Source organism: Hermetia illucens, chromosome 4 (assembly GCF_905115235.1).
Source record: "Hermetia illucens chromosome 4, iHerIll2.2.curated.20191125, whole genome shotgun sequence".
Taxonomy (NCBI): domain Eukaryota; kingdom Metazoa; phylum Arthropoda; class Insecta; order Diptera; family Stratiomyidae; genus Hermetia; species Hermetia illucens.
The window spans coordinates 107457474-107601652 of record NC_051852.1 but is presented as its reverse complement, the minus strand read 5'-3'; the positions used below and the strand labels follow the sequence as shown (position 1 = coordinate 107601652).

At 42.5% G+C, this 144179-nt stretch overlaps 3 protein-coding genes across 4 annotated transcripts; 1 reads left to right on the top strand and 2 right to left on the bottom strand.

Moving 5' to 3' along the window:
• Positions 1 to 3423: 3423 nt before the first annotated feature.
• LOC119655971 lies at positions 3424 to 61872 on the top strand. Its single transcript, XM_038062204.1, has 8 exons — positions 3424 to 4020; positions 42981 to 44387; positions 44447 to 44752; positions 51498 to 51686; positions 51751 to 52031; positions 59927 to 60166; positions 60240 to 60489; positions 60572 to 61872. The coding sequence occupies exons 2-8, from the start codon at positions 43039 to 43041 to the stop codon at positions 60630 to 60632; spliced, it is 2676 nt and encodes an 891-aa protein (XP_037918132.1). The 5' UTR covers positions 3424 to 4020; positions 42981 to 43038; the 3' UTR covers positions 60633 to 61872.
• Positions 61873 to 69413: 7541 nt separating this feature from the next.
• On the bottom strand, positions 69414 to 113134 carry LOC119655207 (graves disease carrier protein homolog). 2 transcript variants are annotated; one of them, XM_038060979.1, is made up of 6 exons: positions 112448 to 113134; positions 77649 to 77875; positions 77370 to 77564; positions 76966 to 77264; positions 76740 to 76742; positions 69414 to 69901 (listed from the first exon to the last, which is right to left on the bottom strand). In XM_038060979.1, the coding sequence occupies exons 1-6, from the start codon at positions 112509 to 112511 to the stop codon at positions 69727 to 69729; spliced, it is 963 nt and encodes a 320-aa protein (XP_037916907.1). In that variant the 5' UTR covers positions 112512 to 113134; the 3' UTR covers positions 69414 to 69726. The 2 variants fall into 2 exon arrangements, with proteins under 2 accessions (XP_037916907.1, XP_037916908.1); XM_038060980.1 differs by lacking the exon at positions 76740 to 76742.
• Positions 113135 to 124747: 11613 nt separating this feature from the next.
• LOC119656270 (nucleolar MIF4G domain-containing protein 1 homolog) lies at positions 124748 to 143768 on the bottom strand. Its single transcript, XM_038062693.1, has 9 exons — positions 142597 to 143768; positions 137830 to 138154; positions 133758 to 133885; positions 133502 to 133698; positions 133257 to 133432; positions 125562 to 125914; positions 125366 to 125497; positions 125118 to 125213; positions 124748 to 125001 (listed from the first exon to the last, which is right to left on the bottom strand). The coding sequence occupies exons 1-9, from the start codon at positions 143710 to 143712 to the stop codon at positions 124810 to 124812; spliced, it is 2715 nt and encodes a 904-aa protein (XP_037918621.1). The 5' UTR covers positions 143713 to 143768; the 3' UTR covers positions 124748 to 124809.
• Positions 143769 to 144179: the final 411 nt, after the last annotated feature.

Genomic DNA, 144179 nt, shown 5'->3' with positions numbered 1-144179 from the left:
TCCTATATTTATTATTCTCATTCGACCAGTGTGATTTGATGCAGTTTTCTCTGTGACTTTTGATTCTAACATTACACCCATGTACTTCGTTTTCTTTTATTAGTCCATGATTTCGCGCCAATCGCCACCTGCTCGATATGGATGAAAATTGATTATCCATCTCGGAATGTTCTTCCCATAATGTCAATGTTGTCATCATAGGTCCCGTTTCGAGAAGCACATGTATGTTCATGCACCGCTTTCAGCGCAAACCTGGTACTTCCAATAACCATTTCGAATAACACTGCTAACTGAATAAAGCACAACCCGTATGGTATGGTAGAAGGTGTCCTTCTCCAACTCAGTAGTTTCCTTTTTGAGACATGGACGTAAATGGAGCTTATAATTAGAGATTTGCCACGCAAACGCAAAGCGCATAACCTTTCGGTCATGTTTTCAAATCATGATAACAGCAGGCTTCATTTTTTAGTTGACTAGGAAACACTCCGAGCACGTGGTTTATTAGATCAACACTACAACATGGTGTAAGGGCTCTTCTCCAGGAAGCCGCTCTCTGTCCAGTGCTTGCTTCTTGGAATGCTGCTACTGTACAGAGAGCACACCTTACTTGGCAGGTCCAAATCAGTAGTACGTTTTTATGGTCGGGTCAGTCGTAGCAATATTGGTTCAGTCCGAGGCTCCTTTGGTGGCTGCTTGACTTTGATTTTCAGTGCATGGTTGTCAACCCTACCCAACTTCCAACCAGTCGGTAGAATTTGCCTCATTTTTAAGCAAGTGAAACTCCGCCTTCATCCTTCTCTCTCTGCAACATTTCATTCAGAAAGAACTCCCAGGGATCATCATGTGGAGGTGGAGATAGGGTTTGTTAGTAGAGCTGTTCATTCGGCAAGCGAGAGAATTCTTCTTCTTCTCTCCTTTAGCACCCATTATCTTCTCCAATATACTACTTTCAATTTCCCATTTTCATCCCGACATAAACTTATATTTAAAATTTAATTTTAAGAATGATCAATTTTATTTTGTTTAAAAAGCCTTCCCAAATACCCGATCCTGGCTAGTATAGAAGCAAAGGAGCAGGTGTCGACGAACAACTTAAGTGGAGGTTCAGTATTTGCCACCGGATCTTCATGGTAAATTTCGCCAGACTTTTAGGTGCTTGGATTTTCCCCGGCCGTTTAGGATCTTCGTCACAGTACATACTTTCTATTCACTCCTTGGTAGAGTATAGCGCGTGAACCACAACTACCCCTCATCGTTCGCTGTCCACCGAAGTGGTTTTGAACTCTTCCAGGAGTTCCTGAGACTGCTCCTCTATTGTTCTGCGTCAAGCGCCCTTGGAACAACCGAGTAATCGAATATCATGGCATAATCAGCAATACAATTGTCGCCCCGCTTAATATGTGGCCTATTCACCTGACACTGCCGCCTTCCGATCACATCGTGTACGGGCACTAAACCTGCGCGCCGACCAAGTTCTTCGTTCCAGATGCTGTCAAGCCAGCATACGCGATGATACGGCGCAGATAGGTATTGACAAAGGTCCTTTCACAGATTTTATACAAAGCAGCGAACACTGTTAACGTTTCGAACGACGTACAGTCCGATACCAGAAAGCACGCTTGCTAGATATACAAATTGCTCAACGCCTTCGGTACTCTGCCCATTAATGCTGATAGGGTGCGACGATACATCAAACTGAGAAGTTTGGTTTTGTTAGTGTTTATCTTCAGTTCAACTTTACTTGTCTCTCTTTTTAAATCCAAAGCCATTTAACCAAGGTCTATGACCCGGTTGGAAGGCAAACAGATGTTATCAGCGTAGTCGAGGTGTTTGAAGAAAGATATCATAGTCCATCCACGTCCTCGGGACAAGGTAGACTGATGAACATCATCGATAACAAGAGGAAATAATATCGGTAACACCATGCAACTCTAACAAAGTCCGCTTTCGACATCAAAGTGGATAGATCTGCAATACCTGCATGTACACCTATAACCCTGGGAATAGACCATCAAGCGCAGCGGCTTTACTACGTGTGAGTGCATTGATGGCGGAGATGACTTGCCTTCTATCCACATATTACGGTGACAAGCCATTTTATCCAAAGAGGAGGAACAAAAGCACAATGTCATAGGAGGAAGAGGAGTACTCTGCAGAATCTCACCATCTTACTTCGCTTAGGCCCAGAATGTCCATTCTTTATCGTTGATCTTCTAACTCGAGTTGGAGGAAGAAACAATTCTGGAGACTCTCTATACTGTTGTTGTTTCGGTAGCAGAAGTTTCGAAATCGACAGGTCGTTAGCCCGTAAATTTCAATCCTTTTTAGTCGCCGTTTACAACAAACAGAGAAGATTTTGGGTGTACTCTTAAGTTCCAACTCTTCGGACTACTACAGCCTTAGACATTATAAAATATCAATATCACATTTGAGTGAATAGTCTAACATACCAAATTCATATATGTACATGCATATATACATTACAAACTATGAATTATGTAAAAGTGGAACTTTCGTCCATAAGAAATACAAAGAACCTTTTATGGAAAATTTGTCAAATCTTCAAGTGTTTTGCCCCTTTAATAAATTTAAAACACGCTCCGAAATACCGACTTATTTTAAACGATTATCAACCCTACGGAATACCATTCTCCATCAGACGCTCCCGCGTTATATATAAAATCGCTGCCTTTCACACCGTGCCATATGCTAATTTCCTTTCTGCTCACTTCTACCGTGATAATAATCCCATTCTCATTCGAGTGCTCCTGAATAAACCATAAATGAAAATATGGAAAAGAATTTCCCGCCACCATTACATTTATTAGATAACGCATCTGAAAAGCTCAATAATCGCTTTCACATCCTCATTGATTTAATAACCTACGCCAACAGTTATTTACTCGTAAGAATGTGTCCTCCTCTCTATTCATTTCATCCTTCAATTGATTAGATTCCAACAAGCATTGCCTCCCAGCATCCCCAGCGGGTACATAAGCGGCCACCTGAATGCTGAATAATATGCACAAATATCTTGTCTACCCACAGGCACACATTATTTTCCGGGCCACCACAATCCTCGCCTACGCAAAACCCTCGTGTCCTTATTGCTGAGCGACTGCTGAGATCAACGTCAGCTGAGAAAAACGAGCGCAGGCTGGAACTCAGAAGGCACCTTGCAACCAGGAGCCCAGAACTTATCCTCGGAACATTGGAACAACTTTGTCCAATTACTTATTTCAAACTTGAAGAAAACACTTTGCGAGCTTTAATGCTACTTACCAGCCCTTCCGCCAGCCACCCCACAGCCAGGACTCAGCTATTGTTTGAGTCCTATCTGAGAACACTGGTTGAAAGGACAGTTTGCGCATGTCGTCTCCATGCCAACAGGAGTTTTGTTTGCGATTTATTTCGTTTCAATGGTGACCTGGTAGATTTAGGCAAATGGTTGTCGTAGTTGTTTATTCCAGTGGAAAAGGATTCGCTTCATTCGCAGTAGAAATTTAGGAATATTTTAGACCAAACGAACGTTGGAGGTCGCTATTGAAGGATGCCGATTCCAATCGGTTGTGAAAGACTTGAAACGTTCGTGTAAATGAAAGGAGTCCAGACATGGAGCTTGTTGAAGGCCGACGAGATGAGTTTAGCTTCGGCTGGCTACTGTCGGCTACAGCCCCAACATCCTTCCTAGACGCTGAACATCCTATTCAGTGTATTCCGAGCTTTAGTGTGTTTTACAAGCTTTTCTGCGCTACTCCGAATCGTGTGCTACAATCATATTTTTTCTGTTAGAAGAGTTCTAAGGGCAAGAGAAGTGTGACCAAGAAAATCAAGAAGAAAAGTATAATAAGCAGAAAATCAATATTTTCCATTAGTGAAAGAATAGTGTTAAAGTGTTTGGTTCAAGTGTGAAAATCTTAGCCGGTGTCTGAGTGGATTCAGTCTGCTGCGTAAATAACAATCAAGGAAAACAGTCCCGGGGCGCTTCATCGCTTGGAAAGTCACCCCAGAGAGTTAGAGGTATGTAACGTCCAGACGGGCCCACGCAATTCCTTTCTGCTGTCCCGCCTAGGACTCTACCTGCTATGATAGAAGTCCTTTTGAGCCATATATTCTCCCGCAATTTGTTCACTTCTCCCCAACTCCAGCTACACTCGGATTCACACCAGCCTAAATCAAATACACTTGTTACACCGTCACTCACCATGACGAGATGCCGTGAAAAGCATCAACAGTATTGATTGTAAACTATCATAAAACACAACAGAGACCTTTCTACAGATTAAATGGAACCTTGCACAGGATGTTGATGTCGTCAGTATGTTCCCCACTACCCAGCTCTGTACGTCTACCGTATAGCATCGCTTCTGGCGAGATGCCTGTGATGCCGACTGAAGGAAACCTAGTCCCAAGCAAAGAGCTCCTTCAAAGTCCTTCAATTATGTAATGACCCGCCTGTGTTTTTTCCTTCTTTGAGTGCTTCCTTTTGATCGATTACTTTATATTTTACCCACGGAAGCCCTCACTAGCTCAATGCATCGTAAAGAATCACTTTATTATTTGATCATTATCCCCTCAATGTTGCCAATCGCTTCCAAGTGTTCCACTCTTCTGATTCCCTCAGGTCCAGGAGCGAATATTTCAACATCAAAATTCTCAGCTTAAGCCTTGGAAATCCGCAAATTGTAATGGTCCTGGGATTCTCGAATGGAAGTCAAGTGAAAATTGTGTACACATTTGAATTACGTTCATGAGTGGGGGGTGTTTAGTAGGTTGAGATTTCACAGAGACGTTATGAGTTTCAATTGGACTTTAATACGTTTGATAGCTTTTAACTTCAAGTTGTTCGCCACAAGCTACCGATTTCCCTTTGAGAATTACAGAATAATTAAGTGTGAATTGAATAGAAATTAAAATGTTTTGAATTAGAGCGCTTGGGGGTGATATTTGTTTAGTTATAATTGAGGCACTCCAATCCGCGTATATAGGACTCCAGACCTAATCACTGCGGAGAAGGCTCGCTTGTAGGAACAGATATCTCATGAGATGATACCGTTTAATAGTAAATTCTCCAAACCATCAACACAGCCATATGGTCCAATCTTTCAAATCCACGCTGCAAAGCTATCATCGAATATCCTTGCTATTTGATTTAGAGCTTAGTCCATTAATTCTGGTTTGTACTCACAAAACAGTCTTAGGGTGGCTTTACAATTTAAGCAATTCCGTCGCACTATCAAAAATGTGACATCGTTTAGACCCTCCTCTGTTGAATCTTACAACCCTATGATCCATTTTTAGCTTATCGGAGCAATGGATATATCATCAAGACCGACGAATGAACCGCTGCAGAAGAACGAGACGACGTACGGTGAATAGAGAGCGAAAGGATGAAAGATTCTCTATAAAACCGCCATCAGCAAAAACAACGCTTCCTAGATACACGAATTGATCAACATCCTCAATGCTCAGCACATTGATGCAGATAAAAAAGACTGAGAACCCTAGTTTTGGTGCAATTCATCTTCAGTCCAAACCCGCTTGTCTCCTTCTCCAAAGCTATTTGGCTAATTCCATAGTTCAGTAAGATAGCAAGTCATCAGTGTATGGTATTCGCCGTGTTTCAGGAACGATTTTATATCCAATGAAGAGTGTCACCATTAACGAGAAGAAATAATATCGGTGAAAGAACCCTGTGTTGACGGATTCCGCTTTCAGCTTCAAATTCCTCTCAGACTGTACCTTGATGCAGCATGTAACATTTTATTCAGTCAGTGAACTCTACCGAAATGTCCTTTCTGCGCAGAGCACTCCGGACGCATACCCTGTTAATGCAGTCCAACATTTCGCCGAATAAAGGGAAGCTCTGCTGTACAACAACCCGAAGGGTGTTAATGCGTCGGCACAGAAGGATCCAAAACGGAAAACAATCAAGCTTTCCAGAGGCTCCTTGATACATTTGTAACAGCAAGAGGCAGGCAAATGTCCATCCATTTTTCACACTCCAGACGAGTGCCATATTTCGGAATTTTAACGATCATACCCCTTTTCCACTCTATGGGAAAGTCATGGGTTTCCAGGAGTTCTGGAGAAGTAGAAGTAACAGCTCTGCACAACTTGTGAGAGTTGAGATGAAGGGAGGAGACTATCAAGCCAAGCGGCTTAACTCCGTTTAAGTTCATTAGTAGCACGCCAAGGCAAGTGGGTGTAAGGAAGTATTAAATGTTATAATTTCATATAGTCATACATGCTGCCAATGGTGTACTATGTCTTGTTCTAGTTATAAATATTGTGTTGTCATCGTTAATTATCAAACCGGCTCCCTTTGCTGGTGATTCTAGATCAAGAAATATTTTCCGGCTTCAGGTACTGTGCATTTACTCAGTGTCCTGAAAGTGGGGGACTTGGAACCTCATGACGGTATACTCAAGTGCCCAATTAAGCATTATGGAGGCAAGGCCACCATTAAATTCAAGTTTGTGTAGAAGCTTGAGATTAGCACTTATTGGGTCTTGACTGGCGACACAGCATTCTCCATGATAGTTTTCACGGAATCCCAAGTTAAGAATAATTCTTCTTATCCTTCCTCAGCTTTCGCCCCATTCAAGAGGGCGGTCGGTTCGTCTTGATCGCTTGCTCATTTTGCTCCATCAAAGAGCTGATCTAGAGAGAGGTCCTCAAATCATCATCTAATATATCAAGCCATCGTTGTTTCGGGTGGCTTTTTGTTCGTTTCCCGTCAAATACCATGTTCAGAGTAATCTTGCCAAGTGGGTTGTCTTCAGTGTGAATTACATGTTCGTACCATCGAAGTCGCCTCCCTAGGCCCGCCCCTTTCCACGGTCGATACAGAATTGCATGTCCTCATTTCGGATGTGATCATGGTCTATTACGCCACTAATCCAGCGTAACATCTTCGTCTACATTGTCGCGAGGCGTCGTTCATTGTATTTTATATTCAGCCAACACTCAGAACCATAAAGTGCGACAGAGCGGACGACACTGCGGGAAATTTCAGGTTTGACACGTTCGTTATTACATCGATCACAGAAAACGCCAATTGGGAACGCCACTTCATTCAAGTTGAGTTAATGCACGGAGCAATTTCTCAGCGGAGTTCACCATTAGCTGATAGCATTGAGTCTAAATATTAAATCGCAGGTCATCACCGCTGACAGTGATGGTTTCTACTTCATACGGATCCACCGACAAAAACTCTGTTTTATTTAGATTTAGTCTGATATCGTGTTGTATAAGACAATCATTCCATTTTTGAACAAGTTGCTCGAAATTATTTTTGCTATTAGACGCTAGCAAAACATCTTCCGAAAAAAGCAGTGTACTGGGCGCTGGGCGTTAGATGCCTCGTGTGATAGTGTCCATAACAAAACCAAGGATGAGTGGTAAAAGGCGCTACCTTGATGAACACGGATGGAGACACGAAGCGCTTTTAATATACCTACCACACTTTGAACTTTAATTTTCGGATCTTGGTAGATCAACTTAACTCAGTGCACTAGTTCCTCCGGCAGTCAGTGTTGTCCTGGACTGTGCCAAATAAGATTGTGTAAAGCACGCTCAAACGCCTCTTCTAGATCCAGAAATGCAATATAAAGAAGTCGACGCTTCTTACGGTGTTTCTTCATGTGTAACCGCACAGTGTCATTGCATTTCCGCAGTCCTTGATAAACCCGGTTTGCTTCAATGTTATTTTAACGATGAACAAATTCTTCTGTTGAAATCTGGTCGAAATATTTTTGCCATCCATCCGTCGTGGCTCGGCGATCAGTAAGCAAAATTACCGCCTTTGGTATTCCAAACCCAAGTTTCTTGGTTGATGAAAAGCTTACCCGGCTTAGTGACTCCTGGTTTTGGCAAAACGCCATCGAGTTTCCTGTGTCAATGTGTGTATGTGTCTGTCTTTCCAGTGAGGGTGTCAATACTTAGGGTGTACACACGTATTTGTTTTACTCAGACGAATTTACTGACGCCCTGATGACGCCCGTTTCATCATCGCCTCTACACGATTGTTGTTGTCGCGTTTTATCTAAAATAGCTTTCAAATATTTCACTTCTTCGAAAAATTGAACGAATTGAATAAAGCACACGGTCAAAACCCCTTCAAGCCCAAGCAAACCCCTATCGCCTACTGGCCTTTTAGAGTTATTTCCTCTATTTTTGAAACCAAGAAATGAAGAGCAGACTGAAGACTCTCCACCCTAATGAGCATGTTCGTTTTCGTTGAAAGGGTATGACCTTAGGGCCGTCTGGCGAATATTACGGCCAGCCAGTCTCACCAAACTTTTTGTGGAGTTAGTTTAAATGTAAATATATATTTCGGGAGCAACTTACCCCATAATATATGTATATTTACATTTAAAAATAAAAATTATAGTTTAGGGGAAGCTACCACTGGCCAATCAATTTTAGGCTAGACTACAAGGAGCAGACAAGAATCTAATCTCATCATCTAGCACCCACCAAACTCCAATTAATTGAAACTTAAAGGGCAAACCCGATGTTCGTAATGAGACCAACAGAAGCGATGACATTAGATGGACTCGCGCCTCTAGGACTATATTTGCTGCTCGTGTTTCTACTCTTGCCAATAACCTAGTCTTGTGAGATGACCGCAACTAGGTCCCGTTAAAAAATTATCCCGTCATCATTACTAAACGATTTTTGTATCACGACACAGGTACTCGGTCTTGTGAACCTTCCATCGTAGAATATGCTTAGCGCCTGCACTGATCCAATACCAAAGATTTTTTAGACCGAAACCGAAGCTTGTTGCAAATTGATGTCATCAATCTTGATATATAAAAGCATTTAGAGGCGTATACCATGTTTGATTTGTCACCCAGTTTGCATCACACTCTACCGTCAGATCATCATCGTCAACGGTGCAACAATCGGTATCCAATCTAGGTGTTCCTTAGTAAGGAGCTCTAGACATCCCGGTTTTGCTTCTGGCGTCCTGACCTACGCCATCGCTTCACCTCAGGCGGGACCTGCCTCGTTTTCTTTTTCTACCATAGATATTCCTCTTATAGACTTTTCGGGCTGAATCATCCTCACCCATATGGACTAGGTGACCCGCCCACCGCAACCTGTTGAGCCGGATTTTATCTACAACCAGACGGTCGTGGTATCACTCATAGATGTCGTCGTTATTTAGGCTACGGAATCGTACATACTCATGTAGGGGACCAAAAATTCTTCGGAGGATTCTTCTCTCGAACGGGTTCTTTCATAAAGATTTCCGTCAACCGAAGGAGTTCTAATTTCCCCATTCGGCTGCGTAAATCCTCAGTATTGTGGATCCATACCTCTGGCGAGCCAGCTTGTCAGCTTGCTTATTGCCGCCGATGTTTGAGTGTTGTGGCACCCAGATCAGATTTGTTCCGTTCTAGCAGCAACAGCAGGAACTCATGGAAGTTTTAACAGCAACTGATGGCAACCCCACACAACTGGCTTGACATGTCTTTGTTATTTAGTAGTGATATCACTGTCCAACTTTCGGATCAAATTTTAATGGTTCGTCCCCACCATTATTATCGCAAGCATGCTGCCAACAGCGTATATCTCTATCTGGAATATGGGTGTCATTTTGCCGAGAAGTTGGACCAATTCAATAATCCATACCTCCAATCCGTCTTCCATGACTATCCCGTCGGTGAAGATGATTGGGTCTATAATCTCAAAAAACTCGTGGCCATTAATAGACCATTCTTCTCTTTTGGGTATTATGACCATTACGGTGTATGTCTTCTCAAAGGCGAATCTGGAAACCATACTGTCGCGTCATAACCACCTGATGAGTGAAGAATTTCGATATACTTTCTACTAAATATATGAATAGTCCTTTAAAGGACATAGAGTATTGTCAAAATTCAGAAGTTTCAGCCTTGTCGCTCTATTCTCTAAACCATTCAATACACGAAGAAACAAGCATTGAAATAGGGGTAACTAATAAAGCAAATAGAAACGGAGCAAATTAGCCCATGGGCTACTAAAAAGCCGTCACGAGCACCAAGGTCTCTTCACCGGGAGAAACCGGGCGAAAGAAAAAGCTCCTATATCCGTAGCCTCCAAAACAATTTCAGCAAAAGCAGTTTGCTTGAAAATGTTTTTTTCAATTGATGGCGATTTTCTACCCAAAAACCACATCTTGTCAATTGGTAAGACTTTAGCTTGAGGAGCTGCCGCCAACTGCAGCCTCGTATCCACCGTGCTGGAAAGTTTTGCTTTGGTTCGGTTGAAGAAGTTATTTGAGCATTTAATCCATAAGTATACATCCATGGTCGTCCAATTTTTGTAACAGGCTGCTAGCCAAACATGTTAATCACAGATATGATGGTGTCTTTTTTATAAGTGGCTGGCTCTACACCTTACTCTTCTCAGAATCATTTTGGGATCCGATACCTGATACTTTTCAGAGTAGCTCCTCCTATAGTACGGCAAACACCATGTACTTAAAAAAGTACAACAGCGGCAAGAATTCTGCAAAGTTAGCAGACAGGATAGAAAGATACAATACATATACAGCTGATGAAGAAGAGATAGAAATCTGTTTTAGCCAAATGCGAAAGAGTGTATACTGCCATCACAAGTTTGTAAATGAGACTCCGTATTACAAACCCAGATACTAAACAATCAAAGGTAGGAATTCAATGAGAAAAGTCGTATCTAGTTCGCTATTGTTAGAACGAAAATGTCGAACTTCATCTGAAAACGAAACTCAGAAGCGATTTTATAATCGCAGAAGGAAAATTTCCTATCAAAAAACTGACTTTCTCTCCACACACGGTCGATTGTAGGACGCCATGAATTGAGAGAAGAGTGGGCCTACCTCCTCAGCATCAAGTAGATTAGATCAAAGTTACTACTCTTGTTGAGAAACAGTAAATTTAAAAAAACAATCGCGATAGTAAAATCTCCTTAATTCACGAAACCGACGTGTGTCAAAGACCAAGTGAAATATGCCATCTACAGGGGACCAACTACACCCAAGGAATCCTTACCAATGTCAGAAAAAAACGATTCTGGTCGCTTCACTACCCAGAAAAGGCAAGTGCTAGAACCGTAACCAGATTGAACAATAAAATTCAACGTTCCGTGTCTGATCACAACAGAGCGAGAACGGAGGTCCACCTTAACAAATTGCGCTCTCCTGATGACTAGATCGCTGTGAAGTTATGCACCACGTGGACGATACCATTTCGAAACATTCATGAAAGGTAGGACCGAATGCTGTTGGTGGAAGACATCACGGTAGCCAGTTGTCTCTATATAAGTCACCTGTAACTGCTTTAGATTTAGCGTCTCCATTCATCTTCATCATAAATGACACAACAAACAATGAACAATCTAGGCATACTTGGGAAATAGGGTCACATAGATTGAACCGCAGTAGCCTGGTTCTTAGACTTCTCCCATTCTGGTAAGAAAGCCTTTGGCTAATAAAATTTTCATTTATCTAGTTGAACGAATAAGGCTCGATTTCGTCAAGCCCCTTCCGGGGGAGCTATTATCGCTGGATCATGATCGAGTCCCTTTGATAAAGTACGGTTGCTGGAGGCAGCTTAATTGGTAACAGTATTTTAAATCTCACCGGAGCAGTAGAGAGCAGACAAAGTCGAAGGATTTGCCAACCGGGCAGCTTATATATGGCGCCAATGTTAAAAGTAACTTTTGTCGCCGAGAAAAAATTGTTAGCCAACGGAGCCGAAATGGGTTCTATTGCGAAGGAGGTTCTCAGTAGCCACAAAATAGAAGAAACAATTAACATAGCCTACACGATACCCGATAATACCAGAATGTGTTAATGCAGCAATTGTATTCCATCCGAGAGCGTACCACCGCGTACAAGAAAGCAGCAGTGAGATCTAGACATTTAGTGTGAAAGGATTTCCCGCGCTACCCATGTTTCCTAGAAATTCACAACCCGTTACATAGACCCCCTAACTCAACGCGGAATGACTACTTGCGTTGTTTCTGCTCTTAATACGAAATATAAATGATGTCAATATGAAAATTTTGAATCAACAGCTTGTTTCACCAGGTTCGAAACGTCTGCTCTAAGGATAATTGTCAAAAGTTTTTATTCACTCAAAGTACAAAGAACCCATCCCTCCAAAGTGCGTGCTTCCCAACCTATCTTAGTGCTGAGGGCGATTATTACCCAATACCTGATCTTGGTGGCGTCTGTGCTCCCCAGATGCTATTAAGCAATTAAGATGTCATTTCCGCAACAAAATATGTCTTTAAGGTTGTGCGGCAAAAAACATCTGTGCGTGTAAAATACCTTCCCCAAGACTTCACTTCCCCCAGGACAACATTTTTCGTTTGTGATAGTATCAGGCCAGCATACTCAGATAATCCTCTTAGAGCTTTCGAGTGACAGTGGCGGGTCACTTTTTTACCGTGTGCTACTCCCGTATAGCAACACAGAAAAATCACTAGCGCAGAACAGTCTCAACTTGATCTTGAAGTTGAGATAACAGGCAACGGAAGCTGATCTAGCTCTGTTAATGCATCGGGAGATATCCAGTTCAATACCACCGTCGGTAGAAACCACGCTTCTTAGATATACAAACTGATCAACATTTTCGGTGCTCTACTCATCAATGAAAATAGGGAGATCCGTCAGACTGAAAACCGTGGTTTTATTGGTGTGTATCTTCAGTCCAACTCTACTTTCCTCTATTTCCAAATTCAGAATCATTCGGCTGATATCCATGACATGGTGAAAAAGCAAACAGACGTTATCAGCGTAGTCCATTTATTCAAAGAAAGTCGTCATAGTCCATAGAGCTCCTCAACGTCCTCCAGACAAGGCAGCATGAAGAACGTAACCAATAACAAAGAGAAATAATTTCGGTGACAAGATGTACCCCTGGCGATCTGCGCTTGTCACCTCCAATTCCACTGAGATTTTACCTCAGGCAGCACGTGATATTTTGCACCATCATATGTCGCTCTCATAATTACTTACAGTTTCTCATTAGTCTCTCAGCTATCGAAGGGCTTCTTGAGATCGATGAAGTATAGGTGAAGCTAAGATCTAAATTCCGAGCACTGTGTCAAATTGATCCATGGGGTGTTGATGACGTTAATGCAAAAAGATCCGGATCGGAAACCAACTCTATGTCGATCAAGCCTGCTTCCACTCTCTAGCAAAGGTCTCGGAATCCCAGAGGGCCCATGCTAGTGGAATTACCAGCTCTGCAAAAGCCACAGATGCAGCGATAAATAACTCTGTCTAGCCCAGCAGCTTTGCTCCGTTTGAGTGAATTGAAAGCCAACATATTTTCTCTTCTGCTTATAGGAGCAGTCCGCACCCGCTTGTTACGCTGACTAATGATTTCATCCACAAGAGGCAGAGCCGCGCCGGATGTGATACGGTTAAGGGCCGCAGTGAAGTGCCCTTTTCACCGCTTCATCTGCTCGTTATCGTGGATGAGGAGTCAACTGTTAACGTCCCTGACAGGACTGTCGAGAGGTTACCAAACACATGCAAATTTTTTCCTCATGCGGTAAACACTTCTGAAATCATGGTGTTCGTAGTTCAGGGAAGCGGGAGATGCAGCAGTCTCGCTGCCCTGACGAACGCAATAATAATTGCTTTTGTCACGGTGTGCCACGAGTTCAAGCGCGGCACGCTCGCCATTACTCGCAATAGCCAAAAGAGCCTTCAATCTCTTCCGATCATCGATCCGCTTCCACGACTCCGCAGTCAACCAGATCTTATGACATCCCTTCGGGACATGGTCAACGACTTATATCCAAGAAAAAAAATAGTTTAGATGGAGGTATAATGCTCACCGATATTCTCAGGAGGTTTCCTAATGTATCTGTATCTGCGTATCATTCTGATTATCAAGGTAGCTCTCAAACTGTCGAGCGACAGCTGGATCACAGAAGCTGTTGATATTGAGCTTTGGAGGTCACAGCTCTCCAACCATGTGAGAAGTGCGAACGCAACCCGCAAACGAAAGTAAAGCACCATCAGATGGTAATCTCTTTCGAGGCCGATGTCAACACCTATCTTGTCACAGGCATCCAGGAAATAATTCTTAAATCTGCTGCTGATCGCAAAGTGGCCAATTTGACGACCCGTACGGTGTCGGATTGTTGAAACCAAATTGATCTTATTTATGGCAAACTCTGCGCTCGAACAATGTGCCACCGATGACGACACACTGGAAGCTACAAAAATCCACAAACCGTCCATCATTATCGTTACAATCGCCAAGGCGGTAGTTGCTTATCACATGATCACCCGCCAAGATCACAATGATGCTCTTTAACCTGAAACGGAGTCTAAGATACCAGTCAGAAACCAGCTCTCAGGTTAAGCGAGCACGCCTCACTGTAGCTGATTCACTTTTGCTTGCACTTTAAATAGCACAAAAGCACATTGCCGCAAGGAGGAGATGGGTACTCTCCAGAATCCCACCATCTTAGTTCGCTTATATTATTGAAATTCTCGCTCGACTATTTTGGAAACCCTGGATACCGCTGTCGAGGAGGTTGCGCACATTCCAGAAACCAATCATAGCCCATTTTTGATAGCCAAAGTTCTTCAGCGTGAGGTCAGTCCCTAACCGAGGCGTTATTGATGTTTCGGAAGCAGTAAAGTTTCGAAATTTGCAGGTTGCTAGACTATAAATTTCTATTCCTTTTAATGTTTTTACGCTCTTTACGATAAGCAGGCAGGAGAGGGAATTTTTCAGCTCAAACTCGCAGCGCACAAAGTACCACCATAATATCATTATCATCAACGGCGCAAAAACCGGTATCCGGTATAGGCCTGCCTTAATAAGGAACTCCAAACATCCCGATTTTGCACCGAGGTCCACCAATTCGATATCCCTAAAAGCTGTCTGGCGTCCTGACCTACGCCATCGCTCCATCTTAGGCAGGGTCTGCCTCGTCTTCTTTTTCTACCATAGATATTGCCCTTATAGACTTTCCGGGTGGGATCATCCTCATCCATACGGATTAAGTGATCCGCCCACCGTAACCTATTGAGCCGAATTTTATCCACAACCAGACGGTTATGGTATCGCTCATAGATTTCGTCGTTATGTAGGCTACGGAACCGTCCATCCTCATGTAGGGGGCCAAAAATTCTTCGGAGGAATCTTCTCTCGAACGCGGCCAAGAGTTCGCAATTTTTCTTGCTAAGAACCCAAGTCTCCGAGGAATACATGAGGACTGGCAAGATCATTGTCTTGTACAGTAAGAGCTTTGACCCTATGGTGAGACGTTTCGAGTGGAACCGTTTTTGGCGGCTGAAATAGGCTCTGTTGGCTGACCACAACCATGAGCGGATTTCATCATCGTAGCTGTTATCGGTTGTGATTTTCGACCCTTATTCTTACTGTTTGACCAGTGCGGTTTGACGTTGTTGGTTGGTTGGTTTTCGATGCTCACGTTGCCACCATATACTTTCTCTTGCCTTCATTGATGAGCAGCCCAAGCTCTCGCGCCGATTACCGCCTGCTCGATCTGGATGAAGGCAGTTTGTACGTCTCAGGTGGTTCTTCCCATGATGTCGATATCGTCAGCATAGGCCAGTAGTTGGGTGGACATAAAGAGCATCGTACCTCTTGCATTTACCTCAGCATCACGGATCACTTTCTCCAGGGCCAGGTTAAAGAGGACGCATGATAGGACATCCCCTTGCCGTAGACCGTTGTTGATGTCGAATGGTCTTGACAGTGATCCTATTGGTTTTATCTGGCCTCGCACATTGGTCAGGGTCAGCCTAGTCAGTCTTATTAATTTCGTCGGGATACCGAATTCTCTCATGACCGTGTACAGTTTTACCTTGGCTATGCTAGGCTATGCTAGTAGGCCCCCCTATATGTTCTGACATTCATGAAGGCTGAGAGGTGGCGGCGTTCGATCAACACGTGGTCAATTTGGTTGAAAGTGGTCCCGTCTGGAGAGGCCAATCTATGCTTGTGGACCGCTTTCCGCGCAAACCAGGTACTTCCAACAACCATTTCGTGTGACCCTGCTAATTAAATAATCCGCAGTCCGTTATCGTTTGCATTTTGGTGTAAGCTTTGGGAACCGACGTATCGCCTGAATACGGGCTCCTTCCCTACTTGGCTGTTAAAATCCCCAAGTATGATTTTGATATCATATCTGGGACAGGCTTCGAGGGTTCGTTCTACTGCCTCGTGGAAGGTATCCTTCTCCGACTCTGCAGTCTCCTCTGTAGGGGCGTGAACGTTAATGAGACTTATATTTCTAAACTAGCCTCCTAAGCGCAGAGTGCATAGCGGTTCGCTTATGTTTTCAAAGCCGAAAACAACAGGTTTCATTTTTTGGCTGACTAAGAAACCTACTCCTCCGAGCACATGGTTTACTGGATGGCCACTATAATATATGGTGTAGTGGCTCTTCTCCAGAAAACCGGTCCCTGTCCAACGCATCTCCTGTAACGCTGTTATATCAGCCCTATGTTGGGACAGGGTATCGGCCAGCTCCTTCTCTATACAGGGAGCGCACGTTCCATGAGAAAATGCGCAAATCGTTATTCCGTTGTCGGTGCCGGGTTCGCCGTTGTATAAACCGTCCAATCCGAGGCTTCTGTTGTAGCTTCGTAACAGGTTGTTTTCCGTGTAAGGTTGTCAGCCTACCCAACCTGGAGGACCAGTTGGTACAATTTGTTTCGACTCGCCTTCATCCTTCTCCGTCTGCAGCTTTTCGTTAAGAAAGAGCTCCCAGCGGTCACCATGTGGAGGTGGAGATAGGGTTTGGTAGTAGAGCTGTTGGTGTTGGTTCAGCAGGCATTTCCCAGGTTTTATGCTCCATCGTGGGTACCAATCCACATTTCGCCCTGGGACCTATACTACCCTTTGACCACCACCATAGTAGCATTTCCAAATTTTGAGCCCGATGCTACTCAACTACTCTCTAATAGAATCACCCATTATTCAACCTGACATTGTGTATCATTCATAATCGTATAATGTGGCTTCGAAGGTCATTAGTGCTTCTTACCAAAATTCGATACAGCTTTTAAGTATCGAAAGACGAAGCTCCTTTAGGTGCTGCTGCTAAATCCAATTCTCCAAAGTATCCAAGTTACTTATACTGCTAAAGTTGTTTTATATCCGGAACCAGGTAAGCAATTTATTCGCCTACAACTGGTTTTCTTTGTTATCGAAGTATCCACGAACGTCTCAAATCTAAAATTTACCGCAGTGTCTTCCGTCCTATCGCTCTCTATAGTTCTGAGTGTTGGCCGACTATAAAAGACAATGAACGGCGCCTTGCGGTGATGGGGACGAAGATGTTGCGTTGGACGAGTGGCGTGACACCTTTTGATAGATGGGGATTTAAAAGCCTCGAAATTGCCTCCAGATCAGGCATTTGATAAAGTAAATTGGTGAAATCGATTACGACGAGCCGACCCCGCTTGTAAACGGGACAAAGGCTGAAGAAAAAGAAGAAAGTTTACTGGCACCACCACCATAACACAATCGGGAATGATTTTCATGATTATGGCATAATAATTTCAAAGTACTCGTAGTTTGGTAGTCTCCAGAATTTTAAAATGTATCAAATTCTAAAATTTTCGCACAACTACTATCAAAGATCATCCGGATGGTCTTAGCGTTGCACAGAAGTGAAGCGAGGTTCAGTGAGAAAACTCGTGTGCTTTATTTCAACTCCGAATTCCTAGTTAGTCCCCAATCATTAAATGTAGGACCTCTCTACATATACTTACACCCACGTGCCATCCACATTACGAAAAATTAATGAAGCTTGGAGCGAAATACGCTCCATATAAAAAACGATGACTATTCCAAAGCAGCAACATCCCTATAACGCAGTAGTCCACTTGTGCCACTCACTATTCACTCTGAGAGTTTCCCGTTTTCAAAAACATGAATTACCACATCAAAGGACCTTAGCTAAGATTACAACTCTAGTGGAAGTAGGCATAATTACACTCAGAAACTCAGACAACCATCTCTAGCAACGAAGGTACATAATTATGAAAAGTTTCAAAGCTCAACTAAACGAAGCAGAGGAGCCATGAATTAACTTCCATCAATGTGAGGTACCCCGTCCCATCAGCAAACATGAAATCAGTCTACCTGATCGTCGCTTTTACTGTTTCTATCTAACCTGGCAAACATCCTTTCCACCATCCGGATCCCTTCTGCAAATAGACATTAACAAACTCGAAAAAGAGTCGTTACCTCGTAAAGCCACGTAAACTTCTCTAATTGACCCATTTAAATGGTGTTAGAAGTTAGCGCCAATTCTAATCGCTATCTAAATTCGCTCACAGACAGATAGAAGCGCTCGGAGCTACCGAGGCCCCTAAATTTAATTCGATTTAATTATTAGTGAAGTTTGTTGCTTTCCAAGGTGATTCTCAGGGACAATCCAATCGATACAGCTCCTAATTGGAGCGCACTTTGAATTTCTACGGTATCGGATAGGAAGTTGTGTGTCTAGTGAAAGCTGCAAGTATCTACTCAATACAAGACCAATTCAGTTCTGTGTGGTGGACTACGATAAAAACCTCACTCACAACTGGAAGCAATATGAACATACGAATATGTGACCTAAACACATCCTTGCTTCCACGCCAAATAGGAATGTGTTTAGATTCAGCGTGGTTCTTACGCAATTCAGGATATTCGACTATATCACTACTCATAAACAGTCTCAGTTTATTGTCCAATGACTTGCAATTTCGTCTCACAATATTGTTCTCCTTCTACTCCATTGAGTTCATTTATTTCGGACCCAACGGAGCAGTTTCCACCCATATCAGATGGATAATAATGGCTGAGACAACAGAGTCTAATAAACTTGGGCATTGTCTGCCGAGCTTGGATGGAGATTTTGCGACTTAACATAGTAATGACCTAACACACAAATATAGCTTCGGTCTAGGCAGTCAACCACCCCCTCCCACTCCCCCTTCCATGTGTCTGGAGCTCATGCAATATATCAGTTATGTGTCAATCCCCAATATAAAGAAAGCCCACAATCAAGTAGACACTTTGAAAGGCTCTTTCAAAGATAAGGACTAAAGTCAGACACGACAAATATCCAAATACGAAATGCAATCGTTAAAATGTAGAAAATAAGTTAAACTTTCAAACACCCTCGCCCTCCTTCAGACGCAGTAACAATTCACAGCTCGCATCTTTCCAATCTTGAAAACGTAATTTGAAAAGATACAATCATCGTTTTCCATTTATACCGAAATTATCTCAATTATGCGTCAATTTTAGCTTCAATATCAAATCCTACAAGCCCCAAGTGACAACTCCAAGTCCTCTCCTCATACATATCTTTAGCCATAAACACCTACGGATGTATCCCACATCTAATATCTACACATATGCTTCCTGTTAAGTAATGGCCCTCCCCAAGGACAATGTTTGGCATTACGCCAAAAATGTGTAAGGCAGAAACTTTGGAACTTTCACTCGGAAGAATGATAACGACCGGCTATAGCCGCTGTATTTTATTATTTTTGGTCCTTTTTTGTCTACGTAAAGCTGCTTGGAAATATTGAAGTCTTCATTTTCTTTCCGACACAATTTAATGCGCCACACGATGTTGTTGAATTTGGGAAATGCTTTCCAAGCATTCCTTATTCACTATCAAGTATCCTGTCTACAACTTTTTTTCTCTATTTGAAGAGGAATGAAGGATGAGTACATGCGCAACACAGACCTTGAACTATGTTGAAGTGTCCGAAGGATAGTGAAATTTTCGGTAGGGTTTCTATTGTCACACAGCTGTACACATACTGATATACAATAAGCGAAAGTTCATACAAGCTTACATACGGTTTCGTTAAGACAGTTTTGAAGTATGTTTTCGATTTGATCGGTTATTGTTTGTTTTTTTCATTGCTGAAAATGTCCGAAAAAGACACCGCAAAGTACCACATCGAAGGCATCTTGAGCTCTTGATAGCTCTCCTCTTGATGCTCTTCACCATATTTTCCCCTTCACTCAAAATAGACTGAATTACCACCATTACCATCCCATTAACTGCACTTCAGTTTTCATAGCACAAAAGCACTTTCCTGACTACTTTTCCTGATGCTACCGCCCTCCAATCACATCCTTGTTTATATATACGAGTATATATATACCTGGCGTACCAGGTTTATCCTCACCTGAGTTGCAAACGCAGAGCTGCATGCGACCAGGCGCGTGTCATGGGTTGCAGATAATGACATGACCCATCGGGCCAGCTACGAATATCGCAAGTTAATCTTGTAAATAAGTAGCCGCGGACAAGCAGAACGTTTCCCTTTGTGTTCGTCCTCCCTTACCGATTCTTCCCTTTTAGGGGGAGTAAACCTCCTTAACAAATCCGTAATCCGGGGTGAAGGAATCGACGCGCCTATCGGATGAATTGCAGTGACGTTACACTGTATTTCAGCGGCTCCCCTCCAAATACCTTCCCTACCTTTGAAGGTAACCATGGGACATTGTAACATTGGGGCTCTGTTGCAGGGTTGACTGCCTCCCCAACACTCGTAGGTACAAAATTGAGGAAAATAATTCAAATTCTTTTGAAGGGATCCCAGGGACACGAAGACAGTACCCAACACGGTTAAGAGTCGCTCAACAGCATCAGAGCGGCTCTTCGCCCTTGGATGTTTTGGCAGTTATGCCGTCAACCACCAAGGACGGGAGACCTAGGCGTCGTATGATTTGGACGAACCAACTCAACGAATTTATCGTCCGCGCCTATCACCGTGTCACGAATTTGGAACGGAATCCATCAGGGTACAGACATCGACTACATGACGCGTTCATAACCCGATTTCCGGAGCTAAGTCATGTTCCGGAACAGAACGTCGTCAACCAGTACCGGGTGATAGTGAATAACAACCGAGTTGCCTTACCAACTAGGCAACAAATCTTCCAAGAGGTTTCACTTGAGCTCGGGCTGGAGTCATCAAATTACCGGACTAGTCACAGGAGTAACACAAGTACTCCACTTGTAAGGCACTCCATGAATCCAGTAGTCAGGAGAAGCTTAGTAACTGGGGATATCGACCCAATTTATAATGAGGCTTTGACCGCATTCCAGGTCGCATTCACAAAGTATGCTAAGATTCTCCCAGACGCTAAGCCAAAGATCCGAAAACTGAAGTTTACTTCGGCAACTACTAACATCATTGCTGCCGTTCACAGAATTTTGGCTGATCGTTTGGCTAGCGAGATTACTGCTACAGAGGTTCACAGCCTGATCTACGTTGCAGCTGCCACGGTTATTCGTCTCCATAATCAACATCTTAGAGCGAATAACAGAGGTATGCGCAGAAGGGCTTTACCATTCTGGGTGTTTCGACCCAACAAAAGAGTCGAAAAGTTGAGAAAGGAGATCGGTCGTGTCACGCAAGCATTCCTTTGAAATACATCACCAAGAGTGCACAGATGCGTTGCGAACATCGAACATCGAACATTGCCAATCGAAGAAATCCTCGAGGTGCTGAAGCAGAAACTTGCGGTATGCTCCAATCGCATCCGTTCTTCCAGAACCAACGGGGATTCTACAAAAATCTCATCAACTCAGATAGGGAAAGCACCCTCGATCTGGATCAGGCAGAAGACTTCTGGAGAAGTGTTTGGAGCGAATCCAGCCGATGCAATTTAGAAGCAACGTGGCTCCCACACCTTATGCGTTCATGCGAGGCCCTCCACGAAATGACCATGCCTGACGTAACTGAAGTCGACGTTGAAGCAGCCCTTAACAAGGCAGGTAACTGGAAGGCGCCAGGAGTTGACAAGATTCACAACTTCTGGTTGAAGCGGTTCAAGAGCACTCACAGGATATTGGCAAATCAATTTAATCAGATGATTGCCGATTCTGATTTAGTTCCACCATTTTTCACCAAGGGGATAACTTTCCTCATCCCCAAGGAACAGGGTGCCTCTTGCCCTTCAAAATATCGACCAATTACTTGTCTTCCTACCATCTACAAGGTCTTCACTTCAGTTCTGTGCGCGAACATCTCAAAACATCTTGATGTTCATAAATTGATAGCTGAGGAGCAAAAAGGATGCGCAAAAGGCTCCCGAGGCGGCAAAGAAGAACCAACTTCGCTCCTTGCTGGACGTCATCATCCAGTTCAGCAGAGATATCGGCATGCAGTTGGGTTTGGAAAAATGTCGCATAAAAACAATTGTTCGGGGAAAACACACCGACAACGAAGGATACAGCCAAAATAACATCCGAATTGAGGGTATGGATTCGGACGACGTCTACAAATACCTCGGCATATTGCAAGCAACAACACCTGCTGTGGCAATAATCAAATCTAAGTTGCTGGGGGAATTTGAACGGCGTCTGGATCTTGTCCTTAAAACTGAGCTGTACGGGAAAAATAAAATTATGGCAATCAACACCTTCGCCATTCCCGTCCTTCTATACACTTTCGGTGTGATACAGTGGAATAATACTGATTTAGAATCTGTCAATAGATGGGTAAGGGTAGTTCTTGCAAACAACAACATGGACAATAGAGCTGCCGAAAAATTGAGGATCACTATCCCACGTCATCAGGGAGGAAGGGGGGTACTTGATTTAAAAACGTTGCACTACAATCAAGTGCATTCTCTTCGTGAGTTTTTCTATGAGAAACAATCCTCTAGCCAAATACATCAGGCTACCGTCATGGCAGATAATAAATTATCTCCTTTGAACTTGAGAAGCAGAGAATGGGATCCCATGTCGAATGTTACTTCAGTCCAACAGAAGATCGACATGTGGAAAGAGAAACCCATTCACGGAGGTCATATCAAAAATTTGTTGTTGTCAGGCGTTGACCTCGAAGCCTCCAACAAATGGTTGACAAATGGTGTACTTTTCTATGAGACCGAAGCATTCCTAACTTCAATTCAGGATGCTCCGCTCCCAACAAAAAATTATAAACGGTACATTCTTCACGACTCCTCAATCACCAACCCCAGTTGTAGGTTGTGCAACTGTGAAGAGGAGACCATCCACCACATAACATCTGCGTGCAGGATGTTGAGCAGTACCGAGTACACCAATCGTCATAACTCCGGCTGCAAGATTCTCCATCAAAACCTTGCGTTGAAGTATAACTGGTGGCAACCTACCATCCTTACTATAAGTATACTCCGCAGAGAATCTTGGAAAAGGATCGGGTCAAACTACTGCGGGATCACACTATTGCCACTGACCACAGTGTTAATCATAACAGACCCGATCTAGTTCTGCTTCTGAAGGAAGAACGAGCGTGCTTTATAATCGATCTAGCCGTACCGTTGGGCCAGAACACTGTTGAAAAACAGCACAAAAAAATCCGGAACTACGGCCCCTTGGCAGACGATATGAAGCATACTTGGAGACTACAAAAGATCGAAGTAGTCCCAGTAGTAACTTCAGCGCAGAACTTACATAAAGCGCTGAAAACGCTCGATCTTAGGGCTGGACTATAGATGGAGATGCAAAAAGCGGTTATCCTTGCAACCTGTGCTGTAGTCCGAAGAGTCCTGTCCGGTAACAATCTGACCTAATGGGTTTCAGTCTTGATCCGCACTGTCTTCGATATAAGATCCATGTCTCTATAGAGTAGAACCTACACGTCATTGGCTGAAGTGTTTGCGACAATCGGGATGTAGTAATACATTTTCGCATGGTCGCACACACTTTGCGTTAAAACGCATCATTGCTGTGATGCGGGCCTTTGGATGTTGCCTTCAGCCCATCCTTAGATTGGTCGCCCCTCGGTCCGGTTGGGCGGGAAGAGGGTCCGTGGGCTTTTTTAACTATATATCTGCGATAATAGAACAAAACGTACTCTGGGTTTGCCGAACAGCACCGCAACTGCAATAGCTAGGTGAACTGCCCAGTACGCAGATGACTGCGGCAACGTCCATACTCCTCGAAAATCTATCCGGGCGTCTCCTACACCCTTGACGTTAGCGCACAATATCGCTAGCGCTTCCCTTACCATATATTTTATTTGTGGCCAAGTTAATACCCAGATTGATGATGACAATGGTCGTCTGATAAGTTTTAAAGACTGTCAAAACCAGAGAGTAAATTACTCCTTCTACCGTTGTCCCATATTGTCCAAAATGCATACGGTCTTCTAGGCCTCAACACTAGCTCGTGGCGCCGCCAAAATGCTCCAAATTCCATTGCATGCCCCAAACTACTTCAGCCTTCATTAACAGTGAACTCAAGGGCCGTATTTGAGATACTACCATCTGTTACTTTCTTGTTATCCGTACTGCATCAAATTCCCACCAGTTCTTCCCCGGTTACTACGGAAATTACTACCACATGCAAAGGTACCTGGAATCTGTTACTACACCTATTCTCCTGAGGGAATAACATCTGAATAAACTTTAGGAGGAAATCAGGACATGTGATTCGTGGAGATGTTTTTTTTTATGGATAGAGGTAGAAATCTTACAAAGACGTTACTGCGCCAGATTGCAGCAGTGTATGGGATATTCACCCAATAAGACTACCCCCACTTCTCCGCACATATCGCCGCGAGACCACCGTTTTCCAGTTTTTGCAGTCTTCCGTGTATGGCAGTTATTATAATTATGTTGTTATATATGCTCCACACTCGGTTCACCATTCACAGTGCTCCCACCCTGATGGGACCTCCATATAGGAGGATGGATTTCACCGCCCCTGCGATAGGCAACCGACGACTATATTTTGGCCCTCCAATATTAGATATCATCCTTGCTAGAGATATACTAGCCTTTGTTGCCTATTCTCACGCATAGTGCAGATGCTTATCTTAGCATCTATCATCGATACCGCAAGTATCTAATGATCGAAACGATTTCAGGATTACCATCGCGGATCTTGATATTATTGTTTTCTCTGCGATTGGTCGTCTTTTCGTCCGTCAGGTCCAGTTTAACCATTTGTAACCATACCTTGATAGCATGAATAGTTTCACTTCTATAAAGTTCCATGTGCTTTCCAATTACTACCACCATCAGGCCGTCTGCAAAAGCAATCAACGTCGTGGCGCCTCCTTTGGCACGCGAAGATCAAGCAGTCCGTCAAATATTATATTCCATAGCAGGAGTTCCAATCTGGGGCGTTGGAGAATACCTACTGTCACAGTATATTCCGTCCGTCATCCCTCTTGTCTAAAAGAAGTCTCTCCGAGAGGTGATTCTCGATTATTCCAGCTAAATAACCCGGAACACCCAATCAAGCCAGGGTGCCTTTAATCCAACCCCCATTGACCGAGCTAAAGGCATTCCTGACATCCAGCGTTACGACCGCAACAGCCAGATCCAGCACCGCTGCTATTGCGTCAGCCGTAGAACGCGCTCTCCGAAACCGATATTGTCGCGCCGATAGATGACCCGCTAGCTCAGCGAACAGAAGCAGCATCTTTCCCAAAGTGTCTAAAATATAGATAAAAAGATTTGAAGAGGGATTCGGTAGCACAACCAAACTCTGACCCATCCGCAGAATGGGATCATTCCTCCGGGCCTGATTTTAGCAACCGACTTTCCTCGGATTCGCATTCAATCCCTGAACTTTATTATCCCCAATTCTTTCAGACATATCTTGTAGTTCCTCCCCGGTCACCTCGAGCATCCATAAAACGTCCTATTAAACCGTTGGGCGAAGTCCACTTCCTTTCCTTTGCGGGAAAAGAATTGCGATGATATTGACCAAAAGTCGCGAATGTGTCACTTGGGGAAGTTTTTGTCAACGAATCTTGTCCATTGCAATCACATAAACAGCGCTCCAGGGGCTCAGTCTGCAGCAACTATTCCGTTTACTTTCTCGTATGGTCTTCTCAAGGCTACCTCGAAGGTCGCGGTATTCTTTCTCCATCTGCTGATGTTCTGACTTTGGCAGTCAAAGGCAGACACGATGATCTCAACAGCGAGATTTCCTGATTCCACCAACAGTGTGGTTTCCTACTGTGATGGAAGCACCGTCATGGCATTACATAGTCGCATATCTCAGTAACCCACTGACATAGCTGAATCATCTTTTCCATTCCCGTGAGCCGTGAGCTTCGCCAGGAATATCAGAAACGTCTCCTATCTCCAATCGGAATCCTTGAAACTCGCACTGCCAGGGATACGGGAGTGATTGTTGGGGGGACGACAACATTCAGCCCGAGAATCAACGTAGTATACAGCGAGTGTAGAAAAACATAAACTATGCCGACCGAAAGAGCAGGTGATATCCCGAAAATGCTCGCTAGAACCATTACAATTATTCCCCAAAGGGAGTTTGCTGGACCAATGGGATAGCAGCAAATCACTATGATGGATCAAAAACAGACCAAATGTTCTTCGCTAAAGCTGTCCAAGCATAAAACCACGTTATCGCAAGTAGATCCAGAGATTAACTTTGCGTCAAGATATTACTCACCACAGCGATTTCCTCGATTAAGTGGAGCCGACATACTGTTGAAGAGCGCCGTGGACGGGATGTGCCAAAACATCGTGTGGGGTTTCCTCCCATAATTCTGATAGCTACGCGAAGAAGATTGTTTTGACGGATGTTCTGGGAATTGACAGCTATAACAGAGATTCGAGGTAGATAGCTTACACTCGTTACCCCCAACCTTTGAAAACGATCGATTCAGTGCAGACTCTTACAGGAGAAACACGAGAAAAAGTCCGTTATGGCCGAATTCAAGCGAGGGGGCACGAAATAGTAGAAGGCGAAATGATAAACGCAGACCGATTATAGTATCCAGTCTTTATTCTACACAATATCAAAGAGGTAAAATACAACCTTATGGGCGTGTTGTCGTTTCGAGCTCCACGTAACAACAGAAAGCCCATTTTCATTCACCTTAATACAGTTTCATCCTTTTTTTGTTGAACTTTATCAATGCCAGTCGTTAATGGAATAAACTTTATACATACATCTGGATCAAACAACAAACAATTGGAATACTCGAATGCATGAATGCCAATGCTGCTCACACTCAGGTTCCGCTGCCCGCATAGAAGAATTTAACCCTCAATGCCCTCAAACCTGCTTGGCTATGCAGTTGTGGCCTAAAAGTCGCATATATTGCAGCTTGAAAGGCTCTTTTTAGATTGTCCAAATAATGCACTTCTCGTTGTTGCTCTCTTTTTGAACGTCTTGCACTAGCATAGCCTGCCAAGTATTAGTGCAGCCTGGCACGATTCAGAAGGCGTCTGGTTGATTTGCTGAGCTTTTACAGTTTTCGGTTCCACCAGAGAAGCATTTTACCGCATTTGCCCCGGATAATAACACAAGCATATTCCGCTGCACTTTGTTGCCAGGAAGTTTGATGAACCAAAGCAGATGAGCCTTTTCTTGACTTCCCCATTCCAAGTATCAGTGATCTTGGGGTAAGACTTCGTCGCACCCATCAGTTTCTAATCCACTCTAACACCTTTGAAGTAAAAATTGTTGGATCAATTATTTCACTTCTTGACCCCACGAACGTTGGAATGAAACTTACGTTCGCGTGCATGAGACCAGTTGAAGTGATAAAATCAAATAAATTCTCCAGTCTAGCTATGCATTTACTGCAGCCCCAACAATATGTTGAACGTTCGTATCATAACCTATTAAGAGTTCAAGACCACTTCATTCTGCAGACACAAAAATATTTCTTAATTTTCGGTCCTGGCGTTCAATATGTCCACCGGGGTTACCAGGCTGTCCCAGCTGTCGGCCATCACCAGCTTTTCTTTCTTCCGCTCTTCCTGATAAGGGTGAAGGAAAGGGTTCTGACAGGCAAGATCTCACCTGCAGTTCCCCTCCTTAGCGACTGAAGTTTCCTTCTGTTGGGCGTTTCTCTCCCGTTTTCTAGGGTTTCTAGTTCCTCTGATTATGGGAGTTTTCCTTTCTGGCTGACCGCGCCATAGACACTGAATGCAGGCTTTCCATTGAAGTGGAGAGCATGCCTGCCACAGATTTCTCCGTAGGGGAACATGAATGGGGAGAGTGAAAAAACTTGAGCAGGTTAAATACCAGGTACTGCCAAAGTTGTGTCAAAGTCTGTTGACTTAGTTCGATTAAGAAATAGTTACATCGCGCTTTTAAATACGATTCGCTTCAATAAAAGCAGTGCCTCTCCAACCAACCTCTCCAACTAGGGTCCTCGATAACTTCAATGGGCATAGCTCACATAGACATGCGTGGGAAAATCACCAAATAATCCTTATGCATTGCGCTTGGGCAAAAAATCAATGCAATCGCTTTGTCGAGCATCAATGCTACTAACAGCGCTGAGTTGAACTCCAACTTGTGGATCGTAGTATTGCCTTGGGATAAAGTAGTTCGCTGAAGCATCTGAACGGAGATCACTTTTCTACTTTTCGGGATGAAGGAGACATGAACGGTCGAGGTTCAATTCGAATGTAAACTGCCACCGCGCGCTTATATGCTGGAGTGCGTGAATCCGTGGGGTGCTACAATGTAGTCCAAATACACACCTAACCACAGTGAAATGTGAAGTGGGTACTATAAAATGTGCGCCAGGTTTGTGATAGTGAAGGAGACTTATTTCAGTTCAAGCCAGAGACCCAGGAAAAGTAATTTCACATTTTGTTTATAACTATTATGACGCCAACAGAATCGATAAGCTTGCCACTTCATTAAGAACTCGAAGCCGATGAAAAACTGATGAATTCGGAGTCACAAAGGAGTTGAATCCAAGCGTAAACTCACTTTGTTGCTGAAACAACTAGAGTATGAGGTCATAAATTCTACTTACTACAGCGCTGTCTTCCATTAAGTCGGGTCCAATGAGGTGTTATGTTGTTGGAGAAGGTCAGGTATTTTCTCCAATAATCCCCGTAGACACTCAAGGGACATTGCTTAGAAGCATGTTCTAGGAGGAGACAGTTATAAAAGAGATTCGATTTCGGGAGTGCCTAAGACCTTGTAATCATAAGTAAGAGTCTAATGCTGGTAAATTGGAGTGCACTAAATGCAACCTCGAAGAGCCGTTGGGCATGCCTACTAGGGGCACTGCTAAGTCGACTTGGAGTAGCCTAAAATAGATCAAGTTGTGAACCCACATTTCTACGAATTTCAGAAATTCCGATTTATAAAATCTCGAATTGACCCGATGACGAAAGGTTCGATTTTATGGTTGGGACAACTAGCGTGTCCCATTGCTTGAACGGAATATTCGTAACTAGCAAAGAACGGTACAGTGTAAATCACTGCCTACAACCGTTCAAACAGTCACAAGATCTCACACGGGTCATCAAATGTTGGAGAATAAAATAATAAAAACGATGGCCGATTTCAGTGTAACAATCATCAATCTGCACAACATGAAAGAATCCATCAGTTAAATCGTATCGGCATAACCCCACGGTCCTCTTTGGACACGGATCGATTCAGAGACCACAATCAGAGCCCCGCCGTAAATGGCAAAGCAATACTGCTTTATACTGAATACAGGCTCAGCATTCATAACAGTGGATTGGTAGTGTACCTAACACCTCTGCCTCAACTAAGGGGTACGGCATTCAAAGCACAACTCCAAGTTTGAGCCAACAAAGAGCTCCGCGCTCGATGTGTGCACAACGACAACTACCACGAAACTTCCACAAAGAGACCAACCGCAAATAATCGGGTCGAAAGCACATGCCCCAGGACTTCTCTAGAGACATATGCTCTCAGAGGACTACCCCCGTTTCAATGGTACCAGGTAACCTCTAGTGAGGCTTCATGGCGAGAGCCACTTCAGATGAGTCCCTACCGCATTTATAAGGAGCAATTCGATGTAAATGCAGCGTTTCCCGGTGCCCCCACTCACCTCCGTAGTATACCGCAGTTAGTGCAGACGCCAATTGGCGTCTCAAAGTTTCTCTCACATTCACACCACAGACTAAGCGAGGTTACATTCAATTTTTTTAAAAAATGTTGTATATAGTAGTGCAGCAGTATTTCCAGTCAAATGATTTCTCTGGTTCACGGTGTCTGATCAGGGCAGCTCTAATCCCAGAAACTGACATCAAGCTAGTTTCGTTCTGGTTCGATATTCAATATCCGACATGCTCTTTCCAGCTCAGCTGATGGACGGCGGTGAAATTCGGTCAGTCACCAGAACTTATCGCTCTGATCATTTGATGCAGCCACTTTTAAGTAGCTCCATCCGTTCAGTGCGGATCTCCACAAAATTACCCGCTTATCTTCAGTTTCCGCTGAAAATTCTGTGCGTCCGGTTTCTCTGAATATTCTCACATATGCTTGTGCATTATCCTCAAGGAACTTCAATTTCTTTCGCAGTGGCTACGTCTGCGGTCGCCAGGGAACCTTCCCAGCTTCATAGTGTCCAGACCCGAACTTCAGCAACGATATACCAGAAGCCATAATGTTGAAACACTTATTACCGAAACCGAATTACCGAATTACTAATTAGTTTAGTTAGGTGGGTGGAGCAGCACCTCCAGGCACTCAGGCCTTTGTTAGGTCTATTATAATGTCCCGTAAAATAACCTATTCAATGGCCTTCCTATACCGGTGTTCGCAGGCTTTTACGAATCTGAGCATATTTTCCCCGGGGGGGGAGGGTGCTGAAGAAAACGTTCCGAAATATCTTTGTCGAGATCTGAGGACGCCGGGCAGGTGCATATAGAGTGCAGCACCGTCTCCCGGTCCTCCTCATATCGTTTACATATAACCGATACTACCATCCAAATTATTCCGCTGTGGTAGTCTGAGGAACACTTGGGTATACATGTACGCTTCTTAAGGGACAATAAAAATGCTACTCTATAGGCTCCGGATTCCTTCACAAAGAATTTTGCCTGCCGACAGAAATATAAATTTCCCCACTCGTTCGCATGAATTCTGTAGCTTCATTCTTCAAAGCAGACTTGACAGTGGATGGCCGAATGCCGAATGCCAAGTGCTACCTCTGACAAATTACGGTATAGATTCGAATGGTGACACCCCTTCCCTCATTTTTGTCGCGAACATTGTTCTGCTGGCAATAGAATGGTGTGAAATATTGTCGCCCCTAATTGGGTTTAGCTAGAACACCCCTAAGCCCGATCCGTCTTCTGTGACTTTTGGTTTATTCAAGTTGTACAAACTCATCTTGGCTGGTTTTTTGTTTGTTACTTCCACACGAAAACCCGGAAAATACCAATCAAGTCTAAACACCACAGCACCACGCGTCGACGGGTGATATTGGAAGAATCTTCGTAGCGAATGAAATGTATCCTTTTGATGTATATGTAAATATATTTGTTAATATTTATAAATTATTTATTTTATGATTTAGTATATATTTTATATTTGTTTAATTTTGGTTGATCAGCACACACTCGCTCACTGTTTCGTCGAAGAAATGATTAATTTCCGTATTTATATTAACATAACTTTCTCGTTTTCTACATTCTTCGGTTGTATGAAATGACTTGCAATTAGCTTCATTAACTAAAAACGCGGCTGTCCGCAGGCAAGGTTGGAGACAGAAAAGACCGGCTTATTTCCATGCGGTCTTTTCCTGTCCCAACCAACGGCACTTTCTCACCGCTAGTCCTCCACTCCCGTGGCGAGTTCTAAAAAGTGGAGAGTTCCGCGCCATCTATTTGTTCGCATTCGCAACATTCGAAATAAATTTCGAATGCTGCGAATCCTGCCGCGCCACAGACTGATCCATCCATGTAGATTATTAAGTCTGTAAGAAGGTAGGTAGGCCACTCCGAGGAGCCCAATTAACGCTGTCGTGTGTCATTTTGATGCCACAAACTCCTAAGGAGGATGTGGTCGCTGAGTACAAGTCCTTAGTGGCCGCTTGGCTGTCGGTAAGACAGATCTTACCCCAGCCATCGAGAGGCTTCCAATAGTTCCGCTACATACACTGTCCAATACTTCCGCGGAATACACTGTCAAATCCTGGGACTACGACGTACGATTCGGAAACACTGTATGTTTCCGGGAAAACTCCCGCACCGACTCTACTGACTATCTTCCGCAAAGAATACTGTGTCATAGTCTCGCAACACTCCACCGGTCTTCCACTATGCCCTGGTCGGAAAATCCACAGCAAAGTTACTCAAATTACTGAAGCTCGGCTTGGATGCAGCGTAATCAGTGGGGAATGCCAAGATTTGCCAGGGAACTTCATCTAGGATGTTACTATGGCCGTAGCGCTTCGCTGTCCAGCATTCGATCTCACGTAGTCTGACAGGACTTCACGCTACACCATATTTAATGTTGAGGTCTAGGGGGAGGAAGTGCAGGAGCACATTAAGAGCATCTGCCGGCCGGGACTGCAAAACCTCGGTAACACAATGCACATGCGGTCCTTGAATCCCATTAAGGTTCGTTCTATTGTACTTTTTGCTCAGCGCCTGCCAACATACATTAGAGCCGTACGTTAGGATGGGACGTACCACGGCTGCGTACATCCAGAAAACCATTAAGTATGCAAACCCAAAAGACTCGAGACCATTTATCAACCAAAGGCTAAGTATCTAGAATCGAATTTCAAAAGCACCGGTTTTCCTGTTCTGCTTTAAGCGCCTTGCGCAAGTGTAAAGATGGGGACTCTGGTGAGGGGCCTCTGCCTACCGATTTGTCTCAGACACTGAATATGGAAGTAACTTCCTTGAAATAAAGTTGTAGATGAACTGCGCGGCTCATCGGAAACTCAGGTCTTTGGCTAGAACGAAACCATAGTGAGATTGATTGCATATTTACTTATTCAGCTTCTAAGTGGCCATGGAGTATTTCAGGCTTACCTACACAAGATCGCAAGGCAGGATATTCAAACTCTGTGCTCTGCAATGTGGTACCAGGTGCTGCGATCACACATTTTTCTGGCGGAAGGCGGCATTCCCTACCCTACTGAAGAAAGAATATTCATATTTTGAACACTCTAAGTGTTGTAGTGAATGATTATACACTGTACCACGACGTGAATGTTATGTCCGAGGGGATTGTACTCTACTTTTCTGCTAAGGCCCACGAGTGGTTTACCATGGAAGGATTGAGGCGAAATGTACGCTTGCGAGAAAGTCTTGCAGAAGGTTAAAGTGTATTGCCAGGAGCCGAAAGCAATGGCATATAAGCACATCTTACCCGCTTAAGAATTTACTGAAGAAGACTATACTTATAACTCATCCACTAGAGGTCAATTAAGTCCCTAAAAAATCTCGACTAGTTAAATTAAGGCACAAGATGACCTTATGTTATAAAAATGGATAAGGTACCCTTAGTTTAACGCAATTTTCCCCAAAGGGTCTCTATTTTTTTACGGAAATTACACTCCTTCCACGGTATTCATTCAACATATTAATCAAAGTTCCCTACAAAGCTATTCATACGGAGCTGAAAATAACACATGTCGATAATAATAGCGCCATCCTCCCACATTATACGCCAAGAACTACTCCTTGAAAAGCTTGCAACACAACGTTCTACTTCGTGTAGCAATTGCTCGACATGTCTATGAAAATCGTCTTTAATTAATTTTCCTTTCATGCAAGTGAAATGATAAATCATGGAAAACAGTTTACTAGGAATTTCTATTCTGTAGTAACTGAAAATGTTGGTCTACAAGGCGTGCGAATGAGCAATCTACCGCTTGATAATAAATCATAGACTGCCAGTGCCTACCTCAATTGCGGCCTGTGTATAGTAACCATACAAAGGATATTGAGGAATGTTACGCTTAAAGGCAATGTATTCACTCGGAAAGTGAACATCAACACATCCTTAGCCCACGAAGGGCTTATCAATGCTTTCGCAAGCCCACACGTGTGAAGGTACGCATATGAATGCGTATCATGTCTGGGTTTGTTGTTTCAAATGGGCATTATAGTGTTTGTAAATTTATGGTCCAACGATTTTCCTGTTGTGAGCAACCTTGCCTTGAACCCCCCAGAATGATTGCTAAGTTATTAGCTCCCAGGTAGCCAGCCAGTTCTACCTAAAGTTGGAGTCATCTTGTAAAACGGTTGAAATATGCGAAGATTTTAGATAAAGCGATTTCAACAATGCAGGGGTTGATATATGGGGTCTAACGAAAAACATACAATCAATAGAATAACGGATACGAAGGATGATGGAAATATCTTCTCAACACCGGAAAAATTGCCGCCTAGTCTTGTGTAAGCGAAGAACGAAAACCTAAATTAAACATCTCAAAAACTACCTCAATAGAAAATTTCAGAACTTCCCTGTAAAGAGTTTACTGGAAATACGTAACCACCCCATCAATTGGATTATGTGTTTCCTTCATGCGGTCCACCTTCACAAATTCTATTCAATTATTAATATTGACAACAGAGACCTTTTTCAAACTCCATTTTATCTGGCAGTCCCCATGGCATGCGACAGATTTTAGGGTATTGTATGTATTGTCACCAGACCGTGTATCTACACCATAACTTCAAGGATTCTGTGAGAAGAGGGACTCCAACTTGATTACACATCATGTCTGCTTTGAAAAATGCCTAGGGTATGAACGTGGATAACAAAAGACTTGACTATCCTTTTGAATAGTGGTTTAGTATTATCCTTGAATCTGTTTGAATGAGATTTGAAACAGGATAATGAGATTTCGGAAGATATAGAATAGAGTTTCCATTTTGAATGTTAGTTCAATAAGCTTTAACAGCTTTAAAGGGCCAATATGTCCCCAGGGACCAACGCAAGCATGTAATCGTTTATCTGTCACAACACAAAAAAGGCCTTCCATTTAATGAAGAATGTCCTTTATGATTTGGAAGGAATATTTCACCAGTGTCGTACAAAAACATATCCACAATAATGCCTGAAGCAGAACAAACCCCCTCAACACTTGCAGTCCTAACACAATTTATGGACCGTTCCCAGAATTTCGAGCCTAAAAAATTCAATAAGCAAAAACCACAAATCACGATTAAGAATAATCGTCCAGAGCTTCCTTGAAGTATCCAGTATGTCGGAATATGTGCCCGTGGCGATGATCAATGCTATTAGACCTAAATTCCCAAACAGCATTATCCACCCTCCCAAAAACGTCGTTTAGCGCTTTCGCTTCGTAATGCCACCTAATTTGCGGGTGAATCATTGATGAGGAAGCAATTACGGCTGGAAGTGTGATACCAACACTAGGGAATAAGTAATGAATATCATTCTTTATCCGTCTTGATTATGCTGCTTGAGTGACTGGTGAGTCTCCAGCATCACTTAGAGCCTATCGCTGGGCTTTAATTTAACAAGATTTTAGATTTGGATTATGTTTTTGGACGAAATAAAGTCTTTTGTAAACGGATTAGTCGCAGGATGTACAGCTTGAAAGAGCTGGAAACGGATTTACAGGGAGGATTTGTTTTTTCGAAGGAATTGGAAACAAAGCACTTAAATCCACGAGCACATTTCTGATGAGAGAAATAAGAAGGTGATTTTCTGAGCAAGATTCTTTCATGTAATTTGCTTTACTTGATTATCTACTCCGAGACCTACCAGCATTTTATCTGAAAAGGATTTACTATAATTATTTGGTTAACCTATATTAATCGCTACACGAACAAACAAAGGAAATCCACAACTCATCTTTCCTAGCTAGTCGCGGTTCGGTAGAGAAACCACGCCAAATCGCCAGGTAGTTTACCATGGCAGGATCTCAAGGTTTCGTTGACATTTCCATACCAATTTAAATCTGATTTGGGATAATGCAATAGTTTTTTAGGCTGTTAGACAGAATATAGATGTAAACAATGCACGCCTAGGAATATGTCAACCTTCCTTCTTTTCTTCTCTTTGTTGTACATTTGTTGCAAGGGGTGAAGGTTATTTGTATATATGCCAAATTTGACAGTTTGGTCAATTAGACCCTTCGTTGGCCCCAAAAAATTTAAGTTGACTTCGAGAGAATATGAGTACTACTGAAAATGATGTCCAAACCATATTTCTTCGCGCTTCTGTCAAACGCCACCTTGTTGCACCTTGTTGCCTGTAGCAGTTTTGCGCTAAGACTGCCCAAACATGATGATTAAATCTAAGAGTATTTGCTCTCCAAAAGGTAAGAAGTCCTAAACTTCGAATCCACCCGCAAGTATAAGCAATCAAGTCACGAATTTCGGAGGACCATTATATGCATGCTCCCTGCAGGAAAATTTGATGAAGGGATGTTCTCCACTTTAGTAGAAAGCCTGCGTTTAGTGCCGAGGGCCCAGTCAATTAGAGAGGAAAGTACTACAAGTTTCAAGATGAGAGTAACTTGAAATCACACTATTGATTAATCGACATAAAAGCGGATAAGAATGGTTCGGTAGAAGAAGACTTCAGCCACTAAGGAAGCGGAACTATAGGCTAAGACCTACCTGCCAGAATTCTTCCTTCAATACTTACCATAAATTGCTCTAATGGCATTATGTGAAAATCGATCCAAGCGAGCCGGACGCCATAAACCGGGCAATATCCATTAGATTCGAACGTAAGTAAGTAATCTTCGGAGGAGCATAGGGACAAACTGATAACTCCAGCGAGATCACCGCAACATTCTCTTCGGTCAACGGTCAACATAGCTAAAAATTCAAAATATTCCATTTATATGAGTTCACTTTATTTGATGATGACGTCATACACGTCGTCTTAGACTGCAATAAATTCATGTAAAATACAAAATTTAACTTTCTATAACTTTGTTAATAATAATTGGATTTCCTTCAAACTTTCCAAAATTGTGCATTGTACTATAACTTACAATGGTGCCGTTGTAATTTTGGACTTCTACAAGCGGGAAATTTTCGAGTAAATTTCTAAATATTGTAATATGATATTATTAACTTATTTAGGCAGGTATAGGAATGGTGTGTTTTGAGGCCTATAATTTGGAACAAGTGCACCATTGTCATTTTTTCAAATTTTTCGGTTGGATAGGTTATGACAACGAGACCTGTTACACTTATCATGGCATACATTTTGAGCCCTCATTTCCCTATATTTCACCCAATATCAGAGATAAGATTTTCGGCAAGTACTAATCGAGCCCTTTGATTTGATATCCCACATGACTATATTCACTGCAAAAAAACATGTACACCCCCCTTTCACATATATGGAGAGCCATCCTCAAATTCAACATAAAATGGCTCCAGTTGCTATGCGAGGCCAGATAAAGAAAATGATCCGTGATACTGAGGTAAATGCAAGAGGTACGATCCTCTATAAGTCCACCTAACTACTAGCATATGCTGACGATATCGACATCATGGGAAGAACCACCCGAGACGTACAAACTGCCTTCATCCAGATCGAGCAGGCGGTGATCGGCGCGAGATCTTGGGCTGCACATCAATGAAGGCAAAACAAAATATATGGTGGCAACGTCAGCACCAAAAACCAACCAACCATCAACATCAAACTGCACTGGTCAAACAGGAAGAATAAAGATAGAAACTACAACTTTGTGACCGTTGATAATTTCTCCTATCTAGAATCGAAAATCACAACCGATAACAGCTACCATGATGAAATCCGCACACGGTTGTTGGCAGTCAACAGAGCCTATTTCAGCTTACAAAAACTGTTCCGCTCGAAACGGATCACCATAGGGTCAAAGCTCTTACTGTACAAGACAATGATCTTACCAGTCTTCATGTATTCCTCAGAAACTTGGGTTCTTACCAAGAAAAGTTGCGAACTCTTGGCCACGTTCGAGAGAAGAATCCTCCTAAGAATTTTTGGCCCCCTACATGAGGATGGACGGTTCCATAGCCTACATAATAACGAAATCTATGAGCGATACCATAGCCGTCTGGTTGTGGATAAAATCCGGCTCAATAGGTTACGGTGGGCGGTTCAGTTAATCCGTGTGAATGAGGATGATCCCACCCGGAAAATCTATGAAAGCAATATCTATGGTAGAAAAAGAAGACAAGGTAGACCCTGCCTGAGATGTAGCGATGGTGTAGCTCAGGAGCCCAGACAGCTTTTAGGGGTATCGAATCGGTGGACCTCGGCGCAAAACCGGGTTGTCTGGAGTTCCTTATTAAGGCAGGCCTAGATCGGATACCAGTTGTTGCGCCGTTGATGATGATGATATGTAAGGAGATTCATAGACTACATATTTTCACCAAATTTCATGAAAATACCCTCAGCCATTTCCGAATAAAACGGGTGTGACAGACAAACATACATTGAATCGATTCTAAAAAGGGTTTGTTTCATACAAAACCTTAAAAATGGGCAGATTCTATGAAGTTCTGAATTGGTTTCCAAATCAATACGTATCCGAAGAGAACCGTGGGGTTATGCCCGCATGGCAAGTACTCACATTAAACCTTTAGGACCTCGACTTAAACACGGATACAGGATATCACCCCTTGCATACAACTGGTGTCATCGTGTCACTACTGGTGACTACTAAACGGATACACCATATCAGCCATTTAGTATGTAACTGACACAAAGCGCTGCTTAAATTCAGTGGTCTTCATGAAAAGTTCCTAATTCAGGTCCTAGACAAACTATCATCGATGGTAGTGAGCAATTTGACATATTGGCTGGATCTTACAAGAAAGCCATGTCAAGCCCATTCTAGAGGACAAGGTAGAATAGATTGATTCCGGTTGAGGAAGTAATACGGGCGGGAACTGGGAGACGAAAATTTTCGTCAAAAACCTAAGGCTGCTAAAGCAGAATTTATACCATCGTTTAAGAACCCTAGTAGTACTTCTAATGGGGACATACTCCTCAAAATACCACCTGGAGAAAATTAGAGTCATGGTCTCAGCCAAAGAGAGAAATAGCCCTGCGCTTGCCCGACTTTTTCAGACTTATGACGAAGATACCTCGGAAGCCAAAACAGAAGTGGGTAGACTCTTAAAATATCTCTAGGCTTTCACACAATGCTTTGATAACGACTCGTAGTCATATAGCTTTAGCTAAAGCCAATAATTACAAAAATATACCTATTGAACCATGATCTTCTATTAGTCAGCTGCAGGTAGCAACTACACTTTCCTAGCCCGTTGTTTTCCCTACGAACATAACTCCAACGCTTCCATCTTCAATGTCATAACACACAACCCAGAGTCAGTGTAAATCTCTAATAGAAACAGCGCAATCCCTTTTTAGATTATAGCATTAGTGTGATCATCTTTAAGATACCACTTGGATACTATAAGAGCGGCAATAGATTTCAATGACCCTTCCCTAGATCTAACCCGATAGCAAAATTCATGAATCTAGTTTAAGATATAATGACGCAATACCATGGCACTTTGGTAACTCTGGGTGTCCCAAATTATTTAACTATTCTAAGTGAGAAGTAACATACCTTCCAAAGCAACTCAAATGAGCTGGGGACAAAGGACATACCGCCGGAATACATCATTACAGCAGAAATTCCCTAAGGTTCCGTTTCGAGGCCTATTTTATGACATATAATGTATGATGAAGCGTTTGCGATCACACCTTAACGCGAATGAAACCAAATCATACCATGGTTAAAAATGAGTAAACAAGACGTGGTGATGGAAAAAACGGAGATGACCTTTGCGACTAGCTGCTGGAAATATTACTAACACTGACAACTGACGGTTTGATGACCAAGAGGCCGCCTTGACATCGGTATTGGTGGTAAAAGTCGATCCAAGGCTGAATTTCAGGGAACGCTTGAATTATGTTCAGGATAATTTAGCAACAGCTGGCTTATCTTCGCGAAGGGTGATTTCTAACTTCAAGGAACGAAAATGTACTCACAGGCTGCTAATTACGGACCTACCACTCATTCACTATACGTTACCGTTCTTCTTGAGCCACCACCCACAAATCCCTTCCCCTGTGCTCGTATTTTACTTCGGTTCGGAAGGAGGAGGATCGAGATCACTCCTACGATCGCCCGTAAACATCCCCATCTCTGTACTTATGGAAGGCCCTCCTTGCCAAGTACTAGTTATACCTCCACACCATAGAGCAGAACGGACTGCAACGCACTCTTAAACGCCCTGCATATCTGTCCATCTTACGAAATAGAAAGCATTTCTGATTTCAAGGGTAACGAGCAGCACTACTTATCGAGATTGACGGTGGTACTCCTCAACTCGATGAAAAGCATCCAAAACACCCATGATAGCATCCACCGTCGATTCCCTGCTGAATTGAATTTGGGATGAGCTCCGGGTTTTCTTTCGATGTGCTTTTCGAGCACTTTCCATGCTGTGTCAGGCATCCAGAGTGGTAGTTCTGCAGGACGCAGCAGAGGGTATATTTTAGCTCTGCTAATCAGCGTGAGTCTCGCTACATCTCAGCGACAAAACAAAATGCCCCCCCCCCCCTCTCAAGCAAACGTTGAATCTGTCAAATAATAGGACTGGTCGATGATGAAGCGTTAGTTTACATACTTCAACCGAGATACCGTCGGGTCCTGGTACTTTCTTATTTTTCCCAAAAGGGATCTCCAAGTTTTTTCGTGGTGAAAAGTAGGCAAACCTCTACGCCTTTTACGTCGTTGCCATCAACCCAAACGTGATAGAAAGGTAATGGTGTTTATACTATGTGGCCCCCTGTTAAGAACTAAATGAACAGAGTTTCCGCAAATCCTCAGTTTTTCGAATGACCACTTTGTAACCAAGTCCCCATATATTTCCACCTTGGCACGCCGGGAAATAGCGTTTGTATTGATGATGCTAACGGAGAAGTCTTGCAGAAAACCCCACCAGTCTACCAACAACACTAATAATTTCCCACAGTCTGGGCGCAAAACGTTGGCGTGGATCCAGTGTTCAAAAGAAAGATGGTCTGTTTCCCTCAGGAGTTTTGATGATGCTTTCGCCATTCGATTCCCCAGCTTCCGCCCCTTCATGCCCAAGAAAGTGTCCTCCATTAAATTTACGTCGAAAGTCCAGTGTTAAGCAGACACTGACAAACATGTAATGAGGCTGGGTCTTTATTATTCTATATACTATTCACTTATAAGCACTAGACCAACGTTTACCTTCACAGCGAACTGTGCTCGCAACACGTAACAATTATTGTACACTCCGGTACATGTAAATTTAGTGAATGCAGAACATCTTAGCCGCGTCCCAACCCTTTCAAGTTGCAGTATAGGCAACGCCCTTGCCAAAGGGGCCGCGATACCTGTAAAGAATGTAACCCTGCTTTTCGTTGTAAGTTTTGACTTTGTGGCCTGCCTACCTGCATCTGCGGCATGCTATCCTCCTGGTAAATCCCCCCCTATAGACATGTGCCATCCCATTCCTCGTGTATTGCTTGACAACCTTCACCAATGCCTATTCGGGAATTGATTACCTCTGAGCTTCCACGCTTGATCAGAATCAAGATGCTCAGGTTTCTCTTCGGTGCCAAACTGCCTTCAGTGCGCACTCTCTTTAAGACAACATCGGTTAAGGTAATGTTCGCCTACGCGTGAACAATATCTATAAACCTTCCAACAACGCAGAGCAGCTCTGTTAAGTGATTCCTTACAGTACAATGTGATCATAGAAAGTATTCACTTTGAGTTGGAATGGAATGATCGCCTCACGCAACGCGATCTCAGATTGAATCTGAACAAACCTGAATTTTTGACGACCGATCCCCATGAAGCAGGCACAATCACTATCAGCGGCAGTGACCTGCCCAGAACTGAGTGATTTAAACACCTCGGGTCAATGCTATCATCCAATGGAGAACTGCGCTATGAAATTGCTTCACGCATTAACTCAACCTAGATGAAGTGCCGTTCCACAACTGGTGTTCTTTGCGATCAACGTATCAACGAACGTCTCAAATCTAAAATTTACCGCAATGTCGTCCGTCCTGCCGCTCCCCCTAGTTCTGAGTGTTGGCCGACTATAAAAGACAATGAACGGCGTCTTGCGATAATGGAGACGAAAATGTTGCGTTGGACTAGTGGCGTGACACGTTTTGATCACATCCGAAATAAGAAGGTTGAATGAGCCTCCCGGCTGTGTTACACAGGGTACTCCAAGCACGTCCGAGCTTCGCCAGGAAGATAAAGAAGTTGAGGAGCGCTCCGCAATCTAATCAAGAGGATATTAAAATCAGCGAAAAATTATACTCCGCTAAAAATTTACACCTCCATTTAAAGTCTGCCCCAATCTCACCTGCTTGAATATTTCCTCAAGTTTTCTACCCTAACCAAAGGAGCTAAATGGCTCTCGAGTATGTAGACAAGACAATAAAATTCGAGAGCATTTTCGAAGCTCGAATAATGAATGAGCCAGGATATCTAACAACAACAACCAACTACAGAAATATTGCGTGTCTCGAAATTACATAACCGGGTCATTGGTCTTTTTCGGGAATCTTTTGCGTAGCTTAACGTGCATTGATTTTCGGAAACGTTATTCCGATTTATTACGATAATTTATTGTAATTGATAGAACCTGAGCTTCAGTGTTAAGCATAGGAAAAACATTAACTGCAAAGAAGGGAAGAAAATAGGTCACAATCGAGAGGAGATTGCCAGCGAAATGAAAAGCAGTTCAAATTTTAACGAAGTTTGCGAGAGATGGGAGAAACTTTCCAGCCTGATTTTCCATGTCACATTTGAGTTAATTTGAACAAAATCACCTTGCTGTAATAGACAGCAGTCCTTCTCGTCCATCGGATGTGGCCAACACTTCAGCAGTTTCCCCGAAATGAGACTTAAAGCTCCTAGAGCTGACAATGAAAACGTGTAAAAGAATTTATCGATCAAGTCCTCACGGTGAAATTTATGGGGCTGAAAAACGTTTTCCATGGAAAATACGCCAGCACGCAGAGTTGGCTGTTGTTGTGTCTGGAGCTCATTCGATATGACATAATATCCAGCGTGTGTATACATCGTCTGCTCGTTAAAACCGCAAATTCTATCCCCTGAAAGGTTTGGGGTTAGAAAATCCAAACTGAATGCAGGCTAAAGCGAAACCATAGCAAATAATTACCAGATTGTAATTCAATAACAAAATCCCGCAAATATTTTCCATAGAATGCGATGGCCTAGTGAACATATCCTTTCATTTAAATTTCAGATACTTTCCGCATGGCTGAGTCGGAATCAATATTTGGCAGCAGAAGGGAGGACACGAGATGGACGAAAATAACGGAGCAACTGGCGGTACCAATAGATGGGGTGTTTGCCCAATGGAAAATCTCACCACAACAATTCAATCAATAGATACAGTACGCACCTTGCACCAAACTATCGTTGCACTTAGGACAGCACTTGAAGACGCTAAACTTGAAATACAAAGGCTTAGAAACCAACTCACAGCACAATCTGAAATAAAAGAAAGTGCCAAATTTCAAGAAAAAGTCATTGAAACAAGCTTACCTGAGAAGCAAGCAATTCCCGAGGTTTCACTGGAACATGTCCCATCACCAGCCACAACGGTTGAGACAATAAAGGAAGAAAAGATAGAAGAGGAGGAACAGGAAGTTTCGGAAACCAAAAGTATCTCTATTATTGAAAGACGAGATATTGTGGAGGAAGTTGAAACTTTCCAGCATTTAGAACTTCCAAAGGACTCGAATATACCACCGATATCTTCCAATTTCACTACAGAAAGCAGGAGTCGTCGGAAATTATCCTTTATTCCAGATATTCGAGTTACAGCAAGACGCAAAATGGCTTCAAAAATCGATGTTAAGATTAAGGTTCTATCGAATGTAAAAGTTCACGGTGCAAGTACAGACACCAGCTCTAGCAGTCAGCCGAGCTCGGCAAGAAGTCTCAAGGACGAGATGTCGTTACCCAAGGACAGCGAGGAAGGTGCTACTCAGCTGCTTTCTACAGAAGGTTTGAAAAAGGATGACCATTCCCCCTCTGGCAGCGACAACTCAGTATTCTTCGAAGATAAACCTCCAATTGAATCCGCTACTATCGACGGAAAAACGTCCATACGACCCCATGACTCTAAGGAAGAAGTAGACGATATTGAGCTAATCTTCTCATCTGATGAAAATCGCGAACCAATACAAGAAGATTTAGTCTCGATATCGGAGTATGATCCGTGGCAACCCCCAGGTGCATCAGGTACACCAGTCCTGGTCAAATTTTCATCATTACATTCTGAGTCAGAAGAAGGTGCTTCATCATTAGCGAAAAAGATTCCAGCCTCTACTAGTCATGATGCAGTTTACACTGCAAATATAGCACAGCAAAAGAGCTTAGAGAGTTCGGAGAGTACGGACGGTCCACGCAGCACGAAATCTTCCAGTTTGGAACGGGAGACTAGCGGCGATCACAAGGACGATTCACATTCAATCGGTAGAGACGAGAGTATGGACTTTTTTGACCATAAAGATTCATCTTTCGGGCGAAAGTGGACGAATTATAATGTGATTGTGGAAACGGATATATCAAAATGTGGTATCATTGAGGAAACGACATTTGAGATGTATAGAAGGAATACATGCCCTAATCCGCCAGCTTATAGGTAACAGACGCATCATTTATATTTACTAGCAAGTCATATAAAATTAAATATATTTACAGACCACTCATGCAAGCTGACACCATAACCACAAGTCGTCATGTACCTGTTATTGGATCTAAATATCGTCGTGGTGGAAGGCAGGCTGGCGGTGGGCAAGGAACCCCAACGCAGTCACCCAGGGCTGGTGGTGTAGCGGGGACCAAACGTAGTAGTGCTGCCCAAACTGAAATAACAGCACTCCCAGATCACTGGAAATCGGAGAGTCAATTAGCCGATAGTCGATTCCATGCTGGTGGTCCATTTACGCTCCCATCAAAATTCACTCCATCTGTCGCAACCACTGGGTGTCACAGGCATATTATAAGGTAAGTTGAGCAGACACTTTTTTTTTGTATGCCACGAAAAAAAATCTGTGACTCTGTTAATGTGAGCTGACATGAAAAGGTCACGAATCACCCAACTCTTATACCGAAAGTGGTGCCTCCTCCTCTTCCAATTCAGTTAACAAATCTCAAAGGAGACAATGTTTTAAACAATCAAACGATAAATCTGTCTTACGTTACAAAACGCTCACGTCAGAAACTTTTTTGATTGATTTCATTATATCGTGACAAATTTCATTTTGACTCCTCGTACACGTGATAGGTATAATATTCAACGTGATCCTTCTCGTTCCTTTCGTCCTCAATCATCCCCCAGTCCTTCTCTCAATACACGTATCACTCAAACGAGCGCCTGCCTTCCGGCATGCCCGAATTCGTTGTAATCCTTTTAGAGACATGAATATGCAGGAGGAAGAGAGTCCTTTTCGCAATAGCTCCCATGGTATCCACCTGACGTTCACCGGCACCTCATCAATTTCAAACATCGAAAATTGGGTTTACTTTGTTGCATGTTTCAATTAGGATACCAATTGAGCCTGTTTGAACTCAAGATAATTCAGGCAGTTGCGAAATTCCAATTCTCTCGAGGTTTTGTGGGTGCGAGAGATATGGAAAATAGGATTGCGCATTTTCATTAATGGGATAATTGGATTTTAATACGCATCTGATGAAGGTTTGAATTGCAGGAATTTAGATGCATAGATTGGAACTGTCATGATGATGAAATTTTAATGCACTTCTCATGGATTGGTGCGCAACCAAATAATTTTGCTTGGCCCAAATTCATTGATATTGACCGTTCTTTGGACAATTGGAGCATGAATAACAATGAACATGTCATGGTCTTTCTTCCTGATTGGCATCATAAAGTTCTTAATAGTGGAAACGAAAATTGATTAATTTCTTTTAAACAAAGTTAAGAGACGTGGCAATGGTCTTTCTTCTAGACATCATCCTTGAAAATGAAACACCTTTCCCATGAAACCTAAACAAAGGCTTTCAGCGCATTGTTCGATAATAATAATATACACGTCGGGAAAAGGTAAGAGTAAAAATATCCACGGCAAAGACAACTACGATGGTCCTGAAAGGAAGCATCTTACAATCACGATTAGTTGAGGTGAGCTTAGTTGTTTTATTGGAGTTACCAATTGACTATCGCCAACTATCAGAGCAGAGCTATACAACAAGAAGAATAAGTCGGGAAACTGGAAGCTGAACGCCTTAGCTATGAAAGGTTTGAAACATTTCTTATATAATTGAGTGGAAATTTATCCCCATAATGTTTATACATTTGGTATGTCATACCATGGGCGGCACGCTCTTCTCGATTCCCAGTCATATGAAGATAGAGGGGTGGTTGGGATTGGTCAGACGGGGCTCTGCTCTTGACAGTCCTTCGGCGAGTACAGTCGGTATCCCGCTGACGACTATCAAGGGCGGAATCTACTTGCACTACTTAGCAGCCGCGGACCTCAGGCGTCGAAGGCTCACCACCTGTGCCGCCAAACCCGACCAGGAGAACTTCTGCGCCAGACGCTTGCAAATGCATACAAAAATACGACGATCTGCACGGGCGCTGGCCCATAGGGGACCATGCCGTCAGGCTCGGCATACCCTACAATTCGCATTACCGAAACTGCGGAAAAGAGGGGGAAATTCTCAGGCACTTCCTTGGGGATTACCCAGCTCTAGGTACAGTCAGGCTACGAACACTAGGTAAACCATTCTTTGGGGACCTCAGAGAGATTTTTAGCTGCAGAGTGAGAGAGCTGCTTTCCTTCGTGAATGCTACGGGTTGGCTCTGCAAATCTAAGCTGGACTTTACCTCCCAGCTCTCATAGCAGCAGCCACGGTCTTAGGAGTTTATGGCATCAAAATTGTACATCACAGCGCTAATTAGGTTTCTTGGAGCGACCACTGATACCTACCTACCCATGTCATGCCATTCACTTTATTATGATCCTAACGTTCAAAGTCTTGGATTATAGTAAATTTACGCAAAAGAGACAAATTTGGCCTATTATAGCTTTGGTTAGCAATAATGCGATTTCAACAACATGATCGTTGGATCAAGGCCTTGAAGTGTGTTAGAGCGCTTCATTCAAGACCGTAACAGTACACTTCAGTACACTGTAGGAGGCAATGTGGTCAGCATTGCGCTCGCCCGAGATTATTAGCCTGATTTGACTCAGATACTCATTCACAGCTGAGTCGACTGGTATCCGACGTCAAATCACGATACAAATTCCACTGCCACCAGTGAGATTTGAACTGAACTATCCGGACACTATTTATAATACTATATTTAGTTAGGATGAATGATAATAAATAACTCTAACATCAATAAGGAAACCCTGGTACCATATAAAGGCAGCTTCCTGATTTTTTCAATTCTTTGGTTGAGTAGTTTCTGAGAATGGCTCCCTGAAAGGAATTATCACGATTCAATGCTGGAAAAGCGGCCTAAGCTCGTTGAAAAGTGACTTTAGTGAGTTGTAGAGTGACTTCAACGCCAAAATGATTCAACGAGCAAGCGAATTTAGACAAATGTCAAGTGAAATTAGGGACGGCCTCCTGAAAATCGACCCACTAGCGAAAGAGGTCAGCGAGAAAATTGAAAAACAAAGCCAGGAAACTGAACTTAACTTATTTTAAGGCAGCCAACATCATCAAAATAGAAATGGTAGGTCAGAAACACCTAACAGCACCAGTTTTAAATGAACAAACTTTCTGAATAATTACAAGACCCAGTTCGAAACCGCTGTGATAAGCAATGGATAGAGTCAACAAGAAAGAGACAATGCATTAATTTTGGCTTTAAGGGGACCAGCGACTGTGATATTGCAGACGACACCCAAAGAACAGCAAAGTGACTTCACATTACTGATGCAAGCTCTGGACCTTCGATATGGGTAAGAAGATATGAAGAACGTCTATAAGACGAAGCTTCTAAATAGAGTTAAGAAAAACCCACCTAACACATCGAAAGATTAGTCCAATTCGAGGCCGCAAAACACACATCCACGACCCACTCTAAAGTTCGAGAACTAACGGACTAATGTGAATGCCGAAGATTAACCGCCCCCAGACGGACGATCAACCACAGAGTTACCCATTGTTGAAATTCCGACCGGAGTGGGCATCTGAGGTGAAAACAATTCTAAAGAGAAGCAGAAAACTCCTCTCTCAGGCCACCCAAGTGACGCCATTCTGCCAACGAATTACGGCCAAGAAAAAAAGGGGAACCATCTAAGTAATCAGAAGAAAACAGGCATACAGACAGTTCCTCACACTTAGAATTTAGAAAGAGTAAAGCATGTGGTCAAAGTGCGAATCCGAAGATACTTAAAAAGGTCAAAGCTGAGCCCGACCTAAAAGATCTGAGCGGAAATCTGAAGAGAATCCGAACAACGGAGAAAGAAGATCTCAAGTTTGAGCTGAAAAGAATATGAATGGGCAAAACTGGTGCCTTTCATACTTATGTTAGGTGTGACGAGTACCGCAGTGCGTGCCGAAAAAGACCAAGAGGAAAAAGCTATCCCAAAAACCTAAAAAATTGGCGAAATTGACTGTGAAGGACCGCTAGCATATATTGAAGTTCATCGAAGTGGTCCGTCGACATGCTTGCACGCCTCTATGCTAACCTGCCTCGGAAATATTGGGGGTCCTCTGAATTCATGTGTACGGATCCGGACATACCCCAATGGGGACTAGCGTACGCCTACCGACATGACCAACACGCGAGCTAAATCTGAAACTGAAATACAAAAAGACGGCTCGACCGTGCACGTAGAGTCGTAAAACTTCAAAATCGAGTGCCGCAATCAAAAAGAAGGATCCACGGCGGATCACATCCTGGATCGATGTTTCCCCCTGCTTCAGATTTTTTGAGAAGGGCGGCCTCTGAGGTTTCCGTCCTTCCTTGACATCCTCCGAGCATGATTTTGGAGGATGTCCCTATGTAGTAAGAGCTTTACGGGATTATGGAGGAAAAGGAAGGAAGTGAATCCTCAAATTGAAAAGACAGTTAATTCATATTAATAATTATATTCATGCAGAAAAGCACGTGGATTATCTTTGGAAACCATTTGTGGATTTCCACTTGGCGAACAGATGGCTATGTGCTGGGGGCTCTTTGGTAGGACGGAGAGATACATGTGTGCCATTCAGGATGGCGTGGTCACCACCCGAACTTATGAAAAGCTCATAATGAAAGAGTGGGTGGAAAAAGACTAACGCAGAATTTATGGTTCGGTGTTAGAAACGTTGGACCATCTCATTTCTGGCTGCACTCTAATGGCACGGGCGCAATACACGAACAGACATAATACTGTATGTAAGATCAATCATCAAAACCTTGCATACTAACAAGGGCTGGGCACGAGAACATGTTCGTTTAACCGATATGCGCGGCAAGCAGTACTTGATAGTTCTGTTGCGAGCAGAAGGTTCTAACTGATCGCCATATAGCACACAACAAACCTGACATGCTTTTAGTTGACAAGACGGGTCGCTCCGCATGTATTATTGATAGTTGGCTATCGCTCATCACTGCAACATTGAATGAAAATTCGTGGAGAAGAAGGTGTGTTATGAGCCACTGGGTCGGGAAATCAAAGAAATTTGGCATCTCGAGCGGGTGGTTCGAGTTCCTATGGGCTATCAGGCGCTGCCCTGATACTATTCCAAATGAAGAAATCGGTCAGCGCACAGACTTTCCAGTGGCAGTGGGTAGATCACATATTGGGGTGCATTCCTTGGCTATGCCATGCAGTGGAATCCACTCTCCCAAAATGGCCGACGAGTAGGTCGCCCCAGAAGTGCGAGCGTTTCGGGAAATCCTGGGGGAGCTGCAGCGCATTTCAGGTAGACGCAAACAATGGCGCGTAGGTGTAGTTAACGTGCTGCACTCCACCAAGGGGTGAGTAGCAACCACATATAATCAAACACCAGCATCCAGAACTCAGTTTTGTTGTAGATGCAATTAATTAAGATTGGACCCAGCGACCTAATGGCAAGCAGTCATAGTCCGAAGTTTAATCAAATTTTGAATAGCAGTAATTATTTACTTAAGCTACACTAATTAATTGAACCAGCCAACCAAATCTTGGTTTTGGGTTTTGGCTCTTTTACTTTATCTGTTAAGTGTGTCCTCGGATTACGAAAATATAAAACTTGTAAGGGTCTAGCAATTATACGAATGTTCGCTGCTTGCCCTACTTTGCATAAAGCCACTTCTTATCGATCAACTCATGCACTCCAGAATGACTTGACCTCCGTACGTCCATAACACGACGACATAACAATTTCCAAGCCTCTATTTACCCTACAAATTTCGCATCGGTCGGACCAATCGATTGACACCAGTGTCAATTGTGCTTACCTTCGTAAAGTGTCGTTGATACAGACATTTGAAACATATCTTCAACAGGATTATTCACTCGAACGGTAAACAACACCGTTTTTAGATGTAACTTTAACTTTATAATTCTTGCAGCTTTAAAAATTACTTCCAAACAATCTGAGTTGCATTGCAGATGGAAAGGAAGAACATGACATACAGACTTCTTCCTCCGGGTCGGGACTCTGTTCTTTATAAGTTGTTTTCCCCATATTGGCTTTTTCCCACCGCACCTTCCGAGGCATGGGGAACTATCATGACCATTGTTTTTCACTGCCCTTGATTTTGGGGGAGGCCTTCAAATGGTGGTGGTTTTATTTTTAGTAGGTCTAGGGGTACAAATGCGGTAAATGAAGTATGAACTTACATCGACCAACGATCTCCCTTTGAATTATCGCTCCCGATTAAAGGCATAGTAGTTTACACCGTCTTGATGGAGAATTCAGCAGAAAAGTGTTTTCGGAAAACTCAAGAATGAATTTAACATAACCTCTCAGAAAAAAAAAGATAAAGATAAGGGCCATTCTTTTGGCCTGCAGAAGAATGTCTGCGGCAAAATTGGATAGGCTACTTCACTCAAATATATTCCGATATCCCTCAGTCAAATTAACGAAACATTTCTGATAATAAATTGGCTCGTAAAGACTAGAGAGGCTTTTGTTGCCATGCTAAAGATTAAGCTACCTCTGAATGAAGAATTTGTCTATATATTGTATGTGCACGGAGCTACGATTTCACCCGTTTCTCTAACCTACCCTAACTTATTTCAACATAACCCATGAGCATACCATTTTTGAACAACTTGTTCCTTAAATCAATTGAAATTTGATGTCAGGATGTTCATGTTACCCACAACTGAAACCTTCAGTTGAATAATATTTAAAGCCGCACGCGATCGCTAACTCGCCGGATCGCACTATCATTCCTTCCCCTTCCCCTATATAAATTTTATGCTCTGGTTTTCTGAACACCAGAAATATGTAGACTCCTGTCCACACACAATGCATAAGCAAATATTTGCACATCAAAATATAACGACCCTTTCGAAGTCCTATCCATGGAGATCTAGCCCCCCGCCTCATGGTTGACTCCTGCAAAAGTCCGTCATGCTATATGTGGCGCTTAAATTTCCCTGAAGGATTAGTGAGTTTTAACGAGGGAATGGCGCCTCTATTCCAGCAATAATTAGTGGGAAGCATTAAAATTCCTTGACAAATCCGCCAAAAATGTTCCTATTATCGAAATATGACTTCTGGATCATCCACCAAATGCTTTTCCTTAACAATATACTTTTATATTCCTTTATATGTTAATATACTTTAGGAACTCTGATCGAACTCAAGAAGCAAGACGTGTGCTACTTAGCGACATAAACTTCACGAGTATGGTTCCGGAATTATCACGATCTGCAGACCATTTATGTGCCGAAAAAGGAACCCAAAGCGCAAGCAAGCCATCAAATCGTTACTATAAAGGAAATCATCTGAAAACACCAGACTATGCCTTGAAGGGGTAGGTTAGAGCCCATATTAATAAAGTTGGATGTGACCTAATATTCTTTTGATTTGCTTTACAGGATGACCCCAAGTGCAAGTATGACTTCGCCTGGAGTTTCACAGTGGACTGTCAACGAGAATAGCTTGGGGACGCAGACAACCCAAACTGCAGAATCATGGGGCAAACGTGGTGATTCTCTTGATTCATGTCGCAGCTACTCAGTGGAATCGAGATTTAGTGGACTAGATCGATCACATCGGTCACGAAGCGTACCGTCAATTCGTTGTGCCGTTTGTAAATTAGCTCATGGAATTCGTACGTCGGAAAGTATGAATTATACGCCACGGGTTACATTTCAAGGTAAGTAGGACTTCTCTTTTTACAGCAGTTGCACGTACCCACCGAATCTGATTCTGAACTAGGAAGAGAATGATTGCTCCAGGGCCCACAGACTGGATTGGGGTAGGTTGATTTTTGGGCCGCTTGATTTTTACCGCAACAAGAAACCCAGTTGATATGAGATGATCCTAAACAGTCTGTTACTAACTTCATCTTGATGTAGGGCACCATTAAAACTCTTAATCGAGTTTAATCTAATTCATGATGTTGTAAGGAGTTTTGAGGCCTCGGCAATATTAACATCATCGGCTTACTTTGATCGATTGTCTTGACAAATATTCTGTTATTCGTGAAAAGCAAAGCTTTTCACCAGCTGTGGGACAAGCTACGCCGCTTCTATTAGTAATAGCACTGAAATTCCTTTTTAAAGAGAACAGACCATTAGTAAGTATTTCAACGTACAATACAGGAGTCAAACCTATATATCTTTTTGAAGGTGTCAATTTAGCGTAACTACCTAAATGTCATGTGCTTGGGTCTGACAACAGACGATGCTGGGTTGACCTTCGTCTGCTATGCGGGCAAAGCAAATGTAAGCTAGCAACGGAACGGAAGAATGCCGCATACCGAGTAATGTTGCATTCTCAAAGAACGCGGGCACGCGCAGAGACTTATCACGAACTCCGTCGAGCGGAGAAGCGACTTCACAGACGGAAAAAGGAAGCCTGGGAGAACCAACAAGTCTGTGAACTAGAAAAGTACAGGGAGCGACCGCACCAGGCGCGCAAATTTTACCAACAAGTCAGCAGGATGAAACCTTATACACCTCGATGCTCATCCTCCCGAGACAAAGAGGGAAATCTGATTTCCGACAGAACGGGCATATTAGAGCGATGGGTTGAGTACTTTGATGAGCTACTGAACAACCAGAACATCGGCGAGTTGGAGGTCCCGCCAACTGACTAGGCTGACCCTGACCAATGTGCGAGGCCAGATAAAAGCAGCAGGATCACTCTCAAGACCATTCGACATCAACAACGGTCTACGACAAGGGGATGCCCTATCATGCGTCCTCTTTAACCTGGCCCTCGAGAAAGTGATCCGTGATGCTGAGGTAAATGCAAGAGGTACGATCCTCTTCAAGTCCACCCAACTACTGCCCTATGCTGACGATATCGACATCATGGGAAGAACCACCCGAGACGTACAAACTGCCTTCATCCAGATCGAGCAGGCGGCGATCGGGGCAAGATCTTGGGCTGCACATCAATGAAGGCAAGACAAAATATATGGTGGCAACGTTAGCACCGAAGACGAATCAACCAACAACATCAAACCGCACTGGTCAAACACAAACACGAAGAAGAATAAGGATAGGGGAATACAACTTTGAGACCGTTGAAAATTTCTCCTATCTAGGGTCGAAAATCACAACCGATAACAACTACGATGATGAAATCCGCGCACGGTTGTTGTCAGCCAACAGAGCCTATTTCAGCTTACAAAGACTGTTCCGCTCGAAACGTCTCACCATAGGGTCAAAGCTCTTACTGTACAAGACTATGATCTTGCCAGTCCTCATGTATTCCTCGGAAACTTGGGTTCTTAGCAAGAAAAATTGCGAACTCTTGGCCGCGTTCGAGAGAAGAATCCTCCGAAGAATTTTTGGCCCCCTACATGAGGATGGACGATTCCGTAGCCTACACAATGACGAAATCTATGAGCGATACCATGACCGTCCGGTTGTGGATAAAATCCGGCTCAATAGGTTACGGTGGGCGTATCACTTAATCCGTATGGATGAGGATGATCCCACCCGGAAAGTCTATAAGGGCAATATCTATGATAGAAAAAGAAGACGAGGCAGACCCTGCTTAAGATGGAGCGACGGCGTAGGTCAGGACGCCAGACAGCTTTTAGGGATATCGAATTGGTGGACCTCGGCGCAAAACCGGCATGTCTGGAGTTCCTTATTAAGGCAGGCCCAGACCGGATACCGGTTGTTGCGCCGTTGATGATGATGATGATGGTTACTCAAGGACATCGTTCGAAGCATCGATCTCTTTACATTTCATTTCTGGATCTAGAGAAGGCGTTTCACCATGTACCAGAGGAACTCGTGCGCTGAGTTGAATTGTTTTACCACGACGGCAAAGCAAACGTTCATATTGGAAATTAGCAAATATTGCACGTACGCCCCACATAATTCAAGCTACGTCGAACTTGCTTATATTCTGCCGTGTCGTCGTTCGTCGGGCATAGAACCATGAGAGAAAATCCGAAACCAAACTTAAGGTGAACGAAACTCCTTTAATGAATATTATAGCGATATACATATGTGAAATTGTAGCCAAATGGCGTGAATAGCAATTGACTTTAGACTTTTTCCTAATTCTTCTAAGATGCAGAGATGGAAGGCACTTCAGATACTGAGAGAATCGGAGGAACTAACTACAAAATCTATTAAAGCCTCCCTCTCCAGCTTTACCAGAGAAAGGAAAAGAAAGGGAAACTGGTGGTGTGGGTGCAATTGGTTTAATACTAGTATGTAAAAACAGGTCCATTAAATCGAACGGCATAAAGAAGGCAAAGTAAAATAAAATGTAGTTTTTAGAGAATGAAAAATCAGGGTGAGCTGTAACTCAAAAAACTAAAGCAATTATAACATCTTCAGTAAGCTTTTCTACCACAGATCTGCCTATGAAAAATAAAGAGCGCTGGAGGAATCTCCAACGCAAAGTAGGAAGCGTAAGGACCACAAGCTGGATGAGTCAATAGAACTGGTTTGATGGCAGTTTGTGGGATGGATCTGTACCGACCAGGCTCTGCAAACCGAAGACGATTCTTAGCCGAGAGCGTTTTTTATTAAGGACATAGACGCTACTTTACCACTAAATACAACACTCCTCAAAAAAATCATATATAAACCTGATCACGTCGTCAGCATTAAGAAAAACTGGTGTCCCCATTAGGACCCCATTGAACGCAGCATTCTTCTCCAAGCGTTTTTCAGCACCTATAGAGCTGCCAAAACATAAAAGTTGGTCAGATTAACTTGCAGCATAACAAAAGCCCTTTCGTTTTACGGCTATAATAATTTCGGTTTAATAGAATCTTGGTATTATTCATATTAGTAAAGAGAGCTAGAATCTTTGCCCTGTGAGTTGGGACTTAACAATACACTCACAGTATTCCCTGCTTGTCTTAAAAGGTGACTAAAGGGAACAGAAATTTGTAGGCTAGAAGTCTTCAACTTTAGTGCTACCGAAACGTCAACACCGCTTCAGATAAGGATTGACGTCACGCTGAAGACCTGTGTTTATCGAAAACGGACTATTATTGTCTCTTTGACAATGGTATCGAATGTCCCCAAAATTCTCGCTTTCTCTAACTCAAACGAAAATTCCAACGATATTTCGGACCTAAACGACTAAGATGGTGGGACCTTAGAAAGTAGTCCTTTTCCTTTTGCCACACTAATGGCAATGTGCTTATGTGCTCTGGAAAGCCAAGTGGTAGCAGACGTGAATCCGATATGAGGTTATTTCCGACGACTGCCACAAGGCGCGCTCTTTTCACCTGGGAGCCGGTTTCTGGCAGACTTCTGACCTCTGACTGTCCAGGTTAAGGAGCATCACAACTGTACAGTGTTATGCATCAACGGAAACTTTTGAGATAGTAGAGAAAGATTCTTTCAAAGAGCAGTTACACGCAGTTCAAGAAAGGACCTAAAGGTGACATAGTGTTCATGATGTGTGATCTGAATGCCCAGGTGGGATCTAACACAACCTTGCTCGGACATGTGATGGGGAAACCAAAACCGGCAACCATAATGATGGGAGGTTTGTGGATTTCTGCAACTTCCACCGTCTCGTCATTGGTGGCACATTGTCAGTTAACCGACACTATACCAAGAATCAGATTGGCAACTTTGTAATCAGCAATAGATTTAGTAGTTATCTTCTGGATGTACATAACAAGAGAGGCGGTGACATCAGCCTCGAAAGGGAACGCCATTTGATATGATCCAGCTGTCTCTCGACGGTGCTCTATCACTGTTTTACTGATAGAACGACAGATACACTGAGTATCCGGTCAGAGAATATCGCTGAGCATTGGGCCGCCATCTAAAATGTTCTTTTCTCGGGTGCTACGCAGGTCATCGGCAACTTCCCGAACGAGCAGCATAAGGCCTGCCTAATTACGGAATCGTGGAAGTAGATCGATGAAAGAGAGGAATTTAAGGGTCTATTGTGATACGTCACACGTTCGAACACCTATATCGAGCGACATCCCGGAAAGTTCAACGTCGTGTGAGTCGTTACAAAAGAGAATTTGCTATTGCGCTGGTTAGGGAAGCGGAAATGCCGCAAAACGCCTCTTGTGGATGAAATGGCTAGCACCGTAACATAGGATACGCACTGTTCAGACAGAAGCAAAATCATTTCCGCCATCAATGCACTCAAACGGAGCAAAGCCCCTGGACTTGAAGTCCCCCGCAGAATTATTTATCGCTGCATCTGCAGTTTCAGCAGACTTGCCACTTGCACTTGTACAGAAATTCAAGGAGTCGGAAGAGTGGAAGAAGGGGATGATCTTTAAGATACCAAAGAAGACATCCGATTTGAGTGCGACAATTGGAGGGATATCTATGTGCCCCTTGCCGTCGCAAAAATAATAGCTAATCCTGGAAAGCATCGAAGAATTTCTCGAAAACTTGATCGATAGATAATATACTGTTTTCCGCTGCGGATCTTCCTGCACTGATCACATGAATACCCTACAGATCATTTTGAAACAGTGCGCGGAGTTTAGCTCGCCGTTTCACCTGCTCTTCATCGATTTCAAAAAGGCTTTGGACAGCATGAACAGGGAGTTTTTAGCGTAGCTTTTGGCGTACTCTGATTTTGCCACGGTTTCAGAAGTAAAAAACTTCAGTATTTTCGAACTAACGGGAAAAATAATATCAAGGAAAAGTTCTAGTGATTGGGTTTGGTTTGAGAGCTTTGTTCTATGTAATTCGTTGTTGACCAAAATATGCCAGCAGCTCCACCTCGGTAATGGAAAATATTGAAAAGACGTTCCGTTGGACTAAATACTAAAGTTCATATTCACTCCTCTATAAAACTATTATTTTTTCAATGGGATTATGCTTAAGTGTCATCATCACCACACGTAATGCCACGCAAGTGATAAGCCCAAAGCAACATGGCAATGAAATCAAGAAGTTGAACCAACTCGACCAATGCGGTTTCATTCTCGTTATCGCGAAACAGGACCTGTTATTATTTTCAACAAGAGTCGCGGGGAAGTCACTAGAATGCAAATCTTATCCAAACTTCCCCATAACTTTCCCAGCACTCTCGTGTACTCCAAGTCTATTTAAGACTTCTTTGTTTACGCGACTTCAACCTCTCGATTTCCTGGGCTACGAATTGAAACAACTGGCCTACTTCTTCCTCGCAGTTTATCTCCTGCCAACGCCATTAGAGATACATTTTCCCCAAAAACCTTGGTGGTCGAGCCAAACCCCTTAGCTTTCTGACGTCATGGACGCTTTCTACAGTTAATTAGCTCCAGCTATTAAGACAGATGATCTCATTGTTAGACTACCTTCTAATCAAGGAGACAATAGACGATGACACACCAGGCGCACCACCAATCATTTTAGGGCGACAATCTCTAGCATCAAACACGAAACTCACTAATAACTCCTCATATCATCCTTCAGTCGTACTTGCAAAAGCGTATCAGCTACAGATGTGGATACCGTTGAATTCTACCTCATCAAACCGATACTACGGAGTATCATGGTTTCTTAAATAGCGTGTTTCCTACACAGTTATACTTAGACGTTACTGGCCTGAACCAAACTTAATTACCTGTACGGTTCAGCTCCCTTATGTACAATGGTCGTCTGCAGCTAAAGTGCCAGGTATCCACACCTGCTCGACCTTTACACAACACTGTGGTTCACATTTGCAGTCCTTAACGAGGTATCCTTCTTTTCCGCACATATCGCAACTTTTCTTCTTGCCTTAATTGATATAATCAGTTCAAACGATAAGCTGATGAATACGGGCTATATTCCGCAATTGACCTCTTTCATACTGCGATACCTCGTCTAAATCCTTATATCTCATGCTGATCTCTTGCTTTCAAGCTGCTAACTCAGGTGGTTGACACTACTACACCGTAAAAGCCGCAGCCTTTTCGTTATACTTATTTAGTTCCAACATCAAATTCCCCCTATGCCTTCACCTCACACGGCTCATATTATCGCCCAAATCTTTCGACTATGGATCATCTTTCACCTTTCGAAGGTCATCAGCAATGGACATACATATTTCCTTTTTCAAAAATAATTTATTATTCACAGACAATCTTTCTTTTGTATATTTTTTCCTTTTTCTTAATGACCTTCATCAAGTAGTCTAGCTTGATAGATTCTTTTGTCTATGCGGACATTAAAGCATCGATATATCACCCTACTTTGGGCGCCTGAACGGAGATTTGAAACTTCTGCGCAATTATCGATATAACTACAAACTACCTCTCTGACTGGAATCTGGAATCTGATTGAAAATTACCTCTTAGAGAGAACTTTCTGATATGAGATGAATGAGACCCCCAAAGAGTATGTCGTCACAACGAAGGTACCACAGGGCTCGGTACTGCGTCCCCTGCTGTGCAATCTTATGTATAATGGGGACCTTGCTGTTCCCATCTCAGAAAAAGCTACGACTCTCGGATTCACCGATGACCTGACTGCGGTTGCTATAGCAAACCACACAAAGGATGTGGAGGTCTACGCGACAGTGAGAGTGGTAAACACCTGGCTAGGAAGAGCCGACTTTCATAACGAACCAGAGAACGAAAAATTCCAAACTGAACTTTAAGGAACAAAAAGAATATGTCAAGCAGCTAGTGTCACCCCCGCACTTTTAAAAATGTTGACAATTATTGATCATCAACGGCACAACAACCGGTACCTGGCATTGGCCTGTATTAGTAAGGAACTCCAGACATTCTGGTTTTATACCGAGGTCCACCAATTCGATATCCCTAAAGGTTGAAATAATAAAACTTGTTGTTTCTTTTTCGTTGGTGTGGGTATTTATTCTTGCAAATACCGATATTTCGGGAACCACTTGTTCCCTTCATCAGTGCAAACAAGTTTGAAACTTGAGAAACTTGTTTGCACTGATGAAGGGAACAAGTGGTTCCCGAAATATCGGTATTTGCAAGAATAAATACCCACACCAACGAAAAAGAAACAACAAGTTTTATTATTTCAATTAATTAATCGTTGGAAACACCGCATAATTTCACCCTAAAGGTTGTCTGGCGACTGATAGCAGTATTTATCCGTCGTCTTCAGTTGGTGGGACCTCCAACTCGCCGATGTTCTGGTTGTTCAGCAGCTTATCAAAGTACTCAACCCATCGCTCCAATATGCCCATTCTGTCGGAAATCAGATTTCTCTCTTTGTCTCGGCAGGATGAGCATCGAGGTGTATAAGGCTTCATCCTGCTGACTTGTTGGTAAAACTTCCGCGCCTGATGCGGTTGCTCCCTGTAGTTTCCTAGTTCACAGACTTGTTGGTTCTCCCAGGCTTCCTTTTTCCGTCTGTGAAGTCGCTTCTCCGCTCGACGGAGTTCCTGATAAGTCTCTACGCGTGCCCGCGTTCTTTGAGAATTGTAACATTACTCGGTATGCGGCATTCTTCCGTTCCGTTGCTAGTTTACATTCATCGTAGAACCAGCCGTTCCGACTTTTCTTGCGGCTGGAGCCCAGTATGTTTGTGGCCATATCAATGATAACGCCCTATTCCTATACAGAAGCAAATAATCAGAAATTTGGTTTTATCCTAATCAGTTTTCGGAAATACATTTAATTGAGATTATATTTTACAGAACCTGCTTGTAAAATCCGAGGGTCATTACCGGATCTTCGACATCATTGCGTTTGCTCAAAACGTTACCCAGGACGCTCAATTTTTACAATTTACGGCGATTCAAGTGGATCAACCGAAAGCCTTCTTGATGAGGCTGATGCTTTCGTCAGAAACTCCATGGAAAATGCATATCTATCGGAGGATGTTACGGCCAAAAAGCCAAACCTTAGAAGAATGTCGGAAACTGACATCCAAAGAGGTAAGTAAGGATAACAGAAAAAATATCATAATCAATAGGGTTTTATCATATTCAACCCATTTTCTGTCGATAGATTATACACCGTCAAGGCAGTCATTACCCTTCCTGCCAAGAACTGCCAAATGCTTGAAACCAGGACACTTAGCTAAAGTGATAGCAAAAAACGGAAGAGTAGTAGTTGGAAGAGTTCGCTATGTTGGTCCGATAGCTACGGTAGATAAAGACGGAAGCGCAGTAATTGATGATCTTTATGTTGGCGTTCAGCTGCAGAGCAAATGTGGTGACTGTGATGGAACTTTTGAGGGTAGAAAATTTTTTGATTGGTAAGTGCAAAATATTTAATGTATCTTTTTTCAAAATTGAAGCACCGACGCAACTAAAACTAACTGACATTTTCTTTCATAGTGAACCATTGCAAGGCCTATTCGTACCTTTCAAAAAAGTGGTAATGGCCTGGACGGGATAAACGAACCGTGGGGCCACATCTTAAAGTGTATATACCCGTATTCCAAAATATTTAGCATTTACATAAGATTAGACTTAAAGGATACATAAGACATTGGAGATATTCTAAAAGCGTCCCGAGAAAATATATTTTCTTAGCGCTCATAACTACTCTAACCAAATTATGTGTGTGTTTCCAAAAGGTCTTTCTCCAATGTTAGTATAAAATATGGTTATGGAACTAAAAGCAACAATGCAATGGAATTAGGGACGATTTCGAAATGTATTTCGACAAAAAATAAACTAATTATGAACACCAAAGGACCACCAAAACTTAGAAATGCGAATTTAGAGAGACCATGGAACATCCCTCTCCTGATTTCTAATGGATGCAACATCAACCATATCTTCTACAACAGTCTTACATTTTTTAGAAATATTTTTACTAGAGAAAAAATCAATACATTTCAAAATCGTACCGGGAAAGTCTACAGTAACTTTTTGGACAATTATATCTAAAGTTAAAAAGTTTATATGTGGATTTTGTGTGAAATAATCAAAATAAAAGAAAAAGCTTGAGGAGTTGATATAATATTTTTATTTCTATCTTTGGAAATAAAATTTATTGTAAGCTTGTCCGAAGGCCAGACACAAAAACCAGAAAATGTTCGTTGAAAATTGATGTTCTGTGTTATACAAAAAAATAGTAATTTTAAGGAAGTATTTTAGATGAATATTGAATGTCCACGGAATCTTCATCAGTGAAATAGTAAAAAACATGAAATCAGCCACTGCATGGAGAACTGGGAATCCTACAAGACACGGGGAAACCCAGTCTAAGTCATTCTGACCACATAACAGTTCATATACCACTTTAGATACTTCTTAAAAAACACTATCTAGTCAAGTACCTGTAATTTCAATGAAGGACCCAAGAAACTGCATCGCAGCCTAAAGATCATGTTTTTTCTTCAGAGTAACGGTCACATTGAATGCTACCGGAATTAAAAATATTTCTGAAACAAATTGTTGTAAATAGTATAATTGTAAAATGTGTAACATGATGTTGACTTCTCCACAGTTAGCTGGTATCCTACTGAATAGCATCCAAGGTATGTTAGCATGTATAACAAAAAAGGCAAAACAACACTTTATTAGGAAATGAAATGTCGATAGTAAAATAAGTGAAGAATTCACCAAAAGTAGCATATAGTTGGCTATGTATGTGTGATAAACTGTAATTAAAAAAGTATAAATTGAAATCGAATTTAATTTTTCGATCGAAGCGAATGGCCCTATCTCGTTTTTGACAAGCTTGAGCTACTAAAATTATTTCTCTTGGCGTATTCCTCTGAAAAACTAAAATATAATTGTGTAAGATTGAATTTTAGGATCAGCTGGATGTACAGTTAAAATATTGCCAGCGAATAGAACACATTTTTGTAAGGAGCCAACAACAATTAGTGGTCAAAAGTTGTAAGTCGAACAAATTCACTCATGTCATTCATGTATTAGCCAATGGTGTATGGTATTATTAAGTTTATTCAAAACAAATATCGAGACAGAGGATATTTTGAGGAATAAATGTCATCTGTTCCTCTTTAATGAAAAACTGCAGACGGAGAAGGATTAAGGCGAGTCTCCCGCGCCTAAAAGCGGCAGAAATTATACCAACTGATATTCCAGGTTGGGAGTTGGGTAGATCTGATAATCCTACACAGAAAACTGAAGTTAGGGAGCGACGAAAAGAGCCTCGGATTGAACGGATTTTATAAAGATGGGGCCGGCGACAAAAAGAGACGAACGATTTGTGCATTTTCTCATGAAACGTGCGCTCCCTGTACAGCGTTATAAGATATGCGGTGGTCAACTAACTTACATAAAAATACCAATGCGGATAATTCAGTTAGGAGTAGCGCACGAAATGACTGTTAACATTACCTGCGCAGAAAGCGGTCCACAAACAAACGCGCGTCTCTCCAGACTCCTCCACCTCCACTTTATACCAAACTGACCAAGAGCTAATCGAACGCTGCTACCTCTCAGCCTTGATGAATGTCAGAGCATATAGGGAGCCAATATAGGCTCAAATTACTATCTTGTTGACCTGATGCTCTGGGCTCGAATTAAAACTCCGCCTAGAATTACCTCTAGCAATCAGGTGAGAGTTACCACTGAAGCTACCCATAACAAAGCCCTCTGTAACATTTATTAGAGGGAAATGGAGGAGGAGGTTCTGGAGATAAAGCATCCACAAATGATCTTCACAACCACCTGAATAACATTATCATTAACACGGCCAATAAAATATTTGGGCCCAGACGCAAAAAAAAAATCAATCAGCTGTTCTAAAACGAATGTAAGCTAGAAACGGAAAGGAAGAATGCTGCATAGCGGGGAATGTTACACTCTCAAAGAACTTGGGCACGAGCAGAGGCCTATTATGAGCTCCGTCGAACGGAGAAGCGACTTCACAGACAGAAAAACGAAGCCTTAGAGAACCAACAAGACTGTGAACCCGATAAATACAAGTGGCAACCACAGCAACCGCAGAGTTTTACCAACTAGGATGAAGCCTTATATAATTCGATGCTCATCCTCTCGAGACAAAAAGGGAAATCTGATTTCCCATCGTATGGGCACATTCAAGCGATGGGCTAAAGACTTTGATGAATTTGTAAACAAAATATGAGTTTATTAGAAGTCCAGTCGACAGAAGGCGACGGATAAATTCTGACACCAACAACCAGGGAAGAAACAGTACGTGCAATTCATCAGCTTAAATCGAATTGGTTAAATATGGAGGCGAGCAACCACAACAAGCGCTTCGCCAACTGACGCTCAAGGTGTGGGATCGAATCACGACGACGAATGGCAACGGGGCATTATCTGTCCCATACATAAAAGGGAGATATTACGCAGTGTATTGTTGTATATTGTTGTAGAGATACCACCATGCTGAGTGACATCTGCAAGATATTCACTATCTTGCTAGGCAAAGCATGGTGCAGTAATAATACCGTTGCAAAGTGAGTTTATTGAAAGTTTATTCCCCGTGGAAAACACCTAACGGATAATAAAAAACAGAGAATAATCAATTTGAAATTAAATAAAAGGACACAGAGCCAAATTGCTACAGCAATAAACCGTTCTTAAGTTGTGATAAAAAATTCTCCTGCAGATCGTGATTGATTGGAAAAAGGGCGATCTGGAACGCTGAATAAAATTTCTCCGATAGTAAAACGAACCATTTTCCGGGAAATGTCGAGAACGGACATTTGTTCGTCACAAACGATTCGATATTTCAATCTGGATTACGATTCCAATCTTGCCAAAAAGGGGGCTACGTCTTCCGGATACTTGAAATACGGGGAATCCTTAACCCAAAAAGGTCTCAGAAAGCGCCTATCCTTTTTTAAATTCCACATATCCCCAATAGAGGTAATTTCAGAGAAAAAACTTTTTCCCTGAGGTGATATACCATAGATTTGGACAAAACCTATTACTTTCCATAGAAATCAAAATTCAGGTATGAAAGTTTTTGTGTATTTCATACTTAATAGGACGTAATATATGCATATATTATGTGAGAGTATCTACTTTCGGGTGATATTGACATTCAAAGTCTTCAATTTTCAAAGAAGCAACAACTTTGATGTCTTTTAACTTTATTGGTAATAGTGCGATTTCCACCAAATTTGGTAAGATCATGCTCTACATTATAACCCACATGGTGCTGGCATAAATTTAAGGGGGGTTTCCTGCCAATTACAAAAAATTATAGTAATATACTATTATTAACTTTATTTGAACCAATATCGGTATGGAAGGTATTTCGGAGCCCAGGCACCATATAGTGGGAGCCTCCTGATTTTTTTCCAGATTTTTCGGTTGAGTAATTTTTGAGAATGGCCCCCTTAAAGAAATGACCACTTTCAACCCCCCGTACTCCCCACATTTTCAACAAATGTCAAAACTAAGACCGGCTTCGAAAAGTAGTAACTGAGGCCTTTAATTTGATACCCCACATGACTATATTTGATGAAAAAACATTTTACAGGCCCCTTTTGCATGAATGGGGACCCCCCTTAAATTCAACGTAAAAGGATGTAACTCACTGTATGTATGAGCGTTCATAGTTCCCACCTTTCTACCAAATTTGGTGTCAATCACTATAGCCGTCTCCGAGAAAAATACGTGTGGCGGACAGACAGACAGATAGACACAGACAGACAGTAAACCGATTTTAATAAGGTTTTGTGTTTACACAAAACCTTAAAAACAAGACTTTTAGACCCAGCCTCAGATGAAACGATAACGTAAGCAGGACGCCAGACAGCGAAGACCTCGGCGCAAAACCGGGATATCTGGAGTTCCTTACTAAGGCAGGCCTAAACCGGATAACGGTTGTTACACCGTTGATGATGACATCATCCCCGTCATAATGAATGAATTGAATTGAATGAATCGGGGATATTCCATTAGACGGGGGAATCGAGTACAATGGGCCACTAAGGTCTGAGTGCTCAGAGGCTTTGCCTCTCCCACACCTCAAACACACAGGGTGCTTGACTGCGTTGAATGGTCAAGCTCATTCTTCTTTGCAACAACAAGAGCCCGAACGTATTGCCCAACACGACTCCATCTGCAAGCGCTCCTTAGCATCCCTCTGACAACGTTGTCTGCGGAAAGCTTCTCTCCATGGTCTGGATAAAGTTCCTGATGAAACCAATCCCACCTTTCACATGAGAAAAAGGTGCGTTCGGTGTCGTTCCCCACTCCATTGCAGAGCATACAATGAGGAGACCGTGCCTTCCCGACCTTATGCAACCTAAAAACCTCCATGCCCACTTAGCAGAGAGGAAATAGTCAAGTCCCATTCAATGTTTGAAACAAAACCTTATTAAAATCAGTTCAATTTTTTCTGTCACACCCGATCTATGTGTCTTTTTACATGCAGCGAACCCACCCAACCGAAGAATTGGAAAAGAATCACAATAATACAACTACTTATATGAAATCTAGACCTCAGAATACATCCCCAGATGATAACAGGCTCGGATCTTCTGATCCTACCCGTATCACTTACGAAGGATAGCAACTCCCCCAGATTATAACTAGAGATCTCTTTGAGGTTCCCAAAGAATTAGCAACCTACTATCGGAAGTCTGGTTCTAGCTGGAGCCGGGCAATCGGAAAACTGTGAGCTTTCTGGTCCTTTCAGAAATGCGTTCTGCGGAATGTTCCGCTTCCCTAACCAGCGCAATAACAAATTCCCTTTTGTCACAGCACACACTACTTTGATCCTCCCGGGATTTCTTTCGGTACGGAGTTGGAGCGCATCACGTTCACGATTTCTCACAGCGGTCAATGGAACCTCCAATCCCTTCAATCCATCAATTCGTTTCCACGATTCGGCAGTCAGCCAGATCTTATGACGCCCCTTCGAGAGATGGCCAACGACCTGAACCCAAAGAAAAAACATTTGCGATGACAACTCAATCATCATCATCATGACGAGTTAATGCTCGGCGATATTCTCAGGCATGTTGCTCAGCGTATCTGCCGTCCGATTAGCAAGATATCTCTTCCATTGTAGAACGACAGCTTAATCATCAAGCTGTCGACGTTGTGTCATAGTTGTCCAACCTTCCTAGAAGTGGCGAACGCAACACGCAAACGAACGTAAGCGATCATCAGATTGTCATCCCAATCGAGGCCGATGTAAGCGCCTATCTTGTTATGCACATCCAGGAGGCAACTCCTAAATCGTGTCGAGTTAATTGACACACCACAACTAACCTTATGACAATTGAACAATTTGCGATGAATGACGAGCCGATGAAAACTGCAAAAATTCACAAACCGAATTATTCTCATTGAGAACCAAGGCCCTGTTTTCCCATCCCATGTCATCACACAATGAAAGAGGAATTTTTCAGAACCTCATCATCTAACTTCGCTTAGGCCCAGAATGCCCAGTTTATATCGTTGAAATTCTCGATCAAGTTGGAGAAAGCAAGCATTCTGGGGACCCTGAATACCGTTGCCCTATGAGCGCGTGCACATTCCAGAAACCAATCATAGTTCGGTTTCGGTGGCCAAAAGTCGTACCCGTGATATTAGTCCGTCTTCAAATCGTTGTTTTGGTAACTAGCCAACAAATTTCTGTTCCTTTTAGTCACCTTTTACGATAAGCACAGAAAATGTTGAGGGCATTCTTAAGCCCCAACTCAAAGGGTGTTGATGTTATGCAATTATGTCACCGCGGATGACTGCGAAATCATCTAGGCCATCCAATATCTTAATGGTAATAGACAACAATCAATCTACTTCATGAAAAACTCATTCATTGAAATTGATTCGGAATACGCGTCACATAAACATAAACGACCAAAAAGCATCATTAACTCCAGTTTGAAACCTTTCGAACTTAATTATCATAAATCCCAAAGGAATTGATAATTTCCCCTCAACATGACTGGGAATTCATAATATCTGTATCCGGTCTAGGCTAGGAACTTCAGACACCCCCGTTTTGCGTCGAGGTCTAGCAATTCGATATCCCTAAAAGTTGTCTGGCGTCGTGGTCTACGCCATCGCTCCATCCCAGGCAGGATCTGCTTCGTTTTCTTTTTCTACCATAGACTTTTCGAGCAGGATCATCCGCATCCATACGGATTAAGTGACTGGTCCACCACAACGTATTGAGCCGGATTTTATCCACAAGCAGATGGTCATGGTATCGCTCATAGCTTTCATCGCTATGTAGACTACGGAATTGTCCATCCTCATATAGGGGGCACTATCACTCCCATCTGATGCAGGGTCTGCACCATCTTCCTTTTCTACCATAGGAATTGCCCGACCTAGCAAGATAGCGGAAAATATCTTGTAGATGGTACTCAGCAACATGATACCTCTATAATTGCTGCACTGCGTGATATCTCCCCTTTTACTGTATGCGGCAGATAATGCATCGTTGCCAGTCGTTAAGCATTGATTCGATGTTCCACATCTTGAGCATAAGTTGATGAACCGTTTGGTGTAATTGATTGCCTCCATTTTTAACCAATTCAGCTGTAATTTATGACTTTTAAGTCGATGAATTGCACGGGTTGTTTCTTCTATACTTGGTGGTGGCAGTATTTGTCCGTCGCCTTCAGTTGGTGGGACCTCCAACTCGCCAATGTTCTACTGTTCAATAAAATACTCAACCCATCGCTCCAATATGCCCATTCTGCCGGAAATCAGATTTCCCTCTTTGTCTCGGCAGAATGGGCGTCGAGGTGTGTAAGGCTTCCTGCTGACTTGTTGGTAAAACTTCTGCGGCTGGTGCAGTTGCTCCCTGCACTTTTCGAGTTCCCAGGTTTCCATTTTGCGTCTGTAAAGTCGCTTCTCCGCTCGACGTTTGTGACAAGTCTCCGCGCGCACTCGCGTTTTTTAAGAATGCAACATTATTCGATATTCGGCATTCTTCCGTTCCGTTGCTAGCGTAGCGACTTTTCTTGTGACTGGGGCCAGATATATTTGTGGCCGTATCAATGGTAACGTTCTTCAGGTGATTGTGAGGATCATTTGTTAATGCTTCATCTGCAAGATCTCTTTTGGCTGCGATTATTCCATCCATTTCCCTCTTATAAGTGTTACGGAGGGTTGTGTTGTGAATTGCTTTAGTACTCACTATCACCTGATTGTCAGAGGGGATTGTAGGCGGTGTTATAATTCGAACCCCCCTCGTACCATGCCAACGAGATGGTGATCCGAGTATAACATTCATCAAGGCTGAGAAGTGGCGACGTTCGGTCTACACGTGGTCACTTTGGTTGAAAGTGGTCCCGTCTGGACAGGGCCACGTATGTTGGTGGACCGCTTTCCACGCAAACCAGGTACTTTCAACAACCATTTCGTCTGACATTGCTAACTGAATAACCCGCAGTCGGTTATCGTTTGTATTCTTATGTAAGCTATGGAAGCCAAAGTATCGCCTGAATACGAGCTCCATCCCTATTTGGCTGTTAAAATCCCCAAATATGATTTTGATATCATACCTGGGACAGACTTCGAAGCTTCGTTCTACTGCCTCGTAGAAGGTATCCTTCTCCAACTCTGCAGTCTCCTCTGTAGGGACGTGGACGTTTATGAGGCTTATATTTCTAAATTTGCCTCGCAAACGCAGAGGGTATAGCCTCTCGCTTATGTTTTCAAAGCTGATAATAGCAGGTTTCATTTTTTTGGCTGACAGAAAAACCTACTCCCAACACATGGTTTACTAGATGGCCACTATAATATATGGTGTAGTGGCTCTTCTCCAGGAAACCAGTCCCTGTCTATCGCATCTCTTGCAACGCTGTTATATCAGCCCTATATTGGGGCAGGGTATCGGCTAGCTGCTCATCAGCTTCATCTCTGTACAGGGAGCGCACGTTCCATGAGAAATTGAGCAAATCGTTGATCCGTTGTCGTTGCCGGGTTCGTCGTTGTGTTATCAGTCCAGTCCGAGGCTCCTTTTGTCGCTTCGTAACAAGTTGTTTTCAAAGTGAGGTTGTCAGCCCTACCCAACTCCCAACCTGGAGGACCAGTTGGTACAATTTGCTCCGTTTTTAGGCGCGTGAGACTCGCCTTCTGTAGCTTTTCGTTGAGGAAGAGCTCCCAGCGGTCACCACTTGGAGATGGAGATAGAGTTTGGTAGTAACACTGTTGGTGTTGGTTCAGCAGGCGTTTTCCAGGTTTTATGCAATCCACGTTTCCCCCGGGACCCCCTTTGACCGAATTCCCCATATTTTATTGAAACCCAATAATATGCTTTCCATTCTCAAATTTATTGTCAAATTCTTTATACAAAAATATAATTCTTTGTCATGTTCCATCACCGTCACATTAAAAAAACGTCCGCGTCTCATCTCTCACAACTTACCATAGAAAATATCACTAAATAAATAAGAACATTTTTTCTTTCTCTAATAAATACTTAATAGAAAAATATCTAAAATGCAATAAACATTCTTTCGTCCATTCGCTATATGAGAAACAAAACAAAATTCGAAAATGATTAAAACAACGAAACTGACAATAACACATATTGAAAATCACCACCACAAATCTATCTTAACAGTCTATATCTTCATTCCTGTGTCTAATTGTAAAGCTTGTTTAAGTATTTCATATGTGGAGAATGAAACCGCTACCATTGGTATAGCCCTTAAGTAATTGATGGACATTCCTCGGTAGAGACCGCGGATAATACCATTCTCGTTGTAAATTAGCGTCAGAGTTCGAAACATGCCCATCCTGGAAATATTTTTATATTAGAAGTTTGATATTCAAAAGTATCTTAAGACTACATGAAGGGTAGGAGTTGTGAATATTTTGGGAATGATAGCAAAGGATTAACTGAAAGCGCCTTAAAACTACACGAAAGTGGGGGTTAGGAATATATTAGGGATGATAACAAAGAGTTAGCAGAAGTGATGTTAATTCAAAAATGAGTCGAAACTGAAAACTAACCAACTTTATACATATTTTTATCTATTCAATGTGAATTACTTACAATTACATATATAAGTGCAATATCTTACTCAAACACATTTTTTTAGGAAACAACAGCAACAACCAAGAAACTCCTTCATAAGGGCCAGTCGCTAACATATAGCCCAACGCAATTTGTCAGAACTATAACTGTTTCATCTCAAGTTTGGATGCACCGTATTGAAAACTAGTCAGCCAATAAGTTATCCCGGCGAGAAAATGAGCTTAAGCTAGATTTACCAATTACACTAATCAACGCATTCACAATTATTGTCTCAGAAGCCTTAGCCTCTACTAAATTAAACGAATTCCAGCATTGATTCTATTCGTTTCAACTTCGTTCGCTATCGAAGTAAATGTAAAAACCAAAACAGGAAATATTAATGAGCATCCAAATTTCTAACCCAAGACAAATCCCATAATATTCTTTTGCTGTACCTTCAGGTCATGAAAATATGCCTAATTCCGATGCCAGCCTTATATAACTGAACCCTTTTTGGAATGACCTTCTCGACAAATATTGAATATTACAACGAAATATGCAAATTGTTGAGAGTATCCCATTCTTTCAATATAAATTTCTAAAAAAGTAGGGACCATCAAAACTTAATCAGTCATCAATCAATCAATGAATCTAATCAGAATTATTATTCGTTTGATACCTCTTCTTAAGGGAGCTTATGTATTCAATTTCTAAAACATAGTAATGCACTGTCATTAACTTTATTCCAACAAGGTTTTGATAACCTCCCGACTCCAGCCGGATCAGGCCTATGACCGGTCAAAATGGCGCAATCAATCGAGACGAACCAACCCCGCTTTGAACGGAACAAAGAACGAAGAGGAAAGAAAAAAAAAAACATCAGCAGAAAGAGGATGTGAAAAAACTTCCCAGACTGATGTCATAAAACAAAACATATTTTATTTATTAGTTATATGTATAGTTTCTTCAAATACTCCCCCCCCCCCCCCCCCCTCCACCGAAAAAATTTATCCCAACGGTGTTTTCACTTGTTGATACAATCTCGGAAATCGTCTGAAATCTTTCTTTGGGAGATCTTTTCTGTTTAGGCTATAAGGAAAAAACACACAGTAGTGAGGTGAATAGGAAGGATTGGGAAAAACAGTGACTAATAGTAGTCATTGCCTCCCCCCATATTTATGGCCTTTTGCGACAGTGACTTCACTCATACATCACACAATTTCAATATTGAAAATCTGGTCCGCCGTATAGTTTCATTGGATCGAACCTATCAAGCTTTTTAGGTGTTTTCGGGATATGTCACCTACCCACTTATGTTTATCTAGTGGATCGTAATCGCAATGCAGAAAATACTTCGACTGAAAAAATGTCGGGCGCCGAAAGTCCTTGGCCAACTGGAAGAAACCCGTCAATTTCTAGATTATAACAACGTCTAAATTTATGAATACCAACAATAGTGAGAAAAAGATGCTCGGCATTTTTAGCTAGGTGGGTGACAAACAAAGAGCACGCCTAGAGGACCTACCAAAAGTTTGTCAAAATTACCGCTGAATCGGTACAGATATGCACCCCCTTAACAGCTTTCAATTTGTATATGATACTAGGCTAGACAAAAAGTTCGAAGTGCCGGGCTTAGATCGGATTAAACAAAATAACATAGTGAAACGACGAACAAAGTGTCAAAAACAAACAAAGAAGAACATGTGGGGTGACAATGGAGCATTGAGCATCATTTATAGGGTTACGATGCTTTGCCCACAGCTATCAGCCCAAGGCAAGTCCTCCAATGTTGGGAAAATCGTTGCAGCAAAAATTAGAAATCATACCTGGACAAATAATTCACTAAATGTCATTCCAGCTGCATACAGACAGCTGGACTTAATGATAATGCAGATGACAAAGGAAGCAAACTTGACCAACATTTACAATTCCATAGGCAATAAAAGCGTGTCGTGTCACGAAAAGTTACCAATTGGCACTATGCCTAGGTGATAAGTTACTTCAGGGATCAGTCCCGGGGAAAATATAGCTTTCGTTGTGAAAACAACAAAGCTAGTACTTATAATCACCACCAACGGCGCAGCAACTGGTGTCCGGGCCAGGACAAGACTGCCTTAATAACGAACGTCTGATTTTTCATCAACCAATTCCATATCCCTAGCAGTTCTCTAGAATCCTGCCTTTCACCATTACTCCATCTTTGGCAGGGTCTGCCATGTCTTCTTTTTCTACCATAGATATTGCCCTTATAGACTTTCCGGGCTGGATCATCCTCATCCATACGGATTAAGTGACCCGCCCATCGTAACCTATTGAGTCGAATTTTATCCACAACCGGACGGTCATGGTATCGCTCATAGATTTCGTCGTTATGTAAGCTACGGAATTGTCCATCCTCATGTAGGGGGCCAAAGATTCTTCGAAGGATTCTTCTCTTGAAAGTGACCAAGAGTTCGCAGTTTTTTTTTTTTTTTGCTAAGGACCCAAGTCTCCAAGGAATACATAAGGACTGGCAAGATCATTGTCTTGTACAGTAAGAACTTTGATGCTATGGTGAGACGTTTTGAGCGAAATAGTTTTTGTAAGCTGAAATAGGCTCTGTTGGCTGACAACAACCGTGCACGGATTTCATCGTCATAGCTGTTATCGATTGCGATATTCGACCCGAGATAGGAGAAATTTTCAACGGTCTCAAAGTTTTAGTCTCCTATCTTCATTGTTTTCCTTTGACCAGTGCGATTCAATGTTGTTCGCCCAAGATCTCGCGCCGCCTGCTCGATCTGGATGAAGGTAGACTACATCTCGGGTTGTTCTTCATGATGTCATGATGTCGTTATCGTCAGCGTAAGCGAGTAGTTGGGTGGACTTGAAGAGGATGGTGCCTCTCGCATTTACATCGGCATTGCGAATCAAAAAACTACGGATTTGCTCGAAGAGTTACATAGTGTAGGCACCAATAGAATTGTATCCACTGCCAGAATCGCCATCTAATCAACATGACCTATAGCTACCTAGCCCGCATGCCGACATTGTTCTTCGTTCGAAATTATGCCAGACCATAGTACCTCGATGCGGCGATCCAAATAAATTGATATTGGTAGCTTGGGGCTTTCGAATGACAGAAGATCACTAGTGTAAAACAGACTCAATTTGATATTGGTTTCCAGGTGACTGCATTTCAAAATACGGCATGTTATTGACATAACATGAATGCCCCAAGCCCAGGTAAGGGGTTTGAGACAATGTACTTAGTATTGTATGATAAAATAGAAACAAAATACTGCGAAAATGGAAAGAAAAAAATAAAATATATTTGGAGTTACACCACTACTTTCATTCATACTTGACCCCTCACGGTAGCAGGTACCGCGACAAACCGATCAAGAAAACGCATTTAATATCGTAACAAAAAAGTGATCATTCAATTTAACAAGCCTCGGAAAAATAGTATGGCGACCTTCGTCATCGCCGTAGACCGGGCCCCTTTCTCGTCAAAAATGGGGCAGAGGTTTTGATGCATGGACGACATTAGGACAAAGTTAATCCGTGTCTGCACACCCTTAATGGTAAAATGCAAGAACTCGTAAAATAAAAAGGCACTTCGATATCTGCAGTCTATAAGAAACTCGATGGTGGGTGCCGAAAGCTACAACATAGAACGAGAATGCAGTAAAAATGACAATAAACTCCTGTACTTGGAGCACATTCAATACGATATCTGAATTGCCACTTCTGAGACTTTCCGTAATGTCATTAAAGTAAATGGGCGCAATATTCGACACAAAGACCCGTAACGTGCCTGTCATTTGGCTGCTATCGGTGAAATCCAGGCGGCAACCGGTGCCATGGGGGTAACAACTTTGGTACGCACATATTGACAATTCTGCCGCCACTAACGATCTTGCACTTATCACTCTATGGTATAATAAACGATTGTCTCATCTTGTGCAACCAAAACAAGAATATGTTCCATAAAGCTACTTACCCCACCTTCGTTAAGATGTGGAGGAAGAATCGGCTTTACCGTACGTTTCCCATTGATAAGACCATGTCCAACTGCCAAATTTACAAGAGTACGAGCCGAGAGACAAAAAAAGCCTTCGTCATTACTCTAGCAGCCCATTCCAAACATCTTTATGAAAAACTAGATACTCGAGACAGCGAAATCTATCAAAAGACGAACAAACTCGTCAGAAAATGAGACAATTGCGGCCTGAGCTGGTCATTCATCGTAACCCAAGAATAACTTTAGTTTCTAAGGATTTAAATATGTGCACCCATGTTTTTTTAAGTGCAGATTCAGCAAAAGTCACTGGACAACCATGCATTGGTCCACATCGTATAGTGAAGCGAATGTCGTCACATTTATTTACTTTAGATGTCAACGGAAGACATGTAAATATTTCCCCCGCTCTCCTAACATGTAACCAGGAAAAATAAACGTATTAATTTTTGCGACACACACCAGTCCGAGCTATGAACCCATCAATCGTTCGGGCGTCAACAACGTAGCCCATCTCTTCTCAGCAATTTCAACGAACAGATCCGGAGCAACTGAATCGTCAGTTTCTGCCTCCGCGTTATGTGTCACCGCCACGAAAGCGAGTAACATTCACTACCGTAGACGAAAAGTACTCTTCAAGTTCCGCCATCAAGCCATCGACACTACCAGCATACTCCGGGCCCTAACCTAACCTATTGAAAAGATTACAAACCAATTATGGCGCCACCATCGGATATTTGAGTCTACCCCCAACCCCCAAGGATGGATCACTTCCCACAAAGTCAAGCAATAACAGTCGTGTTCCAATAGGAGTAAGCCGGTGCAAACGATAACCAAGCCAGGATTAACGCCAGGAAAGTTTCGCTCTAAGTTTGGTGGGATTAGAAGGGAATCATCTACTATGAGCTGCTAGCGTACGGCGAAACTCTTAATTCACATCTGTATTATCAACATTTGAACCTGAAGGAACCAATGACCTAAACGCGACCAGCTTTAACCAATAGAAAAGGAATTGTTTTCAATGATCGATAACTCGCGAAAAGCTCCGGGAGCTTGATTCTTACGCATTCACCTTATAGCCCGGACATAACATCAAGAAATTATCACCTATTTATGACCATAGCAAGCGATTTTCAAATACAAATTCGTCTCAAGAGAATCTCGTCTCGTGAAATTTTTTACCAATAGGAACGAGGACTTCTACAAGAGAGCCAAAATGCAATTAACTTCAAAATGGCAACAAGTTGTCGAATAAAAAACACATATTGGGATTATTGTAAATATGCTAAATATATCCTAGTATCTCTGTTGGTGTTCTTCAAGGAAGTGCCCTCTCGCCATTCCTGGTCGTTCTTGTCATGGACCCTGCCACGCGGGACATCCAAAATCAAGCGCCCTACATACTGTCCTATACATACGATGTTTTCTTGTCTCATAACAAAGCTAATCCCGAATAACTTTTTCAAAAGTGGAATTATGAAACTGAATCTCCTATACAATAAAGTTTTTTAACAATCGACCCCAATGAGACAGGCACTGTCTCTGTTATTAATGCTCACCTGCGCAGAATAAGCAATTAGATAAGATCAATGCTATCATGACATGGTAAAATACGCTATGAATTACTCCATGAGGATGAGGTGGAACTCCACAAACCCACACATCAACAAGCGCCTTAAATTCCAAATCCACGGCATCGTTGTCCTTTCGCCATCTATGGTTTAGAGTGCGGCCCGAGCAGCAAATACAATATAATACAATGAATGCTACCTCGCGGCAATGGAGACGAGGGTGTTCTGTCAAGTAAGTGGCGTAACACCCTATGATCCCGAACAAAATGAGGACATCTACGATCAATATGGGGTTACACTCATCTTGGAAAAATCGCAGGACAGGCATCTTTAATGATATGTTCATGTAGTTTCCACTGACGGGAATTCACTAGTAAAGAATGGCCTAAATATCCAAATCGATGACAATATTGAAAAGGCAACATATGCAAAAATCCCAAAAATTCATGGCTGCAAAGTAATAATACATATACAATGTGCTTCAAATCTTTCAAAGTTCCAAGGATACTTGCAGATACTTGTGTCAGAACAACAGTTTTAAAATTAGATTTTTTATGTTATAATGATACACGCTATCATAATGTTTTGTAAACGATAGAGGGACTCAATCAATACCGACTGCACATCTTTGTTAGAAAAAACTAGATGATGCATTAATTGATGCAATACAGCAATGGTTATAACCTTATGGAGGAAAAGAAACTAAGATATTCCTCTAACACGGAGAGAACGATCAACGGATTTAACCTGCCTAACCTGGCTGCCCTTTCATTAAAGATTTAATGTGTTTCACCTTCGCATACTTTGCACTCATATTCCTAAAACTTTCAATAAGACAATTTAAGGTAAATCAATCTTCAATTTCGAAACAATTGCATGAAGGTCTTGTTAGTTCCGGCAAAATACTAGAATTAGGTAATACATAATGTGGTTAAAGTGCGTCATGCTTGAAAATATACTTCTATTGCTAGATGGAAATTAACTACGACAGATTTACAAGAAAAATGAAACTATAACTATAAATATTAAAAGCTATTAACATACCCTCTGCAGATTGTAGCCAAGTTATTTTGTAAATATAAAACCAACACCGACACATATATGCAATTTGCAAAAATGTGCAAAGATATTCGAAAATATGTGAAAAAAGGAATATTTCAGATTATCATAATTTGCTCGTTCATTTGAATTTGTAATATTAGAAAAATATATGTACATAAGCAAGTCATATACACATAAATATATAGAAAAAGTATTTTATTCAACTCACCCAAACTTGGCAGTTTCAGGATTCATCATAGCCAGCTGCATTCGTCGTCGAGTTACATCTAATGGATATGAGATGGATTGTGCTACAGCTCCAGCAAAGCCACCACATAATAATTTCGCAGGTACATTCAATACTAAGCCTCCAGTATTACGTTCACATTTGTTGCATGTATACCGCGGTATATACTTCATGCAGAAGAATTTCAACATTTCAAAACTGTAAAATGAGAAACCTGCATACGGCACCATCCCCATCAGAGTGGGGACGAAGCCACGATAGAGAGCTCGGGCTCCACCTTCCTGCAATGACAGAAAATCGAATGGAATATTAAATTTTTCTCCAAGGAGCAAACAATTCACGTACTTTTGTTCAACTTAATCCATAACCGAATTACTAGTACTTACATTTCGGAATATTTCCGAGGCGGTGTGTAAGATCCCTGTATATTTATGCTCCCCAGTCACTTGGAATGCCAGACGAGCACGGATTGTATCTAATGGATACGTGAGCGTCACGGCTGTGAGTCCGGCACAGGCTCCAGCCACGAACTTGTCACTATGTTGTACGAATCTCAAATGCAAATCAAATTTTGCTAAATACTGAAAAACGAAGGAAAAAGTTTAATACGTATTCAAATCCAACTCTTTTGGAAAATGTACAAATCAATGTCAATGTCAACTCACCTTTTTATATATTTCGAAGGCGGTGAACTGTGTAGCGGCGTATGGGAAAATTCTAACCATTTGTGCTCCATTGCCTTTGTACAAAGCGAAAAAGGACTCCTTGAATACTATGTGCCTAAGACCACTAAATACTCCTAAGTGCTTATAGTGAATAGAATGTGCTTGAAGTAAAATTTTTATTCGATCCAATGGTGCAACTGTTGTTTTAGAGCACATTCCAGCGAGTCCTGAAAAAAGAGACGAAATAAGTAGTATAAAAACCTCATCTACAGAAGACTAGAGCCTTATAAAGGAACAGCAAAAAATTGAAGGCGCACATAGTTTACCAATGGCCAACTTTGAAACGAAGAGGCTAATCGCCAAGTTTCTAGCTCCATAATAGTTGCATCAGAGTCCTCCCTCAACAATTACCTACATTGTCATGGTAATCAAACCCCCAGGCCAAAGTGTGACTACTGTGCCGAGGGCAGAATGGTCGCAGAGGTTTAAAATAAGGATGTAAATGGTGAGCTTTGGTACAAGGCGGTCGCCAGTTTCAACTAGCCTTGTCTTTGCAAAAATATGCTCTATCGAGATTGACTTTCTTTTTATTAAACAAAGGCCATGGCAGCCAACTATGATAAAACTCAAAAAAAGACAAAATCGAAAACAAATTTCGACTATAATGATCCAACCCTGGGCGAGGGGCAACCCTCAGCTCATGGGTGAAAAACCTGAGTCTAGACTCAGATAGGGACCAATCTAATTGGGACCCAGGCTTAATGTTCAAGACAAAGCAGGCTCTTGGCTCCAATCAACGCCACCTGCTGAGCCTTACCCACGGGTAAGCATCTGCCTTTAGACAAAAAACAGCTTCCTGGCAAACTGTCTCCGGGCAAACCACAACTCCTTGATTGTACTAAGGTTGAGGGAAAAACAGCATTCGGGGCATCCAGACCGATCCTTACTATGGGCGTGTCTGAACCAGATATTAAGAAGATTCGGGAGCAAATGGACTGCCGGTTATACTACCGACTTGGACCCGTCACGTTATAAGTGTCGACTCCTAAGGTCAGTGAAGCGGAAGTGCAACACATAGCATCATCATCTAAAGCGTAGGCAAGATAGCATATTTCTTAAATAAATTTGTAGCATTGTAAAGCGGCCATTCCACTAATCAGTCTTCAGATCAACAGCTGCGATTTATATACCTCATGTAAGAACCATGAAGTGTTGATGGGGAAATCAGAGGATTAAATTTATAAAATGCTGATCTGTTCTATACCAATGGAAGTTCTCTGTCTCCGACGATCCCGCTCCAGACTATCCTAATTAACGACCTGTGTTGCAGCCACAACGATCAAATTAACCATAAACAATCAACATGGAGATGAGGAGATTCTTTGATATTCTGCTTATTTTTTCTATGACATAGATTAAATTCCTAATGGGACATTCCTTAGAGTTATCCAATATGCAAAGAGCAAAGACACGGGTAATAGCAAGATGCGATTTTAATACCCACCATATCTGTTAGGAGAGTTCTAACATCCACACCACAGAAGAGAACCGAAACTATTAGAATATCTGGCAGGAGCCAAACTATAAAAACTTGGATAATAAACCCAAGTTCTTCAAAGCGGGCCCCTGACATGACAGCAAATCAGAGAGTGATATTAAACGATATTACGCTCTAAAATCGCAGACGTATTGATTTCGATCGTAAATTCACCTCCAGCCGCTCCATTATCGAAATCCGCGGAAGACAGTTTGGGCGACGTACAAAAAGAACTAAGCGCCCGAGTTATTATCACCTAGGAGACGCATCAAATCTATTCGTGGAGTTTAGAAAACAACCAAAATGATCACAACTGGTATGATAACCAGCGTTTGGCATCCGGCCATCCACTGTCAAGTCTGCTCTAGAAAATAAAATTACAAGGATTCCCGCAACCGTATAAAGGAAATTTGAATTTCTACCGGCAGGCGGGAATCCTTGTCAAAGAGCCCGGGGCCTTTAGAGCGGCATGTGTATTGTCTTTTAAGAAATGAGATATGGAAACCTTGGTAGGGCTATTAATGGGGCACTACCTTCTAAACTATCAAATGGAAAAAATTGGAGTGGTAGTTTCGGCTATATGCAGCCAATATGAGGAAAAGGAAGAGATGATCCTGCGCTTCACATACATTTATCCAACCTCCTCAAACATCAGACGCCAATACCTCGGTAAGGTTTTCTTCAACGAAGAATCTGCACACTCTCTAAAAGAGATGATGAGATGTTCTTCAGGCCTTGGAAAACAGGTTGACCTTATCGGACTTTAGAAAGGTGGTAAAAACGCTACGAAAAGAGCAACCGGCTAAAGAAAACAAAGCAACAAGGAGAGTAAAGATAAGATACCTTAGTAAAGATGTAAGATACCTTGTTTCAGTTATATAGGCAAACTCTAGTTCAATTTAACGAATGTGTGAAATCTCAAGTTACTGATTAATAACTGTGCGAAATATGTCGGAAAATGGGCGACAATAAGGCCTTAGATTTGGATGCAATTCTGAACAAAGCTTTGGAAGTGGCAGTGAAGACTAGGCCCAACCAATTCTTTTATGGCGTTCCTTAAACAAAGAATATTTTCAGTCTAGAGGAAGAAAAACACGATTTTGCTCCCAGACCCAATAAGCCACCTGGAAACTCAGCATCACATCATCCGACTGTTGGATATAATGGGGGAGATGATGGAGAGCATCACTTACAATAGACATAGCGCCCATCATTGGACCGGCAATGACATATCGAACCGCTAGTACAATTTTCAGTGGGCCGTTTCGACGTTTGATATCAAAAACCGAATCAACTCCGTTGTAGGGCAATTACAAGCACATTGACTGAAATAAGCGCTCCTGAATAATATGATAAATGAATGAAGGTCCCAGAGACTTGTGTCACCGTATGGGTACTACAGCCTACTGTGATTACGCCGTTGATACTGGTTTCAAGTCGATAGTGGGGACCGCCATAAACAACTCATTAAAAAGCTCAATTATAAGTTTCTTCACGGCTAGAGATTAGATCGACATTTTTCGTAAGAGAAGATTCTAGGTCAAGAGTTTTCATCATAGTAACCTTGGATTGGTCTCACCTTGAGCCCCAGCACTTACCTTCTGTGTAGGGAGTACTCATGCCTTTTGTCCTAGAAGAGGCTACGAATGCCAAATTGCAGTGACTTGTTCATAGCGCTGCAAGAAAGCCCGCAGAGCAACAACAGTGCAGTATGGGAAAGAGATAACGAGGGACCTAACAAACTCCGACTGATAGGAAAATGAAGCGGTTTTAGTCACAAACCTTAGAAAAAGACAGTATCAAAATGAAAGTCGTAGCGTTCGAGCATCTCCAATCCGATTATGAAATACCTAGAGGTGACGATTAACAACAAACTACGGTTTAAGGGGGCAGCTAGAATACGCTTTCCAAAACATATCCACGGAATATCGGCGAATAGCTGATTCTACTATACGTTTACAGACTCACACTGACGAAAGCATGCGAGTTCGGCTCTGAAGGTCTGCTCTGCTTTTAAAACATCATCAGAGACACAGTGTTAGTAGTAGCGAACATGATCCCAGCCGACATACTAATTCGAGAAATGAGTTTGATTTGGGTGTGCGGAACACAGAAATGCGACAAGCTCGGATTCGCATGATCACTAAGAACGCAGATAAAACTAATCCTCGAAAGGTCTGACCCTGACACACAAGCTCATTCGTAATATAAAATGGCTCGAGCGTAAATACGGGGAAACTAACGAGTCGCATGATCACCAGCAACGCAAATGATCTTCAAGGATTCAGAGTTGGTGGACAGATACAGTATAAGTCTCCGAATCAAGCCCAGCTACCAACTTCTTCTACATCAATGAGATCGATCAACGCCACTTGTGCATACTTTCCGTGCGAAGTATTCATACATGAAACATTCGAAAAAAAACTCGTTAACCAAACGATATACGTCCAGCATAGTAAAGCAATTTTCAAAACAAAAACTCCTCCTCTGAATTTCATCAAAGACTCAGGAGAAAGAAAATCATCAAAGAATACTCCTAGAATCTCTGCGTATGCTTATGTTCTCAGTACATCCCGCCGTGAGCTTCAACTCCCTTAGGTATTTATGCAACCCTTCTCGCAACGAAAGATACGCCTATTGACTTTTAGTCTCTTGGTGCTCATGAATTCGTTTACGTGAACATTGACGTCGATGCGATGAAGGACTTTGAGTTTTGCTTTGGGCCTCCCTTTTCATAATACAACTTATTACAAACGGTCTGGGCGACGTTTATCAAATTTCCTACGAATAGGTTCACACAGGAGTAGGGTAGGTGAATGCGTTTACGCACAGAGTGTTGGACTCCCGCCACGCACGCTGGCGGACTACCAACTAAACACCTCCCTGTCATCAGAGAACTAGCCTGGAACCGTTTGACACATTACTTCGGGCTAGCCCTCCCGCTCTCCCGGCTTTGGGAGCCTTCAAGTCAGGGAAGTCCTTTCACCAATGGGAGGGGAGGGAAGGAAGGGAGTTGTTAGGGAACCCCTTACCGTCCGATCCCTCTGCCGGTCGAGTTCAATCTTCTTCGTAGTAAGAAGAGCCCGAACATAATGCGCAATACGATTCCAGCTGCCAGCGCTCTTCAGCATCTCTCTGAAAATGTTGTCTGGAGAGAGCTCCCCTGTGTCTGCATAAAGCTGCTGGCGGAGGCCGTCCCACCTCTCGCAAGAGAAAAAAATGTGTTCAGCGTCATCCGCCACTCTATTGCAGAACACACAATCAGGAGATCGCGCCTTCCCAACCCTATGCAGGTAAGACTGAAAACCTCCATGCCCACTTAGAAGTTGGGTAAGGAAGTAATCAATCTCACCGTGCTTTCTGTTCAACCATGGGTCTAATTTGTCGATGAGCCGCGCAGTCCACTTGCCCCTTGGCTGATTTTGCCAAGAAAGTTGCCACTCGTTAAGGGTGCGTTGACGTTCTTCACAGGCAACCACTTCTCTTAAGTTTTCGCCCTTACGGCGATAGATAGCTTTGCGCTCCTTGGCAAGGAGGGCAACGGGGATCACTCCCGCAATCACTATCACAGCCGGTTCGGAGACGGTACGATAAGCAGACGCCACTCGCAAAGCTCCCCGCCCCGCCTCTGACCGAGGCGTTTACGATGCACCTCCTTGTCAAGGGCATCAGCCCATACCTCCGCACCATAGAGAAGGACGGACTGCGTTGCTCCCATGAGGAGACGTCTCCTAGTTGATATAGGGCCGCCGACATTCGCCATTATCCGACTCAAGGCCGCGACTCCTGCTGCAGCCCTGTCCGCGGCTGCTTTGATTTGCTCGAAGAAGCCCATCTTCGAGTCGAGCATTAAACCAAGGTATTCAATCGCTGGTTTTGACTATAGTCAACTCGCCGATCGATATGGGACGCAAGGTCGGGATTCTCCTTCTGGTCAGGATGACTACTTCGGTTTTTTCCAGCGCAAGGTTGAAACCGTGAGCAGTCATCCATCCGCTTACCCGTCGCATCAATATGCCAAGTCTGCTTTGCGCCTGTTCAACAGTGCGTCCGGCAACAAGTGCCGCAACGTCGTCTGCATAACTGACCAGGCGCGACTCTTCGGGCATATCGAGTCTCAGCAGACTATCGTAGGAAGCGTTCCAGAGGTCCAGCCCTAGGATGGATCCCTGCGCTACTCCCGACGTGATTTCCATCCTCCTCTGGCCCTCTAGCGTCTCATAGAACAGGGAGCGGTCTTTCAGATAATCCCTCAATATCCGCAAGAGATAGCTTGGCACGTGAAAGGAGTTCTCTAGTGTGCCTAGATTATCTGTCCATCTTACGGAATTGAAGGCATTTCTGACATCAAGCGTTATGAGGAGCACTATCCGTCGAGATCGGCGGCTGTGTGCCCCGGCTCGATTAAACGCATCTACGACCTCCATAACAGCATCCACTGTAGATTTCCCTGTTCTGAACCCGAACTGCCTTGCGGATAAGTCCCCGGCAGCACGGATCGCTTCAGCAAGTCTACCCCTGATGAGCTTCTCGAGCACTTTTCCGGCCGTGTCAAGCATACACAGCGGTCGGTATGCAGACGGGAGCTCCGGGTCTCCTTTGCCCTTACTGATCGAGTCTGGCCACTTTCCAGCGACAAGGAAAAATGCCCTCCTTCAAGCACGCGTTGAACGCTTCGAGCAGCAATTCTGGCCGTTGGCGGAACACCAGTTTGACGAATAGGTTCACATTGAGCTCAATGAACTCGGGCAGCTCTTCAAGTATTTTGGCCTTTTGACTTCCAGCCATTTTAATCCAAACTCCAATTTTGAAAAAGCCTTCACGAGCGTTAAAAATAATCGCAACTGAAATGCTCCCCACAGGAGAGAAAATTGAAGAAACACGCCTGCAGTATACTGGAAACTCAGTTTTGGGGGCCTAATTTTGGAACTAAAGGCATCCAACAAAAACAACGTTGAAGAGTTCTGCAACTAACTGAAGATTTAATACGCCTACATTCCTGGTAATGATTTTCTCGGAAAATTAAATCCCAAATGATCAGTTTCGAAAGAGTATCTTTCAATTGTCTACAATTCTTTTGTTGGCTTACTCCGATGACTGACATTCATTCACAAAAATTTCAAATTCCTAAACAAGTTTAGGGATGCTAACAAACAAATTAAATTTAGAACAGACGCACCTCCTGATAGAGCCAACCAACGGCTGACGTAAATTAACATTGACAAAATCTTACCGAGCAATAAGTTCCAAGTGCAAATCATTAACCCGCCTGGCGTATTGTAAACAAATATTCTTTCAAGATACTTTGAAAAGAAAAAGTTGAATTTTCAATGTCAAACATCGGAAGTTCATAGTTGTTTTTCCATGAAATAAGCAGAACATGTATTATACCGTGACAGTATTACTGTCACTTCAATTCATGAGCACAAAGGCAAATACGTCGTAAAAAGCGATTGTTGTCAAGAAAATACTTAATGACGATATTCTAAAGATAATTTGAAAATTGTTGGAATACGTACAAAACGTTGATGTACGGCGATTAAAAATAGACAATATAAATCTTTTGAAATCGGGCCAATTGCTTATCGTGATAATCGAGTGTGGTTAACTTCAAGGTGATCTTTGAGGTGAGAAAATTGAAAGGAAAAACGTTGACTGGGGCCGATTATAATGTTGCTATGCTAGAGGATGCAAATCACAAGGTAAAAGTCAATGTCTTTCCGATATAAATGTGCACTTACGTTTAGAAAAGGAATATTTATGGGTGGTTTAATTAAATCAGTCTGCATCAATGAGAAAGATATACACATAAATCGAATTAAAAGGCCTTCTAAAAGGAAACAATTCAGCAAGAAGCATACTAGCGGTCGAAATATCTAATCCTGGTTGCCATAAAATCCTATGTGGAGCAAAGCGCAACAAACACCTTCCACGCAATCATTGTCGGATTTTCCGAGACCCTTGTACTATTCCTGCACTGTTTTATGCCACCTAGTTCTAAGAGGACCCATGGCCGGCCATCCTAGACATCTACAGTCTGCTGAGGATCTTAAATTATCCAAAAAGTGAAACGTACCCAATTTATAACTTGCGGAGGATAACAGTTGAAGAACTGATAAGCTAAATATCCATTAGACAAGGAAGATCCCTCTGGCAAAAACTAGGATTGCAGGGGATACTCTGCATACATTGAAGTGAGTCGAAGATTGGAACCGTCAACCAAAAGACCCTAAAACCAACCACTCTTTTCAACGCTTTGAATAGACTTGTACCTCCTAATACTCAGTTGACCTTGTCTTATACTGATGCTCTACAGATTCTACGATACAAAGCAGCCTAATGGCAAAGGTCATGGAGGCTCAGGGTCATTAGAAATCGTATAGCACACTATTTCATGGAACATTTCGGTAAGGACCATATGCAAGCCGCATCTACATGTGTAATAGAATGTGATGTGATCTTATCACAATTTCTGTTGCATACTCCCCTTCCAGATTCACCACCTCTACGGAGCAATTTGTAAACTTTTTCAACACGCTTGGGACGAGAGAGACGAGGGAGTTCAATATTTGCTCATCCTTCGAGAAGCGTTTTCGATTTTCTCAAGATACATTTCAACCGATTCGTTTCAAAGTTGCCGAAGTGTTATGGTTTTCACAATACCAAGCCCATGATTTTGACCTTGTTACAGGCAAAATGGCCCAAAGGTAGCCAAGATTTGTCATATCCAACTAACGCCTTGATTATTTTCCCAAATGTTGGAAATTGTCGGAAACAATAATAAGTAAGGACCGAACGCTTGTCACGTCCTATATACCGATAGGCGTGCTCCCCATGCTATCAAAGCTATTCGAGGAGCTCTTATGGTTCCTTCTCATTAGTTCGAATTCAGAAAAAAACATAGAACAGTCAAACAAGCACATCGGTTAGCCCCCAAGATTAACTGCGCTTTGCAGAATAGAGTGGATTGCTCGGCCGTTTTTTTTTGTCATTGCACAACCTTTGGCAAGATCTGACATGAAGACCTCATCTGCAAAATCAAGAAAAAGCTACCTATGAACACCTCTAACACCCTCAAGTCGTGCGTCACCGGCATGAGATTTGTTGTTAAACAAAAAATGGTTCACGTAATGAGTATGGGAGTACTCCCAAGATATTGTCCCCGGAACTCTGCTTTACTTAACATGTACGACAAAGTTGCCCACAATTGCGATATTCTGCATAGAAAGCATCCTTCTCTACTATATCGGAAATCTACATTGGTACGAAGCACTGCACAATTATGATGCTTCTTAACCTGAACTGTAATATCACAGTCAAGATTCTGTCAGAAATTGGCCCCCAGGTCAAAAGAACGCATATTTCGGTGCCCGTCAGCAACAATCCTATAGCCGATTTCGGTTGAGTAGGCTCTGAAAATGAATCCATTAAATAAATGACCACTTTCCAGTCCACGTTCTCCCCTCTTACATTAAATGTCAGATTTGAGGCCAGGTTTCAAAAGTACTAATCGAGACCTTCCATCATTCAAAAAATTGTACACCCCCCTTTCGCATGTATGAAAACCTCGCTTAGGTTCCACCCAGAACGATGTAACTCACTGTATGTGTTGGCGTTTACAATTGCCATCTCCCCTCCAAATTTGGTGTCAATCGATACAACTATTTCTGAGCAAAGTGTATGACAGAAGGACAAGCGGACAGTCAGTAAGGTTTTGTTTAACACAACAGAACAGTTTTAAAAAAGAAGCGAAAGTTACAAAAGATAGGAGGAAGTAATAATAATAAAGGAAACCAATTTCATCTTCCCTTTTGCAACCTGTATGCTGTAAAGCCGCCTCCGAGATATCTATCTCAGAGGTGGCTTTACAGTTTCGCAATTTTCAAGGTTTCAAAAGCTAATTTGGAATGCACGCGACTTTTATTTAAAATGATTAAAAAATATTTGTTAATTACTTTTCACTTTATAGCATGATTTGATTAAGGGGAATTTATTAGTTAATAAAATAATCTCAACAACTGCAAATGTTCATCATTACTTATCTAATCATAATCTGATTATGATAAGAAAACAAAAACTGGAAGGCAATCTTACCCGACGTTTGGGAAAATTTCCAGTTGAAATGGCGAGTTAGGTGTCTAGCAAGCAATGGTTATTTAATTTCTTTTTAAAGACAATGATTGGGATTTTGGCAAGCCCGTTCGAACTTTTGTGTTTGTTCTGCTTGGTGAAATTTGCGATGGTTTAAGACTGGCAGGAATAAAGTTGCGAGATAGAACCAGTGAAAATTGGACTAGTTATTTGGATTTAATTTTATCCTGCATACCGATTAAACACACTCCGGATTTATGTACCTATCAAACAGTATCATATAAGGCAGTATGCCTTATTACAGGGATGAATTCAGCAGGTTTTCTGGCATGCCAACCAAAAAGATGACACTGGACGCACAGACTTGGAGATCATGACGGAGTGACCTACGACTTGATCAGACTCCTTGAAATCTCGAGCTGGAACTAGGATCGCACTTAACAATATGCGATATCCCGCGGATTGAGTACACTATGTAATAGATAAATAGTTTAAACCTAGCCCTGTGAATTGGACGGACAGACCCCGTGTATGAGTCTCTCCTCAAGTATGTCCAAACCCAATATAAAAGAATATAGAAAAGACTTGAAAGTGGACAAACAGGATCCAGGTCGTCAATATCGTCATCAGCTGCGAAATAAAGTGTCGAAACGTCGTTAGATAGAAAAGTGGCGCTTCAAGCACAGAAGCAAACACTAGCAAACGAAGCTACGCAAAATCGAGGAAAACATGAAATGTGAAACAAGGTCATGCCAAAAAATGCCAAGAAGATGGTTTGTCCTGAAATAATAAGGATCTCAACATATTACAAAAGATGAAAGCTAATTTTAATATAAACTAACAGGAAAAAACCTCACCAGGATCCGGAGAAATTAAGAAGATCTCATCCTGGAAAACTTAGCAAAGTGAAAAAAAATACTTGGAAAAAATCCCACAGTCCCTGCTCAAAAGCATGAAATCTTCGTCCTATTCAAGGGCCGAGACAAGGTGACTACTAAGGCGGAAATTTTCACTACTTAATGGAGCAGTTCAAACTGGAAGACCTACAGCAGGCGTGAGAAAGGCGTATTGTGACATATAGACGGCAACTACACGCCTGTCAGCAGGCAAGTACAAGTTCCTGAGTGAATGAGTGCGTGATTTGTCTGCCATCTTAGAGAATAGACATTCTTGAAGAAATTCTTCACAGACAGGTTGATCGGTTGGATCGATACAAAAGGTGCAATAAAAAGCATTATATTGCCTTATTGAAAGCCCAAGCAGCAAGAACGCTGGCGGAATCGGGAAGAGTAGGATTTATTCTTGCAGATCACCTACTAACCGAAAATAAAAATTTCTATAATAAGAAAACCGCATAGACATCCCAGAATAATGTATATTAAACCGACTCGATAAATTTAGGCAGCCAGAAACTGGCATTGAGTGAGCGCAAATAGGCGATATCTACGTCTATAGTTGCTACGTGCCTCCAAACCTCATATTCGCGGAATTGGGAACGTGAAAGAGGATGGCCAAAGAGCTTTTCATATAACAGAGTTCACCACGATTGTGTACAAAAGCAAACTGATGGTAAAATAGTACTTTGTCTGACTTTGACTAAGCAAGGGATAAAGGAGTATACCGCCCAGGAAGCTCACTGACGCGTCTACCTAGCTATAATAGTTAGGCTGAAAATTTCGTAGGCTAACACACAGACGGCGCTACTAGTATTATCTAGATAGATGCATCACTGTGATTTTTTACAGATTTTTCGGATGGAGTTTCTGGGAACGAGACCTGTTTCACTTTTTGGGGCACATATTTTGAGGCCTCACTCCCTTATGTTTAATCTATTATAAGAAATAAGTACAATTTCGAAAAGTACTAATCGAGCTCTTTCATTTGATACCCCACGTGGCCATACATCAAATTACATCCCCCTTCCGCATGTATAGAGAGTCCCTCTTTAAACTCAACACAAAATGGCACCACTCGCTACATGTAAAGGAATACAGAGGCCACATGTGCTCACACATTTTGTTACAATCGGTTCAGCCATTTCGGAACAAATCGGGCGTGACAAATAGATAGACAGACATTAAATTGATTTTAATAAGGTTTTGTTTCACACAAACCCTTAAAATGGATAAAAAGGAAATATCGTGTTAATAGTAAAGCATTCCTTTTTGACGAAAAAAAATTCTGCTCAAACCAAAGCGTGGCTTGGTAAACATTATTCGGACTTTCCACCAAGAAAATCAACCTGAGTGACATCTGAGTGGACTGCACGTGGTGAACCAATTCCAAAGCGTGCAAGACGCAACAGTCGGCCGGCAGAGCTATGGTATCAGTATTTTGGGATGCGTATCGGCTATATTCAGGCAGCGACTATTACATAGCGCTATTGGAGTGCTTGAAGAATGAAATCGCGGAAAAACGGCCCCATTGGAAGAAAAAGAAAGTGCTATCACAAATCTGCATCCACCGTATTCTCTAGATCTGGCCTCCAGCGACCTTGATAATGATAATGATTTTCTATGCTAGCGTAGGAACTTTTCTTCCTAGTAGGAACCGCAGGCCCGCAAATGCCGGTGACAGCGTTTAATGCAATAGTTTGTAGTCTAATAAGGAATTTACTGGCGACAATAGATGGACCGAGTTACCTGACTGTTCTTATCAATGAATGATATTTACAGTAAGTGTGTTATATCTGCGGATATCCCACAGGATACTATGCTGTATCCATTGTTGCGGATATGGACAGTAACGACTTAAACGTTTTGGCTTCTGAGATGGTCATTATCATAAATTAAATGAACGATATAGCAGCGGTTGTAGTTGCAAAACATTTCAATAATGTTGAGTTGTATGCATACGAATGAATCGTTTAGTGAACACAAATCCAACCCTGGGGAATATTTCTCTCCCTCTTGCGGCACTGCGCTATTGTATTCTAGCAAGCCTTTCGAAAGTGAGCGTGATTCCCGTGTCGAATGAAAGCTTAGTGCATCCGTAAGGGGCGCCCTCATGTTCTGGACAGGATATTAACTGCGAGATTTCAGTACAGAATAAAAAACATTCTTGACAATAGGAAAACTGTCTTGCTCACAAGTCTACTGGTTTAAGAGGTGAAAGGAACATTTCACCACGCTTTTCAAATGTATAATATCTGGTGAAGTTCCACCTCTTATGTATGAAATACCCAGTCACCGAACCATGCGGATACGTACTGCAGGGCTTGACAATCTTCCCATGGAATTGTTCCTTGAAGCTCCTGCCAAGTTGCTCCTCCCACTCATCAAATCAAACCCAGGTAATCTGAAATCTTGCCAGAGAGTAGAATAAGCAGATGATCGTTAAGATTCATAAAAAGGGCTAAGATCTTTAGTGCGACATAAAAATAATAGCTAAAGTTATCCTGAAACACATCAAAGATCACCTCAAAAGCTTAATCGACAGACAGCAGGCTGGTCTCCGCTCTCGATTCCCTTGCACTGACTGTATCAACATCCTTCGGATTATTTTGAAGCAGTATGCGAAAATCAGATCTCGACTTCACCTGCGCTTCATCTATTTCGAGAAAGCTTTCGGCAGAGTCAGTAAAGAATGTATCTGAAGTATTCTCAGCAGAAGGGGCCGTTCGGAGAAATTATAACTATAGCTATTACCAGAGGGACATATTATAGCACTAAATATCACGTCCTGAGTCCAAAATGGAAGACGCGGAAAGCTTGGTCCATGAGATCTTTCTTCAAATGCCTCGACTAAATTCAGAATAAGTAGATTATTCTCTCAGCGAGTCATGGACCTTGGTTAAATGGCTCTGAACTTGGAGAAAGACCCAAACAGTCGGACTGAAAATAAATACCAAAAGGAAACAAGATTTGACTGGACATCGTACTCTTCCTTTTTACGTTAACGAACAGAAAATCAGTAACACCGAACTTCATATTACCCGGTCCATTAACAACGCTGATTTCACCTTCGCTGTTTCGTCTCAAATCTGGAAATGTGGATACGTTAACCGCAACATCAATTTGGGGTTGTTTCGGAGAAATGTCTTCTCTGTGCTGGTACATGGGAGCACCACCTACTACAACTACTGGTACTCGAAAGCCCTGCCGTGTCGTTGGGATACTCTAGCCCGACAGAATATAAATACATAATCACGCGAAGAAAGAAACCAGAACCGGAAATCCGAGAAGTCAAGCATTAACACTCAGAAGAGCCCTTTCAAGAGCAAATACGCGAACGAGGAGCAATTCGGCAAGAACCCCTTTCGATCATTAAAGAGTTTCCTTAGAAAGTTTTTCACGTTGTCAGATCCAAGATAACGGATCAACTTTTTACGCCAAGCCTGCAGAGCTCGGAAAAATCGCGAAGGGCCTCAAGAAGCAATCCGTCGTTGACATCAACCTATTTTTAGGCAAAAAGGGCAGGTCGCTGAACCGTATTCATCCACGGCAGTAGCGAATAGCAACATCTACTTAGCAACGGATCAAGAATTTTTAAATTAATTTGTAAATTTAATTAGTTTAATTTCGAATTATTTGAAATTATTATTGGCATGTTTAAAAATAAACATAAACAAAAAAACGCCGCAAGAGACGGCGCAGGACTATTTTTCTTTTCCTCCGCTCTTTTCTCTGCTCCTTTCAGTTCTCGTTCCGTTTGCGTCTTGTTGGTCTTTGGTCTACATCCACAAAGACTGTAGCAGCACGGGGCCGACTTTGTCACCACCCAACTTCTTCATTTCACGCAACAGTTGGCTTGGTACACGGTCACCTAACGTTAGTTCTGGCAGTAAGTTTTGTTGGTTAAGTTTGGCCATCTCACTTACTAACATCAGTCAAAGCCGGATTATTCAACTAGAGTTATCATACGAAATAGTTGTTGCATGTACCTTAATTCCGCGGAAAAAGATCCACAAACAAATGTGGATCTCACCAGACGGAAACACTATCTACCAAATTGACAACGTGCTAATCAAATGCCGCCACATCTTAGTCTTAATGAAAGCCAGAACATATATTGAAGTAATCCTGGAGGTAAAGCATCGGCAAATAAAATTCATAAACGCCTAAAGGACATTACCACTGGCACGAGCACAAATATATTATGCCCCAGCTGCAAAAAATTTCGGGACGACTACGGCACAATGCAGTAAACTCAAAGAAATTGGACACGCGCAGACTTATCACTCCATCGATCGGAGAAGTGACTTCACAAACAGAAACAAGAAGCCTGTGAGCACCAGCAAGTTAGCAGAGTAAAGTCTTATACACCCCGGTGCTCATTCTGTTAAGGTAAAGAGGGATGAATCGCCTATTTTGATGAACTATTCAACAACCAAAATATCGGTGAGTTGGAGATTTCGCCAACTGAATATGGCGTACAATCCATCATGTATGATAGCATAGCCAGGATAAAACTATACACGGCCAAGAGAGAATTTGGTATCCCGATTGAACTGATAAGACTGACTAGGATAGCCCTGACCAATGTGCGAAGCCAGATAAAAGCAACAGGATCATTCTCGTTGCCAACATCCACTACGGTCTATAGCCAGAGGATACCCTACCATGCATCTTTTTTAAGGTTTTGTATAAAACAAAACCTTATTAAAATCGGTTTACTGTCTGTGTTTCCGTCACACGCTTTTTTCTCGGAGACTGTAGCAGTGATTGACACCAAATTGGGTGGAAAGGTGGGAACTGTGAACGCTCACGCATACTGTGAGTTACATCCTTTTACAACGAATTTAAGGGGGTCCCCATATATGCAAAAGGGGGATGTAAATTTTTTTTTCACCAAATATAGTCATGTGGGGTATCAAATGAAAGGTCTCGGTTAGTACTTTCCAAAGCTAGTCTTAATTTTGACATTTGGTGGAAAGGCGGGGAGCTCGGGGGGTCGAAAGTGATCATTTATGTAACGGGGCCATTCTCAGAAACTGCTCAATCGAAAAATCTGAAAAAAAATCAAGAGGCTGCCACTATATGGTGGTTAAGCTCCGAAATACCTTCCATACCGATACCCCTTCCAATAAAGTAAATAATAGTCTATTACTGTAAGTTTCAGTAATTGGCTGCAGAACCCCTCTTAAGTTCATCCTAGCACCACGCAGCAATGTAGGCTATAATATAGAGCTCCAAGTTTCGTGGAAATCGCACTATCACTAACATAGTTATAATAGGTCAAATTTGTCACTTCTTTGGAAATTCAAGATTTGGAATATTGATATCACCCAAAAGTGAGTATTCTCACATAATATATGCGTATATTACGTGCTAAGTACTAATGTGAAAAATTCACACTCAAATGTCTTTATAAGAGAAATACACAAAACCTTTCATACCTGAAGCGTCCAGCTTCCGGTTACCCACTTGTTAACCTAGCCCTGGAAAAGTGATCCATGATGAGGTAAATGCAGGAGAAACCCTCCTCTTCAAGTCCACCCAACTACTGACCTACATGGGAAGAACAATCCGAAATGTACAAATAGTTTTCTTCCATATCGAGCAGGTGGCGATCGGCGTGAAATTTTGGGTGCGATTTAATGAAGACAAGACGAAATAGTTGGTGGCAACCTCAGTATCAAAAACTAAAGAAACAACAAGAAATAGCAACTGAGTAAAATACCATTATTGGCAGCGAACAGAGCCTATTTCAGCTTACAAAAATTTCGATTGAAACGCCTCACCATAGGGTCAAAGCTCTTACTGTACTAGGCAATGATCTTGAAGAAGACTGGCTTCATGTATTCCTCAAAGTGCGTTCGAAAGAGGAATCCTCCGAAGATTTTTGCCCCCACTGGAGGATAGACGATTTCGTAGCATTTTATAGCGTAGAATTTTCTAAGCGGTATCACGACCATCTGGTCGTGGATAACATCCGACTTAATAGGTAGCGGTTGGTGAATCACATAATTCAGCTATTAGGGATATCGAATTGGTGCGCCTCAGCGAAACCGAAATGTTGTTGCGCCGTTGATGATGATGCAAATATGTTTTCCAGTGACCAAATCTTTCATTTCTTTCTTCTAGTGAAGTGTCCAGAGTCACTGGACTACATATTTGAGCATTTCAGTCGTATATTCTAGTACTGTACTAACAATATAGCAAATCCTTACTTTCTGCCGCTGAACTAGGTTATAAGTGTGTAGTATTGGCATTTCGGCAACGAAAAAGAAAACTGGTAAGGAAAAACCTTTATCGCGATATCTCCACAGTGACCCTGATGCTGGTGATGCCACTATATTTGGAAGAGATACGATTTGATAAAGAAACGAAAGAATGTCATTTATGCAGAATGATCCCAAAAGAATCGGTGCATGGAAAACGCTGATATGATCATGTATCATCTGAAATAGACCACATGTTATTAGAATGGAAAAATATTTGTTGAGGCGCTGAAGCAATTGAAACCGTTTATGGACTTATTTTCAATTTGCTTATTTAGCAAGAAATATGCATAGTGCCAGTACGATTCCGGACGCAATATACATAAATAAGTATGTTTGTCACGAATAAGACTCGGTCAGTTCATTGTTTGATAACTGTCTACTCCCACAAAATTTCCATAGTTCAATTCAATGGAAAAATTAACTTCATAACAAAGGTTATCGGTTACCATGAGAACTAGATTAATCCCTTCGTGACTTCTTACATCTCAGTTCTCCACATTGAACTTGCTATCGCAGTTTTAAATACTTAAATTGCGTTATCTAAAATAGTTCAGTCAGACATTTTTAATCATGAGAAACACATTGTAACTATTCATCGCAAACCACTTAATTATAATTAATCCATTTTAATCACTCCATGAATAATGTTATATTGCGCCGTTAATAGAAATTAACTCCTCGGTGAATCCATACAAACTTAATTCATTCAATTCATGAAGGCCAACTCAGATTCTAGCAAGGCGGATTTTCAAAGGATTCATAATATTCATCCACTTCCCCCTCTTATTCAGAATGGTAATAAGAATTCAGCGGAAAGTTTCGTTCCTTTTGAATACCATGCTGACAAAAACCAGGACTTTTCAACTAAGAAGAGTAGAGTGGATACTTCTATTCGTTACTCATAACTTTCGCATTCAATGAATAGGAATCAATTTTTCGAGCGAATACCCATAGGAACTAGAACCACCCCCAACTAGACAAGTTGCATGCATACACGTAACACAATTCCAGCTTGAATCAATTCAGATTCAGGACGCAAACAGACATTTGGATAACCTTTTGAAATATCGTTTTAAGAAAAAAAGAAAAAATGGTGTAAAAATGTGTGCTCATATGACCAAACATTATCTACTTACATAAAGCTTTCTTTTAATTTTCATATCAGCGAAAGCATTCAATTAATTTGCATTTACCACACTTGGTCGGTATAATGGCGTAAATGGTCGGTATCCATCATATTCACTTGGTGTTCGTTAGAAATCATTATGCACGACCATTCCCATTAACTTTAAATGATACATGGGGCTCGGGCATAGGGAGGTTGTAGGCATGTGTGATACCAAGGCCGGGCTTATTGCCTGGAGTCTGCCATTCATTAATATGCCGGCCTGACTGGGAATTTTCAGCATTTAACTGATAAATTTCCGATTGGAATTCAGCGTAAACGTTTGAGTAATCATTCAACGTTTGTCTACCACCAAATGGCGAGTTGTGAAGGAAATTCCTTGTGTAAATACCCATAAAAGTAGCAGTTACCGCGCGGATAGTTGACTTCAGCTGTAATTCAGTATGAAGCTATACATGCCAGGTAGGCCTTCAGAACATTTTGTTTACTTTCCTATTCCGACGTGAAGCAAGCCCGCAAGACTCCAGGCAGAACGACAGAAGTCGGCGAAGTGTGTTACTCGCAATGTAGCAGTCCAAGCGCATTGGCCTTCATAAATTGCAAGCAGTGGTTGGAGCAATTTAAGGGGGTCATCCCGTGTGTCGGACCCACGGAATCGAATTTTTTTTGGCATCAATTGTATCTAGATATAGTGTAGAATATATGGGCAAAGTGATATTTTGATATTCGGAAATTATAGTGTTAAACACGTGATAAGTCACATGCCAGATTTACGTCGATCGCCGTAATAAAGCTCATATTTATCGGTCCGAATGACGTTCGAATGACTTCGCTAAAAGGACAAGAATTGAAGCCAAGGCTGTACACGTGTTTCTTCAAGAAACCTAAGGTTTATGGACTAGGTATAGCAGATGAATGGTCAGTTGAAGTTTTAAGGCTAAAAATCGCATTCTACTTTTTAAATGCGTTTTTCTCGAAACCGCATGTTGAAAATCGGCTGCCACCATAGCCCAAAATCTATCCAACGAAATTCTTTGAAATTTTCACGACTTATTCAGAACATATTTCTACGGTCCGCAAACTAGGATAATTGCGATTCATTCAGTAGTTTTTTTTTATTCATTGAAGAAGCCGTAAAAAAACGCCAAAATTCAAAAAAAAGTTTAACACGGCACCAAAAATTACATCATCATCAACGGCGCAACAACCGGTATCTGGTCTAGGCCTGCCTTAATAAGGAACTCCAGACATCCCGGTTTTGTGCCGAGATCCACCAATTCGATATCCCTAAAAGCTGTCTGGCGTCCTGACCTACGCCATCGCTCCATCTTAAGCAGGGTCTGCCTCGTCTTCTTTTTCTACCATAGATATTGCCCTTATAGACTTTCCGGGTGGGATCATCCTCATCCATACGGATTAAGTGACCCGCCCACCGTAACCTATTGAGCCGGATTTTATCCACAACCGGACGGTCATGATATCGTCATTGTGTAGGCTACGGAATCGTCCATCCTCATGTAGGGGGTCAAAAATTCTTCGGAGGATTCTTCTCTCGAACGCGGCCAAAAGTTCGCAATTTTTCTTGCTAAGTTTCCCAAGTTTCCGAGGAATACATGAGGACTGGCAAAATCATACTCTTGTACAGTAAGAGCTTTGACCCTTTGGTGAGACGTTTCGAGCGGAGCAGTCTTTGTAAGCTGAAATAGGCTCTGTTGGCTAACCACAACCGTGCGCGGATTTCATCATCGTAGCTGTTATTGGTTGTGGTTTGCGACCCTAGATAGGAGAAATTGTCAACGGTCTCAGAGTTGTATTCTCCTATCCTTATTCTTCTTCGTGTTTTACCAGTGCAGTTTGATGTTGTTGGTTGAATCATCTTCGGTGCTGACGTTGCCACCATATATTTTGTCTTGCCTTCATTGATGGGCAGCCCAAGATCTCGTCCCGATTACCGCCTGCTCGATCTGGATGAAGGCAGTTTGTACGTCTCGGGTGGTTCTTCCCATGATGTCGATATCGCCAGCATAGGCCAGTAATTGGGTGGACTTGAGGAGGATCGTACCTCTTGCATTTACCTCAGCATCACGAATCACTTTCTCGAGGGCCAGATTAAAGAGGACGCATGATAGGGCATCCCCTTGTCGTAGACCGTTGTTGATGTCGAATGGTCTTGAAAGTGATCCTGCTGGTTTTATCTGGCCTCGCACATTGGTCAGGGTCAGTCTAGTCAGTCTTATTAATTTCGTCGGGATACCGAATTCTCTCATGGCCGTGTACAGTTTTACCCTAGCTATGCTATCATAGGCGGCTTTAAAGTCAATGAACAGATGGTGCAACTGCTGTCCATATTCCAACAGTTTTTCCATCGCTTGCCGCAGAGAGAAAATCTGATCTGTTGCTGATTTGCCTGGAGTGAAGCCTCTTTGGTATGGGCCAATGATGTTCTGAGCGTATGGGGCTATCCGGCCTAGCAAGATAGCGGAGAATATCTTATAGATGGTACTCAGCAACGTGATACCTCTATAATTGCTGCACTGTGTGATATCTCCCTTTTTGTGTATGAGACAGATAATGCCTCGTTGCCAATCGTCAGGCATTGATTCGCTGTCCTATACCTTGAGCACAAGTTGATGAACCACTTGGTGTAACTGGTCGCCTCCATATTTAGCCAATTCGGCTGTAATTCCATCGGCTCCTGGCGACTTATGATTTTTTAGCCAATGAATTGCACGGACTGCTTCTCCTAAACTTGGTGGTGGCAGTATTTGTCCGTCGTCTTCAGTTGGCCAGACCTCCAACTCGCAGATGTTCTGGTTGTTCAGTAGCTCATCAAAGTACTCAACCCATCGCTCTAATATGCCCATTCTGTCAGAAATCAGATTTCCCTCTTTGTCTCGGCAGGATGAGCATCGAGGTGTATAAGACTTCATCCTGCTGACTTGTTGGTAAAACTTCCGCGCCTGGTGCGGTTGCTCCCTGTACTTTTCTAGTTCATAGACTTGTTGGTTCTCCCAGGCTTCCTTTTTCTGTCTGTGAAGTCGCTTCTCCGCTCGACGGAGTTCGTGATAAGTCTCTGCGCGTGCCCGCGTTCTTTGAGAATGCAACATTACTCGGTATGCAGCATTCTTCCGTTCCGTTGCTAGCTTACATTCATCGTCAAACCAGCCGTTTCGACTCCTTTTGTGGCTGGGGCCAAGTATGTTTGTGGCCGTATCCATGATAACGTTCTTCAGGTGATTGTGAAGATCATTTGTTGATGCTTCATCTCCAGGTCCTCTGTTGACTGCAGTTATTGCGGCATCCATTTCCCTCTTATAGGTGTCGCGGACGATTGTGTTGTGGATGGCTTCAGTGTTCACTCTCACCTGATTGTCAGAGGGGATTCTAGGTGGTATTGTTATTCGAGCTAGGACCACCAAAAATTTATCTTTTAATATTTTTTAATAATCCTAGTTTGCGTAGTTAAATCTGTACGTTAAAATGCCCTTTACTTTTTTCTCTAAGATGATCGCAGCGCCCTTTAGCGTGGCAGCAGAAAACAACCTTTTTTGGAGATGGGTGTATAAATTGCTTGGTATTTCAATAACAAACTATGTGATCGGGCTGGAAAAATTACTATGCACACTCAAGATACTAATAAATCTATGGTGAAAAATTCGTATTTGCATCTTTCTCCAGTTCTTCACAAAAAATTTCTAAAAAAAACCAAAAAACGGCCTCCACACGGGATGGCCCCCTTAACCACTTATATATTGTGTGGCACTAGTTTCCCTTTACTGTGAAGTATGACGAAATGTAGAAAACTAAGCACTCATTTTACTTGTATAGAACCGTCCGACCATGAAGCTATGAATAGAGAATTCACATAATAGCTGCGAATCCAGGTGAGCTTTTTGAAACTGCAATGAGTATTTATGCTTTCCTTCTACTGCAATTATTTTGAATAAGAAGTAATCGGTCACTAATATAGGGGATGGCTTTCTATACGTGAATTTTTTTTTCACCCTAAAAGAGTCAAGTATAATCCTTAAATAAGTACGAAATGTCTTCGATTTCACTTATTTTTTTTACAAACAAACTCTAGTGGATACAAAGACTCTTAAATTTACAATCTAGATCGCATCCATTGTTTCATAACAATTTTCATAAAAAGTACTTGTTTGCAATGAAACGACTCCAACAGGAGCTCTATATCGTTGCCATTCACCACCCCTACGTCAATCAGGATCATGTGTTATCCTCGCCGCTTTTAACAACATATCACTTCCCTCCAGGCCTTCCTGAAGAGTTTGCATCCTTCCTTAACCTCAACTATTTTCACTAATTCACACTATTGTCGGCCCCCCTTACTATTACCCTGCCGTGGTAGGTGGGCTTAGTGGAAACTGTCGAAACCAGCGAAATGTCAACACCCGCGGACTGATCAGAGTAGTGGAAGCAAAAACTCTCCAGACAAATCCATGAAAGCAACTACGTCCAGAAAGGAGAGACTAACCATATCCAGGAAAAGCTAACTGGAGCCCAGAGGTGAAAGAGGACTATCCAATAAGGCAGCGAAAGATGCAACCTATTCAATCATGTTGGTGATCCCATTGTTCATTGCAACGAAACGCCAAGTGAAAGGGCTAACAGCTTGGAAGATCGAGAAGCGAAACGCTAAGAAGTTAACACCCGATGAATCAACAACACCTGAGAGAAACAGATAAGTGTTAGTTCCTCTGGAGGTAGTCATGGTACTAGAAAAGAACCCGGAAGAAAAACTAAAGTCGAAAAAAGCAAGACGATGCGATGGGTTGTTCTCTCTCTCACGAATGGTTATTGGGATAAACAAATCTTATTTATATATTGAGATTAACAATCAGCTACATTCCGCGATACCACTCATTGCCCCGTGCGGTGCCACCATTCTGTGGGTTAGCAAGACTGAAGAGGTGACCCAAACCAAGAAGATGCTGATCTGAATGCCGAATCAAGACATCGTAAGAACTGCTCGCTAAGCTAGACACTCAAAATATAGGGATCAAAATCGGGGAATGCAATGTGATCAGTTCCAAGCGGGGGATTGTGTGATAAAGAAACCTTCAGCATAGTAAAGCTTCAACGGTGACAATCAGCCGACTTATCAAAATTGAAGATGTGAAGTGCTCTCCAGGAATCCTGAATAGTGAGCCGAAAGATATCGGAAACGTAAGGGGTAAGTATTCACCAAGTCCGAAATTCGAACAATACCACTAAATGGCTTTATTTCCAATAACTTAATGGCAACACCGATTAAGAAGTCAAATCAATGCGCGAGACTATTTGGTGGCACCCACTATTTTCCGTTGACGTGACTCGCATGTTACGTTATCCACGAAGGAATTGGCGGGCTTGGTCGACTACTGTGTGGTACACAGATATTTGTTGGTACTGACGCAAACGCACATCAATAGGCTTGAAGCAGTGTCAAGAGTAACAACCGTCACGAGAGGAACACTGAGCCAAGAAAGACGAAACTGATATTACCTTCTTTACCATTCGAATTGTTTCCAATGTGCTACGGACGTATCTAAAAAGCGCTCGCTTTCCGACCACCGATACACTCGGATTGAAACTGGTGAACCCATAATCCTGATATACTATACATCGCAACTCGCGTAATACAACCTGCTAATCGAGATGGGGACACCAAGATTTAAGATGAGCGGAAAGGCATTTGCTTGGATTGCGATAAAGCCAATAATCCAGAAAATGTATATCGAAACCCACGTAGCACAAACTGGGAACGCTACCAGCGAAATCTGTCAATCGAGATGTTGGGGGCAAGGAGGGTAATCAGAACCACATACGATATCCAGGGCGTGGGTGAACTAAATAGACCGCTCACCACCTCGTATGAGAGTAGCTCCAGACTGACAATGAAACGCTTGTACACAAAATGCAGCTGATGAAATTAAATCCTGGCAGACCAACAACAGAAGATCCGCCAACTATTTAATAGGGCAAAAGCGACAAGTCAGTCGGAGGAATATTAGCATACCCACTATAACGGAAAAACTGCCTAACACTTTCCCAGTATAATGAAGAGACTCGCATAAGAGATTCTATCAGGAAATGGAAAACTTCGAGAAGGAATGCACTTCCATAGAACTCTAACTAAAGATCTCGCTAATCCCGCTGGGACAGTGGAGATAACCGACAAAACATACCCAAAAACTGCAAGGGAAACCCTAGAAATTCTTCCACGAACTCACTCTCCTGATTCTCATATAAGAAAGAATAGTGAGACTCAGTTGGATAAAGCAATTCTGCACAAAAGGACGAGTAGAGTCGACTGTAAAGTCTCTAAGTCGATCGTGATAATGAATAACACGAAATGAACCATAAATTCATTTGAACCATATAAATCACCTAGAAAGCATAGATGGATTTCGCGCAGCGGGACCTCGTGGTAAAGAAACAAGGCTTGGAGCGTACAGATGAAGAGGATATGCACACCTGTGGAAAACAAACATAGCAGAATCACCAAAGTAATCACGCTCAATTCTGAAGATGGGTAGCACTTTTACGTCGCTCAGACGATGTTTGGACTCCCAAAGTCGGTTGAAACCACGATAATTGGGAAGGATTGGAATCACTGAAATGATAACTGTCTTCTTCTTCTTGTTCAGCTTTTGTTCCATTCAAAAACGGGGTCGACTCATCTTGATCGGTGCGCTATTTTACTCTGCCAAAGGCCTCATCTGGATGCAGTTGCAAGGCTTTCAAATAACCAGTCAGCGTATCAAGTCAACATTGTTTCGGCCGGCCTTTTACTCTTTTCCAATTATCTTCAATGTTTAGATCAATCTTGCTAGGTGAATTCTTGTTAGCGCGAATTACGTATCAATACCATGGAAGATGCCTCTCTCACATTTTTTCCACGATGGATGCAACCCCATATCGAACGCAGATATCCTCATTTCGGATGTAATCAAGGCCGGTGTTGAACAAGTTTGCTATGAGATCATCTGCATAAAGCAATGTATAGGGCGGTGGACGTTGAATGTACCGTGCCACAGTGTCCATAACAAGAACAAGGAAAAGTGGTAAAAGGGTGCTTCCTTGATGAACACGGATAGAAACACGAAGCAGCTTTGATATACCCACCTCACTTCACACTTTACTTTTCGAATCGTGGTAAAACAATTTAACTAAGCGCCCGAGTTCGTCTGGTACATGGTGAGACGCCTTCTCTAGATCCAGAAATTAAATATAAAGAGATCGATGCTTCCAACGGTGAGTAACCATCATCATCATCATCAACGGCGCAACAACCGGTATCCGGTCTAGGGCTGCCTTAATAAGGAACTCCAGACATCCCGGTTTTGCGCCGAGTTCCACCAATTCGATATCCCTAAAGGTTATCTGGCGTCCTGACCTACGCCATCGCTCCATCTTAGGCAGGGTCTGCCTCGTCTTCTTTTTCTACCATAGATATTGCTCTTATAGACATTCATACGAATTAAGTGTCCCGCCCACCGTAACCTATTGAGCCGGATTTTATCCACAACCTGACGGTCGTGGTATCGCTCATAGATTTCGTTGTTATGTAGGCTACGGAATCGTCCATCCTCATGTAGGGGGCCAAAAATTCTCCGGAGGATTCTTCTCTCGAACGCGGCCAAGAGTTCGTAATTCTTCTTGCTAAGAACCCAAGTCTCCGAGGAATACATGAGGAATGGCAAGATCATTGTCTTGTACAGTAAGAGCTTTGATCCTATGGGGAGACGTTCCGAGCGGAACAGTTTTTGTAAGCTGAAATAGGCTCTGTTGGCTGACAACAACCGTGCGCAGATTTCCTGAACGTAGCTGTTATCGGTTGTGATTTTGACCCTAGATAGGAGAAATTATCAACGGTCTCAAAGTTGTATTCTCCTATCCTTATTCTTCCTGTTTGACCAGTGCAGTTTGATGTTGTTGGTTGGTTGATTTTCGATGCTGACGTTGCCACCATATACTTTGCCTTGCCTTCATTGATGTGCAGCCCAAGATCTCGCGCCAATCACCGCCTGCTCGATCTGGATGAAGGCAGTTTGTACGCCTCGGGTGCTTCTTTCCATGATGTCGATATCGTCAACGTAGGCCAGTAGTTGCGACTTAAAGAGAATCGTACCTCTTGCGTAGTTGGGCGGACTTAAAGAGGATCGTACCTCTTGCGTTTACCTCAGCATCACGGATCACTTTCTCGAGGGCCAGGTTAAAGAGGACGCATAATAGGGCATCCCCTTGTCGTAGACCGTTGTTGATGTCGAATGGTCTTGAGAGTGATCCTGCTGTTTTTATCTGGCCTCGCACATTGGTCAGGGTCAGCCTAGTCAGTCTTATCAATTTCGTCGGGATACCGAATTCTCGCATGGCCATGTACAGTTTTACCCTGGCTATGCTTTCATAGGCGGCTTTAAAGTCGATTAATAGATGGTGCAACTGTTGTCCATATTCCAACAGTTTTTCCATCGCTTGCCGCACAGAGAAAATCTGATCTGTTGCTGAGTTGCCTGGAGCGAAGCCTCTTTGATATGAGCCAATGATGTTCTGGGCGTATGGGACTATCCGGCCTAGCAAGATAGTGCTTGTGGAAGTGGAGGATGAACAAATTCTTCCGTTAAAATTTGCTTACAATATTATCACCATCTATCCGTCGCTGGTCGTCGGCCGGTAATCAAAGAAGTGTTGGTGGTGTCGACTTTTGCCAAGTTGATGCAGATCTCTCTCTCTCTCTCTGGACGTCCCAAGTGTCTAATTTATCGTAAAGATCTTTGTAATGGAGAGCTCGGGTAACATTGAAATGATAACTATCAGAATAACTACATATTGTAGTTCACACACGTTATAACGACTTAAGGAACCTTTGTTCCCAGGAGAGTTTACAGAGAAAGGGCAAACGTGCTAAAACTCTTATTCTCAAGCGACATCAAAAGCCATCGGCTATAGTATGGAACAACATAGCCCAATCCTACACAAATCACCTCCATCTGACCATCCGCCCATGTTTCTAAAAAGTATTTCTCTCATGCATGTACGAATTAGTTCAAATTATCTGCTAAAAGCAAAAATAATGGTCACATGAAAATCTATAGGTTTTAAAAGTAAATATGAATGCTTGCCTCGATTGCGCAAATTATCTGCTAATCTCTGAAATTTAATTATTGCACGCTAATAACTGCTGACGATTACTTTGAAGTTAGCACAAAATTTGCACATTCGACTGAAATTCGTGACGAACGCTTTTGTAATCACAGAAACCTAGAGTTGACGATATTACACATGAGCCAGAGTTTTTATTACTAAGGGAGATAACTGCAATCTTAACCTGCGACAATTTCTTAAGACAAAAGCTGAGAGACTCAAGTTTGATTTCGACAACAGTCACTTGCATTAAACGTGACGCAAACTTCTCGTGATAAAGTAGCTGAGCTCAGTGTGAATTTGTTGCCAAGTTGGAAAACGTTACTGACCTAGCTCGTGCATAAGGCAAAAAAAATTGTTTTGATCATTTTTAGGCAACTTAGCCGCTTCAAAAGAAAAATATGTTTGGTTGAACTCAAAACTTTCCGTATCTTACTCAGGTTGAAATTCCTTCTACAGCATCGGAAAGAAGCTTGACTGCTTGGGAGATCATTCGAATAATGCTCTTGCGTCGAGAGCGCCTGTAATAAATGCTGATAATGTTAAATCCAAAGCATCAAATAGTTCGGCTACTCAACTGAAAGTGTTGACAAAGCTAGTATTGCAAATTTACAATGTTATAAGCTCCGGTTTCATGAATCAACATAAGCCACATTGTCACCTTTCTAATGTCATTTCAATATTCAAACAAAGACAGTCCCAACCCAAGTAACTTCTGTATGATTCGGACTAGGCTGACAAAAATTACTATAGTAGAGTGCAAATCACAGGAATGAAAACTTCTGATACAGAGGGTAAGGATGCTTCCTACGAGAAATTCATCAGTTATCTTGGGATAGAGGTTCCATTGTATGGCATAACCTGCCATGAAGTAGCCGCCCTTTCTCGATATGTAACCTACCCATTGCTACCTCCGCCTTCTGATCAAATCATTCACGAGCATCTAGCCCATAATGCCGCGAATTCCTTCGTTTGTTATTGCCTCCACAATGCAACGATGATACGAAGCAGTGATAGTCACTTTCCACGTACGAGTCCCATATAGCAGTACAGAGAGGACATTGGCGCAGAACAAATATCACTTGATGTTAGTGTTGAGATAGTCGCATTGTAAAATTTTGGACAAAACAGCAGAGGTGAGTTGAATACATTTAGCGCTGTTAATGCGTCGATCGACATCTAATTCGGTGCCACCTTCGGCAAAAACAACGCTACTTAGATATATACAAGAGTGTGATGACTTGTTTGACTGAGATCCTTGATTTTTTTAGTGCTTCAATTGCCTACCAACTTTTTCAAATCCAACGCCACTTGGCCAAGTCCATGACTCGGTGAGAGATCAAGCATATATCATCAGCGTAATTGAAATATTTAGGAAAAGATGCCATGATCCATTGAACCCCTTCACGTCCTCCAGCCGGCCAGAACTGCACCGATAACGAGAAGAAAAAGTATCGGTGACAAGACGTAATCCTGGCGGACTCCGCTGTGAAGTTCAAATTCCTTTGAGATTTTACCTGGATGCAACTCTTGCTAATAACAGTTTCTCCAGAATGTCCTTCCTGCATGAACCATTCCAGATAAACTCCTGTTCTCGATGTAAGAATCTGAACAGGCGACAATTGAGTAGTTTACGGCCACCTGTAAACTCTATACGGTTCGGTCTACAGTAACGACATCGTTGTCACTTGCCATGCCTTCTACTTCCCTTGCCACGGAATGGTGAAACTCATTCATTCATTCAACCTAAGCCTACCGCTGATCGCGATATGATCAGTCCAAGTAGATGATCATTGCGAATCGGTTGAAACCCAACTGACTTTCTGGCAAACTCTATATTACAGTGTCTCGCCGATGACGAGGCGGTGAAAGTTTCAGTAGGCTACAAACCTTTGACAGACTTAATAATCCTCGTCGTCGGGCAAGCTATGGAGGAATACTTGTGCGCTTCATCCCGCCACGAATATAATAGTTAAGAAGGCATAAAAGATCCCCTCAAAAGCTTAACCGACAGACAACAGGCTGGTTTCCCTTCTGGATCCTCGCCCGCTGACGAAATTAACGTCATATTGAAGAATCCAATTTACTTACATATTTTGTCTAAGATCATCAGGTAGTTCAGATACCCCAAAAGGAAGATGAAATTGAGATTATACCGCGCTCTTTGTGCTGCTATATAGGAATAACACATAGAAAGTGACCGCCACTGTTACTCCAAATACTCTGAGCCGACACTATCTTAAACAAAGAACTCGTCAGCCCACGAGCCAGGTACTCACTGTCTTATTCATTAGAAGACAGAAGAGAATAGGTCATACTTTATGAAAAAGTCGACAATCCAATTTCACAGACTGGTCCACAAAATGCACTAAAAGCACATGACACAAAAATGTAGATAAGGGATTAAAGCTTTTCGGGAAAAGATGGAGATAACATTTTTGATTTTTACTAAATGTCGGATCGAAGACGAAAGCAAGAGTGCTGAGACCTACTTGGTAAACCCTTTTCACCCAGAAAAGTGCAACAGCACCTAGAGCCATCACACATTTGCACTGTTCTGTTAAAAAACAACAACCCCACAACACATTGGCAACATATCTTTTGAAAGTAACAATGAACACTTTACTTAACTGTGGAAACTACAATAACTTTAATGTTAGAATTAGCAGCTGAAATCAATGGCGAAATCTTTTGCAACCACAAAAACCTGAAGATAACTGCGTCTTAAGCGGTGCTAATTTCATTAGACAGAAATTGGATTTTGAAAATAGCCGCTTACATTGAACGTGACGCAAACCTCTCGTGATAAGTTGGGAAGCATGCTGGCCTATTGACTCTTGTACGGTAGACAAAAAAGTGTTCCGATCTTTTTTGCTTTCTCGGAACACATTCACTTATAAACCATTCCATAATCTATGTTTCCTTGATATCAAAATTTGACTTTGCTAATTCCATGGAGCGTTCTGAACTAATGTAATCTGAAATCAACGATGGCTGCAGTAAATACTGCAAAATTCCATACCCAAAGCAAACTGACAAACTTGAAACAAGGAAGCCAAAAAAAATGGTGAGTAAAAATTGACAGATAACAGATATATTTTGCAGAATGTACAAAATTCTATAATCCAGCTACAGGTAACTATACCCTCTTCGGCAGGCCAACAACCTTTTCGTCCAGAATCTACAATCAAACCAGAAGAACTAATTCAAACAAGGTCGATCGACAGCGTCAATATGGAAGTACACAAACAAGAAAACAGCGATATGTGTCCTAAAGAAAACCATTTCAGCTTCGGCATTCGACCAAGAAAAGAAAGAGTTAATACTAAATTCAAGAACCAAATCTTTCCCCTCTGATTGTATCTAACCACCAACTAAAACAGGCGAAAATGCCGGCAATTACTGAGTGCAATGGAAATGCACTATCATTTCTGAAACATTCTCAAAGAGAAAGGCTTTAAAGCGCAATTAAAGCCTACTAAGCCAAGACCACACCAAAGTAATTTCTCTCATGCACAAGCACCCCATCAGCCTTAAGGGCTCAAATCCTCATTATTACATATATCCACATAGAAATTGTCCCTACGGACCCTCCTTCCGATGGAACACCCCCAAATGAAATTACATTCAGTTGCTAATTATTTGGCAAAAAAAAGGCTTTCCAAAAAGAGAATCCTTCGCTCCCAATGAAGTCCCAATTGCAGTTCTTCATTGTCACTTTCGAGCCGTCTTAAGAGCTTAACGTGGCCTGCAGAGTGAAGTATATCCATCACTAGAAGATCACTTTTAACAGACGCAGAAGCTTTGATTGCAAAAAGGCATTTTCGTTAGGAATGTGCAAGCCCAACAGCAAAAGCACCACATCGATGCAATTCAAACGGGACATCCCACTAGCTTCCTAAAATTGCGCCCAACCCGTCGCAGTCTTTCCTTCGATGTGCAGCGACAATTCGATATTATTAAACTTATTATACAATTGAATTGAATTGAATATGAATGTGTTATATTCGACTCTGCATCTCTGGTCACACACTCCCTATGTATCACTTCCTAAATGTTAGCTGATTCTCTGAAAACAAACTCCTACGTTTCGGTCGAGTGACCCCGTCTTCCAATTTTAGAAACCTGGCTGCGTGTAACTTACGTTTTTCACTGAGTCTTCCTATTTTTTTACGCGTCGAACGTCACCAGGTTCTTCGTCGCGCTGTGGTTGGTGGTCATAGCAGGATATTTATTTTATTTATATAGGCTACTATCTGGGATGACTTATGCAGTGGCATATCGCTTAGATCTACTGGCATTTTTCGGATTATAAACCCCAGACTGATTTACTTGCGCGCTAGATTGGCCCAGGGTCATTCTAATAATTCAAATTAGTTTCGCGGGAATCTGCCTACCTCATCTTTGCTGCCGACTTCAAATCGGTTTTTTCGATTATTGAAATAACCGTCGAAGGTTTCGTTTCCGTAAACACCCATAGGCTCACCACCTTTCCCCCTGAGAAACCTTCGTTAAAACGGGTCGGATCACAATTGTATACATTACAAGAGCCATCCTCAGCCGAAGACATTATTTCTTAGGTCTTCTTGATCACACACATTGGAGTAAAATGGATTTTTACTTTGGCCGCAGGAAGTGGAATTCGAATACCCTTATATTAATAATAATAATAATCGTTGGCGCAACCAATCGGATCACTTCATTCAAGACGGCAACGGTACACCACAGGATTACAGTACCCTATAGGAGTCAACGTGGTCAGCATTGCGTGCACCCGAGATTATTACCCTGATTTGACTCACGTACTCATTCACAGCTGAATCGACTGGTATCCGACGTCAAATCACGGTACAAATTTCACTGCCACCAATGGGATTTGAACCGTACGACAGCCTTTTGCTCTAACCACTCAGCTGTTCGGGCATTAAATAAAATAAATAACATTTGCTCCGTTTTGGTTGAATTTATGCTGAGTCCGAACCTTGCAGCAGACACGCACACATTTCCCATCGTATACTCTATGTTTTTACTCATAACGATGTTTCCCTTCAACAATATCACCAAGTCATCGGCCTACAAGACTACCTTCGCCCCGCTCCTGTCCAACATCCGCACAATTACATCCACCACTATGAACTAGAGCATCGGAGAGATGACACCATCCAAGTGTTCCAGATGACATCAGGTCCATTGTGTAAGATATCCCTGCAAATCTAGTCTCGCCAAAGCCTTCTCGATGGGTTTGATATTCGTGAGCCTAGTGATTTATATGCTGAGGAGCTGTTTGTAGGTCCGGACACAAAAAGGCATACGCGCTCTTACTGTAGAGGATGCGTGCTCTAGCCCCGCCCCCGTTAAGTGTCTCTTCTTCTCTGAACCAGGTCTGGCGAGAGGGTGGGGGGAAGGGAGGACTGCCTTGGCGCCGAAGTTCTCTAGAAGACTCGTAATAAACATTTCATTTGAAGTCTACCCAAACTGAATACACTTACTTCCAGGGCATGTCTGGTATCTGCGCTACCCTCAATCTGGTCTGCTTACGGCAACCCACTGATTTTCATCCCCTCCAAACGCTCGTCGGCGGCATTGACTAGGTCTAAATAATGAGTTGGGGAAAAAGAAATGTCGTATTTTGTCAATATATGGCGACACTTAAACATATCTTGTGTTGTACTTATCGCATCGGGTCATATTATACGGCGATTTGAAGACAACAATCTGTGCTACAAGTGTCTCTGTGACAGTGTTGTGTTTCAGTCTCAAGTTATAGCGCATCAAGTCCACCAAGCGAGAAATTCGTCATATTTCACGTTTTTACTTCCTGAGAGGTAAAAATGCAACGAAGGCGGCCGAAAAAATTTGTGAAGTTTATGGGCCCGATACTGTAACGATTCGCACAGCACAGCGTTGGTTCGATCGATTTCGTTCTGGTGTAGTGGATGTCGAAGGTACACCCCGTACTGGTAGGCCAATCGCCGTATAAACCGATAAAATCGTCGAAATCATCCAAGCAGACTGACATGTGAGCGTTCGCTCGATTGGCCAGGAACTAGGTATAGACCATAAAACCGTTTGGAACCATTTGCAGGAGATTGGATTCCAAAAAAAGCTGGATGTTTGGGTGTCACACGAGTTGACGCAAAAAAATCTCTTGGACCGAATCAACGCCTCCGATGCACTGCTGAAACGGAACGAATTCGACCCATTTTTGAAGCGGTGACTGGTGATGAAAAGTGGATTACGTACAACCTCAAGCGAAAAAGATCGTAATCGAAGCGCGGCGAGCCGGCCTAAACCATTGCCAAGCCCGGATTGACGGCCAGGAAGGTTTTGCTGTTTACTTGGTGGGATTAGAAGGGAATCATCCACTATGAGCTGCTCAACTATGGCGAGACAATCAATTTGGTCCTCTACTGTGAGCAACCCGACCGTTTGATTGACCAGAAGCGGCCAGAATTGGTCAATAGGAATGGCGATGTGTTCCACCAGGACAACGCTCGGCCTCACACATCTTTGACGACCCGCTAGAAGCTACGGGAGCTCGGATGGGATGTCCTACTGCACCCACCGTATAGTCCGGACCTGGCACCAAGTGGGTACCATCTCTTCCGGTCCATGCAAAACGCTCTTGATGCTACTAAGTTGGCCTCAAAAGAAGTCTGCGAAAACTGGCTGCCTAAGTTTTTTGAAAAAAAGGAGGAGGGGTGGGGGGTCGGTAATGAAGTTGCTTTCTAAATGGCAACAAGTTTGCGAACAAAACGATGCATATTTGACTTAAATCGGATAATTCTAAGTATGTTAAATAAAGTGTCAAATTTCGATCACAAAACCCCAACTTTTTCCCCAACCCAATACTTTACGTTTCTTGTTCGAAGCAAGTATCTTCAAACCTCCCCCATTTCCACGAAGCAAGCTGGCCGATCGTCTGTGAATCTAATTCCTTCCACGCAGTCGTTCAAGAAGATCCTGAAGTTTTCCCGGAAATGTACTTGAAGCTCAAATTGAAGAGCACGATATTCAGCAGATCAAAGCCCATCAAATCATTAGAAGCTAAACTAAGTGAATTCCTAAAATGCAGCCCCAATTGAGCTCTACCCAATAAGGCTCGTGGTGCATTAAGTAGAATCTACTCTTCCCTCCCCAAGAAAGTAGGTCTTAACACCACCAAGCCATCCAGAGATGCAAATGAAAGGTCCAAATTAAAGGATCCCGCAGTCTGAACCACAATCATGACTAATTGTTTATGTCGAGCGGTGAACTAACCAAAGCCCCATCAGGAGGCCAAAGACCGACATTGGACTGTTGTGCAAATTAAAACCAGCACTGACCACATCCATTCCAACTGTCCAGCCTGCCTGGCGGTTACACAACGCCTATTACCGCAACCGTCCATCGTTAGCGGACGTTCCTTTTCACTCGTCACCATTTGCTGGCTGGCGTGAAATAAAATACTTTTTCCATGGCTCATAGCGAGCACCGCGGTCAGTAGCACGCAATCCGAACTTTCACTTTGGCTTTTTCAGTTCGCAGCCAGCATTTTTGTTTGCTCAATTGAGAAGCAATCGAACTCGCCACCTCTTGGCTCGGATTGCGATTTTGAGCGCAACCCATGAACTTCCATCGTGGACAACTAAATTCGAATGATTCGCCAGAATTAGATAAGAAAGTGCACTTACATCAAAACACTCAACAGAAGATAATCTTATCTAAAAATAAACCCGCTCACGTGTACCTACCTCCGGCCAATAAATTTTTGAGCACGAACTCGTAGTTTGCGGCGATATCTGCCTTCAGAGCCATTTCGATGGAATTTCTCTGATTATTTGTGCGAAGAAATCCGGAATTTCTCAATCGGCTGATTTTAAATTTCACAAGTTACGTCACGAGCTTGGCGCTTATCGGGGACCGGGGCAATCCGCGAACCGTTGTTTACTTAGCTTATGCTGCGGATTCACGCAACCAAGTTGTGGGAGCCAAATAAAGATTTATTTCGTTCACGAGTCGATGGATGATTTGGGGATTTTCCGCGTGAATATTTTGGAGGGAAATCCGGTTGGAGAATTGCGTCAGCGGGGAGAAAGACGATTCACGGGAAAGGTTTAATTGTCCAGGATTTCTGGCGATCAGGAAGGGTCGTCGATTTGTTTACTATTTCTCGGCGCGACTAAAATCACCTCGACCGCCCGTTGTCACTTGCTTTGCTTTTCACACTGAATAATTTGACTTTTGCCTCAGCAATGCCGCGGGACATTTTCATTTAATCAAACAAATGTACACAAAGTGCGGCTCGGAATTTCACACCAACTTCAACCGGTTTGGATTCGGAAAAGACTCGCGATAATCGCACATTCGCAATGCACTGGAACTCGGAGCAAGCGGCCAGAACGCGACCACCTCGGACAGCTGACTTGACAATTCTGCGGAGCAAATGTCGCAGTCCCAGGAATTTTCTCTCAACGTCTCTCTTTCGCTGCAGGTGCATTCGTCGCCAATTCACAATAGTTGGGAATGTGTGGAATGAATGAAACGCTTGAGATTTATTTCTAGTATTTGATAGTCATTTTGTAAGGTTTTGTGTAAACACAAAACCTTATTAAAATCGGTTTACTGTCTGTCTGTCTGTCTGTCTGTCTGTCTTTTTTTTTTTTTTTTCGGCGTTGGTTTGGTGGAAAGGTTCAAAACCTACTGCTGGCTCCTGCCACGCAGTTATGTGAGACTTCTACTCACTAAAACCACCTCCTTCTCATTCCACTCTCCCCACGGAACTCCTATCAAGTATTGCATCGCGGGGCTGGATCAGCTTTTAACTAACTGCGGCTCATTATGGTTCTTTCCCTTCCTTGTTTTCGTCGTAGTTCTTCCTGCCTAAGCTGTTGGTGAATAGCTTGCAGTTCCCTTACAACCTGGTTCCAGGCATCCGTTGACTCCAGCATAAACTCCACAATGTTTTCGGGTGTTAAACGCCTGTCTGCGACCGCTTCCATTCTTGTTCGGTGCGCGGTGAACCTGGGGCAATCAAATATGACATGCTCCGCATTCTCAGTCACGTTACCACATCTTGGGCAGCATGGTGATTCGTCGTGACCAAATCGATGTAAATAAGCACGATAACCTCCATGTCCACTCAAGAATTGCGTTAACTCGTAGCTTAATTCCCCATGGTTTCGTTCAAACCATCTCCGAATATCCGGAATGATGCGGTATGTCCAACGACCAGTTTGGGACTCGTCCCATCGCTGTTGCCACCGTTCGATAGATTCCCACCGTGCCAGCTGCCGTCGAAATGCGCCAGACTCTCCAGCTGCATACGTTTTGTCGTAGAGTCGCCGACTTTCCTTCGCCAAAATATCTATGGGGAGCATCCCTGCTAGTACATATGCCGCTTCTCCTGATGTTGTCCGATATGCACTGCATACCCGGAGTGCACTTAACCGATACGCCATTCCCAATTTTCGGCAGTTCACTTTGTTATTCAGAGCAGTTGCCCAAACTGGAGCTGCGTAGAGTAGCACGGAGCTGACTACTCTGGAGAGCAGAAGACGTCGACTTTGTCTTGGCCCACCGATGTTCGGTAGTATCCTCGAGATCGTTGTAGCGATGGAAGACGCTTTAGTTGCGGCGTACTCAATGTGTCTTTTGAAGTTGAGTCTTCTGTCAATAATTACTCCCAAGTATTTGAGCGATGGTTGGGAGTAAATTGTTTTACCGCCAACTTTGATTTTCACAGTTGTGTTCTTTCTTCTCTTGCTAATGAGAACTACTTCTGTTTTATGCTCGGCAAGTGAAAGGCCAGAATTTCTCAACCAGGAATTGATCTCCCATATCGCTTCATTTGCATAGATCTCGATCTCGTCTTGGTGCTTTGCGACCACCGTTATTCCGATATCATCGGCGAAGCCAATAGTTGTCACGTTGTCCGGTAGGCGTAGCGTCAACACTCCATCGTACATAACTAGCCACAGCAAGGGACCCAGGACAGAACCCTGTGGCACTCCGCAAGTTGTCGGGAATATTTTTAGCCCATCGTCCGAGTCGCAGTAAAGTCTTCTCCCAAGGAGAAATTCGACCACAATGCGTATAATGTACTTCGGGGCTTGTATCTTTTCTTTGCACTATTGGACGCATTTTTTACGTCGAGGGTTATTACTGCACAGCATTTTCCTTCTTCTATTGCAGCCTGAGCCAAGCCAGTCAGCATGCTGATTGCGTCGACAGTTGATTTTGCCTTACGAAATCCGAATTGTTTGTCGGAAAGGCCTCCTTCCTTTTCCGCAACAGAGAGCAGTCTGTTATATATTACCCGTTCAAATAGTTTGCCAATGGTATTGACCAGACATATCGGCCTATATGAGGAGGGGTCACCCAATGGTTTACCTGCCTTCGGAATGAGTATTAGCTTTTGTACCTTCCATTGCTCGGGGAATTCTCCTTCCCTAAGGCATGCCGTGAAAACTTGGGCAAACATACCTGGTGCTGTCCTGGCGGCTACCTTCAGGGCAATGTTAGGGATTCCATCCGGTCCTGGAGTCTTTTTTTCAATCAATCTTTTTGCTGCGTCTAGAACCTCCTCATTTTCCACTATCGGAACTTCGTCGGGATTTAACTGTACTGCAGGCAGACTTGTACCATTCAGATCCACTGGGAATAGAGTGTTCACTATATTCTGCAACAAGTCTGGGCAAGTAATCGGTGGGGGGCGCTCGCCTTTTAGTGATGACATCACCGACCTATATGCGCCACCCCATGGGTCGGAATCAGCTTCAGTACACATCTGCTTGAAATGTTCGGATTTGCTCCTTGCGATAGCTACTTGCAATTTTTTCCTCGCATTTTTATATTGCACGTGTAGCTCCTCGAACTCAGGTCGGTTTCTTCTGCGCTGGGAGCGTCTCCTAGCTTTGAGACACTTTTTCCGGCATTCCTCAATTTCGGAATTCCACCAAAAATTAGGATTTTGTCTTCGGAAAGTGCTACGTCGAGGCATAGCGGCATCGCATGCCCGCTGCAATTTTTCCACGACCTGTGAAACTTTGTTTTGCGCGCTTCCCGATAGCAATGTATCTTCCAGAAGTACCTCCTTGAACATTTCTGCGTCGAATTTCTTAGCTACCCAGCTCATCGTTATTCGTGTTAATGGCTTCAAATTATTCCTTTGCGAGGTTTGAAAAATGATAGCCTGATGATCGCTGTGTGTGTACTCCTCGCTGACACGCCACTCCAAGTCTCTGATTAAGGTATCACTGACGAAGGTGAGGTCTACCACCGATTGCAATTCTCCCCTCCGGAATGTGTTGGCTCCCCCAGAGTTGGCAAGTACCACGTTCAAGCGCGAGAATGTCTCCAGCAATATTCGTCCTCTTGCGTTGGTTTCTCTGCTACCCCATTCTTCTGCCCATGCGTTGAAGTCGCCGGCTATTACTTTGGGGTTGTAGCGACTTGCATTGAAGGATAGTTTCTCCAGCAATGACGTGAATTCCTCTAATGTGAGGCTCGGTGCTGCGTAACAGCTATAGATATATATCCCTCCAATCTTGGCACGGGTGAACCCGTCTTCTGGATGTCTTTTCGCATTTACTATAGCTTGGCTTCCGCAGCTCCATATCGCCGCCTTACTGGTTTTGTCTGCTATCCATACTCCGCTATGCAGATTTTCGTATTGTCAGATACAATCGCAACGTCGACGTTGTTCTCGAATACGCTTTGGGAAAGTAGGTCTTGGGCCGCTCGACAGTGATTCAGATTGAGTTGCATAAACTTCATTTGGCTTTATTTATGAACGCCTTTCTGAACACTGGGCATTTACTGCTTCCTGCAATGTGGGAGCTGTCATTACTTTTTGCTTCCACACAGAATACGCACTTGGGCATTCCGTTGCAGTCCTTTGCCAAATGGCCTTGTTCTCCACATTTGCGGCACAGATTTGATCTGTCTTGGGAGCTAGTGCAAGCTTTCGCTATATGACCAACCTGCCAGCACTTATAGCATTTATGTACTGGGCTCTGTTCCCGTAACCGACAGACCACCCATCCAATACGTACTTTGCCCACTGCAATCGCCTTTTTCGCTGCTTCAATAGGAAGACTTATCGACGCTATCTGCGTGTCACCGTACGCTTTTCTAAGTCGTAGCACATTAGACTCGCTCACTGATTGTAATCCCAATTGGGTTTGCAAGGCCTCGCAGATCTCAGATTTTGTGGTGACTTCATCCAAATCCTTGCATTCGATCACCACCGAATCCTTACTCATTTTGACCGCCGCAGCCTCACCTAGTGATGCTTCAATTTTCTTCCGTAGGTTTTCGCCTCCGTCATCACCGGTTTTAAGTTCGAACAACAGGTCGCCTTTCTGTGTTCGTCTTATCCGCGTGACATTTGCACTCAGATCCGTCAAGGAGGCATCTGCTTTAACCTTGCGTAGGATTTCCGCGTACGTCAACTCGCTGGTTTTTGTTATTATCAGCGCGTCCGGCCTGGCTCTTTTTTGCAGCTTCTTCTTAGGTCCTACCTTAGTCCACGTGTCTTCGGCGCTGTTAGTGGCCTTTTCCGTATGCCCAGATAATCTTCCGTCATTCCCAGGTTGCACCGGCATCTGTTTCTCCTTTTTCCTTTTTGCTGTTCTTTGGGGAGATAGCACTTCTTCATTTGGGTCTCTTAATCGTTTGTTCCGAATTTCCGAGATATCCTTTTCACTTTGGAAGAGTTCTTTGCCAAAGAGCTTTTTGGGAAGAGATGTCTTCTGCGTGGTTTGGGTTGCTACGGCAACCATCGCTTTTTGTTGGCTTATCGGCACTGTTGCTTCTGCCCGTGCTTTCACGTCCTCTTTGGCCTTGAAGTATGTTGCCCTAATAGAACGCACCTGATCCTTTATCGCGTGGTGTACATTATTGCGTTGGTTAACGTACTCCATTAGATTATTAATCAACGATCCCAGCTTCGTAAATGCGTCACCCTCGGCTTCAGTAGTAACTACACTGCTGCTTCTCTTAGGGCCCAACATGCGTTTTTCCGTCAAATTCGCTGCTGGTGATCTCACTAATTTTGCGCTCCGCTTGAAAGGATCACTCGCGCTAGAAGGTAACAGTGGAGACTCCCCACTAGCCATTTTGCTAGTGGGAAGCCCACCGGAGTCCTCCGCTTCCTCCACTGCTTACAGTAATTTAACTCAAAAAAGTGAAATTATAATAGTGTAGTTTATAAAAACTTGTCCGCTTTAAGTGGGGATGGAACTCGGGCTTCACTCACCAACCGCTGTCTGTCTGTCTGTCTGTCTGTCTGTCACACGCATTTTTCTCGGAGACGGTTATAGCGATTGAGACCAAATTTGGTAGAAAGGTGGGAACTGTGAACGCTCACGCATACAGTGAGTTACATCGTTTTACGACGAATTTTAAAGGGGGTCCCCATACATGCAAAAGGGGGGTGTAAATTTTTTTTTCATCAAATATAGTCATGTGGGGTATCAAATTAAAGGTCTCGGTTAGTACTTTTCGAAGCTGGCCTTAGTTTTGACATTTGTTAGAAAGGTGGGGAGTGCGGGGGGTTGAAAATGATCATTCCTTTAAGGGGGCCATTCTCAGAAACTACCAAACCGAAAAATCTGAAAAAAATCAAGAGGCTGCCACTATATGGTGCCTGGGCTCCGAAATACCTTCCATAGTGATATCTGTACAAATAAAGTTAATAATAGTATATTACTATAATTTTTAGTAATTGACTGCAAAACCCCCCTTAAGTTCATGCTAGCACGACAAAATTTCACAACAATATAGAGTATAATATAGAGCATGACCTTACCAAGTTTGGTGGAAATCGTACTATTACTAACAAAGTTATAATACGTCAAAGTTGTGGCTTCTTCGCTAATTCAAGACTATGAATGTCAATATCATCCGAAAGTGGATTCTCACATAATATATGCATATATCACCTGCTACGTACTAAGAAATACACAAAACCTTTCGTACCTGAAGCGTCCAGCTTCCGGTTTCCCGACATGTTTATTCCAATGGAAAAGGCATATAGTGTATGAATGACATAGATTTCTGGTGATAACTTAGTTCCGGAGGGGCTACGCTTACGGCTATTGAGTACACTGATGATCATAAATCAGAGGACCGAAGAAGGACCAAGCAGCTTGTAAGGATCACGAAAAGCAGGTGAGGGGATCTAGATTCTTAAAATGCCTCAACAGTTAAATGAACCTTTTACTTCATTCATGTAATGACTATCATTATATATTACGCAAAAGCCTCTTCTCCTGAAAATTTCTTTTGAAACCCTGTTTTCCACAAATGCGAAATTGTTCGACTTCCTACATTTCTGTTGAAAATTTATGTGAGACATAGTACCTCAACCGCTCCTTTAAACATTTTTAGTTTATACCCACAACGAGGGAATTTATTAGAAAATAAAAGTATATATGTATATATTGTTGCTGTTCACTCCTTCGTGAGGTGTAGCACGCAAACCATACCTACACGCTGCCACACTCGGTCCCCTGAAATGCACTTCAATTCCTACCATGACTTCGCAAGACGTCGCACCCCTTTACTGTTCTACGCTAAGTGTTCTTGGGGCGGCTCACTCGTCGGTCATCTCGGGAGAGTGGGTTCCATTGCATGGCTTTGCCAGCAATACAATTGTCGCCCTTCCTTTGTGTATGACCTATCAACTGCCTTTCGATCACATCGCATACTATTGCCAAGTCAGTATGCTGACCAGCTTGTTCGTTTGAGAGTGTCAGGCCAGCGTACTCCAATGATACGGAGCAAACAGGTACTGACGAAAGCTTAGATATTTTGAGCAACAGTGGAGTTCACTTTTCATGTGCTACGCCCATATAGCAACACAAAAAAAACATTAACACAGAACAGTCTCAACTTGATCTTAGTGTTGAGATAACTGCATTTCCCGACTTTAAACAGGACACCGAAAGCGGATCTAGCTCTTTTAATGCGCCGGGCAACATCCAGTTCGATGCCACTGTCGGCAGAAACCACGCTTCCTAGATATACAAATGGATCGACGCTTTCGATGCTCTGCCCATTAATGCAAGTAAGGAGAGGGCGATGATCCGTCAGTTTGCGAAAATCGTTTTGTTTGGCGTTTGTTGTCAGTCCAACTCTACTTGCCTCTCTTCCCAATCCCAGAGTCGTTTAACCAAGATCCTTGACCCAGTGAGAAAGCAAACAAATGCCGTCAGTCTAAGTGTTTGAGGAAAGATGTCATCGTCCATTGAAATCCCCCACGTCCTCCTGACAAAGCAGTATGAAGAAAATCACGGATAAAAAGGAGAAGTAATAACGGTGAGAAGATGCAACTCTGATGGACTTCACTTTGGACCTCAAATTCCTAAGATTTTACCTCAATGAAGCGCGTGCACCATCATATGTCGCTCTGATAATAGCTATTAGTTTCTCCGGATTTCCATTCCTGCTTAGAGCACCCCAGATATACTCCCTGTTGATGCTGTCGAAAACCTTATCAAAATCGACGAAGAGCAGGTGCAGATTTAAATTACGCGCGCTGTTCGAAAATGATCCGTAGGTGGTTGATGTAGTCAATGCAGAAGGATCCAGAGCGCGAAATAGGCTCCTCTTTGTCAATCAAGCAAGCAACACCCACACACCCTACCAATTGTCACACTCAAAACCTTCTTTGGAATTCTAACAATCATCCCCTCCTTCCAGTCTCTGGAAAATGTTTTGGATTTCCTGCATTTCTATACAAGTGTAAGAAGCAGATCTGCAGAAACTGCAAGTGCAACGGTAAATAATTCTGCGCAATGGTTTTACTCCGTTTGAGTGCATTGATGCCCGAGATGATTTCTCTTCTGCTTGAAGGAACAATCCGCATCCGTATGTAACGGTGACTAGCCGCGACCGCGGCGACAATATGCAAGTTCTTTCGTGATGCGGTATGTGGCACCTTGCCTGGCCCGTGCAATAACAAATTCCTTTTTATTACGACGTACAATACGTTGAACTTTCCGGGATTTCGCTCGGTATCGGAATTCAACCGCATCACGTCGTCATCTCCAACCCTACGGGAAGTGGCTGACGCAGATTATAAGTGAGGACAGAGGACAACTCTTGCTGATTGGAAAGTGGTCAATCTCGTACGGTGTCGGCCAGTTGAAACCCAACTGAGCTTATTGGTGTACCTTAGCAATGTCCCACGAATGATGAAGCGGTGGGAGCTGCAAAAATCCATAAACGTCACACCATTATCGTTACGTACTTCCCCATCAGATGTCCGAACAAGGTGTTCTCAGTGCCCATCTTAGTATTCGTATCAAACATCACGATAAGAATGTCACCTTTTGAAGCCTCTTTTGAACGGTATGCAATTGCTCATAGAAAACACATTTCTTTACGATGTCGAAAATCTCCGTTGGTACATAACGCTATTCAAATGTGATGCTCTTTAACTTGGACCAGTTGGTTGCCCTGTGAGTTGGGGATTAAAAATACACCCAAAGCATTCCCTGCTTGTCGTAAGAGGCAACTAAAATGAATCGAAATTTGTGGACTAGCAACCTGCGCATTTTGGAACTTTATTGCTACCGAAGCGTCAACAACGCCTCGAATAGGGACTGACCTTTGGCTATCGAAAACGGACTATGGCTCCAACTTGAGCGCGATTTCCAGTAATATAAACTGGTCATTCTGGGCCTAAACGAAATAAGATGGTGGGACTCTAGAGAGTACTCCTCTCCCTCTTGCAGCAATGTGCTTTTATACGCTGGAAAACCGAATGATAGCAGACGCGAATCCGATGTCGGGTTGCTTCTGACGGCGCGCTCTCCTGACCTGGAGGCCGGTTTCTGACCGACTTCTAACTGCGTTTCGGGATCCAGGTTAGGGAGCATCAAAATTGTACAATGCTACGCACCAATGGAGACTTCCGATGTAGTGAAGAAGGATGCTTTCTACGAGCAATTAAATGTGGTTCAAGGGAAGCTTCCTAAAGGTAACATTATGCTCGTGGTGGGTGATCTGAATGCTAAAGTGCAATCTGACAACACCTTGCTCGGACATGTGATGGGAAAACACGGTCTTGGCGACCGATTTGCTCAACTTCAACCGCCTCGTCGCCGGTGGAACATTGCACGAGCACAGAGCCTGCTATAAGGCAGTCGGGTTTCAACTCACCGACGCCATATAGGCAATCACGTCGACCTCAAAAGAGATCACCATCTGATGATTGCTTATGTTCGCTTGTGTGTTGCATCCGCCATTTCTCGCAAGGTAAGGAAGCTGCATCCCCCTAAGTTCAACATCGACCGATTGTACGACCCAGTTGTCGTTCGACAGTGTGAGACCTATCTTGCTCTTTTCTCGGGTGCTGCACAGGGATGCCATAAGATCTAGCTGACTGCGGAATCGTACAACCGGATCGATGAACGGAAGGGGTTGAAGGCTTTACTGGCCGCTGCGAGTGATCTAGCTGACTGCGGAGTCGTACAACCAGAACGATGAACGGAAGGGGTTGAAGGCTTTACTGGCTGCTGCGAGTGATGGTAGTTGTAACGCGCCCGAACCCCATTACCGAGCAAAATCCCAAAAATTTCAGCCTAGTGTACGCCGTGACAAGAGAATATTTGCTATTGCGCTGGTCAGGGAAGCGGTAGATGCCGCAGATCGCAAAGATTTCAGAACTATATATAGCATCACGAAAGAGCTTGCAAGCTTGCATGTGCTCGCAAATCTTTCGATGGTCCTGTCAACTGACGCGCATAGGTTGACGCGCTATACCCTACCTAATGATGAAGGGCAACCATACATACATATATATATTAGCTGGGACCGGAATTTCGTAGTCAAAATGCTATCAGAAACCGACTCCCAGGTAAAGCGGCAGCTTTCAGAGACAATCCAACACCGGATTCGCTGCTGCTATCACTTGACTTTCCAGGCTAAAAAAATAAAATTTCGCAAGATGAGATGAGTACTCTCCAAAGTCTCACCATCTTACTTCGCTTAGGCCCAGAATGTCCAGTTTATAACGTTAAAATTCTCACTCTAGTTGGAGAGAGCGAGCATTCTGAAGACCGTCAATACCTTTGTCGAGGATCGTGCTTTTATTCCAAAAATCCATTCCCTATCCGAGGCGTTGTTGACGTGTCGGTAACAGTAAAGCCTCAAGCTTGCGACGTTCACAATTTTTTGAGAATCTGAGAAAGTCTCCTAGAGCCAGAAAAAGTGCAGATTCTTCGTTGAAGAAAATCTTTTCGAGGCATTTTCATCTAAGGTTCGTCGCCTCATCTTACCCACATTTGCTACATATTGCTAACACCTCCACCTTAACTCTCTCCATCTAGTAATTTAATGAGGCGTGCCCCTTTAAAATTCCTAGAATTTTCATATCCCCCTTTTTTAAGAACAGCAGCAATGCCACTCTAGAGAATGGATATAGTGTCTTCAGAGGGCGTCCATTATCAGGAACCACAACTAGGAAAGGAGCAATCGTTCTTGCGGGTAGCCCGTAAGACATCTTGCCCCAATAGGCTTCCATCCGATCAGAATGTTCACGTTCTTCTTCCAAACGTGTAAGGAATTCAATTGGCTAATAGATGCTTGATCATTCTTGTTGGGTTACAAATCGCTGCGAAAGGAGTCTTTGTAAGTCCCCTCGATGTCTCCCAAGGGGCATTCCTCTTCAGATATCACTTTGTTGATTTTTGCGGGAAACTCATCGATTGATTTTATTGCACTCTCAAATAAGCTTTTTTTGCTCCCCTTCATGGGAAGACTAGAGCCTAAATGGACAAGTAACTTCTAGGCAACAGGAAGTAGTTGATACCACCACTTTTAAAATGCCATCTACGACTGTTTCACTTTACGCTGGATTGTAGAATAAGCGCATCTTCCCCGATTCGATATTAAGTGTCTTTGGAACGCTCGTTTTCTAAAGCTCTACGAAAGAAATTACAGCGATATTGACTCTACCCTTAGAATCTATGAGTAGGTTCGCTGCTAGTACTATGGGATCACTAAAATTGTCAAGCCTCAAAAGAGAGCCATAAGACCTGGTTGAGTGGGGAAATGTGAAGATAGATGCGAGAAAAGCAATTGCTGCAAAAGGATAAGAGACGGCTGGCCGGACGCGAGGGGGCCTCCCGAGCTCGAAAGAAATTTTAATAAGAAAACGGATAATGGCCCCAGGCCTCGTTTTTCGGCACAACATTCACATGGGCCCGGATTTTCTCTCTAGAGCCCTGGGGATTGCGAACATTGCGCTGGAGAATAAAGCAGGGAAATCCTAACGAGGAATGTTTATTTAGACCATGCAAAAGTATCATATTTAGGTTTGTGTTATCTAATAATCAAATGAGAGAAATTCATTATTTTTAAACTTGGCTTTTTGATCCTTGCGTATTCTTTTCTTTCCTTCCTTGCTTCTTTTGGTGTTAGGTTAGTTTTGAATTACCGAACCCGAGAAATTTTCGAGTTGCCAGTAAATGCTAATAGCCTCAACGCTGGTATCTCCTTCAGCACAGCAACTCTTTTTGAATTGACTCACTCATGAAGGATTGTTTAAACTAGAAGTTGGCGAAATTAACTCTTCTGCAATGACTCTGTCCAACCTCCTTTTTCGATATCAACTGAGGTATCGGCGAGGCGAAATACCGATTCGAGAATTGTCTTGGCTACTTCATTAACTTATGACGAAACCCTCGCCTCCTTTTATGCTTTCTTGTTACGTTCCTTCCTCTAGGTCTCTGTGCTCTTACCCATGCTGATTCACCTGAGATTCATAGGAAACTCCATTTGAAACACGTTGTAAGGAAAACAATAAGACTTCCGGAAAACAGGCTGATCTCACTCACTTGAAAGCTCTGCGAGCTTCAGTAAAGTCATTCATCTTCAAGTCTAGAAAAGGTTATCTGGCTATTGTTCTTCAACTTCAACCCTTTTGGACTCGTATCATCAACACCCTCAATCCCTCCCAACCTTCTCCCATTTTCATCAAAGGAGTGAACCGCAACTAACTCCCAATATTCCAATAAAATATATATTAAAGAAAACATTTGTTTAAAATTGAAACAATTTAATTAACATCTAAATATATTACAAACGTCTCCAATACATTGTATTAGAATTTCACTTTAGAGTCGCGAGTTTGCAGAGCTTCATCCGCAATGCTTATACGTTCTTGTAATAAGTTCATCTTGTCTGGATCTATATCACTATTTTTCGAACCTTTCAGTAGGAAATGATGTATAAAAAGCCTTATACTATCCTTAAATAATCCTAATTTCATGCTTGGAGCTACTCTTGCGAACACCTGGAATAGAATGTCGAAGTTTTAGGTAATCAATTATGGATTTAGGATGATAATGAATATGATAGGATGGTAATGATATGATATGAGAATAGACGAGGATAGACACGAAAACTCACTTGACAACATTCCTCTTCGTTTCCTAATAAAAGACCCAACACTATTTGACGCACGAATCGTAACGTACTCTTATCCATTTCTCCGAATTCGATAACCTGTAATTTTGATAAGAAATATAAATTAACAGGATAGACAATCTGAAGGATGATCTGATTCTTCTGTATTTAAAAAAGGCGTTAGAGCCCACAGAAGTTATTGATACAATTTTAATAAACTACCACCAAGTTCAAAAAATTGTCGCACTTACCTTCAAAACAGAAAGTGGTTGACCACCTTTACTTATCAAATATATCAACAATTGTGCCAAATTCTTCATCTCCTGTTTTGATCCCGATCGAACTTCCTTAATTCTATCCCATAGCGCAAATTGTATTGCAAGCTAGAAAAAAGTATCCTTAACTCATATAGTATGGTGACACCAACTATTCCACAAATCACCTCACCTGATACTTTCTATCATATTCACAAAACTTTTGTGCTAGAGCCGCGTAATATGGATTGAATACCTTCTCCGACAGACAGCAGTGAATTATGACGGTGGCAATTACTCGCTGATCTTTGATGGCCAGATGTAGAAGCCTTTCGAAGGCATTTATGTAATCTTCGGCGCTCATAATTATACAAAAGACATTCTTGCGGTCTTCGGTGTTCATTCGTTGTTGCTTAGCAAGTGCAAGTAACTGATCACTGAATTTTTCTGTTTTCTGTTGCTCAGCTTTCGGCTTTGCTGTATTGATATCCTTGATATTTCCACTCCAAGCGGAGCCAACGACCCACCACTTGCCTTTTTCATCAGCTGAAAATCAAAAAATAGGACGTGAATTCGTGGTTGGATGGATCAATATTTATTTCCTAATAAAAACTATAAACAGAATCAATTTCAATTAAAAATAAATGAATGAGGGAGAGACGTATTTTTACTTTCCGCTAGTGTTATTTATTAAACTTGCAGATACTGATATCTCGAGAACCGCCTCCTTCGATACTGTACGTTTCTCTTCAGAAATAGACGAAAACAAACCATGCTTAGAACTGAAGAGAAAAAAACTGTTAAACCAGACTGTGGAACGTTGTAACACTGACGTAATCTCAAAATCAGGGAGGATTAGGAGAAACTCAATGAAGCCAACCACAAAAATATCCCCATCCTGTGTAGTATATGAGGTCAGTAGAAGTAGAGCAGTCCATCAGGTTATTATTTTAGAAAGTATGAAAACAATACAGGCATCAGGGGTTGATTTGCATTATTAATGGCAATCACAAGAGGAGCTAAGAAAAGAACTTCGGGGAAATTGACTGCCAAGATCTGCCCGCAAATATTGCGAAGTCGGTACCCGCTTGCTTGCCTCTATGCTAGCCACGCTCGGGCATGTGGGGGAATCCTTTATACACTTCGATCGATTGAATGGCCGGAGACATTGAGGGATTCGCGCGTAAAATGGATCGCAAACTAAATTACATGAAAAAATCGATCTTTGGCCGCTATTTTAACATTTTTGGTTAACATAATTTATTCGAGTTTCTTGAGGGAGTTTTTTCAAATCTTCGGAGTTTTTCTTTCTCAGGGTTCGTATAATGAAATTAACCCAAAATCAGGGCACCTAATCTGGAACAGTAAAAAGCAGTTTTCCATTATTCACCGTCGACCATCGTCTCATTGCAGTGAAAGAAAAAATCTAAAGTGCCGGCTCATCGAACTACATCAGTACTGCCCCTAGAAGTACGCACGCAAAAGCCCTGGTGTGTCGGTTCTCCCGTTTTCCGCTGACGTGTTGTCTTGGATCAACCCTTGTTTGTCGTCGTTCAATTAAGTGCTCTGTTAGATTCCTATAAAAAACAGCGCCTGGTCGAAACGAACGAGCACCTTATCAGCGCAGAATTTGCGAAACAACCAATAAAACATTTTCCAAAACTTTAACACAAGTCTAACATCGATAGCAAACAGTTGAAACAATTTTGAAAGGAATTCTGGAGAATAAAAGTTGAAAAGTAAATTATTACATAAAAAGGCAACAAATTGTATAAATTCATATGGAGGCTAATCAGTGATTAAATTCGGGAGTTTTCTTTAAACAGTATTAGAATTGTCGCAATTGGCGAGTGCCTTTCTTATTATCTTCCGACAAAACGGACCTCGTGATTTGGTAAAGGTGTTACACGCGCATGGGGAGTATATGTTAGGCTCATTAATCCTGTTAAAACCTGATGGAAGAAACACTTCAACTCTTTTGAGATTAAGTTTGCATATGCTAATTGCTTCAGAAGCTGGCATATTTTTCTTTTTTTTCAGCCGTTGTCTCGTTCACAAAGGGGATCGGTTCGTCGTGATCCGTTTCGCCATTTGGTTCTATCAAATGCCTGCTCTGGATACAATCGCGAGGCTTTCAAATCTCCACCCAACGTATGAAGCCATGGTTGTTTCCGCCGGCCGTTTGATCGCTTACCATCCACTTCGATGTTCAGACCAATCTCGTTAGCGCGAATTACGTGACGCCCTCTCGCAGTTTTTCCACAATAGGTGCAACTCCATATCGATCGCGGATATCCTCATTTCGGATGTGATCAAAACGAGTCACGCCAATAGTCCAACGCAACATCTTCATCTCCATTACCGCACCGCAAGACGCCGTTCATTTATAGTCGGCCAACACTCAGACCCATAGAGGATGACAGGACGGATGGCATTGCAGTAAATTTTATATTTGAAACGTTCATTAATACGTCGATCACAAAGAATACCAGTTGTGGAATACCACTTCAGCCAGTTTGCACTGATGTGTGAAGCAATTTCATAACGCATTTCTCTATTGGCTGATAGCATTGACCCAAGATATTTAAATCGCTCAGTTCTGAGCAGGTCGGTGCCGCTGACAGTGGCGTTGTTTCATGGGGTTCGGTCGCCAAAAATTCAGTTTTATTCAGATTCAATCTCAGACTGTGTTGCATTAGGTAATCATTCCATTTTTTGGACAAGCTGATCATCTTTTTTACTATTAGACACTATGAAAACATTATCTGCATAAAGCAGTGCATAGGGCGCTGAACGTTGAATATACTCGTACCGTGTAACGGTGTCCATAACAAGAACAAAGGAGTGATGAGAGGGCGTTTCTTTAATGAGCACCAACAGAGACACTAAGCGGTTTTGATACACCCGCCACACTTCGAACTATACTTTTCGGATGGTGATAGAGCAATTAAACCCAGCACACGAGTTCTGCTGGCACTAAGTGTGGTCGTAGAGCATACCAGATGAGTTCGTGTGGCACACAATCAAACGCTTTCTCCAAATCCAGAAATGCAATGTAAATAGGGCGATGCTTCTCACGGTGTTTCTCCATGAGTTCCATATTGGAACTATGGTACTTTCTTGTCAGATGGTGTTCTACCTTCCTGAATAATAATAATGATCGTTAGCGCAACAGTCCAATTGGATCAGGGCCTTGAAGTGTGTTAGAGCCCTTCATTCAACACCGTAACGGTACACTAACTCCATTAAAAAATTCACTGAGCCACAGTGTCGGGACCCAGCTCTTTGCTTTCCAGAGCGCAGATGCGATGTCGTTAGGTCCTTTTGCTTTTCCCGATTTCATACGTTTTGTTGCCTCCTCGTCTTCAGTTGCGCTGACAAGCGGAAATACTGTAAATGTCGGCAATGATTGTGGAAGTGGAAGATGAACAAATTCTTCAGTTGAAATCAGATTGAAATATAGTCACCCTCCTGGTAATGGTTGGTAATCGCATAAGTGAGATCATTTCATATTTTTCCTCACCATTTAATGCGCGACGGGCCAGTGGATTCCTCAAGCTGTTTTATCGGTGGCTTGATTCACAAGACGGCAATCGGCGGCATATTGATGCTCATAATTACAGGTCCAATTTGGGATGTCAAAAACCAGACTTCACATACGATACGAACTAGAGTCAGTCTCGCTGGAAAATGCTTATCGTGAATGGCATACGCAAAAATGAAGATATATCGTCAGGAATCAAGAAGGGTTGATTATGAGTTCTTTTCTGAAAGTTGCCTTTCGATACGTAACTGAAGACGTTTGAACATTTAGTTGTCGTCACCATTTCACATGTGGTTACCACTAATGAAATAATTGCAGAGGTAACTTACAATTTGGTTGCAGACTTATATATTTACTCTAAAAGAGCTCTGGGTGAGGGATACTCTTCTTCTTACGAAATTTTTAGTATTTTGATTTATTTTATTATATTTTCTAGTTTTTTAGTTTGAATATACCAACATGAATTTCAGCTAAATTTCTCTTGATTTAAGAACTTTTCCTCTAACCCCGCGAAGATTACATTACTAAAAGGGCTCCTCCAATTTAATCATTAACGGACGCCCAAGCAGGGAGGGAACTTCAAAGCTTGCGCCTCATGGCACACCTGAAACAGGAGAAGTGAGATCGATGCTTCTCCTGTTTAGCAGCGAATCTTTAATTTTATGGCTCCACGCGCGACGTCGGGCCAGTAAGTTCGCGTGAATTTCCATGTTTGTAGAATTGTCATGTTCCGGTGCGGACCTACGAATCGGTAAAGGACACGTGAAGTTTTTCTAAAGTGACACATGATTATTCGAAAGACCTCTGTGGTCAAATCCAGGCAAAAAAAAGGTGGTCCTAGCGACGGAGGTAAAGAATGCTAAAAAATGGATTGAGTTAAAACTTGACATGAAATACAAAATAAAGTCAGGCATTCTGGATGCAGAATAAATCTTGATCTTCTTTACCCCTTGTCTCTTTCAGTAGGGGAATACGTTCAACTGAATCGAAAGCGCTAATCTTCTCGGTCATACACTTGTTCTGGCTCTCGCCTCCCCATATAGCATATCAAGCAATCGATATTTCGGTCAGCTTTTTGGTCGTTTCCCATCGACTTCGATGTTCAGGCCAATCTTACTAATGAGTTCTCGTTAGCACAAATTACGATACCATACAATTGAAAACGCCTCTCTCGTAATTTTTCCACGATAGATACAACCTCATATCGGTCGCGGATGTCCTCATTTCGTCCTCTTCATTATCGCGACGGGTCGTTCATTGTCTTTGATAGTTGGCGAGCACTCCGAACCATACAGGACGACGGGGCGGATTTTCGTTGATGCATCGATCACAAAAAACGTCAGTTGTGGAACGCCACTTCTTTCAAATTGCGCTGATGCGTCAAACAATTTTATAGCACAGTTCACCGTTCGCTAGTAACACTGATCCGGGATACTTAAATTCCTTAGTTCTCGGCAGGTCCACTACCGCTGACAATGATAGTGCCTGTCTTATTGGGGTCGACCGTCAAAAGCTGTTTAATTCAGATTCAATCGAAAACCGTGCTACATGAGGCGATCATCCCACTTTTGCACAAGTTGCTCGAGTTCAGCTTTACTATGAGACGTTAGAAAAACATCATCTGCATAGAGTACGTGACAGTGTCTGTAACAAGAACAAAGAAGCATGGCGAAAGGACACGAAGCCGCACTCCGAAATTGACTCTTCGGATCGCAGAAAAGCAATTTAGCCCAGTGGATGCGGTTGCCAGGAATATTTTCAAAGATCTTAATGATATGAGATAATAACCGAATCGGACGGTAGTTTGAACATACTGGACTGCCTTTTCTCCGATTGTGGAACGGTGCACTTTTTTGCCAGTCGCCCTCCATAACGCGATTGAAGAACTCACTAAGTCGGAGTGTTAGGTACCTGCTATTCGATTTTCAGAGCTAAACTGCGATGTCATCAGGTCCTGCCGTTTCCGCCGATTTCATTCGTTTTTTAAGCTTCTGTGACGTTAAAGGGTGAATTACACGAAATAGGACTGCTTCCGGAAGTGGTAGATGAGCACACATCCCAATATTTATCCGTCGCAACCCGTCAGGCGATAAGCAAAGTATCTTTCTTGTCATTAACACAAACTGTAAATAGACACAGTTGCGTGGTTGACAAAGTTTTTTATTTCGCAAATACTAGTATTTTGCTAGGAAGTTATTCCCTTCTTCAATGCAAGGTGCCCTTCCAAACAGTTGGATTACGATGGCACATGGACGGCAGCTACGAACAACCAGTTCGTTGTGGGCGATAATTGTGTTGGCTGGGTTTGCTGTATTGGCTGTTCAAACCAATGAAAGTAAGCATCAACCTTGACGAGGAACATGTAGCTGCAAAAGTCTCCAGTATAATCGAGATGAATACAAGTCAATAATAAATAGGATGATTGAACTACGGTCTTAGTTGGGTTCTTGGTGGAAGCTACATATTCACTGACAATGGGGACAATTCTTTCAACACTGCTGCCTTAGCCCGGTTAGAGTACGGGTAGACATACTAGTGCATTCATTTGCAATATGCATTGAGAGGGCATAGCTTTAACGTTGATAGAATGAAAAGAAGGCATTTTGAAATCTTTGTTGATGGTTGCGAGCGGGAATCCGTTGGCATTAAAAAGTGCGACAATATAATGAAGCGCGGCGTTGCTAAGCCAAGTAGAAACTGCCGCAAGTAGCAGCGGTTTCACGTCCGTATACTGCAGGAAGAAAGAACTTGCAGGTGCTCGTATGTCTTTCGATGATCACATGACGGCAGACTTCGTATCCACGCTAACGAGCCGCTAAAGGGGCTAATGGAGCCCTTCAACGCAATTCTCATTCATCCGTTGAAGTTCAGTAACATGTAGATACGGACCGCTCTTCCAAACAGAAGTGAAATATTTGGCATCACCACGCTAAAACAGAGTAAAACCACCGGCACTAACAGTCTCCCCGGAAAACTTTTCCTTGGAGCCCTTCCAACAACCTACGGATCATTGTGGAATCGTGTGCGGAGTTTAGATCACAGCGTTAGATGCTCTTCATCGATTTTAAGAATGCTTTCTATGAAGGCGATAGGAAACGTTGGGGTGCTTTAAGCAAGAGGGATATTCGGCGAAACTAAAAGCTATTATCAAAGCAGCATATGGCGGTACAAAATGTCACAGACTGCATCGAGATAAAATCGCTGGAGGATGTGGAGAGGTTCAGTGAGCAATGACATATTTCCCCAAACATCTCAGCTCTGCTGATAGTATTTGCCTATCGCTCACCAAATTATGGACCTTGGTGAAATTGCTCTGGATTTGAAAGTCAAAGCAAAGCACAAAGAGTCGGACTGAAAGTAAACAAAACCAAAGTTATCAGTCTGATTTCTCATGGTACTCTTCCTGTTTGCATTAATAGGCAGAATATCGAGAACGTCGAAGAGCTTGTATATCTAGCAAGAGCTGCTTCTGCCGACGGCTTCGAACATAATGTCATCCGACCCATTAACAGCATTAAAGCTGTTTTCGATGTATGATCCAAAATCTCTAAATGTCGATATCTCAACATCAATATGAAATATAAGCTATTCCACCTCAACGACCTCTATGTCTTGCTGTATGAGAATAGAACGACAATGATCGCCACTGTTACTCGGAAAATTCAAGCTTTCACCAATTCTTAGTCCACCCATCGGGGTACTCTAGTCCCAAATAATAACAAATGAAGAACTTCGCCGAAATATGAACCAGATGTCCGCGGACGTGTTGATCAAAAGGCGGAAGCAGTGCGTAAGTTACACATTAAGAAATTTTAACAATTCCATTGGAATCCACTATCCAAGAGGACAATAGGCAGATGGACTGTGCGGCTATTGGCAATTTAGATGCGTGGGTGAATCGGAAGCATGGTGAGTGAAACTGACTATTTCCTTACCCAGCTCCCAAGGGGGCATGGAGACTTTCAGTTTTATCTGCACCCGATTGGGAAGACACGATCTCCTGATTCTGTGTTTTGGAGTGGGGTTGTGGAAGACGAAGATCATACCTTTTTTTCTTTTGGAAGGTTGGATATGATTCGTTAACAACTTTATTTAAACACAGGGGAGCAGGGAATTCCCTGGCTCGCACTGAACTACTTAAATCCACATCAAAATGAACGACAAAATGCTTTCGTTATCGTTTTTGTGCCTTTATGATGACAAGGTCATTTTTGAATGCTTCCACTACCTAGACTCCTTTATATCCACATATCCTCTTCAATCAACTTTTATTGGATCTTCAGAGGTCAGCCATATTCAGATCAATCAATTTTCAGACTAAATTTATTCTCTTAGGACACTTACCATTTAATAAATCGTCAATTGTAATATTCAGCGTGGTCACATATTTTCCATTTACCATCATTGACTTTAAGATTTTCCTCAAATGCTCCGCTAGACTAGGGTCATATTGGGGGATTTTAGTCATGTTATTGTTCTTTATTGCCAATAAAATTTCAATCATGAACTTCAGTCGTGCACTAGAATAAATAAAACAACAATTTGCATTCAGTATTCCGAATAATAACACAAACTAGCGAATTACTTACTTTTCCTTCACTTCCGGAGGCGCTTCACTAGCTTTCTTCTGAATGAGAAGTATCAGATCTTTTAATGCCAATGGATCGTCCTTTCTCAGCTGAAAGCCAACCGATCGTAACACTAAAAGTAAACATTCGACTGACTTTTCGCATAAATGTTCACTAAGCCGCTTCAATATTTCATAAATTAAGGAGTGCTGGAAGATCTATGGGGATAAAATTGTTATATCAAAAAGAACAATAAAGAGAGGGCACTCGTGCTTACCTTAAACGTGTACATGTGGCAGAGCAGAAAGAGTGTGTTATCGAACTCTTTGTTTTCAACGTCCATGGTATTGATATTATTGATGTATTTTTCAATTTTAACTACGAGCGTTTCTAAGACATGGGCACCTGTAAACGAAGAAAAATATACCAACTTCTGTGACAAAGTGATCGAAAAAAATAATGAAATTGTAGATGCAACATCGAGTAGCGAAATAATAGGAACATAAAGATGTTTTCTAAACTGAAAGAAAAAGCTCCAAATAAATTTAATTCAATCCAAATTCAGTTAACTCTGTCAAATGAAAATCAGAAGGCAGAAGTGACCGTGAATAGGTCACACACTGAGGGAGGGCAACAACTCCAGAGCGGGTTGCACCATGCAATGGAATTCACTATCCCCGCCTTCTAACTACTTAGCACAGAACAATTGAAAGAGAATACAAGCTAATTGGAAAGTCGTGAAAGGACCACATTGTCAAGAATCGTCAATGATGACGTGTAGGTCTCGTTGACATATAGGTATATGGCACTTATATATGAAGAGACTCCCCAACCGAATTATGACAGAATGGAATAACCACAAAGTGTGTTACGTAACAGAACTTTTTGCACTATATTTACTTCGCTTTGAGTGAACCCCCGAGGAATTCGGATTAAGTTCCCTGCTAAAGATCATAATATCGGTGGAAAGTAAATTGGAGTTATCTAAATCCGTTTGCTGCAGTAATTTGGAATTATCGAAATCTGATTACTGTAAAAAGTTACTTCTTTTGCCTGAATTACGATATATTTTTGGGGTTTGACTTTCTGATAGAGTTTCTAAAATATACGCTTTCCTGTGACTGTGCCAAAGATTCCTAAAATACTTAATTCCTTCACATTTGGGCCTAGAATTTTAACGATATAATACCTAGCAACATTTTTAGACGGAATGAAAGCTGACCCTGCCATCGCGTTAAAAACTTGATGCAAACCTAGCAGTTGACAAAGTAATGTGAATGAAAAAGAATATTTACATTTCTTAAGTACTGTCTACGTGTATACTTTAAAGTGCGGGAAAATGTCTACTCCTCTTAAGAAATTAATCATTTTAATTTACTGGAATACTGAAAATATAACTTGCTCTGAGACCTATGACTACAAAATTCTCAGCTCTTCTTCAAGAGGAGTTGGTGGGGAAGATGAAGTTCGACGGTGCGACGGGAACTGACGAACCCCTACACAAGCAGATCATGCTGAGGATAGCGCAGATAAATATGCAGCAGTCAAAGTGCGCCTCAGCTAATCTGCTGGTTTTCCTTGAAGCCATCGTCGTCGCACTATGCAGGAGCCCTGGATCGAAGGAGACCCCACCATCAGAAGGGTTCCGAAGTAAATATTACAATTTATTCCACTGTACAAGAGGCACTGATCGGGACAGACCTAGAACTTCTATCCGCACCAAGAAGAGCCTGCACGCTCGTCTGTGGACCTGAGTTGCAGCTATATTTCGTCGGCTTAAATGCCTCATAACCGATCAGCTCCGCCAGAAGAGCTGCAACATTTTACGTTTACCATCGCTGCAAAGAAGGTTAACCTGTTGATAGGCTGCGACAACAATGTAAGGCACAGGCTTTGGGGCAGTGTGGGAATCAAAGATTTTATTATCAATACAAATACATCATTGTGATAGGGGCAGCACACCAATGCAGCTCAAAGAACTGTAGTTGGAAGGAGGTCCTTTAAATCACCCTACTAACCGACAGTACGACATATAACTGGAGAGTATCTGACCAGAGATCCTTCTCAGATCACAGTGGGATCTGCAGAGATCCCCAATCCTTTTAGGGTCCCAGCAAGATCCACTAGAGGAATTTTGGTCGTGTTATCAAGAACAAACTCTCTCCGGTGCGCAAATTGGTAAGTTTGGCACAACAGACAAACTGGAGTCAAAGGTCGGGGCTCTGGAAAAGGTAACACTAATCAAGAATGTCTTCAACATCTACTACAGACACAAATATTGGCAACCATATTGAAGAAGTACAGGCCATCAAGCCTGCCAAGAGGCAATCCTGATTGGGACGTTGTCAGAACATTGAAAGCACCAGCAAATCTGCGAAACTCAGTAAGATTATGTACAAAGAACATTGAAGCCCCTCGTTTCCTAAAATCGGAAGGGAATTTGATGGTGAAACCCGTCTGAACCAGGCGCACGGCCCGCCATTGAAGAGGACTGCGATCCAGAGCCTGCTTGGGGGTATGCAGCCCCAGCCGTGTGAGACTATCGAATCAGTAATTATCGGAAATAAAATCGGCGGGGCTATAAACAGCTTCTCCATTCAGATTTAGACCCCTGGGCCCAGATGGCATAATGCTAGTCATGATACAGAAACAGCAGGAAAGAGTTGTGACGTGGTTTATCCACTTAAGGATGATTATAGAAAGAACACCATCCATCCATCTCAGCACACCTATCTCCACGGCAAATCCACGGAAACCGCTTTCCACGAGGTAATTAGCTTAGCTGAGCGATCACTACAATGCAAGCATTATACTCGCGGGGAAGCATTAAACAACATAAGTACCAACGTCATCATCACCCTTAACTAGTATAGGAAGATTTAGGAATACATGCAAAGAATTAGAATAATCCAGTCTGATCTGGGAAACAGCCAATTGACCAAAGCTCTGAACATAGATACGCCCAGGGTGGCGCCATCTCTCCGATGCGATTCAGCGGATATTGGACTTGAGCGGAAAGGTCAGGGATGTTTCCCTCCGTTATAAGTGAAATCATGGAAGGAACGTTGGGAAAGGTGTGCCTGTGGGGCCGCGAGATGCGCACTCAGCATAAAAACAACCAAAACGGAGCTCATGCTATTCACTACAAAGACAGGATACTCGAATTCTCTCTTCCGCGGCTAAATGAACAAAGAGAGTTTCTTTCCTCCAAAGTAAAGTATCTGGGTGTAATCCTAGCTAAATTGGAAATTGGACACATAAATGAGGGTTAAGAAGACCTGTATACCCCTCTACGTTTGCAAGAAGACTTTTGCCAGGAAATAGGGTCTCCGGCGAGGATGATTCTCTGGATGTACACAGCCGCGGTCCATCCTATCCTAACGCATGGTTCTCCTGTATGGGCGCTAAGCAAGAAGTAGAATAGAACGAAGCTCAATAATAGTCAAAGGACCGCGTGTGCAGATGCTGCCGGAGCTTTGCAGTCCTGCCCGGCAGACGCTCTTAATGTACTCCTACACTTCTTTCCCCTAGACCTCAGTCAGTACTGTCAGACTACGTGAGCCCGGACAGCAAAACCCTACGGCCGTGATAAACTCCTAGACGAAGTACCTCAGGAACTCTCGATATTCCCCACGGACTACGCCACACGCAAGCCAAACTTCACGGGGAATTTTGTCTTGAACTTTCCAAGAAGGACAGAGTAGAAAGCACAGTATTTTTCACCGACGGATCAAAAATGTCCTATGGATACACACAGTGTCACCGAATCGTACAATCTACCAGGATTGGCCAACGTAACCCCAGCAGAAGAACTGGCGACACTGGAAGCCTTGCCAACGGTTGAGCCCCATTTGAAACATAACCATTTTGACCGACAGCCAACCGGCCACTAAGCGTACACAGTTTACGTACTTTTTGAACCCCTTCCCCCCATACCCTCCCTTTGATGAAAGGAAATCCGTTACTTGTAGGCTCCCTAAACCGAGGCTAGCCCGAAGTAATAGGTCAAACGGAGGTATTTAATTGGTAGCCACACAGTTTACCGATACAGAACTCCAACACTTAATGCTTAAACACATTCACCTACCCAACCTAAAAAAATAAGTATGTTCGAAAAATGGGACATAAAACATAAAAAAATACCTTGCAAACAGAAAACTCAATTCTAAGCTCGGAAGTTAGAACCAAATAAGTTGTTTGCTCTAATTTCCAAACTTTTCTAATTTCTGCGAGTTCTAATTTTCGCGTTGCTATGGTACAAGGTTCATTTAACCATTTTTTTCTAACATTTCAAGAGCAATCTCTATTATTTAACAGTGAAAATCAGAAAAAAATTGCAAATTACTCACCAACTTCATTGCCAACATTCGCATGCAATACAGCCACCAACATTGCATATTCTAAGACCATTCGTTCTGGTGATAACACATGACTAATTATTGCTTCACTCACTAGTTTCGTGAGTGTATTGTTCATATCAAACCGTGAATTTGAACGATATAAGTTTTCAATGTCTCCAGCGATTTTATGGATATTCGCCTCGGATAATCGATTCAGGAATCCTTTACAATGACGCTGAAGGTTCGCCAGCTTTTCCTTTCGTTTTGAGTCACTAGGATTTTCTGCTTCAAGCCGCGCCCGAACATGTGGTGGAACATATTTTGTTGCTTTTTCCTGAAAAAGAGGGAAATAATATTATTTATTATTATATATCATTAAAGCGCTGAATTGAAGGATTTTAAGCCCAGTCAAATGCTGGACTGTTTTTGGAGCAGTTATAGGTATTTAATACAAACAACGAAATCCTGGGTGTGCTTATCGACAAAAAGATCTTACTATCAATAGACTATCTAGAAAATTGTCTCTCCCTTCCAACTGCTTTTTGCCATGATTAAAAATACTATATATCATAAATCCTGAGTCCTCAATCTACCGTTTCAGTCTGCGTTCAGTGGAGCAAACTTCTTCCGATCTTTTTTAATCAAATTTGATTCAAAAATAATAAGGATCCATGCAGCAAGAATTCGAAGAAAATTTTCTCAACTTGACATGATCCAAACCAACAAATTTGACTGGAGAAAAAACCTTCACATTCAAGCGTGTATCCTTTATTATTTCCTATACATATTTGTGGATGGTGCCGTCTTCCCAGTAGCACTAGCTAACGAGTGCAAGAATTGTATTGTCGTATATTTGCCTCAACATCTGTTTCGTATCTTTTTCTGGGCGGAACAGTAGTAGCGACCCGAAAGATAAAAACTAGGGAAAACACCTGAGTTACAACTAAAAATATAGACTCACAGACGGAAACGAACAGAAAATACTACTTCTACTTGTTTACGGGAGCTGCAAATTTTGAAACTTTATTGCTAACCTCACCCCGACGACCTTTGCCTATCGAAAACGGACTATGATTGGTTTCTGGAATGGGTGCACGGTCTCTCCGCTCGACAACGGTAGCGAGGGTCCTCAGAATGCTCCCTTAGTCCAACTCGAGCGAAAATTTCAACGATATAAGCTATACATTCTGGGCCAAAGCTAAGTAAGATGGTGGAACTCTGGAGAGTATTCCTCTTGCTCTTGCGGCAATGTGCTTTTGTACTCTGGAAAGTCGTGTGGTAGTAGACGCAAATTCGATGTCAGATTGTTTCTGACGGCTACCACAAGGCGCGCTTTCTTCACGTGGAAGCCGGTTTCTGGCAGACTTCTGACTGAAAGATTTTGGAGCAGGTTAGCAGCATTAAAATTGCACACTGCTATGCAAAAACGGAAGCTTCCCATATAGTGAAGAAGGATGCTTTCTACGAAGAATTACACGCAGTTCAGGGGAGGATTCATAAAGGTGACATTGTGATCGTGATGGCTGATCTACATGCCAAGCATGGCCTTGGCGTCCATAACATTATCGGTGGGATGTTTGTGGATTTCTGGAACTTCATTGTGCAAGCACAGAGCCGGTCATAAGCTCAGATCGACCACTTTGCGATCAGTAGTAGATTTAAGGGGATTGTCTAGTTTAGGAGTTGGATATGCGCAATAAGACAGGTGCTAACATCGGCCTTGACCACCATCTGATAGTCGCTTACATTCGTTTGCGTGTTGCGTTTGCCTTTTCTCGCTAGATTGGAAAGCAACGACCTCCCGTGTACAACACCGACCACCTGTATAATACAGTTGTCGTTCAAGAGTGGCTATCTTACTGATCGTAATCCACCTAAGAATATTGACAAGCATCGATCCGCCATCAAAAATACTTTTTTCTAGAGTGCTACGCAGTTTATCGCCCACTACTCTAAGGATCGTCATAAGTCTGGCTGACTACAGAATCGTGGAAGGATATCGATAAACGGAATGGTTTGAAGCTCTATTAGCCGCTACGAGTGATGACGGGTTCGAAATTCGATACCAAACAAAATCGCGGTAAATTCAGCGTAGTGTATGTCATAACAGGGAATTTGCTATTGAGTGGAAGAAGGCCATGATCGTTAAGATTCCATAAAATGGCACCCATTTTGAGTGTGACAATTGGAGACGTATCTGCGTGCTCCCTACCATCGCAAAGATAATAGCTAAAATAATCCTGCAACGCATTAAAGATCATCTCGAAAGCTTGATCGACAGAGAGCAGATTGGTTTCCGCTCCAGATCCTTCTGCATTGACCACATCAACACCTTCCGATTCATTTCGGAACAGTGCACTTGAGTTTGGATCTTCGCTTCATTTGCTCTTCATCGATTTCGAGAAACCTTTCGACAACGTGAACAGGGAGTGTATCTGACATGCTTTATGGATGAGAAGCATTCTGGAGAAACTAATAGCTAATATCAGAGCAACATATGATGGCGACGTGCTGCATCAAGTTAAATCTCAGGATTTTGAGTCTAAAGCGAAGCCATCGATATAATTTCTTCTTGTTATCGTTGACATTCTTCATGCTGGAGGAGTTTAATGGACCATGGCATTTTCTCAATCACCAGATCTGTTTGCTCGCTCAGCGGGTCATGGACCTTGGAGAAATGGCTCTGGATTTGGAAAGGGAGGTAAGTAAATTTGGACTGGAAATAAACACGAACACAACCAAGGTTCTCAGTCCGATTGATCACCGTACTCTCCCGATATCTAGGAAGCGTGGTTTTTGCCGATGGTGGCACCGATGTTACTCGACGCATTAACAACGCTAGATACGCTGTCGCTGCCTTATCTGACATCTAAACACTAAGATCGATTTGAGATTGTTCTGCGTTAGTGTTCTTTCTGTGTTGCTATATGGGAATAGCAGATGGAAAGAGACCCCCGCTGTTACTCGAATGCTCCAAACCTTCGTCAACACCAGCTAGCGTCGCACAGGCCTGTCGCAATGTGTTCGGAAGGCGGAAGTGGTAGTGGGTAGATCAAATATTAGAGAGGGGCGACAATTGGATTTTTGGCTGCACCATGCACTTGGTGTAGAACAGTAGAGAAGGAGTGTATTTCAGGTAACCACGATCTATGCGCTTCATCTTATGTGAGAAACTCTCTATGCACGATTTTCCATTCGTACATAGCTAAGAATGCAACATAATCTTTCATATTATGCCAAACTGGAAGATACACATATATACATACATATCAAAGACATAAATATTGTGTTCATCCTAAATAAACAAACGTTACCTATTACTGCCTGACGATACCTACATATATGACGATACCTACATATATGATATATGTGCGCATCTAAATTGATCTAATGCATTTCACGGATTTCCACTTGACTCTGCGCACAAAAGCACACATATATATAAGTAAATTAAAAACCACTGGTAACAACATACGTCTATTATATTGACTATTACCACAAGCTTTATTAGCATATACATATCCATGCAAATAACTAAAAAAGCCAAAAAACTTAATCTAAAATGTCCTCATAGACCCCGCGGTTCATATAAGTTCACTTTATATGATGACGTCACACACGTCTTAGACTTACCTAGAATGCCAAAATTTGACCTTCTATAACTTTCTTAATTATAGTTGGATTGCGTTCAAAATTTTAGAATTATGTCGTGAGCCTAAATTCCATATAGATGCATCACTGTGATTTTTTTCAGATTTTTCGGTTGGATAGTTTCTGAGAACGAGATCTGTTTCACTTTTTGGAGACACATTTCGAGTCCTCACTCCAATATGATTCACCCAATATCAGAAAAAGAATTAGTTTCAAAAAGTAATAATCGAGTCTACCCTTTGGTACCCCATATGCCTATATTCTGTGAAAAAAAGCCCCCCTAAACTCAACACAAAATAGCGCGGCATGTAAAGGAAGACACCACATGTTCTCACAAAATCTCGTGACAATCGGATCAGCCGTTTCCGAGTAAATCGGGTGTGACAGACAGGCAGACATTGATCATCGATTTTAATAAGGATTTGTTTCACACAAAACCCTTAAAACCTGCGATGCGGCCATAATTAGTGAACCATTTCGCAATTTTGGCGGTAATATCTGGGTGTGAGATCATACAGTTCAGGAATGGTATGAACGTGCAGGGAAAAGGCCTCTCAGGAAGTCATGGAACACTTTCGGATCGAATTCATAAATGTGAAGGTGGAGGTGGTGAAGGTGGTTATAGTAAGATGTACTGCCCAATGGGAGAAGCTAAAATTAGCATTGCTACCCAACCCTAATAAGCCCGAACTGCCTGGTGGTACTAAGCACAGTTAATTAATGCAAGTAGGCCAGTGTGTGTATCAGAATTGTAAGAAGGGTCCTGAGAAACCACCTTTGGTATCAAAGGAACACGTAATTCATGAGAAAATGCGGTTAAACTAAAACTTTAAAGATAAAGTTAAATGTGCGTGGAGAATAGCCAGACAAGAAGTTGAGATACAGATTTCCCATTTGTCTTGCAGAACGAAAACGAAGTCAGAGCCGGAATAAATTCCTTTTATAAAACCTAAAAGAAAGACGGCGATAGCTATCCGTACCAATCCCCAGCATCCAGGTTCAATACAATTGCAACAATTTCGGATTTTAATTCCTGGGAACGTGACCTGCGTGGAGGAATTAGAATGCTTACAGCATGTGATCTAACCGATTCAAAACTGTTTCTCAGAGAGGGCCGATACTTACCTCAACAATATTTCCATCCTTATCCCTTTGACGTCCGTAAATATCTTCCCATATCTTGTGATCTCCATTTTCTGGACCAGCTCCGTGGTTTTCGCCATCAGCGTCATCACTATCGTCATCGTTCACCTCTGCAAAACTTTCATTTTCCTCATCATCTAATCCTGACTCATCGTCTTCACCTTCATCTAAGTCGGAGCCAGAAACTCCGTCTTCCGCTTCACTATTTTCTCCTTCTCCACTTTCGCTGGCATCTTCAGCTTCTTCTCCACTTTCCATGATGTCAAAATCACTATCCTCCGAATCTTGTATAAGTTTCTGCCTATTACCGGCTTCATCATCATTTTCACCTCCAAACTCTGAATCGGACCCGCTCAAATCCAATTCATCTTTGAAATATTTCTCCTCAGCCTTGGACAGTCGTTTCATCCGTTTACTCTCCTTCGCCTCTTCCCGCTTCTTTTTCTTCTTCGCTTTTGTCACCTTATCATCCCCTATTGCAGCTGCAAGATCCTCGTTAAATGCATCATCCGAATCGTCATCAGACTCAGCTGCATCTTTTGCGGCTTTGTACATTTTCTCGATATTCTCAGGAAGGCACAGCTCCAAAGCGTAGTCCAATCCATCCCCAAACATTTTATGGACAGATTTGTCATTTTTATGCTTATCAATTCTGAGTTTCTTCTCCAGCTTGCGAATGATCTTGTCGTCTTCCTCGTTTGCGCTTTTTAACTGTTCAATTCGCCTTTTACGCATCTTTTTCTGAAGTTCCTGCTCCTTTCGTTTCTCCTTCTGTTGGTTTTCAAGGAAGCGGTCTGGCTGGGAGACTACTGTTTTTTTAGGGACTGGCTTGATTTTGCTCAACTTGGCATTCATCTCATCGTCACTTAGCTCGAAATCGGACTCAATTTCACTGTTGACATCTTCAAAGCCGGCGTTTCCTTCATCCTCTTCAGAGTCATGTTGTTGGGGTGGTTTGTGTACAAATTGCCCAGGTTTCGACTTCTTGCGTGAGAAGAAGTTTCGTTTGTTCTCCTTTTTCTGTTGACGCTTTTCTTTGCGAAGTTCCTTACGCGATTTCACTATGTTTGATTTCTTTTTCTTTGTAAATTTACCCATTTTCGTGAGAACAGGAGCGAATGGAACTAATATTTTTATCCCGACCGGTATTGACAAGTGGCTGACGTTTTGAAAGCACGTGTATTTGTTATTAATTTATGGAGGGCATTGTACCTGGGCAAGTATAGTTAGTTTCATATTAGAGGTTAATTATTATTTCAGATTAATTAACACCAAATATTTTAACGAAATTCGGTAATTTATTTGATTAAAAATTTCGAAGGCCGCCAAGTTTCAACTATTATCGGAGAATTTAAGATTGAATTATAGTCTATCTTTCACAAAGAAAAAAGAAAGACTCATATGGAATGGCAGTTACTGCTGCCGTTTCTATTGTTTATCTTTTGTGTGCATAGTTTTTGGCAAAAACCTCATAGGTTGTCATTTTCCCAACATTTAGAGAGAAGCTCGCATTATCTTTACACACCAAACTCATATCATGTCGCTTGGAGTGATAGTCCTATTTC

Bases quoted from the DNA above. Each gene is read 5' to 3' on its own strand.
- LOC119656270 (XM_038062693.1), bottom strand. From the start codon at position 143,712: ATGGGTAAATTTACAAAGAAAAAGAAATCAAACATAGTGAAATCGCGT. The intron at 133,886-137,829 runs GTGAGTAATTTG...CTTCGTTTACAG, and splicing joins GAATGTTGGCAATGAAGTTG to GTGCCCATGTCTTAGAAACG. The intron at 133,433-133,501 runs GTAAGTAATTCG...TATTTATTCTAG, and splicing joins CCTCCGGAAGTGAAGGAAAA to TGCACGACTGAAGTTCATGA.
- LOC119655207 (XM_038060979.1), bottom strand. From the start codon at position 112,511: ATGGCTCTGAAGGCAGATATCGCCGCAAACTACGAGTTCGTGCTCAAA. The intron at 77,876-112,447 runs GTAGGTACACGT...CTCTTTTTTCAG, and splicing joins CAAAAATTTATTGGCCGGAG to GACTCGCTGGAATGTGCTCT. The intron at 77,265-77,369 runs GTAAGTACTAGT...CTGTCATTGCAG, and splicing joins CCTCGGAAATATTCCGAAAT to GAAGGTGGAGCCCGAGCTCT.
- LOC119655971 (XM_038062204.1), top strand. From the start codon at position 43,039: ATGGACGAAAATAACGGAGCAACTGGCGGTACCAATAGATGGGGTGTT. The intron at 44,388-44,446 runs GTAACAGACGCA...ATATATTTACAG, and splicing joins CCTAATCCGCCAGCTTATAG to ACCACTCATGCAAGCTGACA. The intron at 60,490-60,571 runs GTAAGTGCAAAA...TTTCTTTCATAG, and splicing joins GGTAGAAAATTTTTTGATTG to TGAACCATTGCAAGGCCTAT.